Consider the following 131548-nt stretch of genomic DNA (forward strand, 5'->3'; position numbering starts at 1 on the left):
AAAAGTTCACATTTCAGTCGAGATGAACATCTCCTGGATACAGTCAATTGAATTAGAAACTGTGCATATCAATCTTCTGTACAATTGTAATCTGAGAAGGGAATTCTAAGGAGCAGAAATTTGAATACTCTCTTTGTTGAGAAACACACACTGCTAGCTCTTTTAATTTTAAGATGAATGATCAGAAACAACAACCAGAATGTGATAGTGTCTTTGAAAAATATTACAGCTTGAGGGGAAAGGAGTGTCATTCTGAAATCTTGGATTTCTAAAAACTATCAATTCTAGGAAACAGAATATTTTAGAAAATGTTTGGCATCTTCCATTGAGTGTGAGAAAACATAGCCTGTATATACTAAGAAAAGAACATTTATAAAGAAAAACGGATTTAAAAAATGCATAAGATGAAAAGGGATATAAATAGAAAAAAGAATGGGTTGATAGAAAACCAAAAATTCAGCAAGATGTGATGGCTAACACCTCTTATCCCAGTACCTTGGGAGGCTGAGGTGAGAGGATTGGTTGAGGCCAGAAATTCGAGACTAGCCTGGGTAATACAAGCAAGACCCTGTCTGTCTCTACAAAAATATTCTACCAAAATAGTTTTTAAATTAGCTGGATATTGTGGTGTGCACCTACAGTGCCACCTACTTGGGAGAAGAAAGATCACTTGAGCCCAGGATTTTGAGGTTACAGTGAGCTATGATTATGCTACTGCATTCCAGCCTGGGTGACAGAGTAAGATTCTGTCTCTAAAAAAAAAAAAAAAAAAAAGAAAGAAAAGAAAAAAGAAAGAAAGAAAGAGAGAGAGGGAGAGAGATAAATAAAACTCAAAATTTAATTTAATAGTGTAACACAGAAAATGGCCTTAGAAAGGGGGTGAAATGTTTTCTGTCTCTTCAAAACCCCCCTTCCCCTTTTTGAGAACGAAAACCTATATGCCTGCCTCAGGCCATTTGATCCGAGATACAGGGGAGTGTCCTTTGTTCTTTGTGCCACAGGAGATGGCTCAAGGGAATTGTCTGGGCGGAGGTCATGAGATTGTCTTAGCCAAAAATGGGATTATGGGATTAATCAGAACCTTTAAAAGCTGTGTACTTCTGCTCAGAGGCAGGACTTTTTTGTTGGTAGAGATGGGAGTCTGCCATCCTCCTTATTTGCTGGCAAATAAATAAACTTCTTTCCTTCTTCTCAAACCACTTGTCCTCGTTCTTCTGATGCTGCCTCAGGGACAAGTGCCAAACTTTTGGTAATAACAAAATTCAACCTAAGAATGATATATGTTCCTGAAGGTAAAATCAAGCTAATCAGCATAGAAGCACTGATCAAAACACTATAGGAAAACTTTCCTGAGTTGAAAAAACAAACCTAAGTATTTCTCCTGATGTAATTGTGATGGGAGGAGCACCATATCACCTATGTGGTAGTCTTGGCAAAAATACTTAATCTGAATCGAATGATGAGAATAAAATCTAGCTAGGACAACTCATGGGTACATATATGACATATTCATTTGAACAGGGCCTCATGCTTTCAAGGGATGTAGGCTTGGTTTAATGTTCTACTGCCACCATCTTGAAATTCTTAGTAATTTTTGAACAAAGTGTTTTGCATTTTTATTTTACATTAGACCTCACAAATTATGCAGATGTTCCTGAATCTGGCAAATCCAGACTGTGGGACATTCTGTAAGACAACTGGCCTACGTTCTTTTTAAAAATATCAGTTACTTAATGGACACCCCCAACATCCCCCAACCTCTGCCAGAAAAACCATGAAGGAAGTACTCCTGTGACTTAAAGGCAGCTAAAGAGACATGACAACCAAAAGCAATGCGTGATCTTTAATTGGATCCTGAGTAGTGTGTGTGTGTGTGTGTGTGTGTGTGTGTTGGAATATTTGTAAAGGATGTTTTTGGGGGGCAATATTTGGAGTTATCTGAGTAAATAAGGACTGCATACAAGATGGTATTATATACTCTTTAAATTTTGAGGGTGTGAAAATAGTATTGTGGCTATGCAGAAGGATGTCCTCAATTTTGTGGAACACACATGCTGTAGTGAAGTGTCATGATGTCTGCAGGTTACTTTCCAATGGATTGGTAAAAATAAATGCATGTTTGGCTGGCAAGCAGTAAAATAAAGGTAGCCAAAACAAAAACAAAAACAAAAAAAAACCTGTCTTTCAGCAAACATTTTTTTTTCCTTTTACTTAAGGAGGGTAGTGTTTTTTTTTGTTTGTTTGTTTGTTTGTTTGTTTGTTTTTGACAGAGTCTCACTCTGTTGCCCAGGATAGAGTGCCATGGCGTCAGCCTAGCTCACAACAACCTCAAACTCCTGGGCTCAAGCAATCCTGCTGCCTCAGCCTCCCTAGTAGCTGGGATTACAGGTGTGCACCACCAGGCCTGGCTAATTTTTTCTATATGTTTTTAGTTGTTCAGCTAATTTCTTTCTATTTTTCAGTAAAGATGGGGTCTCGCTCTTGCTCAGGCTGGTCTCAAACTCCTGACCTCGAGCGATCCTCCCATCTCGGCCTCCCAGAGTGCTAGGATTACAGGTGTGAACCACTGCGCCCGGCCAGGAGGGTAGTTTTAAATAAGTATTTGTTCATTGGTTTCCTAGCTGGTTTTCTCATATGGAGAATCTCCCCTTCTAAGCTCCTAATGGTGCCTAAGCTGGAGGCACGCCTTCCCTCTTCCTCTCGGTAGTCAGCATGTTCCTTCTCTTACCATAGCGCCTCTCAAGCCTAGATCCATCATTCTACTTGGCCCTGGTTGCTAAACCTCACCCTGTGGACTTCTGAAAGCTTTCTCTCAACAAAAGTGGGCCTTTCCCTAGGGGTAATTGCGTATCAGCTATGAAGAAAATAGTAGGTTTGGAGTTGGCACCTACAAAAAAATATACTGTGAACATTCCAGTGGAGGGGGATAAGGGGAAATGTTACCTGCGAAGTATTAATAATTGGACTGATTTTGACTTATCTGCAATGTGAAATGCCGGAAGACAATGGAGCACTATCTATAGACTTTTTGAGGGAAAAAGATATGATGAAGAAATTTTATACTAAGTTAATTTTAGTTCATCTGTGAAAGTAACACATTTTCAAGGACTCAGAAAATAAAAATTCTAAAAATAATTTTTGAAAGAATTAGTTTGATACACTTCAACTGTCAAGTCAAATTAAGACCTGAAGAATAGGGAAGTCATAATGTAAAAATTTAAAGGAGAATCTTTCATTCAGTTTAGTAAATGCAGGACCCCAGCTTCAGGAATCAAGTTAGTTTGTTACTATAAGGTGGATTCTGCGACCTTAGGGGCAGCTTGCCCCTCAGAGCTTCCATCAGCAGGACTGTTTTTTGCTTCTGCTTCCTTTGTGCCTTGTGCATTTCTCAAGCTACCTTGCTCATAACACAGCTCAGATTAGTTCCTTGCTACAGCTGATGGCCACATAAAACACATGCTTTTCTGTACAGCACTTGCTACCAAGTAACTTGGTTGGAACAGTATTGTCAACAAGAATTGCATAACACAAGCAAAGTTACACAAAAACCAAAGTGGACATTTTCCTTGCCAAATAAATTGAGCAATGATTTCCTATATCCTGACAACTCCTATTGGATAATGAATCCTGTTTTTAAAAATTGGCTATGAAAAACAAATGACTAAGGGGCAATGTATTAATAGTCATGAAGTCCATCCTCTTATTGTTCATCTTCCAGGGCATGATCCTAGATGCTTAGGTAAGTGGGAGATCTTTAGCTGAGCTAAACTAGGATTCACATTTGGATGTGTCTGATGAGTGCATGAGTCTACATGTAGCCATTTGCCTGAGTTGATCTGTAATGAGGAAGCAAACTGGGGAAGTAGGCTTGTTTGTGGGCACTGGGGTGGAAAGCAGAATGTGTCTGGAAAAGGAAGAGGGAATGGGAAGGAAAGCATGGTCTCTCTCCCATACTTGCCTGCCTTCTTAACTCAGTTTGAGCTCTTGAAAGAGAAAACGGCTTCAGGCAGAGGCAGAAGAGGCAGATTTAAGGAAGGAATTTGTGATGTGAAGGGCCATTAAAGCATTGTTCTGATGCCACATGACATGGGCCACGGAGTGGGGAAGAGAACCAAACTTTCCACATCAGTAGGGTTTCTACTAAGCAACCACAGGGAAGGCCGAATTGCACTGACACCATTTAAGATAAAATGTGTACATATGGCAAAACCCCACCATAATGCTATGAGTAAAGCCCCCAAATTAAATAGTTTAATATGAGAAACACATTTTTGCAAGGTTAATAGAGTGAAAATGGTGGCTTTGCGGAGGTTGGGATCAATTGCCAATTGTATCATACTGAATTTGTTTTACTGGAGCAAAAGGAAGAATAATGACAACATGTTATAATGAATGTCTCTGTATTGTGGGATTTGGGGTGATTTTTTTCTCCCATATGTCAGTATTTTCCAAAATTTTTATGATACTTTTTCTCATTTAAAATTTTTAATTTTAATTTTAAAATATCCATAGGAAATTTCATTTGACATAAACAAAATCAAAATATCTGAAGGTGTCCTGATTGAACAAATCCTCTTAATAGACTTAATTTGACTAACTGGAATCAGGAGTTTTAAATTGGCTCTTGGACACTTTCAGGCATTTTCACTTTGAATAAACGCTTTGATTAACAGTGCTGTTCATGTTATTACTGTAGGTTTTGTGGTCACATTTTTTTATTTCAAAGCCGCTCCATGGCCAAAAGCAACAGTTGAGTGTATGAATCATCCAGGAAGCATTTTCAATACTTATGGCTGTTTAATTTCCCACTATCCACTCCTTTCAATCTGATCATATCTAGACTGGAATTTAAAATATTTTTCCAAAAAACTTGTATTTCCCTTAGATTATTGTATTGTTGAAAGCCACTAGCTTACATGAGAAAGCCAAAATTTTATAGCTTATCCTTCACAATTCGGTTCTGTATGCCTTTCTATACAGTATTCTCCCTTCTGAGTCAACTCTCTGCTGGTCTACCATGGGGTCTGTTTTTTCTGGTTCTGTTTTTGATGATATCATTTCTCCAGCTTATCCTCTTCCTAGATTCTCTCCCACCCAGCCTGTTGTCCAAGGCTCAGCTCTAGGTCCAAGTCAGATATATTCAACAAGCTCTTTTGACGGCCTAGTCAAAAAATTAGTCACTCTGCTAGATATGGTAATGATCCCCAGTTGGAAAGCTTGCATCCACTGCCCTGGAGGAAGAACTCACTATCTGGTAGTGGATTTAGGTAAGCATACAAATTACTGCAACACTAGACAGAGTAATACTAAGTACCACACAAGTACAAGTCCTATGAGGTCCAAAGAGGGAAGAGTAAACTCTACCCTGAAGCCTCCCTCAGTGGCTGTAATCCACGCTAGCCTTTTCCTTTCCTGAATTACATTTATTGCATTTATTATTTAAACCACCTGAGTTGGTTCTTAGTTATCTATTTCATGTGTGTTTTAGGCTTGTGTCCTCTCCTTAAATTCCTTGAAATCAGGGTAAGTCTAAAGTGAGTTTCATTTCCGCCCCCCCCCAACAGTCGTGCGGAACAGAGGGGCACCTGGGTTGTATGTAGTTAACTTCCAGCTAAGGTGGGTCATCTGGCGGCCTGAATGATGGGAAGGCAATGGCTCCACCAGGGAAATGACTTTAAATGCCCCACCCTCCAAAAAAGACACTCCACTAAGCCTTTCCACACAAACAATAAGTCAAAGCAGTGAGCTCGCTCTCTAATCTCCAACACAGGTTCCTGGCTCCTCCTGTCAACGTCACCACCTCTACATGAGGAAATTCTGATACCCCTAAGAGAATGACAAGGAGCTTTGCCTTTGAATCTTTTACACTGGCCGTGCAACACCCATTGTTGACACGAGGATTTGATGGCCTACCAGGAGATCACTTATTTTTACTTCCTCCTTGCCTCTTTCATTGTGATCAGTGAAATATAGTGGTTAAGGTATGTGGTTTGTAGAACCAAATCACATGATTTCAAATCTTCACTTTGCCACTAATTAGGCAAGTGACTTTATATTAATATCTCTGTGCCTCTGTTTCTTCTTCTGTATAATGGTAATAACAGTGGTAGCACCTACCTCATAGGTGTTTTATATTAATAAATAACATGAACCAATACAAAGTGATTTGAATAGTACCTGTGTAATATAATATTTCTCAAGTGCTAGTTTGACCTAATTTTGAATTCATGGCTAAAAACTCTCAATTCCCCTTCCTGGGCAGTTTGTTAAACCCCCTCTCCCCACCCCCACTACTTCCCTTACCAGGTTCAGGCTCTGGTTCTAACACCCTTGGGCTACAATATCCAGTATTCAGCTGCCAGAGGCTCCCAGATACCTACCACTCAGAGATGGCCCCTTCTTCCTTGGTCCTGTGCAATTATTAGGAATACCCAATCCCAGAAAGCCACAAAACCTAGCTAAGCCACCCTGCTTTCCCTAGGTAAGCTACTCCTATTATACAACCCTAGCTTGCTGTCACCCTGGCCCCAGATGCAACCTGTGTGGCCTTGCCTGGCAGCCTCCTCTAGTTTGGAGCTGTGCATAACAAAAAGTTCTGCTTTTTGTCTATCTGAATGTCATTGTGTTGTGTCCAGCCATCCAAAGAACCTATAATCATACCTAATATCATAGATTTTGAAACAATTTGGTATGTGCCAACCACTCAATAAATGTTACCTTTTTTTTTTTTTTTAAAAAGGGCTTTCTAGTCTCCATTTCTGTAAAATTTTTGCACATAAATATTGCAAGACTATTTCTGAGAGCAAATCATACTTCATGACACAATTCTTTTTAACCATTCAAGCTATTTATTAATAATCTTTATATTTAATCTTAGAAAAACATCTTTTCAGTTTTAATTTAGTGTGACTATATTGTATCCCAATATACAAACTGAAATATACTATTGTGGAAGATACAGTTTACATATCTAAAATATAGTTTATTATTTCCAAATTTTAGATACAATTCTTTGTTTTTCTCTTTTTTTAGAGATGGAGTCTCGCCGCGGAGCCCAGACAAGAGTGCAGTGGCTGCTCACAGACACAATCACAGCACACTGCAGCCTTGAACTCCAGGACTCCAGTGATCCTCCCACCTCAGCCTCCTAAGTAGCTGGAACTACAGGCATGAACCACTGTACCTGGCTTTAGATACAGTCCTTAAAACTTTTTTTATTATGGAAAATGTTCATCCTAAACAAGATTGGAATAAAAGTATGTGTACCCATCAGCAGCTTCAATAACTTGGCCAATATGCATCTATTAATAAATCCCATATTTTCTTCCTTCTAAATGATAGTCTTTTCTAAAAATATAATAACAATACCATTATCATCTGTACAAAATTGACAATTTCTTAATATCATCAACTACCCAGTTTCTAAATTTCCCCAATTATAAATTTTTTTTCTTTTGGTTTTATTTCTTTGTATCAGGATCCAAACAGAGTCCAGATATTGCATTTCACCAGTATGTGTCCTAAGTTGCTTTTAATCTATCTGGCACTTCCCTTTCCTCTTTATTTTTCCTTATTATTTATTTGTTGAAGACACCAGATTGCTGTCCTATAGAGTTTCCATATCCTGACTTGCTGATCAGCTCACTCTTGGGTCATTTTTGTTTTGGTTTTTAAACGGCATTGCCAAGGTATAACTGGCATACAATAAACTGCACATATTTAAAGGGTACAATTTGATGTGTTTTAACATATGTATGCACACATGAAACCATTATCACAATCAAGAATCTACCCCCTCAAAAGTTTCCCAGTTCCCCAGTTTCTTGGTCATCTCTCCCTCCCACCACTTCCCACTTCCCCATCCTGAATCACTAATCTGCTTTCTGTCACTGCAATTTGCATTTTCTAGAATTTTATGTAAATTATAAATCATACATTTTTGTATTCCTTTTGTCTGGCTACTTTCATTTAGCGTAATTACTTTGAGATTCATCCATGTTGTTCCTTTTTAATTGCTGAGTAATATTCCATTATATGGATATACCAAATTTGTTTACTCATTTATCTATTTATGGATATTGGGGTTGTTTACAGTATTTTGCTATTAAAAATAAAGGTTCTATGAATAGTTGTTCTTTTTAAATTTATTTTTAACTAATTTTTTTTTGAGACAAGTTCTTGCTCTGTCGCACAGGCTAGAATGCAGTTGCCTCATCATAGCTCACTGAAAAACCTCAAATTCTTGGGCTTAAATGATCCTTCTGCCTCAGCCTCCTGAGTATCTGTGACTGCAGGTGCACACTACCAAGCCCCAGCTAATTTTTCTGTTTTTCTTTTCTTTTCTTTTTTTTTTTTTTTTCTTTTTTTGTAGAGATGGGGTCTTGCTTTTGTTCAGGCTGGTCTCAAACTCCTGGCCTGGCCTCAAGTGATCCTACCTCCTCAGCCTCCCAAAGTGCTAGGATCATAGGTATGAGCCACCATTCCTGGCCAATACGTAGATAAGTCTTTGTGTGGACATTGGTTTTCTTTTTTTTTTTTTTTCCTAGAAAATTACCTAGGAGTGGAATGGCAGAGTTATATGATAGGTATAAGTTTAACTTTTTAAGGATCTGCCAAACTGATTTTCAAAGTGGTTATACCATTTTACATTTCCACAAGTAGGGTATGAGTGTCTGTTTTTCCACATATTTGCCAATACTTGTTATGGTCAGTGTTTATTTATTTGTTTTTGGTTTTTTTTTTATCTTTTTTTGGGCTATCCCACGCATTGTAGTGATCAGTGTTTAATTTTAGCCATTCTGTCCAGGTATGGTGGACATCCTGGCACTTTGGGAGGCTGAGGCAGGAGGATCTCTTGAGGCCAGGAGTTCGAGATCAGCCTGAAAAATGTAGCAAGATCTTGTCTCTACAAAAAGTAGAAAAATTAGCTGGGTGTGGTGACACATGCCTATAGTCCCAGCTACTAGGGAGGCTGAGGCAGGCAGATTACTTGAGCCCAGGACTTTTAGATTTCAGTGAGCTATGATGATACCACTGCGTTCTAGCCCAGGCAGCAGAGCAAGACCCAGTCAAATAAATAAACAAATAAATAAAAATTTTAGCCATTCTAATAGGTGTGTAATAGTATGTCATTGTTGTTTTAATTATTTACCCTTCCCTAATGACATATGATGTGGGGTATCTTTTCATATGCTTATTTGCCATTGTGTATCTTCTTTGGTGAGGTGTCTGGTTCATTTTAAAATCAGGTTGTTTGTTTTCTTGTGCTGAGTTTTAAGAATTCTTTGCGTAATTTTATCAGATGTGTCTTTTGCAAATATTTTCTTCCAGTCTGTCTTTTGTCTTTTTATACTCTTGACATTGTTTTTTTGTGGAGAAGTTTTTAATTTTAATGAAGTCTGTCTTATAAATTATTACTTTCATGGACCATGCCTCTGGTGATACGTTTAAAAAGTCATTTTTGTACCCTCAAGGTCATCCATGTTTCTCTTATATTATCTTCTGGGAGTTTTATAGTTTTGCATTTTACATTTAGGTCTAGATTCATTTTGAGTTAATTTTTGTAAAGTTTGTGTCTAGATTCATTATTTCTCATGTGAATATCCAGGTGTTTCAGCACCATTTGTTGAAAGACTATCTTTGCTCCATTGTATTGTCTTTGCTTCTTTATTAAAGATCAGTTGACTACACAGTAGACCCTTGAATGATGTGGGGGTTAATGATGTTGACCCACCGTGCAGTTGAAAATCCACATATAGCTTTTGACTCCTTGAAAACTTATCTACTAATAGCCTACTGTTGACTAGAAGTCTTATTGATAAAATAGTCAATTAACATACTGTGTATGTTATATGCATTATATACTATATTCTTATAATAAATAAGCTAGAGAAAAGAAAATGTTATTAAGAAAATCATAAGGAAGAGAAAATATATTTACTATTAATTGAAAGTGGATCATCTAAAAGTTTTTATCCTCTCTGTCTTCATGTTGAGTAGGACAAGGAGGAGGAGGAGGAGGAGGAGGAGGAGGAGGAGGAGGAGGAGGAAGAGGAGAAAGAGAAGGGGTTGGGCTTGCTGTCTCAGGGTGGCAGAGGTGGAAGAAAGTCCATGTATAAGTGGACCCGTGTAGTTCAAACTCATGTTGTTTAAGTGTCAACTGCATTTATGTGGGTCTATTTCTGGGCTCTCTATGATGTTCCATGGATGTATTTGTCTGTTCTTTCACTACAACTACACTGGCTTGATTACTGTAGCTTTAAATTAAGTCTTGAAATCAGGTAACATAAGTGCTCCAATTTTGTTTTTCTCCTTTAATATTGCAACACTTGTTATTTTTTGGTGTGTGTGTGTGTGTGTGTGTGTGTGTGTGTATTTTATAATGAACATCCTAATGGATGTGAAGTAGTATCTTATAGTGGTTTTGATTTGTATTATTCTTATTATTAATGATGTTGAGCATATTTTAATATGCTTTTTGGCAACTTGTATGTCTTCTTTGGAGAAATATCCTTACCCATTTTTTAATTGGTATCTTAGTCCATTTGAGTTGCTATAACCCAATATACCCAAAATACCATAAGCCTAGTGGTATATAAACAACAGATGTTTATTTCTCACAGTTCTGGAGACTGTCAAGTCCAAAATCAAGGTGCCAGAAAATCTGGTGTCTAGTAATGGCTTGTTTACTAGTTTGTGGACAGCTGTCTTTTCAATGTGTCCTCATGTGGCAGAATAAAGGAAGTAATTCTCTTGAGTTTCTTTTATAAAAGCATTAATTCTTTTCATAAGAACTCTGCCGTTATGACCTAATTACCTCCCAAAGTCCCCACCTCCCATTACCATCACCTTGGGGATAGGATTTCAACATATAAATTTGGGGGAGACAGATACATTCAGACCACAGTAATTGAGTTACTTGTGTGTTTTATTGTTGTTAAGTTGTGAGTATTCTTTATCAATTTTGGATATTAACCCCTTATCAGATATATGATTTTCAATTATTTTTTCCCATTTTGTAGATTGCCTTTTCATTCTGCTGATTGTTTCCTTTCACTTTCACATGCAGAAGTTTTTAAGTTTGATGTAGTCCCATTTGTCTACTTTTACTTTTGTTGCCTGTGCTATTAATGCCATATACAAAAAAACATCATTGCCAAATCCGATGTCACAAAGTTTTTTCCTTACGGTTTCCTCTAGGAATTTTATAGTTTCAGGTCTTAGGCTTAGATATTTAATCAATTTTTAGTTAATTCCTATTTATGGTGTAAGGGTCCAACTTCACTTTTTTGTATGTTCCTAACACCATCTGTTGAAGAGATTGTTTTTTCTTTATTGTGTGATTTTGGCACTCTTGTTGGAGATCATTTGACCATATTTGTGAGAGTTTATTTCTGGGCTTTCTATTCTGTTCCTCTGGTATACCTGTGTGTCTTTATGCCATCACCATGCTGTTTTGATTACTCTAGCTTTATAATGTGTTTTGAAATCAGGAAGTGTGAAGCCTCCAACTTTGTTCTTCTTTTTCAAGATTATTTTGATAATTCAGGATCTCTTGGGATTTCATATGAATTTTAGGATCTTTTTTCTATTTCAGCCAATATCTCAAATGCTATTGGGATATTGATAAGGGTTGCATGAATCTGCAGAATGCTTTGGGGAGTATGGACATTTTAACAATATTAAATATTCCAATCCATGGACATGGAATGTCTCTCTATTTTGTCTTTAATCTCTTTCATCAGTGTTTTGTATTTTTGGCATACAACTCTTTCTCCTCCTTGGTTAAATTTATTCCTAGGTATTTTGTACTCTCTGATGCTGCTATAAATGGGTATTGCTTCCCTAATTTATTTTTTCAAATAGTTCATTGTTAGTATATAGAAATAACTGATTTTTGGGTGATGATTTTGTATCTTATAATTTCAATGAATTTGTTTATTAGTTCTAAAAGTTTCTTTTTTTGTGGAATCTTTAGGGTTTCCTACATGTAAGATTATGTCATCTTTGAACAGAGGTAATAGTTGAATCTTTTTTTTTTTTTTTTTTTTATCCATTTGGCTGCTGTATCCTTTTCTTTTTTTTTTTCTTTTTGAGACAGGGATCTTACTCTGTCACTTAGGCAAGAGGGCAGTGGCCTCATCATTGCTCATTACAACATCAAACTCCTGGACTCAAGTAATTCTCCTGCCTCAGCCTTCCAAGTAGCTGGGACTATAGGTACATGCCACCATGCCCAGCTAATTTTTCTATTTTTTGTAGAAACAAAGTCTTGATCTTGTTCAAGCTGGTCTGGAACTCTTGGCCTCAAGCAATCCTCTTGCCTCAGCCTCCTAAAGTACTAGGATTACAGGCATGAGCCACCATGCCTTCTTGCTGAGTTAAGTAAATTTACATTTAAAGTAATTATTCATAGGGAAGGATTTGAAATTGCCATTATATTATTTTCTGTCTGTCTTGTAGCTCTTTTGTCCCTCTTTTACTCTCTTGTTATTTTGCTTTGTGTTTCATTGATTTTTTTGTATTGATATGCTTTGATTCTTTATTTCTTTTGTGTGACTTCTATAGAGATTTTCTTTTGGTAACCATAAGGTTTGCATAAAATATCTCATAACACTCTATTTTGATCTGATAATTTAACATCAACCATTTACAAAAAATCTAGACTTTTACTTTACTCACACACTTTATGTTATTGATGCCATAATTTATATCTACTTATATTGTATATCCATTAAAATATTTTTTAGTTATGGGTACTTTTAATACTTTTGTTGTTTAATTTTTATACTAGAATTAAAAATAATTTATCCAGTACAGTTATAGTAATACAGTATTCTGTATTTGACTATAAATTTACCCTTAGAGTTTTATACTTTTTTATGTACTCAGGTTGCTATTTAATGTCTTTTCATTTCAAGTTGAAGTACTTGTTAGGTTCAGAGCCAAGAGAGAGGCATACAAAGCCTCATGTGTAGCAAAATGTTGTTTATTTTGAGCATCTGGGTGCAAAGGAGTGGAGGCAAAAAAGCCTCCATGAAAGAAAGGGGGAGAGCCTTGGGTTTTATAGAGGGTTTCTCAGTGGGGAGTGAGTACCTGGGCCAGAACAGCCACTGCAATAAAAAAAAATTTTTTTACACAACAAATTTCTGGGACCCCTGGGTCAGTCTCATCCTGTAGAGATAAAGGAGGGGCGTAGTTCCATCCTTATCAGGGGAATAGGAGAGCTGGCTGCCTGTTAGGTTTACAACCTCGGGGACTCTCCAGACTCCTGCGGCTATTGTTTCACAAACCTCAGTTTTCTATTAACAGCATTCCGTCACATGCATACTTTTTGAGTTCCCACCTGGAACAAACCTAACAGCACTCTCTTGAGCATTTCTTGCAAGGCAGATGTACTGGTGATGAACTTCCTCAGGCATTGTTTGAGAAAGTCTGTCTTTCCTTAATTTTGAAAAAAAATTATATATATTTTGCCAAATATACTTTTTTTTTCCACTTTGAATATATTATCTTCCAATTCCCTGCTGGCCTACCAGAGTTCTGCTAAGAAATCTGCTTATAGTCTTATAAAAGTTCCCTTGTATGTGACAAGTTGTTTTTATCTTACTGTTTTCAAAATTCTCTCTTTGTCCTTGACCTTCGACAGTTTTATTATAATGTGTCTTGGTGTAGATTCTTGAGTTCATCTCAGTTGGTGTCCCCTGGGCTTCCTGGATCTGGATGTCCATTTCTTTCCCCAGATTTGGGAAGTTTTCAGCATTATATCTTTGAATGAGATTTCTGGTCCTTTCTCTCTTTTCTCCTTTTGAGACTCCCGTAATTCATATATTTTTCTACTTGGTGGTGTTCCTTAAGTCTCTGAAGGCTTTTCTACTCTTTTTGTTTTCTCCTCTAACTAGATAATTCAAATGACTTTTCTTTGAGTTTGCTGAGTCTTTCTTCTGTTTTCTCTAGTCTGAATATCCGTGTTCAGTTATTGTATTCTTCAGCTCTAAAATTTGTTTGATTCTTTTAAAAAAAATTTAAATCTCTGTTGAAGTTCTCACTTTGTTTATGCATTATTCTTCTGAACTTGTTGAGCATTCTCATGATGGTTATTTTGAAGTCTCTTTTAGGTATTTCCTGTATCTCTGTTTCATTAGGGTTGGTTTCTGTTAATTTATCTTGTTTCTTTGTTTGGGTTGTGTCTCCTTGTTTGTTCATTTTCCTTGACTCTTTGTGTGGGCATATGTACCTTAGAAAAAACCAGCCATTTTTCTCAGCCTTTACAGATTGGGCTCAGACAGGAGAAGTCCCTTACCATCAGCTCAACCAGAAATTCTGGGGCCCTCTCAAACCTTCTCATGTGTATTTTCTCTGGGCTTGTGCATATAAATTCCCAATCAGAGAGATTTGCCAGTTTTTTATTTCAGGAGTTTATGATTTCTTGCTCCCTTTGGTGTCTACCTGCTGTACTGTGGGTCTTCTGGAGCAATAGCATGTCCTGAGCTCCTTTTTTTTTTGTTCTCAGTGGCCCCTAAGCATGTAGAATATGCTGGTCTTAACAGCACTTTGAACCAGAAGCCAGTTTTTCTGTTAGTCTCCTGAAAAGTTGGAACTCTGGATACATGGTCCAACTCTTTCTCTCCCAGGAGAGGAGCTGGAATTGGGGATTTTCACTTACTCATTCTGTGCTAAGCCATGAGAAGGCAATATGGTGAGTAATTGTGTGCTAGTCCAAACTGCTGCCTTTGTTCTCAGTAGCCCTCAGGCATCTAGAGTATGGGGCATCCCTTCAGCACTCTGAGACAGACAAGAGAGAAGAGAGTCCTTCAGGCAGCCTGTGAAAAGTTGCAACTTTGGATGCATGGTCCAACTCCTTCCCTCACCAGGAAGAAGCTGGAACCTGCGGATTTCTGCCTACTCATTCTGCACCGAGCCAAAGGTGGAAGTTGTGTGCCTATGGTTAGTGTGTGTGTGCTAGTCCAAACTGCTGCCTTTTTCTCAGCAACTCCAAAACTAGGGCCCTTTGTTGTTGGTATTCAGATTCAGACAAGACAGAAGCCGGTTCCTCAGGTAGCCTCCAAAAAAGTCAGAATGTTAAATGTATTATTCTGTCCCATCTCTTCACCTCCCATAGAGAAGCTGAGAGCCAGGGTTTTTCTCCTGTTTGTGTGGTGCTATGACAAGGGGAGTGATTATGGCGAGGTAGTACCTCAAATTTTCCTTCCAGCTTTGATGCAGCTGGTTTCACTCTCACTCATTGTGCAGGAGACTCTAAATTGTTTTCTGAATTTCTCACAAAGGGAATTGGTCTGGGTATTGTTGTTGAATTAGTGCATCCAATGAGTCCCAATCTCAAATAGATCCTCAACTCTACCTAGCCATGCTGTTAATGTTTCTTTGGTCAGCTTGCTTTCTCACTTCCTCAAAGACTATTTCAAACTCTTTTCACTCTCTTCAAACTTCCCTTATCATTGCTCTTGTTCTGATGCCTTGCCTCCTACTACAGGGAGAAAGTAGAAGCCATGGTGTGGGAACTCCCTTGCCTTCCCTCTAGCAATCTTACACAAGTACTTGAATTTCTACCCACCTCTCTTTGTTCCAGCGTATTACAGTGAAAGAGGTATTCCTTCTCTCATCCTCTAAGATCAATCCCTCCACCTGTTTTCTGGTCCTCATATCTTCCTTCCCCTTTGTACTCTGACTTCAGCCTTATGCTATTAAGTGTCTTTTCTCTCTTCCCTATCTTTGGCCTTTCTCTTTACTCTTTCCTTTTGCAAAATATGTGAATTTGCTGGACTCTATCACTAAAACCAAATCAAAACAAAATCCTTATTTTACCCTCTTTTCCTTTCTAGCAATGGTTGTATTTTTCTCTTCTCCTTTATAACCTAAATTCTGAAGTCATAGGTCTAGGACTTTTGAGGCAAAGCAGAGACAACCCACAGGGAGGCACAAGTTCATAGCCCCTGAGAAGAGGGAGAGCTTGCAGGAAACATGATTACAGTGGCAGTCCACCGCAGTGTCCCTGGGCCTTGGGGCCAGGTATAATCCAAGGAGCTGGGTGCCAAAGCTGACACATAACAAATGCTTGCTTGGGGCTTGGTGAACTATACAATATGAGCAATATGGCATAAGTGTGAGTCTGGAATTCTTTGTTTTATTTTAAAATTTAAAATAATAATAGTTACCTCATAGCATTGTTTTGAAGATTAAATGAGGTAATGAATAGGAAGCTATGAATCATGGTATATGCTTAATAAAGTTACCTATTATTATTTTTGTAACTGTAATTACAAAATTAATTACAGTCAGAAGGCAAGAATGCTGAACCAAATATGAAAGCACACATATAAAAAATGTAAACAAATATAAAATAATACAACTGCCTTTGACCTACAAGTTTAACTAGCACATGGCATTCATTCATTCATTCATTCATAAAGAAAAATATGCATTAGGAACTTTGCTAGGCATTAGGGATACAAAGAAGAATGAGACAATAGTTGAGCTCTCAATCAACTTAGTCTTAGGACAGTCAAGGCATAAGCACACAATTAGAACGTGGTGTGGCAAACGCAGTGATTGATAAGTACAGGGTATTTTGGGAGTTCAAAGAAGGAAGCACATAGCTTGGGGTGAGGTGCATCAAAGAAGTCTTTCTGGTTGAGGTGAAACTGGAGCTGATTCTTAAAGTGAGCAGGTGTTAGCAGCCAAAAGAGAGAAGGCAGGCAGGGGAAAGCTTTTACAGTTCCTAATCCACATAGTTCATCTCAAAGGCACTGGAATTCTATTATTTATTTAGTTAAAAAAAACATACTACTAAAGGGTTATTTGAAACTCATTGGCCTATTTGAATGATATGTAAAGAGCAAGGTATTTCATGATAATACAGGGATGAGGCAAAGCTTTCTTCACTGGGAGTGGAACACAGCAGGAATTGCTGTAGGCAGAATGATGACACAATACATTTTAAGTAACCTGATGGCTGGAGCCCAGGTATGGCCACTGCCAATGATGAAATTACCTAGGTGATGTTACCATGGTCCAGAACTTTGGGTCTCAGCTTCGATGGTGCAGGAAGTTGATTGTCAACTAAAAAAAGATGGCAAGTCTCTTGGGGACTAGCTCAATTTAAAAAACAGGAGATGATTATATAAACTACAATGCATTCACTTATATAAATATAAAATTTGTGTAAACTGAAATACTCATGTTGTTATGATTGGTATATTTGCTACACATGGGTAAGCTAAATAGGGCCCTGAGATACTGAAGTCAAAACAAAAGGAGTTACCTGGAGGGAGCAGCTGTCCGGTTCAGACAAGGATCTGAGCAACATGAGCTCAATTTTCTGTTCTGATTCTTCAAAATCTCAATCTGTGTGATTTCATAGGTTTCAAAATTGTCTTTATTGTGGTTATTTGAAAGATGAGATCTGGAAACAAGGGCAGGTCTTAGGCTAATAAGCATCCAGTGAGAATACATTTTGGAATAGATGCAAATAGTATGTGCTGAGGCAGCATTTTGAGCCGAGGCCATGTTAAAACATGTGGGGAGCGAAATTAACAAGAGAACACATATCTGCCAAATAATTAGTGCAATACAGGCTGTGAAGGTGCAATAAGTCTGAAGCTTTGAGAGCTAGATAAGTTGTAGTAACATATATTTGGAGTATTATGCATATTACTCTTTTATGTAAAGATAATTACATGTATATACACAGGAAAAGGTATGGAAGCTCATATACAATATCAAGAGTGGTTCTTGGCCGGGCGCGGTGGCTCACGCCTGTAATCCTAGCACTCTGGGAGGCCGAGGCGGGTGGATCGCTCAAGGTCAGGAGTTCGAGACCAGCCTGAGCAAGAGCGAGACCCCACCTCTACTAAAAATAGAAAGAAATTATATGGACAGCTAAAAATATATATAGAAAAAATTAGCCGGGCATGGTGGCGCATGCCTGTAGTCCCAGCTACTCGGGAGGCTGAGGCAGTAGGATCGCTTAAGCCCAGGAGTTTGAGGTTGCTGTGAGCTAGGCTGACGCCACGGCACTCACTCTAGCCAGGGCAACAAAGCGACACTCTGTCTCAAAAAAAAAAAAAATAAAAAAAAAAAGAGTGGTTCTTTCCTATATAGCAGAAACACGAGTGTTCCTTATTTTACTTTTGCTTTATCTGTGATTTTGAAATTTTCTATAATAAAGATGTGCTAGTTATGCAATAAAGAAATATAAATTTAGAAAAAATTAACATAAGAGGAAAAAAGATTGAATGTTTTCCACATTCACTGAAATATTTATTAGCAATTTAGCCTGAATGATGTTGGACACGAGCAAGTCAGGGGGCTAGCAGACAGGGGGACTGTTTAAAGGAGAATAGGCAAGGTGATGGTGCTGCATGAAAGGGAATTTCTTTTCAGTTTGATCTAAAAACAGGAAGGGGCTATTTTTAGGAAATGGCCTCCCACTGCCACATCCTGCACTGAAAATATTTATCTTGGCAGGGCACAGTGGCTCACGCTTGTAATCCTAGCACTCTGGGAGGCTGAGGCGGGCGGATTACTTGAGCTCAGGAGGTTGAGACCAGCTTGAGCAAGAGTGACACCTCATCTCTATAAAAAATAGAAAAATTAACTAGGTGTGGTGGTGCATGCCTGTAGTCCCAGCTACTTGGGAGGCTGAGGCAGGAGGATCATTTGAGCCCAGGAGTTGGAGGTTGCAGTGAGCCATCATGATGCCACTGCACTCTACCAGGGGCAACAGAGGGAGACTCTGTCTTTAAAAAAAAAAGAAAGAAAGAAAGAAAAGAAAACGGAATCTCCCTCTTTGCTCCCCCATATAAAAAAAGAAAATATGTATCTTGCATAAAGAATTCACATTAGAATCATTTATAAAAATTGAGCATGCTCTGGGCTAGAAGGCAAGTATCCACAAATTACAGAGAATTAACCGCATATAGATTACAATGCAATTAAATCAGAATCAGTAACAGAACAGTAATTCTCCCCAAACATTTAAAAATAAAAAACCCTACCCTTTTAAATAATTCATAGATGATAGAAGAAATTAAAAGCAATCTTTGAAAATACTTAGCAGTAGGTTCCAAACACTCCCCGTCATGCTCTTTAGGTATGGAACCAGGCAAATATCCCACAACTGAGTAGAGCCTGCTGAGGGAACTTCGGGTTTGAGTGGTCCAGGCACTGCTCTGGGTACCGGCATTATGCCCACTTGCAGAAATCCTCTTCTTTTCACAGGTCCTGACAACCAGCAGACCACCTCCCGTTAGTTAGCAAGCTATTAGGACAGGGTTCTGACTTTCACCACTTAACCTAGAGATGACATAATTTTTCATCCGTGATTCCTTTTCATACCTCTCAACATATTCCTTCTTATAGCCAATCCCCCAAAAGCAAATATTAATACCATTGTATCCTAGTGATGCTTATCCTCCCAACAATGATTATAATGCTAACATTTCTTTCCTAGGGTATGAAAAAAACAGCAGGAACAACAATGAAAGCCTCAAACACACAAACCTGTTGATTTGTCATTGGAGGCGTTCTCCTACAGAAAGATTCAGGGTTGCTGGTAGATCCCACAGGAGCAGGAAGCAGGGGCAGACTTTCTGAGAACTTGGACACTTAGAGACTGTAATAAACCTGATTTTCAGGGGCGATGTGATCTCTCCTCCCTGCTCAGCTTAGGGTATTTGCTTCATGCTTCTTGTGGTCTTCACTGATTAGTTTCTTTCCCTTCTGTCTGCACACAGTGGGAAAATTTCAGTTCCAGCCATAGCTCTATGTGACCTGCCATCATCATCACTCAACTCTGATTGACTTGTGACTCGGTGCCCTGTTTCCCAGAAAACTGAACTGGCCTTGCAGTGATTAGTGTTTGACTTTATTCCAATCAGCTGTGGCCAGGGGAGCAGGTTTACAACCGTGCATACTGCGAGTTTCTGACCTTTTGGCGGGGGTAGGTGACGGGTAGTTCACAGAGAAGGTCTAAGAACCCAAAAGTTTCTTTTGGCTTGGCTCGTTGAAAGATACAACACCATTTCTATAGCTTTGCAGCTAGGATTCTGTATATGATCTAGCTTCTGCCAAGTGGATGATCTTGGAAACCTTGGAGCAATGTGAAGAGGTGGCCATGCTTGGAGAGATGGTATTTTCGACAGGCACGTGGCAGAGGCAACCAGTTCTTCTGGGGCAGCTGTGGTGCTATTTCTGGCATATAATCCCCAATGGTACAAGCGCTAAGTAGCGGCTGCTGGAATGCTTTGCTGAAACAGCTCTCTTTCGTGACTAGATATCGTTTCTGGATTCTCCTGGCTTTGGGAGAGTAAGCGTTTGGAAGCGTTTATGGCAGTTGGACTTGCCACAACATCCAAGCATGTGATTTTGTGGTTTATAACAGTATCATTCTGAGATGGATTTGAAATGGGGAAAAAGGTCCCCTTCATCACACGTTGAGAAGCACTGCTCTATACTGTTTTTGTTCCTGAGCTGAGTGAGTGACTGGGTAATCTACACTCTCTGTAGAAACTGCAGACGGCTTCTGTGTAGTTCCCACTCTTACAAAATATCTGTACTTTTGTAAACCTCAGGATAGGATTTATTTCAAAGAAATAGAGAACTGAAAGTGATAACTTATATTTTTTGTAACAAATATGAATTGTGAGTCATGAGTCTGTCTCAATATTAGGACACATTTGAGCCAAGACAATGTCTCTTGTTTCTATGCCATGAACTCTAACTGCTCAGGGGTTGGTTTAATACATTAAATGATTCGACATTGCAGCTACCCAGTGCCACATTGCAATTACATGAAAGTGCCAGGTAAGATGTGTTTTAACTGGGATTGCATTGTATGGTGTCTGTGTATGTGCCCACACATGCATAAAGTTTTATATTCCATAAAAGCACAGGAAAAAGATAATGGCATTTTTGGTGAACATGAAAGCAATGTGCTGTTTTTGCAAATACAAAGCCATTTTACAGAGGAATTCTAGACTGAAAATTATTATATTTCTATAATGTTTATCACCACTACTGGAACAAGGACATTTTCAGAACCCAATATCCAACAGCTGGTCTGCCATGTGCTGGCTGAATAAAATTCATGGGACTTAGGGATAATAGAAACAATTTCCCACATTATTTTTGTTGTTCTTTTTTCAATCATAAAAATAAAGACTAGATGATCATTAAAAAGATACTCTCAGAAAGACAGGAATACTTCACTTTGTGCAATAGGTGAGTTTCTGAAAAAAAAAAATTGTATGGGTTAATTTTTCCTTCTATACCTGAGTGTCATTTTGTACACATGGAAAACATGATTTTTGAAGAAATTTATTTCTGAATCTTTTGTAAATATAATCATCTCCAATTTTGGAATGTTCTTCAATTTGAGTTTGCCAAATGTACTCTCATGATAAGATTAAGGTTGTGCATTTTAGGGAAGAGTGTTACAGAGGTGTTAGAACCCTCTCAGTGAATCATAGCAGGGGTACATGATGTTAATACGTCATTACCGGTGAAATTAACCTTAATTATTTGGTTAGGGCCATAACTGAAGGTTTCTCCATTTTAAATTACTATTTTTTCCTCGTGTAATAATAAATATTTCAGGGAAGGTACTTTGATACTATGGAAATGTCTTGTTTCTCCCTAAACTTTAACCACTCATTTTAGCATTAATTGATGGATCTTGACTGTAGCAATGATTACTGTAGTGTTCTAATATTCATATTCTGTTTTCTTCATTTCTCCTGCATTTATTAATAGGATTCTCCTATAAAGGAAGAGTTGTCTCTTTCCATCATATATTTATATATGTAATCATTTATGTATTTATATCAGTATGGAATCATGGATATTTACTTTATTCTTTAGGTTATAATTCAGTACTCTCATTATTTATTTTATTACCTTTTTTTTTTCAACTTTGACTATTGAGAGCTCTTTTAGGTTGGCTTCTGTGTCATTTTGACATGCCCCTACTTTTTTTTGTAAGCACTTCATTCCTTTCTTGCAACATGAGATGCTCCAGCCTTACCTTGTATTTTTCTTATCACAGCCTTAAAATCAAGCACTTTTCTAAGGAGTCGTGGTTCTTTTTGAGATTGGTATTTAGATTCAAAGGTGTTGTCTTCTAGCTCTGTGATTCTTTCTTCTGCCTGATCTAACCTATTCTTAAGGCTTTCCACATGTTTTGTATTTCCTTGAATGAATTTTTCATTTCCAGAAGCTCTGCTTGATTTTTTTAAATAATTCAATTTCTTTAATGAAATTTTTATTCATTTCCTGTGTTGTTTTTGTGGTTTCTTTGTGTTGGGTTTCTATTTTCTCTTGTATTTCATTGAGCTTCCTTATAATCCATATTCAAAATTCTTTACCAGTCATTTCAATATTCTTATTTTGGTTGGTTTCCATTAGTATAGAATTATTATTTTGTTTTGGGGGTGTTCTTTCACTTTGATTTTTCATGTAGCCAGAGATCTTTCATTGATTCCTTCTCATCTGAAGCAGCTTTTATTTCTTATTTTTGGATTTTCTTTTGAAGAGATAATGGCACGCCAAGTCTAATCTCTGAGACAGTGGGTGGTGCTTGGGGCTGAGGCTCAACTATATCCCATATGATTACATCACTAAATGCTATAAAAGGTGTGCAAATTGACCTCCCTGTCAGTAGGTGGTGCTTGCCTGGAAAAACAAGCTGCAGTTGTTTCTGGGTCCTGTGACTGGCTCTAAATCCTCTGGAGAAGGACTTGATTGCCTCAGGTAGTGGGTGGGGCCCTGGAACTTCAGGTGAGTGCTTATTCTCCACCACAGCAGAGGCAGGTGGGGGATTGGGACTAGGAGGGTCTGGGTTGGGTGAGCTTGCCCTCAGCCTCCGTTAAAGCTGGCAAGGGATCTGCTCCAGCAGGGCTTAAAGGTCTGCTCCCAGCTCGTAGGCAAACCTGCCAGGGAGGGGCTGTAGTGGCCTCACCCAATCACAAATCTCCCATCCTTGCCCCTGAGAAATGCAATTGAGACCTGGGGTTGTGGGATCTGGCTTGTGGGCCTGTCCCTGGGTCCCTGAAGATCAATCCCTGACCATGCCAGGGAGAAGCAGCTGGTCCTGAGTTGTGCATGGGGTGTCCAAGCAGGTTTGATGTCCTCCTGCCTCAGGGTGTGCCCTGCACTGATGGAGTTGCTGGCCAAGTTGCACCAGGGAGGGCTGGCGGGCAGGGATCTCACAGTCTGAGCACCCTTCAGGCTGCTGCAGGACCCATAGAGGAAAGGTCTGAGCCCCACTCTCTGTGGAAGGTCTGGTGTGGTGGTTGCGCCAACAGAGAGGAGAAGCAGTTCCTGTGAGCCCTGGCTCAATTGTCTCTCAGTAGTCATGGATCAGGCAGGGAAGGGGAGGAAAAGAGTCTGGATGGGGGAAAGCTAGCACTCTGATCATCTCTGTCCCCTCTCCCAAAGGCAGCCCACTCAGAATGTTCAAACTCTGGGGTCACACAGATCCCCTGGGACCCACCAGCCCCCTGTGGCTCCCACAGGCTGGGCCACAGTTGGGAAATGTTTGTGTGGGAACAAGCGAGATGAAACTGAAGGGCTGAGGCCCTGTGTGGAGGACAAAAGTGCATAGTGGGTGGAGAAGCAATATGGCACCCACCATCTCAGGAAGTGACCCTGAGGGCACTGGCTGCCTGGTGCTTTGTTCTCAAAAAGCTCCCAGTTCACTGGCCGCAGCAGCTTTTGGGCTTGTGAGGGTAGCAGAGCTCTCCAGCAGCTTGGGAGCTCACTGATTGCCAGAAATATGGAGGAAGGAGAAATAAGCCGCTTCATCTACCCTTCTTGCTGGACTCCAAGCCTCTCGGGAGTTGATCTCTGGCAGTATTCTGCTCCTTCATGTTCTGCTCCTAATTCTAGGGGCTAGAAGTCCAAGATCAAGTTGTAAGTGGTGTTGGTTTCTTCTGAATCTCTCTCCTAAGTTTGCAGATGGCTGTCTTCCGACATCAGGTCTTACAAATGCCCTGTAGGATGCACAACCTTGGAAGAATCTGGACAAGATTGGTATTTTGAAACTGCAATCTTGATGCTAGTTGTGGTCATTGCTATTGGGGTATTACTACTTTTAGGTCTTCTCAGAGAGTTAGTATTAATATATACACACGTATGCATTTATTTCTCCATGTATTAAAAATCAACATGATTCATAATGATACCCTTATCCAATCCAACTCTTCAAAGTTAATTCCAGAATTTCCTTTTTGATTATTTTTAACTTCTTTCTCTGACAGTGATAAACCTATTGCTCATATCTAAAATATATTTACTTAATTAAGCCTAGTATACATTTTTAATGACAGGGTCTTACTCTGTTGCCCAGGCTGGAGTGCAGTGGCTTGATCATAGCTCACTGTAACCTTGAATTTCTGTGCTCAAGTAATCACCTGGCTATTAAAAAAATGTTTTATGGAGATGGGGGTCTCACTATGTTGTCCAGGCTGGTTTTGAACTACTGGCCTCAAGTGATCCTCCCACCTCAGCCTTCCACAGTGCTGGGATTATAGATGTGAGCCACTGTGCCTCGCCCCTAGCATACAAAAGTAGTTTCGGAATTCTAAACCATGCTCTTCTGAGAAACAAATTTATCAATGAGGCTACAATATTTATAAAACAGCAAGTCAAAGTACTATAAAAATATGGTATTTTGTCAGTGCTTTTTTAGCCTTATTATATCCACTCAAAATACTGTTTCCCAGAATGACTTATGTCAGTTCCTTTCTTCATCACTCTTTTCAATGAGGGTATGCCATGCTATATAATAAAGATAGATTTATTTATTACAGTCTGCATTCCATCTTGGGTTCCAGCCACGATAAAAGTCTTCCTTTGTGGTATAGAGTTCTAGGATTTTGAAAGATGCATAGAGTCATGTGTTTGCCAACACAGTACCATTCAGGATAGTTACATTATTCCCCAGATTTATTCATTCTATCCGTTTATAGTCAAACCCTCCCAGCACAGCTCCTAGAAACCACTGACCTGGTTTCCATCCCTATAATTTTATCTTTGCCAGAAAGTCATATAAATGAAATTAAACAATATAGTCTTTTGGGTCTGGCTTCTTTTGCTTATGAAATTGCATTAAAGAAGCCATTCATATTGTTTTTTTAACATTTCGTTTTTTATTAATTTTTAATTTTTATAAATACATAATAGTTGTACATATTTATGGAGTATCTGTGATATTTGGATATAAGCATATAGTGTGTAATGATCAAATATGGGCAATTGGCTATCCATCACCTCAAACATTTATTATTTCTTTGTGTTGGGAACATTCCACATTTTCTCTTCTACCTATTTTGAAATATACAATAAGTTATTGTGAGCTATAGTTGCCCTATTGTGCTACTGAACACTAGATCTTATTCCTTCTCTCTAACTGTGTTTTTGTACCCATTAACCAACCACACTTTATCCCTCCCTCCCCACTACTCTTCCAGTTCGCTAGCTCCATGAGATCAACTTTTTTAACTTTGACACGTGAGTGAGAACATATAATATTTTTCTTTCTGTGCCTGGCTTATTTTCTCTTAACATAATGCCCTTCAGATCCATCTAGGTGGCTGTAAAGACAGGGTTTTATTCTGTTTTTATGGCTAAATTATATTAAATTGTGTAAATCTACCACATTTTCTTTATCTATTCATCTATTGATGGACACTTAGGTTGATTCCATTATCTTTGCTGTGATGAATAGTGCTGCAATAAACACGAAAGAGCATATACCTCTTGAATAGACTGATTTCCTTTCTTTTGGATATATACCCAGAAATGGGATTGCTGGATCATATGGTGGTTCTATTTTTACTTTTTGAGGAAGCTCCATACTGTTTCCCATAGTGGCAGTCCTAATTTACATTTCCACCAACAGTGTATAAGAGTTCTCCTTTCCCCATATCCTCACCAGTATTTGTTATTTTATGTCTTTTTGATAAAGTCATTTAAAGAAAGGTGAGATGATATCTCATTGTGCTTCTGATTTGCTCCCTGGCAATTAGTGATGTTGAGCATTTTTATTTTTATTTTTTAAGACCATTTTATTTTTATTTTTTAATTTTTTGCTCTGTCACCTTGCCTAGAGTGCAGTGGCATCATCATAGCTCACTGCAACTTAGCAATACTCCTGCCTCAGCCTCCCAAGTAGCTGGGACTACAGGTGCTTGCCACCGTGCTGGGCTAATTTTTTCTATAGTTTAGTAGAGACTGGGTCTTGCTCTTGCTCAGGCTGGTCTCGAACTCCTGAGCTCAAGCAATCCTCCTCCCTCGGCCTCCCAGAGTGCTAGGATTACAGGCATGAGCCACTGTGCCTGGCCAGTGAATGATACTTTAAAATGTGCTGTTGAATTTGGTTTGCTAGTATTTTGTTGAGGATTTTTCCATTTATATTCATCAGTGATATTGGCCTTAGTTTTCTTTTTTTGTTGTTTCTTTGTATGATTTTAGAATCAGGGTAGTGCTGACCTTGTAGAATGAGTTTGGCAATATTCCTTCCTCTTCAATTTTTTTGAAAGAATTTGAGAAGAGTTGGTATTAGTTCTTTAAAAGTTTAATAGAATTTTGTAGTGAAGCCATCAGGTCCTGGAGTTTTCTGTGATGGCAGACTTTTTTTTTTAGACAGTCTTGCTCCATTGCCCCAGGTAGAGTACAGTGGCATCATCATAGCTCACTGCAACCTCAAGCTCCTAGGCTCAAGCAATCCTCCTGCCTCAGCCACCCGAGTAGCTGGGATTATAGGCGCATGCCACCACATGGCTAATTTTTCTATTTTTAGTAGAGATGGGGTCTCAATCTTGCCCAGGCTGGTCTCATACTTGTGGCCTAAAGCAATCCTCCCACCTCAGCCTCCCAAAGTGGTGGGATTACAGGTACAAGCCACACCTCACGAAGGTGAGTTTTTTTGTAGCTAGAGTATAGTTTGGTCCCCTCCCCTTTTTTTCCCTATTAATAAATCCATTCAACTACTCTATGTGTTTTAATTGGAGAATCTAATCCATTTGCATTCAGGTTGTTATCGATAGGGAAGGGTTTACTACTGCCATTGTGTTACTTGTTTTATGGTTGTTTTGTAAATGTTTTCTATTTTTTCCTTTGTGGTTAAATAATTTTCTCTAGCAGTGTGTTTTGATTTTGTGCTATTTATTTTCAGTGTATTTTATAGTTACAATGAGGCTTACATATAATATCTTATAGTTATAATAGGTTATTTTAAACTGATAACAATTTAACTTTGATTGTAAAGAAATGAGAAATAACAAAAACAAACTCTACACTTTAACACCACCCCCTCCATATTTTGACCTTTTGATGTTTCAATTTCCATTTCTTTATATTGCCTTCTAACCAATTGTTGCAGTTATTATTGTCTTTAATAGTTTTTAGTCTTCATACATAAGATATAAGTGGTTTATATGCCATAATTACAGTATTGGAGTATTCTAAATTTGTATTCTTACTTTGTGAGTTTTATACCTTAAATTTTTGTTGTTGCTGTTGTTGTATGTTAATATCCTTCTCTTTCAGATTGAAGAACTCCTTTTAGTATTTCTTGTAAAACAGGTCTGGTGTTGATGAGTTCCCTCAGCTTTTGTCTGTCTGCAAAAATCTGTCCTTCATGTTTGAAAGATAGCTTTGCTGAGTCTAGTATTCTTGGCTGACAATTTTTTCTCCCCAGCACTTTGAATATATCATCCCACTCTCTCCTGGCCTTTAGAGTTCCTGCTGAGAAATCCACTGCAAACTGTATTGAGGCTCTGTTGAATGTGATGTTTCTTTTCCATTGCTGTTTTGGGTATTCTTTCTCTGTCTTTGGTTTTTGATAATTTGATTATGATGTGGCTGGGGAATTCCTCTTTGGATTGAATTTGATTGGTGACCTCTGTGCTTTCTGTACCTGAATGTGCTATCATCTTTCTCCAGATTTGGGAAATTTTCAGCCATTATTTCTTTAAATATGCTTTCTAGGCCTTTTTCTCTCTCATTTCCTTTGGAAACTCTTATTATATGTGGAGATTAGTTTGCTTGATGGTGTTCCATAATTCTCATAGGTCTTATTCACGCTTTTGCTTTTTTCTTTTTGTTTTTCTGATTGGTAAATCCGTATATTCTGTCTTCAAGCTTGCTGATTCTTTCCTCAGTTTGACCAAGTATTCTGTTGAAGATTTCTAATGAGTTTTTCAGTTCAATTATTTTATTATTGATTTCTAGGATTTCTGTGTATATTTTTAATTGTTTTCTATTTCTTTGTCAAATTTCTCATTTTGTTCCTGGTTTGTTTTCTAAATTTCATTTAATTTTCTATCTCTGCTTTCTTGTGACTCCCTATACTTCGTTAACACATTTACTGCCACACTAGAAAAAAAAAATTTTCCTTGGGGCCATGGTGTTTTATTATGAAAATAGAATAAATGCTTTGAAAACAAAAGGATCCTTTCCAATTTAATGAAAAATTTATTGAAAAACAAAATTTATTGACTTCTATTCATTTAAGCCACATTTTTTTAGAATTGATTCATCAATATTAATTGTAACAATAAGAACATCAACAAGTAATATTTTCATGAACCAACTGCAGGGTTTTGCCCAGGTTTTGCTGCACGAGGTCCCGGGCTTAAAACTAGCATGAGTTAAATACAACTCACCTGGCAATTAATGTGTTAAGAGGATTATCCTGAATTCTTTTTTGGACATAATATAGGTCTTTATTTCTTTTTGGTCTACTACTGGAGCCTTGTTGGTTTCTTTTGGTGGTGTTATATTTCCCTGAGTTTTCAAAATCCTTATGCCTTTACTTTGATGCCTGCATGTTGAGGAGATGGCCACTTCTTCCACCTTTTTCAGGTGTTCTTTTGTGGTGTTAGACCTTTACTACTTAATATTGGGACTTAATCACTGGCCTGCTGTTGCTTCCCAGTCTGGGGAAGATTTATCATGAGCCCCAGAACTTAAACGCTGTACAAGAACTATATATTACTACCTGCTATTGTGTCTCAGTTTGGGGAAGACTTAACTGAGCACTAGAACTTAATCACTGACCTTTTAGTTGTTTCCAGGTCAGAGAAATGCTCCATGTTAGCACCTGGGCTTTGTGGGAAATCTAACCAGAGATTCAAACTTTTCTGTGGATTATGACCCCAGCAGTGCCATGGTACCAGTCAGTCTCCTCACCATGGCGTTTCTGCTGATTAGGGCTTAGAGCAGCTGCCAAGATCTGCACCCAAGTTGCTGCAATCAATGTTTCCATTTTTTGTCCCCAATTCACCCTAGTATGTGAGCCCTTCTGGCATTCCCAAAGGTTCCTATGAGATGGGTCCAGAGTGGGTTTCTTATGAAGATTCTCAGACTTGTGGGGAGGCCAAAAGTCCACCTCCAATTCTCCCCTTCTACCTCAGAAACCATGTCTCTGTGTGTGGCATTTTGCGGGCTTAGGGGAGAGGGTGGCACAGTCTAAAATGACGGTTTTTCTCTTACAAGTTGCAGCTTCTCTTGATTTTGTGGGCCCAGGGGGATTCTCTACTTCTCTCTCAAATTCTGGTAAATCCAGGGTGGTATTCTTGTTTTTGAATGATTTCTAGTTGTACTTTTGTGAGGGGTGTGATGCCAAGGGATCTTCTATTCCACCATCTTGCTGATGTCCTTTGCCATCTGTTTGTGTAAATAAATTGTTTTTGGAACACAGCATACCCATTTGCTTACAGTTGTCTATGATGGCTTTTGTGCTACAATATCAGAGATCAGTGGTTACAGAGGAGACCGTCCGGCCCACAAAGCCTAAAATATTTACTATCTGGCCCTTTGTAGAAAAATTTTATCAATCCTGTGTTAAAAGGACAAACTAAGATATTTATAGGTGAAAGATGTGATATTTGGAATTTTCCTTTAAAATAATCTGGCAAAACAAAGTTGGTGGAAGATAGATGAAACAAGACTGGGAAAAAATTGATAGTTCTTGAAACTTATGAATATATGAGGATTCATTAGTGATTCCCTCTAATTCTATGTATATTTGAAAAATTCTATAATCAATTGTTAAAAAATTATCTTATGTATATTTAGCACACATGGAGGTCCTGGGTTTGAAAATTATTGGTTCTGACTTATAAAGCACATAGAGAGGCCAGGTGCAGTGGTTCATGCCTGTAATTCCAGCACTTTGGGAGGCCAAGGCAGGAGGATTGCTTGAGACCAGAAGTTAGAGACCATCCAGGCAACATAGTGAGACCCCATCTCTACCAAAAATAGAAAAAATTAGCTGAGTATGGTAGTGCACTCCTGTAGGCCCAGCTACTCGGGAGGCTGAGTCAGGAGGATCACTTGAGCCCAGGAGTATGAGGTTGCAGTGAGTTACAATGATGCCACTGCACTCTAACCTGCGCAACAGAGTAAGACCCTGTCTCAAAAAACAAACAAAAAAACACAAAACAAAACCAAAAAAAAAAAAAAAAACATAGGGAGAGAGATAAAATAGAAGATAGAGATTATCTGTTGAGAATCTACTATGTTACTGACAGTGTACTATGTACTTAATGAGTTTCATTTACAAAAAAAAATCTTCATGACAACTTCTTAAGGTGGGTATTATGATTCATAATTTACTGATGAAAGATCAGGAGCTTAGGGACATTGATTGCAGCTAGAAAAGAGCAGTACCGGAATTTGACCCTTGCCAGAGTCCCATTCTTATGTCATTATCGTTATTGATATCACAAGTTCAAATTGCTAAATGTGGCAAGCCAAGGGAACACCTCTATTTAAAGGTCAAAAATTCCCTCATATGTATCAGGTGATACTAACCTTTGAGGTTCCTACCCCTGAACAACACTGGCTTTGCCATGCTTCAGTGCGAGGAAATTTAGGCAGTTTTTCAGCAAGTACAAGATGATGACTGGTGTGTTCCAGGAAAATGGACAGAATAGGTAGAAGCACATAAACTCAAGTGACTTTTAACGTTTATTATTTCTTAATACATAGCATACTTTCTACAAAAAAATTATGAGTTAAGTATATTTTAATGGAGATAAGATATTTAAAATATAATTACGACAGTTTAAAAAATCTTAACATGAATACAGAAGAGCAAAGAGCCAATAAACAAAACAAACAAAAACACAATAAATGAACTAAGAACAAAATCTCCCCAAAGTTCTAGATAGCCTATTCATTTCTTTTCTTTTCCAGGTGGAAGTTCCCTAAAACAACTATTGGGATAAGGCTCAGAGTCGAAGGCAGTTATTTCACTGACAACACATAACTGATTCATGGAAGAAAGTCTATGTTCCAGACAGGGCAGCCAAGGCTAAGTACTCTCCTGTTTCACCGAGGTCCCAGGAAAATGCAGGCTTTCAAGACACTTGAGGTCACTGCCTGAGTGCAGCTGTATTTAATTTGTGTGAGTCCTTACACCTCATTTAGGTTTAAAGATAGGTGCTGTGCTTGTCTGTGATATCCAGCTGCAAGTATTCCAGACTGCCTTTTTTGTAGCTGGCTACCCGTCGCGGTTTTTGGCTTCTTATCCCTGAAGCCTGTCTTTTCTGTAAGGAGTTGGCAATCATGTCTGAAAACTCTGCTTGCAAGCGCTGTTGATTCTCCCTGGAAATAAGGTGGGGAGAGAAAACAGAACTTCTCAGCAATTCATACAGAATATTCCTTAGCTCTGGAATAATCTGTTCAGTTACTCATTGAATGCTTATTCTGTGCTAGATACAGGAAGTCCAAAGAATACAAAATGATCCTTGCCTTTGATGAACTTAAAGAACTGTCATTCCTGCTATATGTAGTTGTAGAATAATCAGAATATATTTCAAGCAGGAAATTCGACTTCAATTTCAAAGTGAAACAACACGCTGTTAGAATTCAGAGGCATGGTTAGGAGGGTCTAGGTTTGCATATGCCACTGTAGGCAGGGGGAAAAAGCCGGGAGGATGCTTGGCACCTGCTGCAAACCCTGAAAATTCATTGGTCCCACACACAACTGAGAATGTGGATCTTGTGTGGGGAGGGCTCAGAATGGTGGAGGGTTTCAAGAGTTTAGAGTGAATTTGGGGTATTCCCAGTAAGGAGCCAGTTTTCCCAGGCCCCAGGGAAGATCCAGGTTGTTTTGACTTCTCTAGAAGTTTGCCATCTGTTTGGACCTGGCATCTACGTCTCTCCAAGACAGGGTTTCTCAACCATAGCAAAAGCCATGACGACAGCCACGTGACTGACTGCCACAGCATCTACTGCTATGTAACTGGACTCCACCTTGACTCACCTTTGGGAGAACTGAAACCTGTCAGTTAGAACTGAAACTGGGTCTTCCTCATCTCAGGGAGAACACAGACTCCACGTGAAGACCCAGAACTAGTCTTGGGGCTGAGGAGTTCCTGTTTTCAGCAGGTGGCTCAGCAGAAAGATGAGGACAGGAGTGGCAATGCAGAAGGCCTCTTTGCCTCCAGTTGCTCTACTCTTGTGAGAACCAGACATGCATGAGGTGAGCTCTAAAGTGTCTTCTGTTCTCCTGAGCAAGCCTACAATGCAATGATAGCTCTGCTGTGCTTCGGTGCGGGGAAATTTAATCAGTTTTTAAATAAGCACAAGATGATAACTGGTGCATTCCAGGAAAATGGGCAGATTAGGTAGAAGCACATTCACAGACTCAGGAAATTTTATCTCTTATTCTTGCCTAATAAATAGCATATTTTTCTGTAAAAATTATGAGTTAAGTATACCTTCATGGACATAAGGTATTTAAAATAAAATTGCAACGGCTAAAAAATATATCCTAACATGAATACAAAGGAAAAAAGAGCCAGTAAACGAAGCAAAGCAAGAAAACCAAAATAAATGAAATAAGGACAAAATCTCCTCATATTTTAGTTGGTCTATTCATTCCTACTCTTTTCCAGGTAGAAGTTCCCTAGAACAACTATCAGACCAAGGCTCCAGAGCCAGAGGCAGTTATTTCACTGAGAACACATATCTGGTTCACAGAAGAGAGTCTATGTTCCAGACAGGACAGCCAAGGCCAAGTACTTTCTGTCTCACTGAGGTCTCAGGAAAATACAGGCTTTCAGGACACTCAGTTTCTAGCAGTCCGAGAAGGGAGGTTTCTAGACCTTCTGATGTGTGTAGTTCCTTGCCTTGTATTCAATATGTCATTGCTGCTTGCGACCTAAACTGGCTGTACATAGCATAACTTACGAAGCCAAGACCTCCAACTCCCCTCTCCCTCCCTGCCACACCCAGAAGCTTACACAGTGGGAGGGGTTGGCAGGTTGTACTTCTGGTCCTTCATCCCAGTCAGCCAGTAGGTGGTCTCATTGCCTCTTCCCTAGTGAGACAAAAGAGTTATAGACGACAAAGACTAATGAACGAGTTCAGTTCTACCCCACTGTTCCTACAATGGTCTCTTTCCAGGATATATTTCACCTCGTGTTTCTCACCAGTGCCAATATTTAGGCCCATCACACATTCCTGTTTATGATTTGCATTATCTCTATACAGATCTTTATTTCCAAGTGCCATTTGAAAAATAAGTCTCTCATTCACCAGACCTGCTTTTCTCAAATTAGAGTTTTCTTTTTCCCCCAAGAAACATTTCAAAATATCATTCTAGCAACGTTACAAGAACTCTAACTTGAAAAGGAAGAACACTCATCTACACTTCTGCTACACCAATACATCCAAATGGTTTTTATTTTCCACATTTTTTTCTAGCCCTTTTTACAACAAAGTTTTGCCACGAAACTTTTGCCACAGTTTCCCTACATTAAGTGTGTCAATTATAAACACACATGCATCATAATAAACACTCATTAAGTGATATTTTTTGGGCCCATCTGGAGGCTATGCAATGTATGAAAACTCCCTAGAAACCTTGTATTTGCTGATGCTTGTATTTGGAAAGGAGACTGGATGGGTATATATATTTAAAAATCACTCTTTTTCAAAAATAGTGGTTTGCTGGATGTGTTTGGACTGTGGTAATCCATAAACCACTACTATTTTGTGGGGAATGCTCTGTGTAGAACATGTATGTATGGGGGACTCAAAAAACAAATGCAATATTAGGACACTTTTAGGTAAAAGGAAGCTTTTCCAAGTTGCATTCAAAGTGGAAAGTCCAGAAGCATTATGGCTACTAGAGACAATCATCTTGCAGTCGACGGTTGGCTTCAGACCAATTATGAGAAGATTGTAATAACTTTCAGAAAGCAGCCTGAGAACCAATTGGAGGCAGTTGCTGGCTTCAGAGGGCAGTTGTTTCAAATGTGAGGAACAGCATGGAGAATCTAGAGTAGTGATTCTGAAACTTCAGTATGATCACAAACACATAGAATACTTGTTACAAATATAGATTCCTGATCTGCACCTACAAAGAGTCTTGCTTAGTAGGCCTGGTGGGGTGCCCAGACGCCTGCATTTTCACAAGCATTCAGATGATGCCGTGTCAGGGTTTGAGGCCACACCTTGTGATTCACTGGTCCAGAGCTTCAGAATGGGAAAGCAACTGGCAAGAGAGGTGACCTCAGATCATAGCAGCACCTCGCAGTAAGTGTAGGGGAGGTAAGTGAGAAGACGGGGATTTTGACTTAAGTTAAATAAGTCCTGGACCAGATTGTAGCTCCTGGGGTTGGAGGAGGAACTGGGGACAAAACTCAGAGATACATGGGGAAATGGTGCCTGCGTTTCATAACATATTGTTAGAGTTTAAAATATCAAAAGGGCTCCTTGGAGTAAAGGAAACCTCTGAGTTCACATTCTTCGGTGGTGGTTTCTCCTACAGAGGATGGTGGGTGGTCACCACGGGGAGTGCAGAAAAGGGTTCTTCACCTGCACGCTCCTAAGCTTTCCTGGTTAAGGCTCAGAGGAGGTGGGCCACATGTGTCTGAGAGCTTTTTCTGTGTATCGTCTCTGTTGTGAATTCCTTACCTTTAAGTACGTCTCCCCTCTCACTTCATACAGGAACTGGCACTCAGTTCTCTTCAGAATGGCTATAGTGCAGCCACTCACGTGAATTCTCAAGGCTGGAAATACAAAAATATTTTAATAGATAAATAAAAATCTTGTCCATTTATTTTTATCTATCTTATGGTCACATTTGTTACCATTTGATTCAGGATATCAGGAACACCTGATACAAGTATCCTAAATCAAGGAGAAACAAATATGGCTATCTTAGTGAATGAACACTTAAAAATATTATCACACATGGGAAGAAAGGGTCTGGCATCAGTTTTCAGGGTCCTGAGTGACAAAGCTTCCCAGGTGTCACTCCATAGAGTCTCATTCCAGCTCTGAGTGGTATGGACTGTGGGGACCTAGTTTTAGATATGGTTTGTAGTTCCAAGCTAGGGAATTGATATTTTGTTTTGGGTCCCTGGCTAAAAGTTCCAAGAAGTAGCTGAAGTATTGGGGGCAAGGTGAAGATTCAGGACAGAGTTATAGGGTTACAGGGTTCTTTTTTTTTTTTTTTTTAAATAAGAGACAGGGTCCCTCTCTGTTGCCCAGGCTGGAATGCAGTGGCACAATCATAGCTCACTGCAGCCTTGAACTCCTGGGCCCAAGTGATCCTCCTGCCTCAACCTCCCAAGTAGCTATGACTACAGGTGCGTGCCACCATGCCTGGCTAATTTTTAAATTTTTTGCAGAGATGGGGTCTTGCTATGTTGCCCATGCTAGTGTCCAACTCTTAGCCTCCAAGTGATCCTCCTGCCTCGACCTCCCAAAGTGCTGGGATTACAGGTTTGAGCCACTGTGCCTGGCCCAGGGTCTTGATTTTCTCAAATTTTCCTCTTCTGAAACACCGTTATCCTTTTGACAAACAAGTGGTGAGGGCATTCCCATTCATAGGTCCAGTGCTTTCTACCACTTTTCTTGCTATGGGTGCCCAATGGCCACACCACAAACGATAACAATAGTAAGAATAATGGCAATTCCAAATTGCATGCCTACTGGGTACCAAAGGATTGCTAAATGCTTAATGTGACATCATCCCAAATCCTTCCAGAAACCTTCCCCGCAAGGTTTGTATCTCATCCTCAATTTATATCTTTGTCTTTCTGAAGCCTAGAAAGATCAGATGACTTCCCCCAATTTATACTGACAGTGATTAGCATAATTAGAATTTTAACCCAAGTCTGTCTGATCCTAACCCTATTCTTTTCTTTACAGAGTGCTTTTTCCTGTACAAACCAGTAGCCAATTGTCAGTAGACTACCAAAATACCATCCCGCCTCCTGTGTCCTTGTAAGCCCCACCCACATCTACCAATGCTTTTTTTCTCCCTTCTATATATTTCTATTACTATCACTGTCATCAATATTTATGGAGCATCTACTTCATGCAGTACACTGTGCCTCCACCGTGCCAGGCAAATACAATATATTCCTTTGCATATAACAAACACCTAGATTCTTCTTTACTAAAACCAATTCCCGGAAAAACCAAATAAAAGGGAAATAAGAATGTGAACCAGGGTGTATAGTCCTTATCTAGCCCACTGAATTTTTTAACTTACATGGATCTATGCTAAATGTCATGACTATTTCATGTAAAATATGCCAGAATTCATTGTAAATGAACCAAAAATATAAAAACAGCCTAAAACTGAGCAAAAGGGAAGAATAAAATAATTGTCAGTAAACGACAACAAAAGCAAATGTAGCAAAAATTGGATTGTCACAGTCTCCTGTTCAGCCCACGTGAAGGATCATCTGCATCTCACTGGCACTTTGTATCTCCTTATTGTGCATTTTATCCTACAGTTGCCCTATGCTGGAAGACAGAATCTTTGTCCTCTAAGAACAATCTCCCTTCTTACGGAGGCCAGTGGATTCCATCCTGGAGGCTGTGTTGACCGTATCTCCAAATAGGCAATAACGAGGCATCTTGATTCCCACAACTCCAGCAGCGCAGGGACCTGCAATGAAGACAGAAAGCAGGCAGTGGAGGCGATGGAGACGGCAGAGTGGAGTGAAGATGGGTAAGTCTCTTCTCAGGGGCACGACACTGAATCCTGAATGTCATGGAGAAGTGGCTGAGGATGCGAAATGCAAGCTGGGCCTTTTGCTTTAAATGGATGCATCCAACGAGGGGAAGCATCATTACTGAATGCTTGCTTTCAGAAAGTATTTTGCCCTAACAAAAACAGAAACAAAAAACGGACAATTGCACTAAACAGGAAGGCATCCAGTGATCCAGGTCACAAAGGCAGGAAGTCCTTCTTAATATTTTAATGTGATCCCTCTGCTTTCTTACTGTGTCAAGCCACACAACCCCAAACTCCACGCTGCTGGAGGGCACCATACACTTGAAGGTTCAACAGCCCAAGTTTGTTTCCTTTTTATTTTAGGGTGGCATTTCTGGGATTGGTGACACAATAATGGAAGACCCAGAAGACAAGGACTTGGCATGATCTTCCCAAAGCATTTCATGGGCCCCATGAATGCAGCTGGTTGGGGGAGCCTGTGGCACAGGGAAATTCTAACAGGCAGAACAAAAGCCAAGGCAAGACTGTGCACTGTGGCATAATAGGTAGGAAAGAAGGGCTGATTTGCATGGAATGAATGATTGCAAGGAGTTAAAGATTTTAGAAGTTAAAGATTAATTCAGAAACTGCAAAACTGGGTTTTCTTTATAGATTTATCCTACCAATACTCTGCTTACGAACATTGAAAAAAATCAAAATACTGGATCTTCCTCTGAGTCCTGAGCCTTTCACCATCGGGTTTGATGCAAAACAAAACAAAAACAAATAAACAAAAACAAAAACAAAAATAAAACACCAAAAAACCTTACGGAAGGGAAGGCACAGTAGAGGCAGCTATGCGATCAGATCTCTGAGCTCCCCAGCCCACCGGGACGGTAGGTCTATGTACAAGTGACTCCTTATGTCAAAAGCAGGGTGATAAAGCTGGGAAGGGCTTGTTGGTTGAAAAACCCTTGCAGATATAATGTCTTGTTCTCAATGATCAATATTTCACTTTGCAACCTTTCCATTTCTCAGGCCTAAATCCCTCCAGGTATGTGTGCCGAATAGCTTCTCCCAGGCCAGTGTGGTGGTGCCTGGGCCCCGGCAGTCAGCTCAGGCACTGAGCAAGTCACAGAGGAAAAGACACTGGGCAGAGCTCCATTCTCCCACACCTGGTTCAGTCAGTCCTGCTGCTAACCCTTCCTGCAGACCTGGTAATTTGTGATGGGTCAGAAAAGAGATAATATGCTGCTTCTGTGGCCAGGGAGATGCCAGGATGTTCCTTTATGTGAGTGTGGAAACGTCTATGACGTTTGGCTGTGGACATGGTTGGAGAAGGCCACAGCTGTGCTCCTGGCTATCCAAGGTATGGCAGCAGTTTTTAACTTCCATTTACTGTCACATTGAGAATCTCACCATTTCGTTACTCAGTCAACAAATATTTACTGTCAGCCTCTGTGCTAGGCCCTGTGGATACAGGGTGACTTTTGTAAATATAGTTATCTGGTCCTTGCCACAAAGCCTGGAGTGATTTCATGGGATTTCTGTACTCTGAGTCTTCTGAAAGGCTTGGGGGGCAGAAAAAGGAGCAATGACAAATTATAGAGCAATGTGATTTAACACGAGGAAAAACTATGTAACAACTATTTCAACTATTCAGTAAGGAAGTGAGTTAGCTCGGGAAATAGTGAGTTTTCAGGGAGTCCTGGGATTATTCCAAAAATGGCTAAATTATTACTTATCTTGGAACCTACGAAGACAATTTATGTCCTGCAAAGAATAAATCAGATGACTTCTGAGTTCCTCTCCAACTATGTTTTTCTATAACACCTGTAACTCATCTTTTCAAATCTCTATGTTCAAGACTATTAAATTACTAAATTTGGCCTGATACTGCCTCATAGGAGTCTTTACATAACCCACTGCAACCTAGTTTGGTACATAAACAAACTACAAGCCTAACTTAGGAGTATACTTTTGTAAGGAATAGCTGAATCTCAGCCAGTCACAGGCTGCCAACCCATCAGACCATACACCAATAAGGCAAACTTGGAGCCATAACCAATCAAAGCTGTTTCTGTATTCACTTCTGTTTTCTGTCTATAAACACTTCCCACATTACCCAGTGGAGTTCTTTGAACCTCTTTCAGTTCTAAAGGCCACCAATTTGTCAATCATTCTTTCCTCAATTAAACTCTGTTAAATTTAATTTTCCTTTTAACAAGGCCAAAGACTTTTCATGGTCTTTGAAGTGACCCATGTACTTTCTGGACCACTGCAATGGGGCTGGGGGTATAAACATCATAGGAATTTGACCAGCTATTTTTTCCCCTGTAGATAGTCTAATCTACTTAAGATACTATAATATTTTGGTGGAATAAATATACAGAAGCTGAAGGGAACGGGGAAGAGGTAAACAAAATAGTAGATATGGTGACTTAAATGGGAAGTCTGGCACTTCTTGTTTTTGTACGTGGTTGTTATTTATCATTCCAGGAGTCAAAGGTGCTGTCAGAGGTGTTCTTCCTAGAGCTCTTTACCGACTGGGTCTAAATATGTCAGGATGTGTAGTGAGACCCCAAATTTGGCATGCAGAATTCAAGAGTAAACCTTATGTGAAAATTGATCACATTCGAAGACCCTTTGTCCTTTCTGATTTAGCTCATGCACAGTGGTACACATGGTTCCCACTTGCTAAGATGCTCAACTCCATACCAGAGTGAACTCCAATGCGAATCCATATTGGGAGGCCGGGAAGATGCTCCAGCTCAAAGGTCCCCATGAAGCTGAGGATTTCCAAGGCCATCTTGGCAATGTCTATTGCATGACGATTGCCATTTCTCTTAGGCAAGCCACTAGCCACCATGTAGGCATCACCAATGGTTTCCACCTGTGGAAATAGTTTCTCATCAGTGGCCCTGTCCCTTCCAAAGACACAGAAATTAAACAGGAGCAGTTAATCACATGTCAAACACAAAAGGGTTTTGGGGAAACTTAGTATGAGCCTAGCCTTTTACACTTTTTCTGGGGCCAGTCATATGCTGGTTTTGTTAGGGTTTTTAGAGTCTAGTTAATGGATGATAAAACATTTATAAAGGATTTTAGCCATTTAAAAGTACTTCATAATTATATAAATTGTCCAGATGTGACAATTCTATACATTTTTAAATAATTTGAATGTCTTTATGTAATTTTAGGAACACATTTAATTATCAGAAAAGTCATCTTTAGCACTTATCATTTTCTAAATATTAATACTATTTGGAAAAAATAATTGTAAGTTCCTCCAAGTCATAATACACATTCTTTAAATATGGTGTTCTACTTATTATCACTTCAATGTCTTCTCTGCTTCATTGCAATCACCCTAAACACTGCCCATTTTTTTTGGAGGTGATTTGAGAGTATGCCATTTTCCCTAAATTTAATACCCGAAATTCATTCCTGCTGAATTTCATGTTGTTTGTTTTATGCTACTTCTTAAAGTTAAATGGTAATTTTGACTTCTGACCCTTCTAATTCTTCTATTTCTCTTCACTTTTAGCTTGGATTCAACCACCAATTCATTATATGTTAAATTAGAGAGGATGAGACTAATAATGGCAACAACCAATTCAGGCTGTGATGACCTTGAGTAGTATAATGGTTTCAGCCTTGGTGACCTGGTTACCTTGTAGACATCATGGTGATCAACTATGTGGTCAAAACTTTTATAGATGTCATTCAGCATGTCCACCACTTCCATGGGGGTGCTGTATTTGCAAATAGTAGTGAAACCTACGATGTCACTGAAGTAGATTGTAACTTCCTCATAGAGTTCCGGCTCCACAAAGCCTTTCTCCTTCAGAGATTTCACCACTAGCCTATATATGAAGAAGGAAAAAAAGATGCTTTCAACTTCAGTAAATTTTTCTTAGTCTTTTAGATAGTAGTATTTGTCTACGAGGAATTCTAGAATTTGGGATTTCCAGTTAATTGAGTGGCTAGGAAGCAAAGATAGTTTGCATATACTATACAGAATATATTAAACACATACACATATAATATGTGTTACGAACACAGATGAACATAAGCAAGTTCAGCATTAACTTAGTATGTGATTATTAACCATAATATTCATGCACAGCTAACCTTAATACCTGCATAACCCTGATTCATATACATATTACTTGCCCACTTTTTACCTCTCTATTGATAAGCAGCCTCTTGCAGATGTAGCTCTATATACAGAAGCTGAGAAGGAGAGTGTGTTATTAATGTAAGAGTTTGAATCACCATAGCTATCAGACCTGACTTTCTCATCAAAGTTGTTAGTTTTACTTCCCTGGAATATTTAACATGGTGTTGTTTAATATCACTGTGAAAGAATAATGCATTTCAAAACCAATTTTGATATATTCTGAACCAGAATTTATTCGATATATTTTGAAGTGGATTTGGGTCCTTTGAAAAGCAAAGTCAATTATCATGTGAACAAGTTAAAATTATGCTAAAACTGTGGGAGTCAAATAGAAGCAGCTTAGAACATCTTTGTAGAAGAGATATAAAGAGCAGTGTATCAGACTGAGGATTAGGAGAGAAGAACCACAAGAAGCAACTCCGTACTTCCTTTGGGTGCCAAGTAGCCTTTTCCTTGAGAGAAGGGAGTGGGGGCTGACATGAAGCCGGATGCTCCCTGTCTGACCTTGGCATCTCTTTTAGTGGCCTTGAGTATGGAACCACTAGAATCATAACCTGGAAACTGGGAGGTGCCAAGAGGTCATTGAGAATAAATTCCTTATTTTCACAGATGAGAAAGCTGCGGCCTAGAGAGGAAGTATGACTTTCATGAGGTCCCACAGCCCACTAAGGACAGGGCTGGAGTAGAACCCAGCAGTATCCCACCCTGCAGTCTTTTCATTGCACCACGCTTCCTCCACAGCCCAGGCCTTGGGGTTCAGGGAGGTGGGAGGATTTGGAGGTGTGCTGACTGCGGCAAAGGAAGAGTGCCCAGGACTCAGCTGGAAAACAGACAGTCGATCAACTCGAAGCTTCACAACACTCACTTGGAGAGCCTCCGGGGCAGCAGAGGAGGCCTCTCCAGTTGGTACAGTGACAATCTGGGACATTTGTAACAACACTCCTTGGTGTGGCATGTTGGATTCACAGGGGCACATCTGGAGGCTATGTAGATGTAATGAATAAATTGGATAATCTGCCCTTTTGCCCTTCATTTTACTGATTATATCTGAAAAGTCATATGAGCTTGGAAAACAGCGTGTTACCCAGAGAAACTACTGCTGGGAGATGAAGGAAGGAAGGGCTGTGACTTAACACGATGAGCTTTGACAACAGGCTGTTGCTGACATAGAAGTAGTGCACAGAGTAGGTATCTTAGAAAGGCATCTCACAAGAAGAAAAAAATTCTATTTTAATGTTTTAAGACCCCAAGGGGTGCCGTGCAAATAAGTGTTTAAGTGATATCTGGTGCCTACATGCAGTTTTATTTGCCCTTTTGTTATAAATATTTTTGATTCTTCTAGTTATTGCTTGTGTGTGTTTTAATTTTATTTTGCAAATATAAAGAATTTTTACATAAGTAATCAAAGTGAGTTGTGCCAAAGCCATGGTACATTGTTGCTCTTGAAGAGACTTGCGTTATATAACCTTTGGCAATCCCATAAAAACGTCTACCATCTAGTGGTCAAAACGGCATATTGAACCAGGGTTAGGAAAAAGGTGTGGTGGTGAGCCCGCTGTCTGAAACCATGTGAGTGACAATTGTTAAAACCGCCGCTGTTGAAACCCCAGGAAGGCAGCCAGATAACCAGGATCCTGTTTCTGTCACGATTCAGCATTAAAGAGCAGGCAGGGAATTATGCATTATACAGCTAACATTTATGGAGCTCGGCAGAAATTGCCATCCCTGAGGTGAATAGGGAGGGTTCCAGCCCATTCCCCAGCTATTATTCCCAGCCTGTTCCCAGGTCTGAGGGCACGTGGGTTCTGCAGTAGGATGTCCTCAGGCCCAGATAACTAACTGAACAGAGGACCAGCGTAGCACCTACTTCTTGACTCAGAGTTGTAGAAGAGAAAGTGTTTCTTTACGTAGAAAACAGCTGGTATGATCTAAAAACCTTTCCCTTACTGAGCAACATCCCACCCTTCAGTCTTTTTATTGCACCACACTGACATTAGAGCTGACATTCTAAATGAAGCAAAGGTTAAAAATAAAGTAATGATCAATACAAGTAACATACAAGAGCCACAGTTGCCATACATGATAATAGCCACCATGGACGTTTCAGGCATTGTGCTAAGTACTTTATATCCTGCACATTATCTCAAAGAATCCTTACAGCCACCCTGGAAGACAAATGGGAAACTGAGGCTAGGAGCATTTAGGAAACTTGCCCAGGATAGCACATCTGTAGTAGGTGGTAAACCATGCTTTGAAGTCAGGCCTAGCTGACCTCAATTTCTATGATTTTACCCAAAACTGGACTGCCTAGCTTACTCTCAGTGTAATAGCACGGCTCGTCACACTGTAACGAGAAGAGAATTCTACCTCTCACTTGTGCAGTTGTGGGTGGAGCCTATTTCCTAGCTCTTCACATTTTAATTCCTGGCTTATCTTAACATTCCTCAGTTAGTACCTGAGTACCGACACTTAAAAACCTTTAAACCATTTGGGAGTTTCAATTTTACTTTCCTTCTCCTCTGTCATGGCTGTAATGGAGCTTCACAAAATGGAGGTCGGGGCATAGATACCCCCAAGGTGAGACATCTGATGCGTTTCCCCGACCTCCTCCACCAGAGCTGGCTTCTTCCCTTGTAACTTGGCTTCTACTTGTGGTGCAAAGGGGAAAGCCAAGAAACCACCACTTACTTCCCCAAAGTGTCTCATAGCTCACATATCCTGCAGGAAAACTGTGATTTCTATTTTGAGACGGAGAGGCAGATCGTGACTTGCCTTAGGTTCTAGACCAATAAAAGTGACAAAAACATATTGGACATTTTTGTTCGCTGGTCAGACTCCACAGTCCATGCTCCTTCCATGGTACCACAAAACCATTTGAAAATGAGCTTTTTCTTCTAGGTATTCAGAGAACAAACTGCAACAGTGTTTAGCAAGGTACATGAATTTTTCATTCTAATAATTACAAAAGGAAAACATACAAAAGGAAAATTTCTACATAGATACAAAGAAAAACAATGCTAGACAGATAGGCTGAAGGTTGGAGCCTTGAACTACGAAGCCTGGCTGTAGAATCGTGGAAAACCACATCAGCAGGAGGACTTGCCTTACCTGGGGAGCAACATAAAGTTGAGTCTGTCAGCTCGGTCCCTCTCTGCCTTGTACAGCTGTGTCCTTTCCTCTACCAGGTGTTCCAGGTTTCGAGAATATAGCTGTAGACGTCGGATCAAAGTATCCATATAACTTTCATTTTTTTGATCATGAAAAAGGCTGTAGGTAGTGACAGATAAAGAGCTCTTGTACATTATTAAGAAAACATGAAACATTCAATAAAATAATGGGCAAATATGATGAACAGGTAATTCAACAATGAAAGAAAAGGGTGTAGGCTAACAAACATAATGAGAAAAATTTAACCTCAGGAGAAATCAAAGAAGTTGAAATAAAAATAAGATTAAAAAAAGAAAAACAAATGCTAGAATGATGGTAATCAATGTATGAGAAGGAAGAAATATATACGGTACAACCTTCATGGAGAGCAATCTGGTAAAATGTGTCAGGAGCTTTAAGGATGCACATACCTATCAGCTCACCAACTCTACTTCTAAGAAACAATCACACATGTATTTTGCAGGAAAAATTGAGACAGACAGCAAAACAAACAAACAAAACAAAACAACAAACGTATTTCAAGTTAACTACAAAGAAAATCACAACATTCTTTATAATACCAAACATTTGAAAATAACCTACATGTATAATAAACATGTAGTTAAAATATTTTGGTGCAATAGAGTATTAACATATCATAAAATATGGATTAGAATAGTTAAACACACAGCAAGATGCTACCTTGATATTATTAAGTGAAAAAAGGCAGTTTATAAAACAGCAAACATTATAATCCCAACTTTGTTTTTTGAAGACTGGTGGTCATCTATTAGTGATGTTTTCACTTTCTTGCTTGCTTATTTATGTTTGCTAAAATTTTAATAATAAACAATTTGTGATAAATGAAAACCTTTTAAAAAATGGTCTAGAAGTGACAAATGGAAGTGTAGGAGAAGACCAAGAAAAGCAAAGCCAAGCCTTTCATTATCTCCTCAGAACAGAGATCATGGAAGGGGTCCTACAGCCACAACCCTAACTCTGGGTTATTTTGTTAGACTGAAGAGACCTGGATGAGATGCCAGCTTTGTGTGACACTGGGAGGTCTGACAAGCTTTGGGGCAGAGGACATGGAGGAGAGACATTGAGTTCTCGTGCCGTTGTGAGGATCAGAGAGAATATTCACCACACCTAAAGCACAGCTGAAGGTGCCGAACAATCACAGCCATTTCATTATTACAATAACAAGTTGCCACTCTGTTCCCTGGAGAAGATGGTCTACAATATAATCCCTTGGGATGGGGAGGGATGTTTGTTAAAAATCCAGTACATTTCTGAGTCCTACCCCAGACCTATGTGACTGAAATTGCTAGGCTTGGGATTAAGAAACAAAATTTTTTAACAAGCTCCCTGGGGGATTCTTGGTTGAAACTACCAGTACAGAGTCTAGTTGAGTAGAATGGGTGAGAGAGCAGACGTAGGGGATGAAGATGGATTATTTTACTCCATGAGGAATTGAATCAATTAAAATTTTTCTCAACCTACACTGTGTATTTTCATCACCTGGGGAGCTATTAAAAATCCTGATACCAGCCTGCATCCCAGACCAGTCAGACTTTCTAGGGTAGAACCCCAGCATTAGTGTTTTTGAAAACTCTTCAGTTGATTCCATTGCACAACCAAGTTTGAGAAACACCACATTAAAGGCTAAATCTCAGGGGCCCAGTTTATCTTCATGACTTTGCATTTTACCTGTCACCCATACAGTCTCATCTGACCTTAGAAACAGCTCTGGGAAGGGGTGGGAAAGGAACTAGAATTAAATCCTGTATTATTTCCTACAACCATTCCCACAACTAACAGCTTGGCTCAACCAATCAATGACCACACTTTTATTAAGCTCACTCTACCTCATCTCCAGCCCTGGACTTTTAGCCTCATTAAATACCCGAATCTTTTGACCTAAAGAGAACTACAGAAAGTTAAAGCTGGAAGGAATCGTAGAAATCATCTCGTTCAATCCAGTTTTCCTGACAAGCAAATTGATACACAGTGAAGCTAAGTGTTTTGCTCAATGTCCTACAGCAATCTATTATCAGACCCTGGTCTAGAAATTGGATCTCCAAACTCTTAATTAAGTGTAATTTTTCTCATTCTGAAGTGTATTCATTGAAAACATGAAGCATCCAGAATTCAACCTTCCAGGGTATGTGCTTTTTTTTCAGACCCTGAATTATCATACTCTGACATATGACATAAGTACCTAGGGCCAAAGCTGGTGATTTTAAGACTTTAAAATCTTAAGAAACATGCTGATTTTAAGAATTAGTAATATCTATGGGCTTCACAGATTCTCAGGACCCATGTTACATTTCTGCAGAAGGGCCTGGAAGCTATATTTTAAACAGATTTAGGATTAGTCAAATTTATTTTTTAATCAGAAAAGTTTTGACCTTGAGCATTTAACTTTTCCCTGACAAAATGATCTGTTAGTCTCCATATCATTTTAAACTGTATGAGGCAGGTGTTGGTTGCAGTCTGGGATTTTTTTCATTGGAACAGGCATTCTTATTCTTAGGTGCCAGTGAATGTCAACTATCATTGAAAACTATGAAATTAGTGAAGAAAAGTAAAAATTTCAGCAGTACCAAAATGTCTTGGCCAGTGTAGTCTCAATTTTTTTGAAATCTGGTCTCTTTTCTGGATCTTCCTCCCAACAGTTTTTGACAAGTAGATACACCTGGAAGAAAGAAGGGGGCAGATTAGCTCAGGGATGGTAAATTCAATCAAGGTAGAATCCTATCCTACTCTCCTTGTAGGGAGTAATTAAAGCAGGGAGTAGTTTAAAAATATCTCCAAGTCTGACAATGAGGATAAGATCCCCAGTTCACTGCAGTTTCTGTCTCAGGCATCACCACCTGCGCTACCTTACCCAGCCATTCCCTTGGGAGAAATCAACTAAAAAATGTGTTACCAATTTGGATGAGGCTGGGCTGATGGGGAAGGCTAAATGCAGGATTTATGTTGGAGAGGGCAAAAATATAGTGAGGCTCAGTGTGTATGAAATAAGTGACTCTAAATGAGAATCGAAGCTTGATTGTCAGTGGTTCTCAGCCACAGCTAACAGTGAAATCATCTGGGGAGCATTTACACAATTTCCTATGCCCAAGCTCCATCCTAAGTGATTCTGATTTAACTGGCTTACAAAATGGCCTTAGTAGGGTTCCTAGATTTAGCATATGAAAATACAGGACACCTAGTTAAATCTGGATTTCAGATAAACAGTGAATAATTCATTAATATAAATATGTCCCAAATATTGCACAAGCAAAGGGAAGTAGTATTTTTTAAAGTTCCCTAGGCGTTTGCAAGGCACAGCTGCAATGGAGAAGTGGCATGGAGAAAAGGCAGGTATGGGGGAAGAGGGAGGAAGACAAGAGGAAACCCGTGGAACCCTCATCTCATTTGCTGCCACTTATTTGCAGCTTTTGTTTGATCAAAAGTGTGGTGAAAACCAGTTGCTTTAAATGAAGTTTATTCCTCATTCTGGCTAAAACAAGATTATAAGTGATACTAAACACAACCCCTGTCCCTGTACTTCACTGGAATGATTCCCTGGGAGGGGACTAGAGCTATGGAATGCCCTGGGGTTGCCTATCTTCACCACTAGATGATGCTCCTGCCTTGGTAAATCGTCTGCTGACTACCTTCGAACAGGATGGGCAGAAACAACAACCACCACGGCTGATACAGCACCACAGAGTGCAATACAGTCAGCCTCCACATCCATGGGTGGAAAGTATTTGGGACAAAAAAAGGATGGCTGTGTCTGTACTGAACATGTGCAGACTTTTCTTTCTTGTCATTATTCCCTAAACAATGCAATATCACAACTATTTACATAGCATTTACATTGTATTAGGTGTTATAAGTAATCTGAAAATGATTGAGAGTATATAGGAGGATGTGTGTAAGTTTTATGCAAAAATGACACCATTTTATATAAATGACTCGAGTACCCGTGGATTTGGGTATCCCTGTAAGTTCCTAGAACTAATCCCCCATGGATACAGAGGGATGACGATACTGGGTGCTTTTTGGGCATTGCTGAGGGATGTATGAATAGTTTCAGGCCTGTATTCTATTGGAACCAGCTATTAGACATGAGATCTTATTCCTCATTTCCAATTCCAGAACTGTCCACCTATACAAATTGAGGATGATCATAATTTGGTAAAAAAGGTTTTAAACATGGATATACTCAGACTAGAAAAGAGGGTTTGGAAAGAGATATGCTCATGTGTGGGGAAGAGTCCCTGGATCCAGAAAATTGGGAGGGAAAAAAAGAATGAGGAGAAGACAGGGACAGGAGCAGTTGTATCTCTGAAACTTGGAGCTACAACATGTCTTTAATATTGAAAAAGAGAGGAAAGAGGCACGGAAAGAGTGTGGCCATAAAACTCATCTGGCAGGATCTTTACAAATTGAAGGAAAATGTTTCTACTTTTATCCTGCAGGAAACATAATGTGTAAGACAATAAATATCTTAAAATACTTTATTCACTATCTTCTTGGATTATTAAATCTCAGGTAAAATTTTAAAAGAAAAAAATTGGAAAATTTTCATGGGTCTTAAAGGCCTTTTTGAAAGATTATTTAAAAGTTAAGCAACTGCAGAAAGAAAAGCTCCATTTCCTTCAGAGGAAGGGTAAAATGAGTGAACCTACATTTCTATATTTTTTCTAGATGTTGGCATACTTCTTTTTAAATCAGGAGATAGAATTTGTAAGCCTAAAATGTATATCACATGGACATCTTGTTCTTTTAGCTCATAAAAATTGAGAATGGTCCCTGCTTACCACAATCAGTATCTACACATACCACTGGGGGGCTGAAGATAGGTCTGCCCAGCCGGCTCTGCCCTCTCAGTGCCCAAGCATGCCACTGAGGGGCTTGAGAACCAATCAGCCCAATTCACCCACCATTGGCAACAGAACAATCCCTCTGGAGGCCTGACATCCCCTACCCTGCTACCATCACCATGGCTGGCACACACTCACATGTGCCACCTGCAGGCCTGGGACTAGCCCACCCAAACCATCATAGCCATCACCAACACCAGCACGGACCACTTGGGAACAAGAGGTTTGTCCTGCCACTGCTATTGCCATTATCCATGCCACACCACTGCCTACCTGCTTGGCCCACAGTTGTCACTACTGATACCTGAGCAAGCTGGCTGGAAGCCTATGAATAAGCCTGCCTAGACTGGCTAACCCCGGTGCTAGTGTTTGCCAACCTGGGGACCAAGGACAGGTGTGCTCAGCCTGCCACTACCTCCACTGGGGTCCAAGTACTGGCCCATTTGCTGTACCAGTCCCCGGAAAACCTTCACCACAGCCTGCACTAACAACCACACCCTAAGTCACTGAGGAAATCACAGACACCACTGACACTATTTACAGCTCAAGAAATCATACAGAGACCACACTACTGCATGTACCCAAAATCTAAGCCAAAGTGCTCTACCCAAAGAACACCATAGATATAGCTTCAGGAAAAAGTCCTCTCCTATGAAAGCAAATTCAAAAAATTGAAAGAAGTGACTGTTATACCAGATGTGTAGACATCAACGTAAGAACACAGAAACATGAAAAAGCAAGGAAATATGATAATTCTTCAGCAATAGATTCCAATGAAAAAGATATTTATGAAATTCTGGGAAAAGAGTCCAAAATGATATTAAAGAAGCCCAGTGAGATACAAGAGAATACAAAAATGAAAGCAAATAAATTAGAAAAATTATTCAGGATATTAAAGAGAAATTTATCAAAGAGCTACATATTATAAAAAAAGAACCAAACAAATTCTAGAACTGAAGAATTCATTGAATGAAATACAAAATACATTCAAAAGCTTTAAAAATAGACTAGATAAAACAGAAGAAAGAATTTCAGAACTTGAAAACAGATCTTTTGAAATAATAAAGCCAGACAAGGCCAGGTATGGTTGCTCACACCTGTAATCCTAGCACTCTGGGAGGCCAAGGCAGAAGGATTGCTTGAGCTCAGGAGTTTGAGACCAGCCTTAGCAAGAGCAAGACCCCATCTCTACTAAAAATAGAAAAAAAAATTAGCCAGGTGTCATGGTGCATGTCTGTAGTCCCAGCTACTTGGGAGCCTGAGGCAGGAGGATCACTTGACTCCAGTAGTGTGATGGTGCAGTGAGGTATGATGATGCCATTGCACTCTACGTGGGATGACAAAGCAAGACTCTGTCTAAAGGGAAAAAAAGCCAGACCAAAATAAAAAAGAATGAACAAAGCCTTTGTGACATATGGGACACCATAAAGTGACCATATTTTTGGTGTCCCAGAAGGTGAAGAAAAAACGAAAACGATAGAAAACCTATTTAACAAAATAATAGCTAAAAACTTCTCAAGTCTAGAAAGAGATTCAGATAGTTAGATTCAGGATGCTCACAGATTCCCAAATAGATACAATTCAAAAAGTTCTTCTCTATGGCACATTATAGTCAAACTGTTAAAGTCAAATACAGAATTCTCAAAACAGCAAGAGAAAAGCATCTGGTCACTTATAAGGGAAGCCCTGTGAGACTAACAGCAGATTTCTCAGCAGAAACCTTACAGGCCAGGAAAGAATGGGATGATATATTCAAAGTCCTGAAAGAAAAAAAAAATTACTCAAGGATACTATACCCAGCAATGTTACCCTTCATAAATGAAGGAGAAATAAAGTCTTTTCTGGACAAGCAAAAGCTGAGGGGATTCATCACCACTAGACTGCCCCTATAAGAAATGCTAAAGGGAGTCCTACATTTGGAAGTGAAATGTATGAAACCCAATGATAAAGCAAACACACAAAGAAGGAAGAGAAAAGACTCAAATGTTACCATTACACAAAATCACCAAATTACAATGATAGTAAGAGAGAAAGAAACGAGCAAAGGATATATAAAACAATCAGAAATTGATTAATAAAATGACAAGAATAAGCTCTCATATATCAATATAGATCAATAGCCTTGAATGTAAACAGATTAAACTTTCCACTTAAAAGTATAAACTGGCTGAATGGATTTTTTAAAATGACCCCAATATATGCTGCCTACAAGGAACTCATGTCACCTGTACAGACACATATAAACTGAAAGTAAAGGGATGGGAAAAGATATTCCATGCAAACAGAAACCAAAAGCAAGCAAGAATAGCTATACTTACAACAGATAAAACAGACTTCAGGTAAAAAAGCAGTAAAATGACAAATAAGGTCATTATATAATGATAAAGGGATGAATTTAGTAAGAGGACATAACAATAATAAACATATGTACACCCAACACCCAAGCACCCAGATATGTAAAGCAAATATTATTAAATATAAAGGGAGAGATAGACTGCAATACAATAATATTTTGGGACTGCAACAACCCATTCTTAGCATTAGACAAATCATCTAGACAAAAAATCAGCAAAGAAGCACTGGATTTAAACTTCACATTAGACCAAATAGAACGAACAGACATTTACAGAGCACTTCACCCAGCAGCTACAGAATATACATTTTTCAGCATATGGAACATTTTCCAGGACAGACCACATGTTAGACCACAAAACAAGTCTCAACAAATTTTTAAAAATTGAAAGTACATCAAGTATCTTCTCAGACTGCAGCAGAATAAAACTAGAAATCAATAATAAGAGGAACTATGAAACTGTACAAATACATGGAAATTAAACAACATACTTTGAATGACCATTGGGCCAAAGAAGAAATTAAGGAGGAAATTTAAAAATTTCTTGAAACAAATAGAAATACAATATACTAAAACCTACGGGATATAGCAAAAGTAGTGCTAAGAGGGAAGTTAATAGCAATGAATGCCCACACAAAAAAAGTAGGAAGATTTCAAATAAACAATCTAATGATGCCCCTCAAGGAGCTAGAAAACCAAGAACAAACCAAACCCAAAACTGGTAGAATGAAAAGAAATAATAAAGATCAGAATAGAACTAAATGAAATAGAGACTAAAAAAGAAAAAAAAATACAAAGGATTAACAAAATAAAAAGTTGTTTTTTTTTAAAATATAAACAAAATCAATAAACCACTAACCAGACTATCCAAGAAAAAAAAGGGAGAAGACCTAAATAAACAAAATCAGATATGAAAAAGGATGCATTACAACTGATACCACAGAAATGCATAGATCAGAGACTATTATGAACAACTATATGCTAACAAACTGTAAAACCTACAGAAAATGGAAAAATTCCTAGACACATACAACCTACCAAAACTGAATCATGAAAAAATAGAAAATCTGAACAGACCAATAACAAGTCATGAGACTGAATCAGTAATAAAGACTCTTCCAGCAAAGTCCAGGATAAGATGGCTTCATTGCTGAATTCTACCAAACTTCTAAAAAAGAACTTATAAATTTCTCCTCAAACTATTCCAAAAAATTAAAGAACAGGGAATTCTCCCTAACTCATTCTATGAGGCCAGCATTACCCTGATACCCAAACCAAACAGGGATGCAATAAAAAAGAAAACTAGAGGCCAATATCCCTGATTAACATAGTTGCAAGAATCCTCAACAAAATACTAGCAAACCAAATCCAACAGCACACCAGAAAGGTTACACATGATGACTAAGTGGGATTTATCCCAGGAATGTAAGGACGGTTCAATATATGCAAAGCAATAAATGTGACACATCACATCAACAGAATGAAGGACAAAAATGATATCATCTCATAGGCACAGAAAAAGCATTTAATAAAAATCAACATCCTTTTGTGATAAAAACTCTCAACAAACTAGGCATAGAAGGAACATACTTCATTATAAAAGCCATATATGATGAACACACAGCTAACATTATACTGATGAGGAAAAGCTGAAAGCCTTTCCTCTAAGAACTGGAACAAGACAAGGATGCCCACTTTCACCACTCCTAATCAATATAGTACTAGAAGTCTTAGCCTGAGCAATCAGGCAAGAGAAAGAAATAAAAGGCATTCAAATTGGAAAAGAAGAAATCAAATTGTTCCTCTCTGCAGACCACATGATTACGATTTCATATCTACAAACCCTAAAAACACCACCAAAAAACTCTTAGATCTGGTAAATAAATTCAGTGAAGTTTCAGGACACAAATCAAAAGGAAAATAAATTATCAAAAAGAAAATAAATCAGTATATCAGAGGGATACCTGCATTCCCATGTTTATGGCAACAGTATTCACAATAGCCAAGATACGGAATCTACCTAATATCTATCAATGTACACACACACACACACACACGCATGCACACACACACAAAGAAATATTATTCAGTCTTAGGAAAGAATGAAATCCTGTCATCTGCAGCAACATGGATGAAACTGGAGTTCATGATGTTAAGTGAAATAAGCCAAGAACACAAAGACAAATATTGCATGTTTTCACTTATATGTGGGAGCTAAAAAAGTTGATCTCATAGAGCTAGAGAGTAAAATGACAAATACAAGAGGCTGGGAAGGGAGTGTGGGTGGGTAGGGTTGAAGAGAGGTTGGTTAATGGGTACAAATACACAGTTAGTTAGAAGGAATAAGTTCTATTAATAATGTTCAATAGCAGAGTAGGGTGACTATAGTTAACAATAATGTACTGTGTATTTCAAAATAGCTAGAAGGGAGCACTTGAATGTTCCTAATACATAAAAATAATTAATACTTGAGGGATGGATACCTCAAATACTCTAACATGATAATTACACATTCTATGCATGTAGAAACAAATAACATGTATGCCATAAATATGTACAATTTTTTTCTTTTTAAATCCTTTTTCTTTTAGACAGGGTCTTGCTCTGTCACCCAGGCTGGAGCGCAGTGGCAGGATCATAGCTCACCGCAGCCTCCAACTCCTGGGCTCAAATGATCCTCCTGCTTCAGCCTCCTAAGTAGCTGGGACTGCAGGCACACACTACCACACTCAGCTAATTTTTCTTATTTTTTGTAGAGATGGGATCTTGCAACAGCCCAAGCTAGTCTCAAATTCCTGACCTCAAGTGATCCTCCCACTTTGGCCTCCCAAAGTGCTGGGATTACAGGCATGAGCCACTGTGCCCAGCCAATATGTACAAATATTATATACCAATTTAAAAAAGAAAAAAAATTACAGAGAATGAGAGGTGTACTTTAGGAGCCAGTTGGGGAGGGGGAAGGGCATAGGGAGTGAGATAAGCTGAGGGTAGCTCCCACAGGCACATCTGTGTCCTAATCTCTGGAATCTGTGAATGTTACTTTATTTGGAAAAAGAGTCTTTGCAGATGCAATTAAATTAAGGATCTGAGATGGGGAAATCGTTCCGGATTATCTGGGTGGGCCCAATGCAATCACGTGTGCCCTAATAGGAGGGAGATGGAGAATTGACAGAGGAGAAGATGCAACCAAGAGGCAGGGATTGGAGTGTGTGGCCACAGCCAAGGAATGTCAACAGCCATCAGAAGTTTCTGGAAGAAATAAGGAATGGATTATATGTCCTTAGCGCCTCTGGAGGGAGCATGGCCTTGCTGAAAACTTGATTTTGGACTTTTAGCCTCCAAAACTTTAAGTGAATAAATTTTTGTTGTTCCAGTCCCCCAAGTTTTTGGTTATTTGTTACAGAAGCCCAAAGAAAGGAACACAGGGAGGATGTACTCACTTCGAGCTCTTTTTCCTCTGCTGTCTCCAGGAATAGATCCGGGCGGAAGGGTTTCATTCCATTGGAATTTTCAACTCTGAAAATCTTTTCTGATTGAATGAGAATAATTCAAATTACAAGGGTGAATACAGCGTGAAGAAATTTCAGCAGACTCTGAATTTGTTCACTGCACCCCCCTCCTCCCCCACCAAGGCTCTTCAGCCCAGTGAGAGTGTTGTAAAGCCTAGGCCAGCACTCAGTAGATAGATGCTGAATGAATGAGGCACGGGGCAGAGGGGTTTTATCCCACCATAACCAGGAGATGTCCCTGAGGTTAGGCTACTCACCCTTTAACTCAACTCAGACACCCCTTCCTTCAGTGGGCTTCCTCTGTCCATACTTTGGCTCCAACCTCTCTACATCCCTTAGTCTGCCTACCCCCTCCCAAACAGTTAAGCACTGGCACATAATAAATGCTCAGTAAGTGAGGATTGTATGAATGGAATGAAGTATTTTTGCCTGAGAAGACATGCGACAAAAACCTGTAGATGTCTTAGTAAGAACTAAACTATGTTTGTTATTTTGCTAGAGTGCTCTAGTTTAAGTGTTAAGCAGACATATTCCCTTATTGGAATCAGTAGGAAAAGGGGAAATTGTAGGGAAGATTCTTAATAATAACAGTGACAATAATGACACCTGGCAGCATGCACTGTCTTATGCTTTTCAGAGCTCTCTATCACTCAATCCTTCCAGTTCCCCTGTAAAATGGATACCGCAGATGAGAAGTCATTACTTCTGCAGATGAGGGGATTGAGACGTGGTCACAAACAAATTAGGGTCTCAGTGAGCCTGGAATGCAGGTTGGCCAGCTCCCAGGAGGCGCAGATGAAGGGGTTGAGACTTACCATTTTTGTCCCGACAGCTCAACGTGTAGAAGGTTTCTTTCCGCAGGATGATCTCCTGAGCGATAATCCCGTAGCTGTACACGTCCCCCTTCTGAGAGACGTTGGCTTGGCGGAGGTGCTCCGGCGCTGTCCACAGGTCTGCGCGTTCACACAGGGGGATGGCAAAGTTGAGGGGAGCGAGTGGCCCACAGGTCTCTAACCTGCTTTTAAGTCCCTACACCAGCTACCCCGAATATGGGTGTTCTTGAATTGATACTGTTCTAAACTTTTGAGGAGTTTATGCTAATACTGGTGATCAAGCATAGAATGCACACCTACCTTTTTTGTTTGTTTGTTTTTTAGGAGACAAACATTCCACTTTTTATTGCTACATAATGATTGTGAAAATTTCTGGGGTACATGTGATATTTTGGGATATCTGCCACCTCAAACATTTATCATTTCTTGGTGTGGGAAATGGTCTAAACGTTGTCATCTATTTCAAAATATACAATAAAGTATTATTAACTAAAATCACCCTACTCTGCTATTGAACATTAGAACTTATTTCTTCTAAATGCATTTTTCACACACTTTCCTTTTAAGCTGACTATGAAATTCCAGGATTTGGGTGAGGCCACATGGCAATATGCCATCTAAAACTGCTAGGATCCTAGTCCTGAAAAGCCTCCAGGCCTACCTAGAACAGGGCTTGGCGTACAGTAAGTCCTAAGTAAAGATATATTGAATAAATGCAGTAGAATATGAGAGGCTGAGGAATTTAATAGCTTATTGCACATATGGAATGCACCTATGAAACGCTTTATAAATAAATATAAATTATACACATATAAGATATAAAATATATATTTCCTTTAAATTATTACAATTTATTATTTTACATATATTTAAAATATATATTTACTAAAAGAAGATAAAGACAGCACATTTAAACAAAGAGACTATCATTGATATTTTCCAAGCATAACATACTGGCAGCCTCCAAGTCAGCTAGTGCACACAGAGGTGTTTTCTTTGGTTTTCCCAGAATTCTTCTAAACAAAATGCATGTAATTTACTCATATTTTACTCTTGTCCCTGCTGCTTCCTAATGCTTTGCATCTAGTCGACTTCACACAAGTGCAGTGCTCCTGTGTCCTGTGTTAACTTCTGCAGACCCCTGGGTTTTGGATCTCTATCACATATCTTATTTAGCAATAACAGGGACATACAATTAATTTTCCTTTGGAAAATTTTCAGGGCCACCTAGCTATTTGTAAACTTTTTGAGATTTCCATCTTCAGCAGTTTCAATGAAAACTGTATTGATTCAAGTTGTTAAGTACTATGATATGTTTATGATGAGGTACATTTTCCTCTCTGGTTCTCCATCCAACATACCTTGCCTTTTCGAATTTCTATCTTATGAATTTTTGTGACTTGCAATTCAAGTACAAAGGATCCTAAAACTTTGGGGTTGTAGAAAAGGTCAGTAAATCTACTTATGCTAAAATTTCAACTAACTGACACCACAGATAGGTAGGTATAACTGAGAGATGTTCAACGGGATAGGATTTGACCTGTAATTCATCTGATTTGTGTTTGTGGTGAGTCATCCGATGAAGGAGGTTTGTTCCACTACATCATGAACCACGCTTGGCACACAGTAGATCTTCAACAATAACTTATTGGATTGAATCCAATATCATATTATGCTTGACATGATTGTGGAAGTAGGGAAAGAATTGTGATTTTCCTTTTATTAAGGAAAAACTAAAGGATTGTAAAAATAGAGTTAGAAATAGAATATAGTTTTTGGATGTAGGTAGTATTTTCAGGCCACATGAGTGCTAAATATCTGGGGTTGTTTACCGTGAGTTATAATAAAGAATAAGATAAACATTCAACATGAAATGCCCTTTATGTTTTACAAATCACTTTTCTTTATGTTACCTCTTTTTTGACCCTCACAACAATCTTGAAAGAGGTAAGTAGGAATATATTTTACTGATAAGAATTTTTTCCTTATCATTTCTTATTATTATAGATAAGTGACTGATGTGTAGAATGGGAAATGGGTTTTCTGCTTTGTAGTCTATTTCCTTGGGCAAATCTTTTAGCTTCTCTGACTCTCAGTTCTGTCTTCTATTAATATAAAGGGTTAAACCAGATAACGTCTAAGTCAGATCTCTTCCTGCTCTTCTATATTTTTTTTACTCAGTTCCACTTCCACAAACCCATAAGTTCTTCATGATTTCTCAGTGGTATCATGGGACACACAGATGAAGGAGATCCACAAGGGACATTTGTTTAATCAAGAGGTATTATTCACTGACAAGTATGAGTGCTGTTGCCTCTTGTGGCTCCAAATATTTATCTTCCAATCAATATCACCATTTCCTGAGCAGTCTAGTGGGTTGGAGAGAAAATTTTTTAAAAACCCAAACAACTAAATAGAAAACTAGTAAACATATCATTCATTACAGACCTTTCTTGGGAGGTAAAATGGAATTGCATCCAAAATCTGTGATCTTCACCACCATTCTACTGTCTACCACGCAGTTGGTGGACTTCAGACGACCGTGGACTTCGGTCTTACTGGAGTGCAGATATGACATCCCCTGTAATTTTCCAGATAACAGGAAAACAAAGAAATGCGACACACTTGATTATTTTAAAGAAAGAAGTGACGTTTTGAAATCATTTCGGCATAGAGATAGTCACGTCATCAGATTTTAAATTTAATGCCATTGATTTTACTTTTAAAAATATTGTTAAAGCCCTAATATTTGCCTGCACAATGTATCTAGTTCTGAAGTCTATTTAAGTGGCAGTGTAAAAAGGTAATTGTCTAAAAAACTCTGGTTCAGTGGTTGTATATAATATGAGGCAAAGGGCTGATTTTTTAAAAAATCTGCTTACTGCTTATTTGGTCTATGACGCTGGGTGTGTCTGTTCCGCTACTACCTCAGTTTAAAAATATGAATAAGAAAGCCTGGCCTTCCTGAAGGGAGGGGCTAGCTAGATTTGTTCCTAAAATGGAATCGGTTTCATCCTATTTTGAAACAGATTGTTTCTTTCCTTTTGTTTGTAAAGAGGAAGCCCATTGCTGGCGGGTGTGGTTCCCCCTGGTGGTTAGAGGTGTCACAGCAGAAACTGGTTTTCAGCCTGGATCGCCGGAGTCAAGTGTGTGTGGCAAATGGATTATTGTAACATTTTTTTGAAGTGACTCTAAGCCTCTGTGATTTTCAGGTGATTTATAACTGTATCAGCCAGCTCACTCTCAGGACCAACTTTTCTTCATCCTTGAATGAGGCCCCAGTTATTGGTTTTTTCTTCTGTTTTCACGTCTGGGAATATACATGTCCAAATTTATCATTGCTTTCTGCAAGATGGTTAACATTTTCTCTTACAAAGTAGAGAATTCAGTTGCCTCCCCTGAAGTTTTATATATTTCTGATTTCTGGAAAATCTATGAAAATGCATTCTCTACATCCAAAATACGAAGAATATAATAATAATTAAAAAAATAACCCAATACATAGGAAACCGGGCTTTGTAGTAAGCACATGCATTATTTCATAAAATTCTCACAACAACCCTGTGAAATGGCTCCTATTATTATTATCATTTCACAGATGAAGAAACCAATGCACAGAGGTTGAATAACATGCTAGATCTCTTTTCTTATATTTGATTTTCACAATTTTTTCTCGTGTTTGTGGGTCTCTTACCTTAGCAATGTCATACAAGACAGAAATCTTAAACTCCCAGTCCATGAATGTACCATCAGGGTAGGAAATTGTGTCATTTAAAACTTCCTGAATAGGAGGAGGGGGAGAAAAAGGAAGAGGATGAATTGTTGAAAGGAAGGAAGGATATTGTGGAGAGATGATTACAAGCCAGAGAATGATGTTCTAATCATGAGGCCTTAGGATCAGGAACAAATTGGAACACCATTGTCCTGGTCTTCATGAACACCTATTCTTTTCTTCTCTACATAAGAAGTGTTGGGTGGTTTTCACCACAAGGAGGTGAGCAGGAGGTACCCATAGCATCCCGAATCCCAGTTCTTTCATCAGATGGGAAAAAGGAATGAGCAGCCCCCACCTGGAGAGTGGGCTGGCACGCCTGATTGACAAATGGCTACACTTTATGTTCTGTCTCATCCAAATTGGACTATTGTTTTTTGAGGCAGGGTCTTGCTCTGTCTCCTCGACTAGAGTGTGGTGGCATCATAATAGGTCACAGCAACCTCAAACTTCTGGGCTCAATCAATCCTCCTGCCTCAGCCTCCCAAGTAGCTGGAACCACATGTGCCACAACACCTGGCTAATTTTTCTATTTTTTTTTTTTTTTGTAGAGACGGGGTCTTGCTATGCTGCTCAGGCTGGTCTCGAACTCCTGGCCTCAAATGATCCTCCTGCCTTGGCCTCTCAAAGTGCTAGGATTATAGGCATGAACTACTACACCTGGCTTGCACTATTGTTTTTTAACCAGGAATTGGTATTATTGGTATTAGAAAATTCTTTCATTGGGCTTATGTTTTTACTCACATTATCAGTTGCATCCACAAAAATAATCCCTTTTACATTTTTATGTTTACTAAGTCCTCTGTCAATAAGAGAGAGATCTTAAATTTTTGTGTAAATTGTACCACCTAGAATTTTGAAGTCACTATTTTAACATGATGATGGTTCTATCAGGATACAGGGTTTTAATTAATCTAATAAATAACTGTTCTTCCTCTAAACAAGACTCTTACTGATAACCTAACAATAATTTCTTATTTTAGGAAAAAGCCCAATTTTACCTTAAGTTTAAACTCAGACACTGTACCAAGAATTTCCAAGCAAGGGTCTAAAGTCATTAATCATTTCAGATAAGGCTGGCTGGGCTGTGGTTCTAGATCAAGTTAGGAAGATAGTTGTGAGCAGACAGACTCTAAATCTCTCCTTTCTACCCTTTATTTCCCCATCTCTTCCCCTGTTCTCATCTGCCAAATTGTAAAAGTTGATTATAAAAGGAATACATGTTTATTATAGAAAATGTGAAAAAAAATTACAAAATATAAAAAAGAACAAAATCAAATCACACTAATTGTACCATCTAATCTATTCTCATTTTGGTATTTTCTTTTAGTCTTTAATGTATACATATATATATATAATATATGAATATATTTTACAAAATTGGGATCATAACTCATAATCAAGTTTATATGCTATTTTCTGAGCAATTTTAATAGGTGGCTTACTTATTTTTTTTAGAAAAGTTATTGCACGTAACCTCTAGAGCAGGCACAGTGTTTGGTGCTGGGATTACAATGGGACCTCTTATGGAGTTCACAGTCTAGTGGAGAAAAGTGACATTCATAAAATAATTAGACCAATAAATACAAAATTATAACTGTGATAAGTACTATGAAAAGAGCCTAAAAATCTGCAGATTTGTTATTTCATTTGTTAGATCAAATGTTAGATCAAATGAAGTAGGGAAGCAAGAGTGTTGGGAAAAGAACCTCTTGTGGAAGGGAAAATGAAAAGTTTGGGCCAGGCGCAGTGGCTCATGCCTGTAATCCCAGCACCATGGGAGGCTGAAGTGGGAGGATCTCTCGAGGCCAGGAGTTTGACACCAGTCTGGGCAACATAGCAAGGCCCTATCTCTACTAAAAAAAAAAAAAAAAAAAAAAAATTAGCCAGTTGGTGGTGCATATCTGTAGTTTGAGCTACTTGAAAGGCTGAGGATCGCTTGAGGCCAGTTCACAGGGGCAGTGAGCTATGATCACGCCCCGGCACTCCACCTTGGGTGCCTCTAAAAAAATTTTAAAATTAGAAAAAAAAAAAAAAACCAGAAAAGTTTGAAGGTCCTATTATCTCAGCACTATTTATTAAATTAGCCTCTTTAATCACTTTTGTTATATACTTAATGATATTCTTGTCCCATGTATTTTTCTTCCATAAATTATCTGATTATTCATGAGCTATCACGATACTGCTTTAATTATAATAACTTTCTGGCAAATAATCTCTCATTCTTTTTCAAAAACATTTTGGTTATTATTGCTCCTTTATTTTTTTTCCTGATGATCTTTGTTAATTAAAAAAAAATGGGGTCTTTGTCTTTGATCAGAAGTCCATTGTTTTCAGAAGAACTTATAACTTTTCAATATGAATTACAGTTACTGGCGTCCTGGTAAACTGGTTTGCAACAGCCCTGATTTACAGTACGATGCTGACTACCATGGTGAGATATCCTGCCCTGCATGGTTTGAAGCTACCAAGATTTTAACACTACGGGCCTGCAAATTCCTGAATGTTTAACAATCAGCTCTGAATCAGTCCTAGCCAGCTCCAGCAGGCCACCGATTCCTATCTAGGGACATGACTCTAAGTTCTGTTTAGTTAAGATTTGATGTCTTAGGAAATTTTCAGTGTTCTTAGCTGATTCTTGGAGTTTCATGTTATTTTGAAATAAATATTTTTTGTTATTAAAAAAGGGATTTTTTGAGTTATGTTTTCTGACTGACTTTCTGATATATATGAAATATATATTTAATATGTAAGTTATTTTCTATATACTTATTTTACATCTAATCATACAAAATTTCTAGAATTTTTTTGAGTCTTCTGCATTTTCTATATAAATGAAAAAGTAATCTGCAAATTGAAAAAAGATCTATTCTTTTGTGAAAGTTGTCAAAATCAAACCGGGGAGTCAACTAATGTTAAAATACTGACAAATGGGGCCAGGAAAGGTCATTAAAAGAGGGTTCTCATGCTTGTATGCTTGATAAAAACTATCACAAAAGACTCTACAAAAACCGCAACCTTGCAGAAAGGCCATTGCTACCTTGCACAAAAAATTTTTGCGAGGATAATCTGCCCACCATTTGCCTGTCCAGCCTCACACTGACATCACCCTATTCTTTGCTGAATATTTGTTGGTTTGTTTGTAAAGATATAATAGAACTGAGTGATAAAATCTGAGTGATCTAGTTTGGAAAGCTATGAGCCCACCAACTTTTCCTTACAATTCCTTAATGTTATTTCACTGGGTAAATATTTTAAAAGGCCTGCTGAATATTTAATATGATTGACTACTTAGGAAATTGGAAATGACCATGGTTTCTTACCCGGAGGGATCCTCTCTCACAGTATTCGATCACCCCAAAGATCATGGTGTCAAGCTTCACTGTGCCGTAGAACTTGGTCAGGTTGTAGTAGTCAATCTGAAGCAACTACGAGGATATGTTTGTTTACAAAGCAAATCAGCCAGAATAGGGTATCAGAGTAAAAAGTATTATGCCAATAAAATGTGTTTTGCCTTAGATCTTTAAAAAAGATGTGTTGCTGTTAATAAATTGAATGTCAATACCCAGTCCTTTACTACACATTACATCTTACCCAACAGTCTTTCCTTTGTTAGCAAGGGGACTTGAATACAAACTTTGAATACTTTCAGATAATATCAGGGCCATACTGTAGGAAACACTAGTAGATTTCCAAAATGCTTTAGACAATCAAACCTCACTCTTCACTATCTCTTGGTAGAATTTTCAACAAGAAGCACAGCCACCCATTTCCTAGCCTGAGGGCTTCTCTGTCAGCATCCACAGAAGCACCTTACTCCGCTGGACCTCCACGTTTAGGAAAAATGATGGAAAGTTATTTCTCAAGGGTTTGAAGGAAAGGATACATACCTTGTTCAATTCTATCTTCTGTTTCTCCGTGAAATTGCCATCATTGTGCTTGAGGTCTTTGAGAATCACTCGCTGCAAAGATCAATTGAATGAAGGAGATACTGTTGTAGTGTAATTCCTTATGTGCGTATTATAATAATTTGCTTGCATGTCCCATTAGACTGTAAGCTCTTGAGAGCAGTGACAGTATTTGACTGATATTTATCTCCCTGGTGCCTAGGACCTGGGATATGGTAGGCTCAGGTTTGAATGTTTCTTCAAGAAAGAGCAAATGCAATGTAAGAAAGGAAAGAAGGATGCAAATCCCCCATATGAGATTGTCATATTTCTTAGCAATGAGCCAAAACATAATAGCAGTGTTGCCCTGACTGCGCTGAATCTTTTTTATATTTCCTTTTCCTTCCTGCACGCCGACCCTCCCCCCAGTTTGATTTGTCCTTCAATTTCCCCAGGATTATGAGTTTTGTAGCCCTTGAAGCATAGCCCTGCCCATCCCTGTTCACAGAACTGCCCCGGGAGCAACCAGGGCACCCCCACCGTCGGGATGTCGACAGCGAGGGCTCAGAAGGCCCAGAACATACCCCAGTTGAAAGTTCAGAGAAGTGGGAGAGGTCACCTTTTTGTCGTATTTGCACTGTCGTAGCCTCTGGATTGTATCTCGTCTCCTGTCATCGTCGATCTAGTACAAGAAAAGGCAGATTATTCCATAAGCTTCATATCTTGTCCCATCTACTACCAAAGGCTGAGAGGCTCTTCCAGGTGGGCTGGATCTGCTGTTTGCTCAACAGCTTGCGGGTTAGGCTCCAAGAAAAACTGTTCTGATTGACTTGTCTTTCCCTCCTCCTACTCACATTCGCACTCCAACAACATCTTGTTCCCAGGTATCTACCACCATCACGTTTGACTCTGGCTTTCCTTCCTTCCTGTTTCAGCCTTCCTTCAGTGGGGAATTTTCTTTGCTCCCTTCTCTCTCGCCCCCTTTTCATTGGGAATCGTTGTCTGTGGCTACTGAAAGACGCTTTTGCAGAAGGGTATTGTACATTTGAGTTGCAAACTCCTGTCTAAAGGCCCCTGTAGCAATCAATGCAAACGGGGAAACCGGCTGTGTCCAAGGGGAGCCGTCTCATCAGCTCTGGGTTCAGCCCGCAGTTGCCAGATCACCTGATTTGTCAAAAGAAGCTGGTAATATGGATATGTTGGCAATGAACTTAAAAAGTTAAATATTGAACAAAACACACAGGTGCACACGCGCACACTCTGCAGTTGTATGATGCCTGGCACAGTGCAGATTAAGGAGCGTCAGTTATCATCACGTCATCTTCTCATTTAACAAATGAGGTATAGAAGGGTTAAATGGTATTAAATGTCACGTAAGAAGAGAGGGGCAGGCAGGACCTAGGCTTGTCTGCTTATTGTGTGTTCTTTTTACCATTTTAGATCTCGACAAGGTCATTTAAACTATTCGAACCTCAGTTCCTTACTGTGCAATCCTAACTCACAGGGATATTTCGGGATCCAGTGAGACAAAGTTTGTGACATTTTCTTGCAAGCTAAAGGACTTCTCTTTTTTCTCCTCAAATGACTTATCATCATCTTTTATAATTTTCTTCTGTTTATTACTCCATCTCTTCGACTCTCCTGACTTCTCTTTCTGTCTGGATTCCTTGGTCTGTTTTTCTGACCTTGTCTGTTCTAGTTCTGGGATGTTTAACTCTTTTTCATCTCATCTCTTAGTCTTTCTTCCTTATTTGCCTTCAGTGAATATCCAGAACTTGAATCACCTGTCTGACTGTATGGTATTTTCCATTCTTTCTGACCTTGGCTGACCTTGGGTTTTCTCCATGTTCTACCTCAGTTGGGGCACCTGGTGTCTGCTCTGGACAAGCAGTTCCTGTCTGCCTGCTCCCCAGCCTGTCTGAATCTCAGAGTAACAATGGTACCCGTGCTCTGAATCATTTCTGACTTCCGTCCTTTGAGTTTACTGTCCTAAAGCCCTTTTCCTTGGCCAAGTGAGTGGTTAATCTGAGGAATTAACTAATACAAACTATGTTTTCATAAAAATTCTATACAGAACCCGACAATGGATAGATGGGTTATATTTTGGGAACATTTACATTTTAAGAAAACACATATACACAAATGTTTTAGGCTTAATTCAAAAGAACAAATATGAAATATGGGGTTTTGAGCAGTGGAGAAGTGCCTGAGGAGTGGAGCCAGGTGTCCTACAGAGACACAGGAGCACTCACTCCTGAAGGTCTCTCCTCTTCCTGGCATTAAATTAAATAAGCAGGAGCCCATTGACCTGAGGGTTTCTGTGTATTTTGCGTTCCTATATAACAGCTACCTACCTTAGTACATAAACAATCTCAAACGTAATTTGGGAGTATATTTTTGTAACAAATAGCTGGGTTTCAGCCAATCAAAGGCAACCAACTGATCAGACCATACCCAAATAAGGCAAATGCCCGGCTTTAACCAACCAAGTTATTTGTGTGCTTTACTTCCTGGTACAAAGCTTACTGCCCATGCTGCAGAGTGGAGCGTTCTGAACCTCTTTCAGTTTTGAGTGCTGCCTGATTCATGAATCACTTTTTGATCAAATAAATTTTGCTTAATCTGTCTAGATATTTTCTTTTAATACTAGGTATTTCCCATTTGTCATTTAGGTCAACAAATTCTGTCTCTAGAAATCCAATAGTCTTTTGATCATATACATCTTACCATGAATTACTGCAAGACTTATTTTATCCTGATACTTACGTGTGATAGATTGGTCTTTGTGAATAAAAGTTTTATACATGAGGTTCAGAATGAATGCATTAGGAGGGTTACTGTGGAGCATGTAGTATTTCTGAAGGAAAGGAAATCCTAGTCCATGTATAGCTGTGAGAGGATCTGAGTCATTAAAGGGCAGCATGCAGGACTTGGGGGGAGTATCATTAAGAGTTAGTAGAGAAGCTCCACAGACAAACCTACCCATGCTGCAATTTTGTTCCTACAGATTTTAGGCAAGGAGACATCTCAAATCACACTACCCAATTGCTTTTGCCCTACTCTAAGGGAGTCCACGAATTCCCTTCTGTGAAGGTCCTAGGTCTTCATATCTTCTTAATATGCTTTGATATAAAAGCTCTCATAATTATATGACATATGGTAGGTGTTAGGATCTTACTTAGACAGACTGGGTTCACATTGTAGCTATGTTCCTGGAATTCAGCTCTGTTACCTCCATAGGGCTCAGAGGAAGATGAAATGAGTTAATGCATGTGGCACATAATACATGCTCAGGAAGTGTTAGCTGTTATTACTTGCGGTGATCTTACTCATTAGTTGTATGTGATCCTGCATTGTTTCTTAATCCTTTGTCCTTAAGTTTCCTTATCAGCAAAATTATGATGATAAAGCTTAACTCATGAGTTTCTTGTGAGGAGTAGATGAGACAACACAGGTCCAGCATTGACTGCAGTAAATGGGAGTAAGTTATTACTGGCTGCTTCTGGTATTTCCTGGCTGAGGGAGAATGTGGGCAAATATCAGTGGCAGCTTCTTTCTTCAGCAATGAGTAAGGCAGTCATAGGTCCTTAATATGGGTAGATGAGTATCCAAGGTATAGAAGAACTCAAATATTCTACCCATTCCTGCAACTCTTCCATGACAAAGTCCCAATATGTGCAATTCTCTTCTGGGTCAGATGCAAGAAATTAGAAGAAACCACATCTCAGCCTCCACTGAAGTGTTCATTGGGTCAACTAGCTGACATTTGGGGCAATGAAGAATCAAGGGAAAGGTAGGAAACTGAAAATTGGAAAATATCTATGTCTTGGGTTCTAGAGCAAAGTATCCCTCCTTGGCACATTTCCTACCATGCTATCAAAGTCTTGTCAAATACCTGGCAAATTGCACCATTACCTTTCAACAGGTAAGGTAGGTTTTACCTTCAGGCTAACATGATTGGTCTCATTGGTCTCCAGAGGAAAGATATTTTCAGGAGGAATGTGGGACCATTTTTTCTGACGAAGTTCATGATCTTTTCTATATTTTCTGTGGAAAAAAATAGAACCAGTTAACAGGTTTTTATTAGTATCCATACCATTCAGCTTCCAGACACTGGGAGAAATTTAGAACCCTGGTAGTCTCAGGTAGATGTGTTGTGAGGGAAGGTAGCCCAATGATGTAACTCCTTGTTCTCCAAACCATCAAGCGCTGGCCATGAGTGGACCTGCAAAGACTCCTGATGGGCATTTATATTTCATTTTCTTTTCATTTCACTTTCCCACGTACCTCACTAAAGTAGTCCTTCACTATAATAAGGGATCCGAACTGATGACATGGAAATAGTGAAGAAAAATACAGAGGAAGAACATTTAAAACTGATAACCTTGAGAGGCAAAAATGTTAGTTTTTGAAACACCAGAGAATACATCAGAATCCTAAATTAGACAGTTCCTCTTATGCATCTGTGCCTTAGAAGATTTTTTTTTTTAAAAAGAAAAAGTATAGAGAAAATGTAACAACATGTATCCCAACATACAAAATTTCATACTTGTTTCATTCAGATAGTATAGATGAAGCAGAATTCTTAGGTTGTAGGGGACATACACTTTCAATTTTACAGATATGCCAAATTGCTTCTCAAAGTGGTGGTATCACTTTACTTTCCCATCTTGAGAATCCAAGTTTTCCATGTGCTTGGCAACATTTGGTATTGTTAAACTTTACTTTTTTTACCTTTATGATGTTTGTTTGTGAAATGGAGTTTCATTGTCCCTTTACTTTGTATTTTCTTGATTACCAGAGAAATTATCTTTTCAAACATTTTCTAGCTATTTTATAGAATATATAGAATCATAGAATTGTATAGAATTATCTATTCATAATTTTGCCCATTTTTCCTATTGCATAATTTTTTTCTTATCCTTACTAACTTACGTGAGTTCTTTATACATTCTGAAAAACAAATCCTTTGTCCTTTAGTGTTGCAAATACCTTCTAGTTTATTGCTTCTTTCAACTTTGTTATATGGAAAATTTTGGTTTATTATGGCCATATTTATATATTTTTTCTTCTATGACTTTTCTTTTTTATCTTGACTGAAAAGTACTTTTCTAACCTGAGATCATAAAGTCATTTTCTATTAATTTCTTCTAAGTTTTGAAGTTTGATTTTCACATTTTGGTCTTTACCATTTAAAACTCCATATAGAATGGACTGTGTCTTTGTATATTGTTTCAAGTAGAGTTTTAATTTTATTTTTTACATGTGGAAAACCTACTGTTCCAACATCATTTACTAACTGACTTATAATGTCATCTCTGGTGTATTCCAAGTTCCCATACTTGCTTGTGCCTGATTCTGGATTCGTTATTCCTTTCCATTGACTTGTTTGTGTCCCTGAGTTTGCCTTTGCTTTTTGTCCATTTGATAAACTCCCACTCACTTTCTCAAGGTCATTCATAATGCCTTTCTTAATGTCCCCTAAGCAGAAATGATTATTCTATTCCTATGTTTCCATCTACCTTTGAGTATTCTTCTATTAAATACATATAGAGTAGCATATTATTGAGCAATTATTATGGCCCTAAGACCTGGAGGCAAGTAGGATGAATATCAAGATCTTGCAATCTCCTAGCCTCTCATCTCTTTACCCCAGGAGATTCTTGGGACTAAGAAGAGCCAACTGTCATTCATATTGAATAAGAGGATTCCATAAATTGCTACTAATACTTTTCTTGCGTAGGCTGTATAATGGAAAACTATATGAGTAACATCTGTCTTCCAGGTCTCATGGACACATCATTGCTCTGGCCGGTAGGAAGCCCTATCTCTGCCATCCATGCTCAGAGACAATGGGAAATCCCTGTTACTATCTTTCATCTTGTGCGTTATCCCTATCTTAAGCTGATCCCCATTTGGACTTGGTTTCTGAAGGAAATTTGGGGTTCTGCTCACTCTCAACTAAATGGTCACCACATACTGTAGACAATCTCCTATATTTCTGAGCAACACAGTTACAGGAGCCAAGCTCTGCTGTCAGATTGAAGAAAATAGTCTACTTCCTTTCCTGGAGAAAAATGTCAACTGGCCTGTGGCAGGCTGGGCACTCAAATGATGAGAAAATATCGTGGCATACAGACCAAAGTGTGTGATACACAGGGAAAATTGTTGTCTGGTTTAGTTAGGAAATGCAGTTGATCCTAATAATGTATTAGGTACAGAAAGTTCTGTGTTCAATATATACAGATTAGGAAGTGGTGTGGTATTTACTTACTCGCTTATATATTCAACACATATTTCTTAGTACACACCATGTCTCTGGCTAGGCACTTGATATACCCGAGTTGAGTAGAAAAATCATGGAACCGATGGCCAGAGTCCTGAGTTCTAGTTCTGGCCCTATCCACTGCCTGGCAATATGATTCTAGACAAGTGATTGGCTTTCTGGATTCTCTTTCCCCCATGCTAACACAGGGGACTTGGAACAGATTATTTCTAAAACCTCTTCTAGTCAAAATATCATGTAACATAACGATTTTGAAATCTCCCACAATATACCAATACAACAGTAAAAATAACTATTTTCATTGATCTAATGCTTAATCTATGGTACTCTTTACACATTACCATTTCTAATCCTCAGCTGAGATGAAGAAATTGAAACTAAGTAACCTGTTTAGGTTGCTAAGTAACACGCTTAAGACCACAGAACTAGTAAATCACAGAACTGGGATTTGAGTTCAGGTGCCTCTGATTCCAAAGCCCTAATCTTTCCTCTCAATAATATTCTGTCCTTGATATAGTCTTTGATGCAGAAGCCTTCCTTATCTTAGATCAGTCTGGAGACCTCTTTGCACACATACGTTATCATCAACAGACACCAGACCTCTCCCCTCGCCCCCTCCCTCTCTGGATGGCGAGCACGGGCAGGGAGGGGTACCTGAGCACCAGGAGGGCGATGAGCAGGAGCAGTACCACAGCCCCCGCGAGGGTGAAGACTGCAATCAGCAGGATCTGAGGGCCTAGGGAGGACAAGACAGCGCACAATTCATTAGTAAGGACCTTTGACAACAGAGCAAAAGCATTTCCAAGATTCTAGTTGTATAATATAATTTGGGGACAGGAAAGAGAAAGAGCCCTTTAAAAAATATTTATCTTTTATTGATCTCTTCATTGGTAATATAGGTCCTGTGTCCCCAATGTATGAAGAAAACCATCCAGCATGTGCCCAAGGAAAGTAGTTTTCATTGCCAACTATCCTTGTAGCCTGTACATCTCTTTTCTTTCTAACAGGAATCAGCAAAAGTTACAAGAACGTAAAAGCACACAAATAATTTTGGTGGTAGAAGTCTACCTGGTGTCCTTGAAATAAATACACCTAAAGAGGTTTCACAGAAGAAGAAAGAGACAACTATTTTTAAATACAGAGCACACATCAGAATAAAAGTCAGTCAGTGTATATTAATAAATGGCAGTGTTGCATGCTGGTTGTTTCCAAGTTCTAGGTTGTTCAGGGAAGTCAATAAAGAATGTGATCTTATTTATCAGAACACGAGTATGTGGGTGGAGTTGTGTAGTAAGTTGAGACTGTCAGAAGAATAAGTGAAATCCAGGAAAATGTGGATCCAACCCAGGAAAGCACTGACACAGAGATTCAGTATGCAAAAGAATATGCCTGGGTTGAGAAGGACAACCAAAATAATAAATTGCACAAGAAAGTCATGGTTCATACATGCCACAATGAATTCCTACTAGAAAAGGAAATTAGTAGTTCAAGAAGAAAAAATGGAATGGATTCCAAGCAATAGACAGAATATGTAAGAAGCTGGGAAATATTAACAACAGCAGTAGGGGAAGAAGATGTGTTTCTTCTTACAGTAAGGAAAAAAAGAGACCCAATCAGAAACTCTAGCAAAAAATGTTCAAGGACTACATAGTCCTTGGACATGGAAAGAAGAGAGAATCCATTTTATTTTGTGCATCACAAAAGGGAGACACTGGAGCTATATAGAAAAAAATGTTATCACGGTATAATATTTAGCTTTGTGTAAATAATATTTACACCACAATAGTAATAATAATAATAATGTTTGCTAGTTTTCAACTTATAGAATCAACTTACAGGTAAGGCACAGAGGTCTTTATTATGGTTACCAAATACGTATTATCAACTCTGACAAATTAAAGAAAAATACAGGAAAATTTAGGAGATAGAAGAAAGGATTGGGGAGCTAACATCTTCATCTTACAAAGTGGGGGAGCAAGACATTTTACATACAGGTGTTAGACCAATGGTAGAAGCTCATGCATATTAATTACAATGAAAAAGAAATCCAATAAACGTACTGACAAAGAAGATACAACTGTATTGGGAAGAAGTGAGAAAGAAAGAAGGCCAATCAGAATGAACTAAATTTTCATTCATCATACAAAAAATAAATAGATAATATCTAAAGTTTATAAAAAAAAGCAGCATATTATTTAGAGATATGTGAAGAACTAAAAGCAGAAGTGACTGAGAGACCAGGGATGCTCTGAGTTGGGACCAGGCACATTCACTTTTCTTCATGAACATCTCTACTATTGGATTTTTCTTTGCTAAAAATGTAGCCAATGTAGGTGCCCTTAAAAAGGAAAGACCAAGACCTCTTTATGAAAGTAGCACCCCAAGCCTTCATACTGTATTCTCTGTCATGTCACCATAAACTCCTCGAGCACATGTTCCATGTCCTACTTGTTCATCCTTGTACCTTTAGCATCCAGCACATGGCAAAGTATCAATAAAAAATGGCTGAATGAAAAAATAATGGAATAAAAACTTAGCCCTGTTCATCTTATTGTCTGAGAGGAGGGAAGGAAAAAAATGCCCAAACATTAAAATATATAAATAAATTCATATAAAAGAGCTCCTGTGTCATTAAGCTTATCTCACATGTCGCAGGTCTTTTTAAACTGTTTTCGTTTCATCATACTATGTCCTTCAAATGATCTAACCATTTTTTTTCCCCCTGAAGTAGAGAGTTTAGCTTGGGGTAAATACTGCAGCATTTTTCTATAAGGGCTAGATTTGAAGGGTATATGCTTTGCTAACATGTGACTTTGCCTCTTACTACCTATTATCTTGTTTTGTGCTAAGGGGAAGCTTTCAACAGTGAAAATGTGCCCTCTAGATTTTTACTCTTATCTGGGAAGAAATAAATTCATACCTTGGAGCTGAAGTTGCATTATGAGCACCTTTGACTTTGGTGAATTCTGTTTGTTGCTACGATCACTACTTCCATCACTAACACCGCCATTGCCTCTACCACCACTATCACACCCCCAACTCCAGACAAAAACCAAAAGTGACTACAAGAAATACAATTTCAACAGTGCGGAGGATTCCACTCACCAGTCTACTAAAATTACACATCCCTGAGCCTAGAGCATGATTTGGAGGGAGATGGGGGACCCCTCAGCCCATCTTAATTCCTACTGCCTCCCACAGTATGAACATCTCACTGCACTAGACCTAATTATGATATTTACATATACTGTACACTACTTAAATATAGTAGTTTTGAATTCTATGTACTTTTTAGCATGCTTGTTAGATAAGTCATGCACGTTGTACATCCTGAGGTTAAGCTTCTGCTGTCCTCTAGTGGCTGTTGTAATTATCACATTCTGTGTAGCTCATTTCACAATGAATGAGAATGAATTTACAACCCTAAGGTCGAATGACATTGTGGAAGGAAGGAACCTGTTAAACTTCCTGATTTAACAGAGGAAGAAATTCACACTTAGAGAAGAAAAATGTATTGACTGAAATTAACACAGTATAGATAAGTGCTGGAGTACAGACTAGAAATATATTCACAATTATGTTGTCACTCACTAATTCATTCATTCATTTCAAGGCACTGTGTTAAGCCAAGGAGATATGAATAAAGAATGGACCCTACACTTACAAGGTGTATGATACGAAAAGATGTGTAAATAAATAAGGGTTATATGAGTACTATGCTACAAGTTGGGAATGGTTAAGACCCAAGATTAATAACCTCCTGGGATGCTAAGAAAAAGCTTAGGAAAGGTGAAATTCAAGTTAAATCTTGCAAATGAGTAAAAGTTTAGCAGTTGTATGGGGAAGTGATAAATTCTAGTCAGAGGGAGTAGCATAAATAAGGACACAGGGACATAAAGTTCCATGATCCTTTTTTTAGGGAAGTAAGAGGAAGTTGAGAGTGTAGGGAAGGGATTTCGGGTAAAATGAGAAGTAAGGTTGGAGAAATAGGAAGATCATGGACATTTTGTGCTATATTAAGTCATTTGAACTTTTATTCTGCAGGTAAAGTGGCGCTGCCAATTGAAGTGTTGGCAATAGTGCAGTGACATGACTGGATTTGTGTCTTCATTCTGGTGGCAGCATGTGTTGGAATGGAAAGTGGGCAGGATTAGCTTTAGGGAGTCAGGGGGACGTTATCGCCAAAACCCAGAAGCAGATGATGAGGGTTTGGGTGAGGACAGGAAGCAAATCTATATTATCCATTGCTGTTTCACAGGTGCTTAAAACATTGGCATTAAGTAAATCTTTGTTGAATGAATGAAAAGACAGTGATGGCGTAATGTCCAGTAGAAACATTCTGTTACTTAGTTGGTAGTTGTGTGCAAAGATAAAAGCCCAGACATGCATATCTTATTTGTAACTAGTTGAAAGATTGAGTTGCTTTACTTGTAAAGTTGAAAACTAAATGTAGTAACAGCTAAGTACTGAAAAGCTCTGGACAATTGAATTTTTTTGGTTAACTGACGATGAAGACAATGACTCTCTTTATCATTTTTAAAAAGTATTAATACTTTTTTAAAAGTATTAATACAGAGCCATTGTGGAAAATTTGGAAAATTCAGGGAAAAAAAGCAAAAAAAAAAAAAAAATCTTCTGGGATCCTATTACTCAAAGGCCACCACTATTAACATTTTAATATATTTCTTTTCAGTCTTATTTTGACATATTGTTTTACAAAGTTAGAATTTCTTTAATTAAAAAGCTGTATTTTTCTATTACTTTACATCATTAGTTTTCCAATGTCAGCTAAAATTCTTTGTAAATAATTTTAATTGGTTCCATGATGCTTCATTTATGAGTATATCATAACTTTCTAATTTTATTAATGGTGTTTCCACTTTTTTTTTTTAGAATTTTTGGGCATAAATATCTGTTCCACATTCCAGATTATTTTCTAAAGATAGATTAGTAACATGGAATTACTGCTCATCATGGTAAGCCCTGACTACACCAGTCATAGACAGACTGTCCTGAGACCCTGCTGCCCAGGAGATATCTGACCAGCCATGCCTGCTGATGGTCAGTGTCATACAGCTGCATTGCAACTTTCACAGGCAAAGGTCTAACCACATTTGAGCTTTTCATGACATGATAGGACCTCATCTTCAGTAGGTGCATAGCCATCTGGCAACCAAATGTGTGTCCTGTGAGGAAATGGGAACACTCAAAAGGCCATGATCACTGACCACCCCTCAGCCTGATACATCAATTATTTCTTGCTGAAATAGGTATCTTTTGATCTTATTGCAGTAAAATATCAGTGGAATAAGAATGTGTATCTCCGTGATCATTTTTGATAATTGTCAAACCTAGTTTTCCATGAGATTGTTTTTGTCAAAGACACATTTTAAATATATATATATATATACACATATATATATATAACTAAATTAGAATAGAAATATTTTCAGTCTTTAATCAGAACTATAATATCATTGGTTGCACAGAGAAGTCAAGTCCACAGTTACAAACCTGACAAATCTAATTGGGGCAACAAATGAAACAAAACAGAAAGCACAGGCTAATTGCATAAATGACAGAGTTTGTACTCTTTACCAGAAAAAGAATTTCAAGGAAAGAAAATTCACTAAGGATATCTTACCCTGGCCTGAAACATCACTAGGAAGTTTAGAGTTCTTCCAGACGAATGTGGGGCTCAGATCCACTGGGGTAGTCTCATTTTCATGGGTGTCATAGGTCAAAAGAACGGTGTACTGGGGCAGAGAATGGAAAAGGAAAAGGATGAACAGAAAAAAGACATTTTAGAACAACTTCTGATGAGATTAATCATCCTGCCCAACAACACTAAAATTTTATAGCACTTCTCAGTGAAGCAAGGTAATTGCTAACCAGCTAGTTAGGATCTGATTATCTGTTCATGGCATGAACATAGATTTAAATTCCAGATGGGCCGATTAGTTTTCTATTTCTGTATGGACATACACTACACCATTAATCCCTGCCCAACACAGATTCTTTGGGTCTTTAGAGAAATAGTTCAAGTCTTTCATTTTAAATATGTTAAAATAGAGGCCAAGAAATATTAAATGGCTAAATCCAAGCCACGTGACAGGTGAAGCAATGGTGTTTTCCATAATATTAAGTTGCTTTTGAAAACAATCTCCCAAGAAAATGCACCACAGCTAAAATCCACTACGTCATTTTGATACCTGTCAAGAGGCTCTGAAATAATTTTACATTTCTTAACTGCTATCAATTATATGATTTTCTAATCTCTTTTGCCCCTTTAATGTGCTTTCTTATACATGCCACTAATTGGTTTTCTAAGATAAAAGGTTTCTTTTTCAAGCAATTTAACAATGAAAATATTAATATATTCTTAAATTACAGCTGCCATATATTGAGTCAAGTTTTCAAGGGACATCTGAAAAATGACCATCTTTCTAAATTGACCATTGTTCTTCTCAAAATATTCTGGACAAAAATTTTACATTTTCAAATGTTTTTTCTCTCTCCCTTTTCCTTTCCAGAAACAAAACCCTGTTGTGAGTCCTGGGCTGGGACCTGGCTGGGGAGCAACAGGAAGGGGTTTCCTCAGCCTCAAAACTTTACTCATAACCTGAGAGCAAAGTCTAAATTGCATATATTGAGGATAAGACAACCTATATGTTAGGTTGGCATATTACATCTCTATTGGGAGACCTACCCCAGATATAGATTGCTGTCTCTCTAGCCCTATGTTTTGGGAACTAATCCTGGGTTTCCCCATATATACATATTATATAGTACAATTGATGGCATTACATTATTGAAAAATTCAACCAAATTTGCTTTTCGAGGGAGTAAGTGCAAAGAATAACATTTTTCATTTTGAAGAGCAGTCATGAAGCTAAGATAAGATATCTCCCCATATGTATGGCTTCTCTCCATGGGAGGCAGGGGGCATCCTCCCAGGTGCAAACTCAGAGGGGAATGTAGGTAACTTTGTAGCTACTATCAGTAACTGAAGCATTGGAGGGATTTATTTTAAGCAATTCCTGTAGAATGTATGCCAAATATAGCACTATATTAAAGGTTCAATATAGTAACTAAAAACTATGGATTACTCTTTTGAAATGCTGCCCCCAGATTTCTGGCTAACTTTCTCAATCTGGACATCTTTTCTCTAGTTTTTCACATTTGCCATTGCAGATATCTTTTACAAATCTGGGTCAATATATACACTCAATGTATGACTTAAGGGTATCATAATGCTCACATCGGATAATGAAAAAATGAATAACTTTTTCTCTTAGATTCCTAGTTGTGTCAGGACTGACCTCCTTAAAAAAAAAAAAAAAAGGCATTCTGACCATTTTGTTGGCTGAAACAATGACTTTCATAGTTTGGATGGGCACAACTTTGGGTGACATAAAGACAGGTGTTTTGCTTTTAAACTAAATACTGATCAGCCATCAACTATGTGCCAGGAAATAAGGTAAGCACCGGAGAAATGGAGAGGTGAATAGACACCCCCTTTCTTTAAAGAATCTACTCTGTAGGTGAGGAAAAAAGATATATAATGTGAATGAAAGCATAATATTATAGGGCTGTTTATGTGGGCTTCAGGGACTACACAGTTAATGATTTTCATGAGAGTTCAAATGAATAGAACAGGGAATATTTCACTGAAATCTTTAGTTGTGAAAATGAATAAACAATTCTTAAGAAAGATCTGTTAGCTTCTCATTGGTATCCCATCAATAGTCTGGTCATTATATTGTATAATTTATTCTGAGTGGATATTTTTTTAATATATATATAGTAAATAGTTTGGGTATTCTGAGTAAGAAGTTTTTATGAGTCAAAATGTTTAAGGAATACTGCTCAAGCTGGGCATAATGGTAAAGCTAAAATGAATTGTCTTCAGATCCTACATATAACTTCTCTAATTCCTTTGCTATTGCTCCTTTTCCAAGTCATCCCACCTCACCCAATCACATCACCCCGTATTTCCTGATAAGCAGTGAGACATACTTTGTTGGTTTCCAGAGAGGTATACAGAAGCACCATGGTTGTGTCAACATCTCCACAGTCGTCCAAGGTCACCGGACCCCCATACCCTAGGGCAAAATCAGAGCATGTTAGAGCCCATCGTTAACTTCTTGCCTGACAGACCGGTTGGACCCTGACAGAGAATGTAAAATGGGTTCAAATTGCTCTGTTTCAAATTTACTGAAAAATTGTTGACCTTAATGGTCTAATCAGGGGGCACCTGGGTTGGTTTCTTGACCCTGAGATCTCTGAAGGGTATTTTCATGGGACATGTTATTTAATTGGAAGGAAAAATCTTTTTCATTATATCTAGGATGCACTAAATGTAATCAGTTAATAAATCCTTCTATTATTAGTGATTCATTTTTGCTAAGAATATTTCCTAAACTAGTAGCACAGTGTATAGATCACTGAACAATCTGACTTAGATCATAAAAAGATCAAAACTTTTTCACTATCACTTATGGGCTGAAGACATTGAAAAAATTACTTAAGTTCTCTGAGTTTTAGTTTTCTCATCTATGAAACAGCAGTATAGGATAAACCTATCAAATGATTGTTCCGGTAAGAAAAATGATCAAATCAGCAATTTCACGTGGCTCAGCATAATAGCTAACATCTATTTCATGTTTTTTATATACCAGGATCTGTGCTAAGTGCTTTATATCACAGAGAATAATTTATCAAATTATTCTCCCTGGAATATCATGATATAGAAATCATTATTAGCTCCATTTTATTGATGAGAAATAATTTATTGAATTTATAGGTATTAAATAATTTGCCCAGAGTTGTACAGCTGGTAGATGGCTAAACCAGGACACAAACAAATGCCTATTGGCTCTAGGCCTGTGCTAGTGGCCATGAGGATGCTTCACCATGATCGTGGAGGTAGGAAATATTAAGAATGCACATAAATTTCCTGGTAGAACACTTGGGATGACCAATAAACGATTATGACTCCCTCCTTGTTTCTTAAGTGAAGCAGAAGTGGTCTCTTCCTGTCATTACCATTCACGCAGCCGTTGCTGCAGCCCTCAGCCCTTATGCTGGGTGTCTGCTGCCTTCTGCAGCCAACAGAGGAAGACCCACCCTGCACTAGGGCAAAGGTTTCCCAGAGTTAAGACTTTAAGGCAAGCCAGAAAAGGCAACTATCGTTTGTCTTTTACTTAGTATACATTACATTTAAAAGAAAATTTCTTCATAATCTCTGGATGAGATCTGGGAAACAAAAGATGGGAATTTTAATAGGGGTTTGTGGGAAAGGGGAATGTTGTTGATCTGTGCAGTTTAGAGGGGTATGTGTTATTTTGGATGGTATTGTTATGAGGGGCTTTGATAGTTACAGGTTTAACACAGGGTCCCAGATCCTTGAAGGACAGAAAGGGAGATGTGGAGGGACCAAAATCACACAGCAAATATTTCCCTTCTTGCTAGTCCCCAATCATAGTGAGGACATCACTGCTCAAAATGCCCTGTGATGAGCTTGCTTATAAGTACAGAAACTGAGCTCCATGCTCTTTCTATGATATCCAAAGATCATGAAAGTCTACAGCATAAATGGAGGTCCGGTTATCAATAATAGCATCCCCAAAGTTTATGCAATGATGTTTGCCTCCAGTTGAGTTCAAAGGTAGTTATTAATAGCTATTGAACCATCTATTGCCAAACGCCTCATCATTTCCCAAAGTCCATTCAGAAAGCCCACATTTCTTCAGCTTTCTTGTTGTTTGCTCTTCGTAGACCAGTACCTTCAAAAGTGAGGTTCCTGAAGGCATAAGCAAATTTGGAGCTGGGAATTTTTTCTCTGTTTTCAAGAAATGTCGTCAGCATGTGTCCGAAGAGTAAGATTCCATTCAAGTAGGCAACAGCAAAGTCTTTTCCCTGAATGAAAAAGAAAACTCTTAAAATGGGTCCCCAAAAAGGAGATTCTAGTCTTGAGCCTGGAGCAAAAGGTTCTTGGGATCAGCAGAGTAACTGGAAAGTTAAAAGGATATTAGAGGAGTTGCAGGGATGTTATTAAAGGAGACTTCTGGAAAATCCTTTCTTGGATCAGTGCTCTTTATTATCCCATGTCACAGTTCTGCCTTCTCTTGGGATCAATAACACAAGAACACTGTTTTTAGGGCAGTAACTATAAGCAGTTACACTTCCTTCCTATAATGATAAAATATACAATTGCCACCAGGAAAGACAACGTGAAGCATTTTCATAATTCGTGTAAGATTTTATAGGGAGATAATGTTTGCTTGTAGTTGAATGTTTTCATTAAAGTACAAAAGAGAAAACAAACAAAATCAACCCCTGCCTTTCAGTGTCCTGAATGGGACTTGAGCAGTTTTGACGGCAGGAAACCGTTGAACTTGCTTTGAAGACAATTCTGGTTGGGTATTACTCTAGGCCCCAATTGTCTGCCCTAGGAAAGCAATGGAGAGGGTCAGAACTCTGCTTTCTCTGCAGCTGGTGCATGGTGGTCTTCACAGAGCTGAGCTATAAATTATCAATAAAAGCTCTTGCCCTACTGAGACCGAGTGAGTACTGTTACTTCAGGCATTTTGGACTGCCCACTTGGGAAGAGTCACACTTTTGTCAGAGCTGAGAAGATAGTCAAGTGCTATCTGGCTACTACACCCAGAATTATATTTGCTAGGAAATGTAAAAACGGAAAATAAAACTCTTTCACTGGTTTCCATTTCTTTTGCTGAAGTCATCATTTCATGAAATGAAAATAATCCAGTTAAGACACAGTTTCTAATTTTGGCAGGGTCATAAATCGGAGGTTTTAGGATTGCTAGTCCAGGGGGGAAAAAAAAACCCAGAGGTATCCAACTTTCCTTATAGCTCTTTGGGCCTGACCCTTGACTTGCCCTCCTAAAGTTGTTTAGGGTCCTCAGGATTGCCCCTACCTTCCCCTCGCACTCCAAATCTGCTCTTACCTGTTAGTCTCTGAGGGCAGAATGCATCCAATAAATTTAATCACATTAAGGTACAGTGACTAACAAAGCCCAATGTGCTATTAGAGTCAGGGGCCCCGCATCATATAGTGAGGTGACCATGATTTAATGTCCAAATGGAAGCCCTTTTTCTAAGACAAATGTTAAACCAGATGACATACTAGGATAACAAGAATAAGCCAGGACTGTGCTGGGAAAATTTGGACAACGGTCAACTTAATTATAATGGAGGACAATGTCTTAACCTAGGAATACACATGTCTAAAGGTAGAATTTTGGTATCAGTGACAGGAAAAAATTGCTTTAGGATGTAAGGAACTTTCCAGTAACACTTTCTTTATTTTACACTATTTAAATTTTACCTCCCTTAAGTGTAAGAATAGCCCTCAATAGCAGGGCTTCTTCCTATCTTTCCATATTGTCACTGCCACTCTGATGTTGCAGAAGTGTCCCCTGTTGTGCTGGTCTAGAGTCTAGCAGAATTGACCTCTAGTAGGAGTTTTGGTACGGGTTCTGCTGTTGCAAACTGCTATACACATAGTTGGTCTCAGTTAACATTTGTTAAGTGAATTGAAAAGAATAAAAATAATTTCTCATTTTAGAATTTGGATCCTGAATAGAAGAATAATTATATTATCCCTGATAAAGAAAATAATAGTATATTATTTATGCTATGATATAAAATAAGAGCTTACCAGTGAAAAGTTATGGGAGAAAGAGTAATTCAGTTTGCAACTTTCAGGAGCCAGTGTCAGAACAAGGACATTTTTCATATAGTCAGGGGCTACGGCATAGTTGTTAAAGTAGTAGTCACTGTAATAAAAAGCACAGGTTCCTCATGAAAATTAAGTTCCTCCAAAAATAGAGATGCACCTTCAACCATTCACATAAATCATAACACCAGCCTCGAAAATAGTTTAAAACATTTTTTTCCCAGTAATCTGCAAAACTTTCTACTTCCCCCAGATAGGATTATTTTCTTCTGTGCTTGCTAAGTTTAATAAGAGAACTTAGGCAGCCATGATTAACATAAACACATGGAGAGGAAAATCAGACCACAGATACTTCTTTGAGGGAGATTGTTTGGGCTCTGGACATGTGAGCTAGTATTTGCTTTCAAGGCTTGGCTTATAGCTGGAAGCTTTCTCTTCTGTAAGTACTCTTAACAATTTGGAGATATTGGGACATAGTAGAGAGAAATTTTATTATTAAACTTACTTTTCAGATGGTGAAACATAAGCATAAAAAGACTAACCATTTTCTCTAACATTGTAAGCTTCTTGACATATGGGACATTAGCTTGCTGATCCTTGTATCCTCAACTCTTAGACAATGCTTGGCACTTTGTAGACTCTCAATACTGTCTGAGATTGCTCTGCAAATCATATGGTTTCTAAGCTTCCTAATTATTTGGATGTTTTAATATGCAAAGAATTTAACACGTTTGAACTGCTGTAATTAGGATGATTATTATTTAATGTTTTTTAAGAGACAGGGGTCTCACTATGTTGTCCAGGCTGGTCTTGAACTCCTTGGCTCAAGTGATCCTCTAGGTTCAGCCTCCCAAGCAGCTGGACAGGCACATGCCACTGCTCCTGGCATATTTAATGTTTAAACACTTCTATGTGCTAAGGACTGTGTTGAATATTTTGCTCCTATTATCACATCTAATCCTAAAAACACCCCTATAAAGAGGACAATGTTAATTCACATTTTACAAATGAGAAGACTTAATCTCAAGATGCTAAAAAAAAAAAAAAAAAAAAGAGTTAAAAGAATCAGGAGTGTTAAAATTAGAATTTGAACACACGTTATGTCTAGTTTTGAGTCTCATGATCTTTCTAAAACCTAGCCAGGTGTCCTTTGGGAATAGTGGCAAAAGAATGCCAGCACTTTGGTGGTTGATTGAGGATTTGCTGAAAGTAAAATTAAACCGACCTGTCTACCCTGAGGATTCCTTCTAGACGGCAAAGCAGATATTGAAATCAATATGGTTACTGGAGTGAAATATTGATAACTTTGCCCTCTTTTCTGTACTTCTGTAACTAAAAGTCTATGTTGGTTGATTAAATTATCTTCACGAACATCTAGCCACCAAACAGGCCTGCAGTTCCTATGCTTCATTTCCCTTCATGCTGAAGCACAGTTGGGGTAGGTGAAATGACCAGGCAATTATGGGAAAGTTCTAGAGCAGTAACAGCCTCTGCACTGAATACAGACAGGTAATGATTAATGATCCGGTCAGATAAGTGAAATCATGTGATGTAGCTACTGGAGACAAGGGACACAGGCACACCAGTGTCACCTTCTTTAAGCCTAATCGGACTCTAATATTTCTGTGTCACAATTTATTAGTGGGGTCTCCACCCTTATCAGAAGATAAGTGGTAAAAGATAGCATGTGACAAAAGGTGGTTTCTGCTCTCTGAAATTTTCTCTCTTTAGTCCCAAAGAAGTGTGGAGGAAAAGATCCCTACCTAGTGACTGTGCTACAGAGGGCAAAGAATAATTGTGTAAATCACACACATATAACCGAAACTCTATTCTTATCAGAGGTAAAAGTAATCTAGGACCAAAGGCCATTAGCAACTGAAGGGAAAATGTGTGGTCCACAGTCCCAGGAATAATATTATTGAGTCATTAGTTGATTTCTCATCTCCTGGAAATCAGGATCCAATGTTGACTGAGTAGGTCTCATAAATGAATGGATATTCGGGTTTAACGGGGCTTTTATAAAACTTTCACACATAGACATGATAGAGGTGCCAAAGGAATGCATCTCTGCTAAGGCCACAATAGATTAAATAAGAATGAGGCTTTGATTAAGAAAGAATGAAACTTTGGTTCAAATATTATCATTATACTGAACCCTGAAAGAGGCTGTGTAAAGCAAGAGAAGAGAGAATGTGCCTTCTGCAAATCCTTGGAATACTTCCTTTTTGAAAGGAGGTAGTTTCTTCCAAATATTATACCTACTTGAATAGATCCAGTAGAATAATGACAATGTCTTCATCCACTTCTTGGTCTTCCATGAGGTTGTTGATGGTGTCTGGTGATCCGCAAACAACAATCACTGGAGAAGAGAGCAAGGCACAGAGAGAAATATATGATGGTCTACACACAAACTGGAGGGAACCAGTTGCCTGAATTTGAACCCAGTATGTACATGTTACATTTTTTAAAAGATTAATACCAATTCCCCAAATTCCCCCTCCATTTTTGATTTTATTGTATTTCGTCTACAGTTATAGAGTCAGAATAGAGCTTCATGGGATCTAAAAAAAAAAAAAATCACCTAGCCCATTCCCTTAATTTTATAGATTTAAGGAGACTGAAGCCAAGATGCCAAAGGGTCAAAGAGCCAGTAGATGACAAAGATAGCTCCAGTAGTCCAGTTTGTGAGTCTTGGTTTAGTGCTTCTACCATTGTACCAGGCTGGAGTGGTTACAAAAGCTATTTTCATAGAGAAGTGATGTGCACCTCACTATTTGTAAAAGTGGTTGAAAAAGATATAGCAAAAGTGAATGTGAGAAGAATTTATAAAGTCTTCCTAAACAACTTTCCTTGGGCTTTGTCTGTGGCTTAACTTAAAACTCCATCTTAATAATTGCAATGACAGAGTCCAATCTGAAGCTCTACCACGAATTTCAGCCAGCTGCCTACCAAATACATGGCTTTATGAGTATGAGGAGTTGGGGGACTCTTCAAAAGAGCTTTTTTTTATGCTGTGCTGTTTAGTTGAATTGTAAACTCTTTAGGGACATGAATAATTCTATGCTTCTTCTCCCTCATATCTTGGTTACTGTTTTTGCAACTGGTAGAGCCTTAATAAAGCAAATGCTTGATAACGGCAGTACATGATTTGAGTGATATTAGGAAATCTGTCAAGCAAGAATCTTGCCTTGTAGGAAATTCCCACAATTGATTCCTTTGCTCCTGATATATTCTTGTTTGTAGACATAATTATGTGGGAAGTATAACAAATCCCCTAATAATTTAGTGAGGACAATTTTATCCCATTAGCCTTGCATACTTGGCCTCTAGCTGGGAGATCACTGGGCAGGTGAGATACAGAGAGATTAGGAAAGTGAGACAATTTTTGCTTTTCTTATAATTTTTCCTGAGGCCATATAATCAATAAATTTATCCTCTTGGGCACCGGGGGGATCAGGGTTCAGAATGTGTGAGGATTAGTCACAAATCCAATAATATGTTGGATGGAGGTAAACTTAAAGAGCAGTTTACTGATGGTGGGTCATGATAATCTTTTGGTTTATAAAAGCTGAAGTTTAGCATTACTTTCACTATGTTAATATATTTATTCAATACTGCTTTTGTATTTTCTCTCAGAGTATAAGGTTTTAGTCAATGAAAGGAACGATACAATGAAGTTGCATGCAACTGTACATCTTCTCCAATATACAAAACATATACAGGTAATGATGACAGCTCTGCAGTAGCAGATTTGTCAAAATGACTCATAAGAAGGTGATACTCATGAGGAAGAAATTGGCAAACAAAAATCTTCATGTTTTCTTACCATTGCTTTTCCTACTGTCATCTGTTAAGATAGCCTGAAACAGCTCCTTTTTTCTCAACATTTCCTTAAACCTGAGTTCCTGGGAAAAATAGGAAACTCCAGCCTCCAGAGCATTGAGGTACCTATAATAGGAAAAAGAGAAACTAAGAAACCAGCTTCAATCCTTCATGGGCTGCTACACCTTTCACTTATTATTTGCAGTTCTACCCTGGGACTCGTTCATTTAAAATTCATTTCTGCTATTAACATAATAGACAGTACATACCATGGTACCACTAGTTTGGATTGTGAACATCTAATTTAGTGAAAGTATGGGGGAAGTTTTAGGGAGTCTTCCTGTATACATACAAATAGTAGACATTTGGTTGGGTCTCTTATGATGGCTTCCTACTCCTTGCAGAAGGAAGGTTCTACTCTGCTCTATAATTCAGTCCCGTTATCATGGATAAGTTGAAACCTTTGAATATACAGTACAAAAATTGAGAACTGATAGGAATAATTTCTACTGTTATGTGAAATGGACTTTTGTGTGTTCTAAGTTCACCCCAAAGTTTCTAGGATGAGGTCTTAGGGTTGATTCTTGCAGTTCCCTAGATGTGACCCCTGGTGGTTTTTCACCTTAGTCTTCTGCACACTTAGGTGGAGAGAGACTGCAGAACTAAATAGCATCCTGGAAGTAACAGAAAGTAACCCAACCAGAAGATTCCTTCTGCCACTTTTGTTGGAGTTGAGGGAACCTTGCAATTTTCTTTTAGCAATGGAACCCATTATTCCTGTTCTCCCTGCCCCTTGTTCCTCTGAAAAGGTGTGAAAGAATTTTTTCTTTCTAACTACTTGTAGGTGTGAGCAGAATGCTGATTCTCTGGTATCACATCTTACACAGCAATGTGAAAGCACTAATTTGTGGTTTCATTTTCCTTATCTGTAAAATGGGGATCATATTACTTGTTTTCTTTTCTTCAGAGAATTTACTGTGAGGAATCAATCAAACTAATGTGAAAGTACTTACAAAACTAGAAAGTGTTGCAAATGCAATATATGCTGATTATTTTTACAGCTCTGTATTTACTTTGGCCCCTTTGCCTTTATATGTGTGTAAGAAAGTGGGCTGGAGTCCATTCCCAACACTGTTACATCCAGTAATAACCAGGTGGACTGCCATGAGTCTATGGCTTCTCTACATAGCATGTGCTAGCAGAATATTAATAATCTTGCTTACCAGAAACAGTCCTCAGACTCCTCACCATCCTTGTAAACATATGAAGAGTTCCAGGAAGATGTTTTAAATGGCAGATCATTGGCCTTCCAAAAGTTAACCAAGAAGTACATCAATTTCCTGGCTGGAGTCATCAGCCTGGTTAAGGTTTCTTTATAGTCACATGACAATCCAAAACTTCCAGCTGAAATCATGGGGTAGCTCAATTCTGTGTCAAGGCTATGCCAAGAGGTGAGAAAGAAACCAGTGTCAGGATTAACCGAAGTAGCACAAATAAGCTCCCTCTTTAACCTGTTTCAGCATGTGTGTGTAAGTGGTAAGAATGACATGAGGTCACTAAAACAGGTTTCTCATTTATATAGGTGTCCCTCCCACACAGATGAATTTAAAAGCAACAATCATTGAGCAACATGCTATGTTTCAAGCACACTGTAGGTGGTTTCATGAATATGTGGCTTGGTTAATTTGACTTATTCTAAAATGAGTTGTCATGATATCTGAGCTGGGACATAAGGGCTTTGGGAAGTAGTGCTAAGAAAATAAAGGATGGGCCACCACAGCTACCATTAACTGTTATACAGCCAGAAAGGTGCCATCTACGCTTTTCCCTCCATGCATTTGTTGTCTTCTTCCCAGCTCTGCTCTGGACTACCTTTGAGGCAGACATCAGCTGAGGCTTTGAGAGGCTTTCCTTCCCCTGTCAACACCTGGACCTTCTTGTAGTTTCCTAAATAAACCAAGCTTCATTCCCAACCAGGCCTTCACAAATGCCAGGAATGATATTACCGTGCTTCTTTGCCAGAATGACTCTTACTCATGTCTCAGGTCCTAGATTACATATCTCTTTAACTATCAGGAGAACTTTCCTTTATATCTAAGACCAGGTAATTATTTGGGTGAGTCTCTGTTTTAATATCTGTCTTCTCCACTCAACTGTAAGCTCCTTGAAGGCAGGGGTTGTGCTTGGCTGTTCACCTCGGTATCTCTAATCTGCCTGACTCCTGGGTAGATGCTCAATATGTATTTCATGAAGGAAGGAAAACAACATCCCCTTCCATCTTCAGGGCTCCACTGAAAAGCTTTACTGGGAGTCCTGCTTGCATCTCAAACTCACCATGTTCATAATCAGATTTATCATTTCTTATTTTCTTCAAAACTTCTCGTTGCCTTGATTTTTAAATTTCTTTTAGTGTTTTGATATCTCAAAGGTTTCTTTGACTTCTCTCCATCCCTCACCCCAACAGCCAATGTTATAAAATACTATTGATTCTACCTTCCAGTATCTATGCAGTTTCAAGATGTAACATGTAATCCATGAATATGTACAATTATTATGTATCAATAAAAAAAATGTGAAAAAAAAAATCTTTGCAGCCATCCTCCTTTTCCATGCCCATAGCTTTCTCACTAATTACTAATTCAGGCCCTTCTCCGCTGCTGACTTTCCTGTTGTCAGTCCCTGCCTGTGTCTGTCCTACATATTGTGGTCAATTGTTCTTCCCAAAGTTGAGCTTCTTCGCATGGCACTCCCAAGCTCAAAACCGTAGTAGTTTCAGATGTGAATCTCATGAAATGCAACTTCCCTCACCTGGACTTCCCTCCCATGAACTTCCAAATATGGCCCACTTAATTTTTCTAGTCTTGTCTCTTTTATTCCCCTATACATTTCCTGGGCTCCAGTTAATACAGACATTCACAAAAGTCTTTCAGTTTCCTGCTTTTTTGCTTTTTGCACATATTTCTCCCTCTGCCGGGCTGGAAAGTTTATCCCCTCATCCCTACCCATTAACATTTTACCCATTCTTCAACACACAAAAAGATATCACCTCCTTCATGAAGTCTCTCTCCTCTTGAAGCTTAGCCCCCTCAACCAGAGGGGACTCTTTCCTTCTGTGCACCCTGCAGCTTCTTGTTTGTATTTCTCTGGTGGAATCTATCTCACTCTGCCTTGTATTGGTCACCAGAGTCCTTGGCACCTTCTCTATTCGTCTAGGCAGAGGCCGTGTTTTACTTAATTCTCTCTACTCTGACAACTAAAATGCTTCTTTGCATATGGAAGGGCTTCATCAATGGTAAAGCAATTTTCCCAATCCTCCTTCCTTCTGATCACACTCAATAGTGATATTAGCAAGTGATCAGAGGACAGCCGGGAATGAGTGCAAGGAGGAGTAAGGTGCTGTACCTGTCTGCGTTTTGGTACAGAAGCTGGGCTCAAGGACAAGTGCTCCTGTGTTGTGCCTGTGGCATGTGGTGGGCCTGAGCATCCGAGTCTGTTGGCACTGTGGGTGTGAGGTGTCAAAAGCAGACTTTGCAACAGAAATTTCAAAGGTCTGTTTACCCTCCAAAGTCTATTGCAAGAGGTCCTTCTGCACAATTTTCTTTGTGTAGATGAAGGGTGATTCTTGATTCAGGGTCAGATTGAACAGGTGAAAGAAAGGTACATGAGAGGGATTTTGATGGGCAAAGGTGTGGTCAGGGAAACAAAGTGTTTTGTGCTGATGCAAATCACACTGTGTGAAATGAATGGAAGGGATAAGAGTAATTTTCCCAAAGCCAGGAAAATATATTCATTCTAAAATACATTGAAAGCTTTTTGCTAAGATGGTAAGAGTACTGTACCAAGCACTTTAACATGTTGTTTATGTAATCCTCAACTCTATGAAAAAAATACCTTGTCATCTTCCCTACTTTCACAGACCTAGGGGTGGAACAGAACCCTGCTAACACCCAGAGGTGCTGCCCTTCCCTTTGTTTCCCTGCCCTCTGCCCGTACTTTGGTGAATGTTTTATTTATGAAACTCCTCCAGTTGTCCAAGGTCACTGCCTCCCCTGCTTTCTGTCAAAACTCTGACTTTTTACCTATACCACGGTGTCAGTAACTCAACCTGAGCAGCTACTGTAATTCACTCACACTGAGAAAAGATAAGGTTATCTGAATAAGGGAACGAAAGTTATGGAGAGATGGCAGAATGCTAGAGCCTCAGCACCCCTGATTGTGATGCCTTGACTAGACTGTTGTTTGATGAATCATTTCAATTGCAATGTCATGTCTTGACTTCAATTCACAGTAGTATTAAAACAACAGCAAACCCAACTACTTACTACATCTGGTAGGTAGAATATGTGCATGAGGGCCCCATGAGGACACAGCCCATTTTTCTTTCACTCTGTAGGAGAAAAAAAAAAACACACAACTAATCTCTAAAACTAAAAAAATTATTTCATGGGCAGGAAAGAAGTGGCACGGGGAAGGCTCCCAGAAGAGTAGAAAGTGGGCCTCCCAAAATGCCCGAACACAGAGCAGAGAGGAGCAGCATAGGGTGCCTTGGTCTGGGCAGGACCAACCAAGGCATGGAGAGGTCCGGGAGGGAAGAGATGCTGAGAGTGGAGGAGAAAGTGTTTTGCAAAGGTGAGCTGCCTGCAGGTGAAGCTGGATTCCTTATGAAGCGGAGGATGGGAAGAAGTAGCAGAGGGACTGGCAGGCCGTACCATTAGCAGGATCTGTAGGCCAGATTGTGGGGAGATGAGATTTGGAGGCACTTTGAAGGGAGAGGGCAAGTTTCACTTTTAGGGAGAGCCACAAAGCAGGGCCACAGAGAACAAAATACAATGTGATTGATTGGGTCATTATTGATCTTATTTGCTCCAATTTCTCAAGGGGAATCTGGTTAGGAATATCCCACCCCTGGTTTTGGAGAACCAGGGTATACCTCTCTCAGTAGTGGCAGAGAGAAGAGGCACACACTCCTGGAATTGTGACGTGGAGTTTATCAAACTGCCCTTACCCACACCTCACCAACCCGAGATCGAGAATCACTGCTGTGATCAGCCACTCTTCCAGACATGAGTACGGCCTATCTGGTCGGTGTGATGTTATCGATTGAAGTTTTAGAGCCATGGCTCTACACCCAGGGCTCTGCTTCTTGGACAGCCTTTTCAGTTTCTGTAGTACAGGGGAGGGGGTGCCTTGCACATCCGCTTGTCTTTAGAGAGCTTGTGACACTCGTTAGCTCCTTAAAGCTCTGACTGGGGCTAGGGGTTTGGAGTTGGGAGGAAGAACTAGGCAAGAATCTGTCTTCCCATTTCCATCCTCTGACATGCAGCCACTACTTTAAATTTAGCTGTCAGATTCAGGCCTTAAGCAATTAATTTGTGACCTGATAATATGGCGATGACTTGAAACAGAGATTTCTGGTGTGGGCCTTGAAATATGTTTTTGAACATGGCTTATCTGGTATTTCTTGAGGGACGCAAAGGCAAACCAGTTTAGACCAACATTTAAATTTTTAAAAATTTTAAAAATGATTTAAAATGGAATAATTCCCTTCCATACCACTGAAAGTGTACAGATAGTACATGATAAGTTCTCCCCACTTTCCTGGATTCTGGAGGGCCCTTATCACTTGGGAAGTCTGTGGGATTCAAGCCCAGGGGCCTTGCCTTCAAATCATGGCTGGGGACAACAGGAGAGACGCTTCATGGCCGTGTGCCCAGGTTTCGCACTGGTCATCCCGTGCCGAGAGGCTACGGGCTTCATCTGCAAAGGCGGTTACTTACTGATATTGCCCTGAGCAGGTCGAGGCCTTCACACGTGCTGCTCCGGCAGTCCCCTGACTTGTGAATCAGACCGTCCGAGTAGATAAAGGAAGCATTCACAGTCATGTTTATGCCTGTTATTCAGAAATGAGGGACAATAGAAAACTAGCGTTATTTTCCAGTAGTTTATACCAGCCATGAGACTTACCCTGGGAAAAAACGGATGTTCATTTTCAGGCCCAGGGATATTTGAGTTCTGAGTCTTTGTTTTACTCACAGTCACTTCTTTCCTTTCTTTCTCTCTCAACAGCTTTATTGTGGCGTAATGTACCCACCATAAAAATGATCCGTTTTCAGTGTACAATTCAATGACTTTTAGTAAATATACGGAGATGGGCAAGCATCCCCACAATCCGGTTTTAGAACATTTTCATCATGTTCACTGCTCTCTTCGTCCCCTTCTCACAACCTGAGACTCAGCAAGTTTCCTGTGCGGCACTGGCGAGTGTCAGGAAGCAAAAAGACACAGACGTTACGACACCCTGTTCTTTCACGTTCCCAAGATGCTGGTTCTGTTTGCTGCCAGCGTACACGAGGGTACAGTCTGCCTTGCTCTCTGATCTTCATCCCACCGTCCCATCAACAAATAGTTACCGAGTTCCTGCCATGTGCCAGGCACTCGTCCTTGTGCTCCTGAGGCAGCGTTGAACAGAAGTCCTGCCTTCATGAGGTTTACGTGTTTGTTGGGGGCTCACACGGAAGAGCTATTTCTGATAGGGTGGGCATGGAAGCCTCTAGGGAGAGCCAGGACCCGAGAGAATGAGAGTGAGCCGTGCAGGATGTGGCTTCTGGCCAGAGGGAACAGCAGGGGCAAAAGTCCTGGACAGGGTCATTCTTGGCATGGTATAGGAGGAGCAGGGAGGACGGTGTGTCATGGCAGAGTGAGTGAGGGGCAGTCAGGGCAGGAGGTGAGCTTAGAGGGAGGCCACACCGTGCACGGCGCGCAGGCCTCTAGTAAGGACTTTCAATTTACTCTGGGATGGAATGTCTTTGGAGGATTTTGAGCGGAGAAATGATATATTGTCTGGCCATCATTTTAAAAGCATATCTCTGGATTCTGATGCAGAGAATAGATTATGTGGACAAGAACAGAAGCAGGAAGACTAGTGAGGAGGCTATTCATTACCTAGGTTAGCTTGGACTGGAGTAGTGGTAGCAAAAGTAGAGAAAAATGGCTGCATTTTGGATATGGTTTGAAGGTAGGAAATTGCTGATGGATGGGATATGAAATATGAGAAAAAGAGGACTCAGGGTAACTCTACTATTTTTGGCCTGAGCAAGTAGGTGAAGGAACTGCTACTGACCAAGATGGGAAAGAATGTGAAAGGAGTATGTGTGTCACTGTTGTGTGCTGGAGGGAATCAAAAGTTGGGTGGACATGTCAGGCATGAGATGCCCACCAGACCCTAAATAGAGATGACAGGTACGCAGTTGAAAATAGACCCATCAGAAATAGTTATTGGCTGGGCGAGGTGGCTCATGCCTGTAATCCTAGCACTCTGGGAGGCCGAGGTGGGTGGATCGCTCGAGGCCAGGAGTTCGAGACCAGCCTGAGCAAGAGTGAGACCCTGTCTCTACTAAAAATAAAAAGAAATTATCTGGCCAGCTAAAAATATATATAGAAAAAATTAGCTGGGCATGGTGGCGCATGCCTGTAGTCCCAGCTGCTCGGGAGGCTGAGGCAGGAGGATCGCTTGAGCCCAGGAGTTTGAGGTTCCTGTGAGCTAGGCTGACGCCACGGCACTCACTCTAGCCTGGGCAACAGAGTGAGACTCTGTCTCAAAAAAAAAAAAAAAAAAGAAATAGTTATTAATGCAGTCATATGTATTGATAGACAACCATCACATCTGTGCCCTTAGATTTATAATTTTAGCACAAAAGGCATGTCTTGGTCAGTTTTCTAGAAAACAGAGCCTGAGACAAAAGCTGTATTGGGTTTGTCACCCCAGAATCTGTATACATAAATGGTGGGATCTGAAATTTTATCCATGATTGTCTCATCCCAAATCTATTATGCACTTTTTATATCATAGATCCAAACTCATGTATGAGGGAAAGATCTTTTACCAGCTAAATGATCCACCAAAATGTTAAAACCAAAATTTATCCCTGGGTAAGACTGCTTGCTCTCAACTAATCTTGCTGCATCACAAATGTTAGCCCCATTCTCTACCGGAGCATTCAAGATACAGAGTAAGTAGTGTACGGAAGCAACACATGTACACTCTCAGGAAGTCCCCAGGCGGTTTGAGCAACCATGGCCACACTTCTCAGATGAAATGAATATGGTTAACCGTCTGATCGTCATCTATTTTTCATGGAGAAAGTGCTACAAGGTTATGTTTCCTTTTTCAGTAGACAAAAAAAGAGGTTTCAAAATCCCCAGAAAATACCCTCTTGGTTTTGAAAATCTGTCCTTTTATGTTAAAATGTTTCTAATGGAGGATAAAGAAAAAAATATGTTCTTGGAATGTCCATTTCTCTGAGGAAAACAAAAGTATGCTCATTTGTGTCCTAAATGAGATGAGAGTTTTGATTGGATTTCACTCTGATTCACAAATTTCTCCTCTTAGAAAGCAATACAAGAATTCAAAACAAGTTTCTCTTTGAAATATTTGCTTAGCCACAGGGTGGTTGGTTTTACTGACCAGAGCACCACTCTTGATGATGAGCATTTCCTCTTTAGTCTACTCCCAAAGCCAATGTGAACTGTGTTTATTCTGGCCTGGGACCTTTGGATAATGGAGAACTTCCATCTCTAGATGAAAGTGAGGATCTTGGTGATGATATTCCTGGGCATTGCCAGGTACCATATTTGGGAAGGCAATAAAAAGACAGCAGAATCATTTGACCAAGTTGTGTCTCTCACATTTTGATCCCCTTCCAATAGAAGGTGAAAAGGAGGCCAGATGTGGTGGCTCACACCTGTGATGCTAGCACTCTGGGAGGCAAGAGTGGGAGGATAGCTTGAGGTCAGGAATTCGAGACCAGACTGAGTAAGAACAAGACTGGTCTCTACAAAAAATAAAAAATTAGCTGGGTTTGGTGATGCATGCCTGTGAGGCAGGAGCATTACTGGAGCCCAGGACTTTGAGGTTGCAGTGAGCTATGATGATGCCACTACACTCTAGCCTGGGCAGCAGAATAAGACCCTGACTCAAAAAAAAAAAAAAAAAAAAAAGTTAACTAGGTTAAATGTCTGATTCCTAAGCAGAGCTGTCCTTAATTTTTCCAAGCATACATGGAGTCTGGGGACCTCAGTCTTTAGTCTGGCATTATGAGTGACTTTCTATGTGTTCTTACACAAGACATTTTAATTTCTCTGACTTGCTTTCCTTGCATGTAAAATGAGGTTAGAACCAAGTTTTTCAAATGGAATAGTTTTTAATGATTATTATTTTATGATGATACATGTAAAAAGGGAACCAACAACTGTTGAATGTGACCTTGGACAAGTGACTTCACCACTGGGGCCCCAGTTCCTCATCTATCGATTGATAGAATAGAGCCAGGTGTTCTCTTTCACTGTGTGCCTGGCATTGGGCCATGAATTTTTACCTGCATTATTTTTATCTGCATTATTAATCCTCCTTGAATCCTTCAAGGTAACTAATATTTTATTATCCTAATTTAAAAATTAAGAAATGGAGGTCTAGAGAGGTAGATTAACCTGCTTAAGGTTACACTGTTAGCAAGTAGTGGAGCTGGGATTTGAACCCATTATGGAACTTGATATATTATGGAACAGCAGTTCTCAAAGTGTGAACAACTGAGGACCCCAAGTCCCTTTCAGGGGATCCATGAGGTCAAAGGTATCTTGATAATTAAACAGATATTCTTTGCTTTTCCACTCTCCTTCTCTCATGAGCATATGAGATCTCCAGAGGCTACATGACATATATTATTGCAACAGATTGAATGTAGAAGCTGATGTGAGAATACAGACATCTTCCATTAAGCCTGACATTAAAGACATTGCAAAAGTGTAAGCCACTTTTCTTACCCACTTTTCTTTTGGCTTGAGAAATACAAAGTTTCCTTAATAAAAATATTATTTATATTAATAGGTAAAGTGTTCATTTGTTTTTTTAAAATGCATTTATAAGCAAAATTTAAAATATTTCTCAGTTTTCATTTCTCAAAGAACTAAAAATAGAACTACCATACAATCCAGCAAACCCACTACTGGGTATCTACCCAAAAGAAAAGAAGGCAATTTATAAAAAAGGTACCTGCACTTATATGTTTATTGCAGCACTATTCACAACAGCAAAGATATGGAATCTATCTAAGTGTCCATCAACAGAGGATTAGATAAAGAAATGGTGGCATATATACACCATGGAATACTATTCAGCCATAAAAGTGAATGAAATCATGTCTTTTGCAGCAACATGGATGGAACTGGAGGTCATTATCTTAAGTAAAGCAACTCAAAGACAAATACCACATGTTCTTACTTATAAGTGGGAGCTAACTAATGGTTATAAATAGAAGCAGAGTATGGAATGATGGACTATGGATATTGGGGAGGGTTGTAGAGTGGATGATGGGAGGTTGCTTGGTGGGTACCATAGCTCCAGTGATGGATGCACTGAAGGCTCTGACATCACCACAATGCAATGTATCAATGTGGCAAAATTGTACTTGTACCCCATGAAATATATACAAATAAAAAATAAATGAAAAAAATAAAGAATGGGTGAAAAAAAATCTCAGTTTTAATTTCTAATACAGTAAATATTGATACATGTAACCACATAAACAAAACTCTTCAAGCCCTCAATAATTTTTAAGGGTTTAAAGAAGTCCTGAGACCAAAACCTTTGAGAACCACTTCTGCAGAACATACTGTAACATGCTGCCTCTTCATAATTTACAGTTATGTGTATCATTTTGTTACATTTTTTAATTTGGTGAGGGAAATAGATTCCGTTTATCTCCCCAAATATCAAACGATTTCTCAAGAAAATACTGAATGTATTTCAGACAATGGCATAACTTCAAAGTTTAATTTTTAAAACAAGTTCTTTCACCAACTGCTCCTTTTCATCCCTCTCCTGCCTGTGCTCTATGCTTCACTGTGATATCTCAGTCCTGGGAGAATGGTAGAAAGCTGAACAATACAGTGTGATCTCAGAACTCTCCCTCTGCTGTCTGGGTCTTTAAAGATGGGCTTGGACCAGCAGGAAGCTGGAGTCTAGGAGAGAGCCCCACTTTAGGACTTGGGAGCATGCAGAAGGTATGGACCATGAAATTAGCCTTGTAACATACATCCTTGAAGAGGTGATGTCCTGAGGTTGAAGGAATCTCTTTTATCATGTTGTTTTCCAACAAATTCTGTTCTTCATAACTCACAAAGCTTTCCTAAGTCCTAGAAAAAATTTTGATCACTTCCTTTTGAACACCACCCATAACTTCTGAACTATTAATTTTCTTCAGTTTAGCCCTCAGATATATTGTCTTAGAATTTTTCCCAAATAATAATGCTCAATAGAACATGAACTATCTTTCCCCCCAAAACTTGCTCCTTCTGTGTTTATTATTCATGAATATCCATCCAACAAAATGCATATCAAATGCAAAAATCTGGACATCATTCTTTATTCTTCCATCTCCATAGAAATCTCACTCTCCATTTGTATAATACGCTCAACAACCTCACCAACAATAACTTTATTTTACAAATGACATGAGTGAAGTTTAGGATGAATAGCTCACCCAATGTCACTCAGCTAGTAAGCGACAGAGCAGGGTTTCAAATCCAGGTCGTATGAGTTCAGAGACCAAGACTTTAATTACTTCATACTACTTATTTTACGTGCTTGGCAGTGTGTTCTCCTAACAGTAGCAACAGCACAGCAATAACAAAATTAACATCCTTAACAATGACAGCAACAACAATAAAAACAACTACCATTTATTGAGTTCTTAATATGTTTCAGTCAGTGCATGGGATTCTTTATACGAATTTTGTGATTGAATCCACACTCTAACCACATGAGGTAATTACTACTTATCCTGATTTTATAGGTGGGGGAACTGAAGTTCAGAAAACCTAAGTAACTTGCTTAAGGTCATACCTGTGTTAAATGATCTGACAGGAATATGAACCAAGATCTGACAGGTTCCAAATCTCTGCTTCTAACTATAATGTTCTACTGCTTTGTTTTAATGAGAAGGTTAGTTCATGCTGGGTAAGGATTTTAAACTGGCTTCCAAAAGAGTGCATGGTCAAAGAATGGTCAGATAGATATGGGTTGGAATTTCACTTCAGACAATCTATACGACCTTTGCAAAGTTGTTAAACCTCTGCTGTGAAAGGAGTGTTAACTATGCTCACCTCCCAGAGCAGTGGGGATTAAAGAGATGATGTAATTAAAGTACCTAGAACTCACCTAGCATATGACAGGTACTTAATAAATAAGGAAACCGAGTCTCAGAGAGACTAAGGGGGACTTTACATCTCCAGGGTCACAGAGAGAGAAAACTTTGGTGTAGGGACCCCAATCCAGGTCCTCAAATCCAATGTTCTGTCCACTATACCCCACTGCCTTGGTACGTGACCTTGTTATAGCTCTAGATCAGATCTGTTCATTTACATCTGAATCTAATTTCAGACAAAATTGAAAAAATGTATGTGCACAGAAGGAAGTTGTTATACACATCTGAACTGTTGCCCTTATTTCTATAAGATTTCAAACACAGGAAATTAAGATATACCATCTTTAAAACCACAAATAACCGTTAAGATGCATTAAATACTCATTGATTCAGTAATTCTACTTCTGGTAATCTAGTCTCAGGGGATGGAGAAAAACTATGTACACGAAATGTTTATTGTCATGTTACAAAAACAATCACAAGAAATTAAAAACAAATGAAATATCCCACAATAGGGAATTATTAGGTAATTTGGGGGGTATATATTCTAAGGGATATTATCCACCCATTTACATGATGACCATAAAAAGTAAGCAACTATATGACACTCACTTGTGGAAAAATATGAACTGAACCAGAAGGATACAAAGTTGTTTCTATGCCACAGTGATCACCAATCACGTTATTAAAAACAAGAAACTAAGAAGCATATGAAAGCAGACTGGAACCATCTGGGTAGCTGGAAATTATTATGGATGATTTTTCCCCTTTATTTTATATATTTTATGTAGTGTTATAAAATTTATCCTTATAGTTAAAAGATACAATGAAGAACTGCAACAATGAATTTCTTCTTACCAGAGTTTCGCAGACGTTCTCTTACTATTTCTAGCCCATCATTCACCGCATCTCTCAAGTTTTCCAGGGGCTCTGGGAAGGCTGAGTTGTTCATCATCAGGACGCTGATCTCGTAGCTGCCATTGTGGCAGTTCTGACTCAACTGGGAGGACCAGAACATCAGCCCGGGCTGGAAAAGCAGTGACCACAAAGCCAAGCCCAACAGTGGTGTCTTCATGACCTTGGGTATGTCAGAACCATACTCCTTGTGCCCACTTGCTTTGCTCTGGGCTTCGAGGGAGACAGAAAATCCAGACAGCCTCCAGCTGAGTCCCTCAGCCCGCTGTTCCCCACGCTCCGTTCTGGTCATGCCCACTGGTCACATGGGCTGTGGAATACAGCCTGCTGCCAGTAATTAGCAGCTACATTATGGTAGGAGATAAACCAAAGTTCACTTTGTGTGTTTGCTCACAGAAAGGTCAGAGCTATAAACAGAGAGATTACTCAGGCCTCACCCAATAAAAATATATCAATTTGTGACATGTCACTGGGAAGAGGGAAAAGAGGAAGAGGGCAGTATGTTGTATACATAGCCAGCTTTGTGAAATGGAAAATCAAGGTCGAAGGGCTTTAGGAAAGCACAAATATGATGGACTATGGTGCTTAGGTTTTAGCTGGATTCCAAATGGAATCCTGAACTAGGAAGAGCTGTGTTTCAGTCATTTAGTCAGCAACTCTTTATTGAGACTTGACTATGTGTTGGGCGTTGGCAAGGCCCTGCAGAGGCAGCCACGAATGATATAGACACATTAATGTCCTCAGGGAACATGTATTCTAACGGGAGAAGACGAATGTTAAATAACTAGGAATAACTAAGTTCAACAATGAAAAAAAATGCAGAGTGCTATGGGAGCACAAGGCAGATTAACATAACCTATTCTAGAAAGCCAAGGAAGCTTTCTTGAGACGGTGTCCCCTAAGCCCAGCTCAGAAGGATGAACAGGCATTAGCTGAATGGAAAGAAAGGAGGGCATATCAGGCAGGCGGACAGCTTGTGCCAAGACCCAGGGGTGGGAAGGGGCATAGCGCATTTGAGGAAGGGAAGAGACACAAGCATGGCTGCCGTGGGGGGAGCTAGGAGCCGTGTGGCAATGGCGCAGCCAGAAGAGCAGGCCAGGGCAGGCCACGGAGTTTCCTACAAGCCATTAAGAATTTGGGACTTTATCCTAAGAGTCAAGAAATGGACATGATGACATGAATTTTGAAAAAGACGATTTAGGTTGCAGTGGAAGGAATGCCCTGGAGAGAGGCAGGTGCGGGAGCAGGGAACTCATCAGGAGGCTGTTTCTGTGGTACGAGTGAGAGTAAAGGAGACCTGGGTGAGGACTGTAACAGTGGAGATGGGTTCAGGGAGTATCTGGAAGGCAAAATGGATGGGACTTGATATTCGATTGGATTTGGGGCATTAGGAAGAGGAAGGAATCTAGGGAGACCCCTGGTATTCTCGTCTAGGTAGAGTGTAAAGCTGTTCACTGGGCTCTGGAATTCTGGAAGGGGAGCAGGTTTGAGGGAGAAGATCATGACTTCTGTCTTTGGACATGTTGACTTTAAGGTGTCTGTGCAGGTGCAAGAACAGCCCCCGTGGAGCCTTGAGAAGAGAACCTGGATTTAAATGGGGGCTGGAAGACAAAGTCAGAGGCATAGTGAGATTGATCAAATAATGTTGTTTACAACATTGACTTGAGGACCCGTTATGGCAAAATTTGTATTTTAAACCTCAAATTTTGAAAAATAAGTGTGTTGACTAGCACTACAATTCTTCCCCAGAAGCAGCTCTATTTATAATTTAAACCTCATTAAACAAAACATGTGAATTGCTGATGAGTTCAACCAATCCAAATGGAGGTGACCAACCCAAAAAAAAAAAAAAATCTATAAAACCTGGATGGCCACACATCAGGTCACTTCAGTGGCCTTTCAGGGACCTTTTGTTTCTCAGCTGATGCATGGGGAGTGGTATTCCCCCATTACAGGGCCAAAAAGGAGCATGGACCTACTCAGGACACAACTCGGAACAGACCCTACAAGTGATTATAGAGATTTTGCCTCCTGGGACAGGACAGAGTTTGTTTTTTATAACACCGGCTCCCTTGGCTTAGCCTTGCTGGTTCTACTGTCCATCCCAGGTAAAAGAAAAAAATATATTTTGGGCCACTCAATAAATCAAGCATCAATGGATAGAATTAGTAAAATTGAACAGTATAGTAATCAGGGTTTTTATCATTTTATGTGAACCTGATGAATAGGCTGGTTCTAAAAATCTACTCAGTTACTGAAAAAAAAAAAAAAGTTATGCTTCTCTTACCAGTGGAGGAGAGAAATAGAGTGATAACCACTTTGTGAAGGGGAGGTAGAGTTATGGGAGGTATTTTTAATAATGAAAGCAGTTCACTAAAAAGGAGATGGTAGAGAGGAAGAGGTGGAAGACACTGGAGATAAGAGATAATTGAGAAAGGCCCAAGAAAATGGGAAGCAATGGAATTTCAAACATGGCAGGGAGGGCACAATTCTTCATTAAAGAAAGTGCTGTAGGATGGTTGATATCCATGCATATTTCTAGACATGTGGGCTAGACGATGAGGTAGTTTGTGTACGATGGTTTAAATTTACTTTCTGAAGAAGGAGGTGAGTCATCTGTTGAGAGTGAAAGGAGAGCTGGGCTAGTCAGATGTTTGAGGGGAGAGGAGGGACTTAAAAAGTTGCTGTGATGAGCGAGAGAAGTGATCGATAAGAGACATGTCGTAGGTGGTTCCGCAGTAGTGAGTAGCGTGGTTAGCGACTGCAAATTTATCGTGGCCCCACATAGCACAGTTCTGAGATCTTCTCCGGCAGGTTCAGCTGCTGAAGAGCAGGAAAGTGAATGGTTGGGCATATTCAGGTGTGAAGTTTTTCCAGGCAGGTGAAATGAAAAGACAAATGGATCTAAAAAAATGAACATAGTCAAAAGACTGATTGAGGAGATGGGATACGAAATCTAGAGAAGGAAGTGAATGCAAGAAGGGAGTGAGGAAAAGGAATAACAAACAGATTTGAGGGGACAGAAGATCTGATGAGGTAAACGTGCAGCCACATTCCACACACATTATTTTTCTGTTAAAAATTGAAAGGAGTTGCATAGTTTTGCTATTAGAATAATATAGCTGTTTTGATTTTGCAGTTATATTTTCATGTTATGGAGCCAATATTTTCCCCCAAGTCTGAAACGTCTTTATAGGCTTTTAAACTCTCAGGGAGCTAGACAGTGACACAATGACCCTGAGGAGTAAGGATGGAAAATAAACAGTGAGAAGGAAGCCAAGCTCATTTACATCTGGCACCCACAACCTCTCCATGAAATAAAAGGAGAGGCAATTTAAATAAATGTGTTTGCCAGAGAAGCGGAAGCTAAGAGTCAAAAAAGTACAAAGCTGTAAATTTGTCAGAAAAGACAATATTACCATATTGAAGATTTGAATGTGAAGGCTCTTGAGAATTCTTAGACAAAATTTAGAAAGAAAGCTGCAAGGGCAGGTAGAAACATGAGCATGAAATTAGCAGGAATGATAACTGATGTGGGAGGTTTGGTTTTTATCATGAGAAAATGGAGAAAGTTGGATCACCAAGTGTTCTGGTGTCCTGGAGGCTTAAAAAAATAAAAAGGTCATGTATTTGCTCTTGAAAGAAGGATGATTAAGAATAACATAATAGTTTTACAGTTTAATGCTTTTGAGTTTAACTTTAAAAAGGGAAGAAGAGATGACAGCAGTTGAAATACAAGTTTCAAATTCCTTCTGTTCCAGTTGAAGGGTTCCTGGAAGTGGTATGCTCAGAGGAAGAGAAAAAAAGTCCAAATCAGAACATGTAAAGAGCAGGGTAAGGAAGATTGCTGAGAGGATGGAGAGGGTTGAGGAGCCAAAATGGAAGCTCGGGAAAGTTCGATCCAGGAAAGTATAAAAATATGGAGGCATGATTAGAGGCAGAGAGTTTGATTTCATCAGACTATGCCTCCTCTGCTGGTAAGTGTTTAATAAATGTCTGTATGGGAGGCATACAACAAACAAACAAGACGTATATACTTAAAATAGAAATTATTAGGCTTGAAGATAAGAGCTTAGGCAATCATGGAAGAGCCACTGAAATGAGAGTGGGAAAAGGCTCAAATGCCAGAAGAATTAACATCTGCTATTATTGAACACCTACTGGGAATTTGCCACTCCACTGTCCTCTTTATATAGATACACATTACTTTGTTTAATCTTCCTAGCTCTCTTTTGGAGGGTTTTATTATCTCTATTTTATGGAGGAAGGAAGCTCTTTGGATCCCAGATCACATGTAAGTGGTAGAGCCAAAATTTGCATCAGTTCTGCCACATCCCAGGAGCAAAGCTCTTTCTACTCAGAGCTTACTGAGACTGGGGGCTGGGGCTGGCTAGGAGGGTGTGGAGTTCCCTGGAGGGCAAGGAATTAGAATAATTTAAATAACAAAGAAAGAGTATATAGGAAGAGGATGAGGAAGTTTGGGCAGAAATAAGACAGTGTGACACATAAATGTATAACAGACTTATACAAGGGCAAAAGACGTAAGAGAGCAAAATAGGTAAAGAGAAAATGGCAAAAATTGAGAGTGCTAAATTTGTAAGCGTATGATATGTGCTACATAAAGCATCTTGTTTAGTTAGTGTGTGTGTGTGTGTGTGTGTGTGTGTGTGTATAAACATAAATATGGATTTTCCCAGTAGCTGTCTACACTTCCTTCCTGGGAAGTCTCATCCATGGCTTTACATAATCTCTATATGATGAATGAGTTTAAGTTTACACCTTGAATACTGATCTCTTCCTGAACTTCATATTCAAAAATGAAACTGTCTCTTGATATCTCTCCTGGGATGTGGAATAGGAGTCTCAAACATAGCATGTCTAGAACAGAACTGTGGAATGCAACAGATTTCCAGGTGAAAAAGGGCATAAACAACAACTACAACCATGAGGATTGACAAGGTGAAATGGAGGAGAATACCTCATGAGAAAGATTTTACCCTGCTTGGTATCTAAGACACCAGTAGAAGGCCGGGTGCAGTGGCTCACACCTGTAATCCTAGCACTCTGGGAGGCTGAGGCGGGAGGATCCCTGGAGGTCAGGAGTTCGAAACCAGCCTGAGCAAGAGTGAGACCCTGTTTCTGCTAAAAAATAGAAAGAAATTAGCCGGACAACTAAAAATATAGAAACAATTAGCCAGACATGGTGGTGCATGCCTGTAGTCCCAGCTACTCAGGAGGCTGAGGCAAAAGGATTGCCTGAACCCAGGAGTTTGAGGCTGCTGTGAGCTAGCCTGACGCCACTAGCCCGGGCAACAGAGTAAGCCTCTGTCTCATAAATAAATAAGTAAATAAATAAGATACCAGTAGGACTGCAGGTCCTTACTGTCGTCTTGTACATAATGTCTGATACAGGGTTGGGCAAGAAAGACGCATGGGGCCTCTGAGTATAGGGCTATTAGTCACACCCTATAGATGTTCCCAGAGACCAGTTTTTGCAAATTCAGCAATCATATACAGGAATACAGAATGAGGTTTTGCATAGCAAACCCAGCAGCGAGACTCATCAGCAGATGTGATAACCCAGGAAATCCTTACTAAGGAGTTGTCTCTCCTTCCTATAGGCAGAACAAATAACCAAAGAAAAGTTAGCAAAAATATCAACATTTTCATTTTTCCTTCTTCTAAAACAGATACTTTAGATCACCTAAAGGTTGGCCAATCCACTGGAGGCGTGGGTCCTTTTCTTCCATGGGACACCTCTTTATTCTGGTATGGTGGAGCCAAGGTTTTTACTCCTGACAATTTTAATGAGGTGTGAGTTGTTAGAGGCACTTCATAGGGTCCCTTCTACTTTTCTGCCAGTTGTTCTTTGGGTCACCTGGTCTCCTGGTCTCCTGGTTTAAAAAGGGTGGAGGGGTGCCTCCAACTGGGGGGAAGACATGAAAGAGGCAAACTCATATAGAGTGGTTAGTACTTACCTTGGGTCACTAGGAAGGCTCTCTCATAAACTGTTTCTTAGGGGCTTAACTTGCTTCTAGAGGCTGGAGAAGGGCAAGCAGCGACACCTTATCCCACTTTAGATGGGTTTTCTGCATAAATTCCAGGATGCATGCAATTTCCATTCTAGATATAGAACTTTGCTTACTTGCTGGGTTACCTCCGATACAAAGGAGTGTCCATTATCACTCTGTATGGAGGAAGGGAGCCCATGAACATCTTGATGACCTGTGAGATCACTGAGTCCACTGTGTCCAGCTCCTTGGAGAAGTGATTCACCAGGTTCCCACTGGGGGATCCACTCGAAGAAGCTCATGGGTGACCACAGGCTATAGTGCAGCAGATCCAGGCACAAACGGCAAGAAACAAAGATCTCCCGCTCTCCCTAATGGACACCACCATGAAGTAGCCAAACACGGTGATACCTTGCAAAATGCCCAGGGCCCTGTAGATGCTTAGATAGACTTTAGTATGCTTTTGGGTCCTGTTGACAGTGGGGTCATCAATCCAGAGACTGAGCCAATAGTTAGAAGCCAGGACACCAATGTGGTTACACAAAAAGAGGAAGATGCTCAGGAAGGAGTGAACAGTCCAATGGCATTCATGTAGTCTCAAGACATGGATAGGTTGACCTTCCTGTCTGAGCCTTGTCTGCCTCCATCAGCTTTCAGATCTCTTCCTTCTTGGCCCTAGCTTTCAGCAGCTCAGCCCTGCTGTTGTGGTGCCTGTTGATGTCCCTATTATAGCTATATCTGCAGCTGCCTGCCCATGGCATCCATCATCAGCATGCCATTCTCCATCTGCTGGCCTTTTCCCTGGGCTGCTGATGCCTGTCATCCTGCCATCCTCTGAGACCTGTTCTTGCTCTGCACTGGCATATGCCTGCAGGAACTCAACAAAGGCCCTGTCCCAGGCCAGCAGCTCCTGGTAGGAGCCCATCTCAGAGTGAGTTCCTTCAGAAGGATTCTGGTAACTTCAGATGCTCTCTCCTTTCGTGTAGGATAAGCCTCTACCCAGCCTGAAAAGGTATCTACTAATACAAGTTTAAAGGGTGGGTCCTCACATGTTGGGTTCCCTTTGCAGCAGGCTATTTTTCTATCTTTGGATTATTTTGAGCACATAAATAGTTTGTTGCAAATGGGGTTCTCCTAAACAAGGTCCCACCAAATCCATTAAGGCATTGTCCCCATAATGGGTGCATTCATGTAGATGCCTCATAATGGGCCGAACCAAGGCTTCCGGTCAGGAGCCTGCTTTTCTTCCAAATGGCACTATGAACATGCACAACCATACAAGAATATTTAGAGTCCATATAAATGTTTACCTTTTTCCTTCTGGATAACTGAAGAGCTCTGGCCAAAGCAACCAGCTCAGCTTTCTGGGCTGAAGTCACAGGTGGCAATGCCACTGCTTCCAATACTCATTGTTCTGTGACCTCTGCATATCCAGCCCCTCTTTGCTCATTGTCCATAAAGCTACTCGATTGGTGAAAACATCCCAATCTGGCTCTGGCAGCAGCTGATCTGACAGCTCCATCCTGCTAGAATAGACAGCCTCCAGAACCCGTAAACAGTCATGCTGCAAAGGCTCATTCTCTTTGGCTGGTAACAGGGCGCCAGGATTGAGAGTAGACACAGTCTTTAATAACAACTCACAAGTAGCTGCTACTGCCTGGAGGTAAGGAGGCCATCCTCGCACAGTACTGCCCAGTGGCTTTGACAAGTATGCCACTGGCTGTGGGATGTCCCCCAGCATCTGTACTAAGACTCCAAGGCTCATTCTTTGTTTTTCATGAACATGTAATTTAAATTCTTTCTGTGAGTCAGGCAACCCCAAAGCAGGGGCAGTCATAAGACTCTGCATTAGTTTTTCAAAGGCATTTTGATAGTCTGTGGTCCAGATCAAGGGCTTCACATCTGTCCCTTTAAGGGCTTCATACAAGGGCTTTGCTATTAGTCCAAAGTTTGGGATCCAAATGCGATAGACCTCTGCCATTCTTAGTTCACAGTTGTCATGGGTTTCCTTGCTAATTTGGAATCCCAGATAAGTAACCTGCTGTTTGCAAATCTTTCTAATTGCGGTTTCTGCAAGACCCGACTAAGCCCTCACCAAACAGGGCAAGACAGTCTTTTTAACCCCTCAAGCAACACCATCTAGCAGCACCATGAGGCCACACTAGTCCCATGATCCTGTCGTTCAAATGTGACTGAGTACCATTCATAGTCACTTCTACAACATCATTAATGGCATGTAGATCCTGCATGAATCTATATTCACTAGTATAAGGAATTTAAATTCTTTCTGTATGTTCCAGGGTCCCGTCGGCCTATAAATACTTACTCACTTTTAGTAGCTTCTTTTTGCAAATGCTGTAATGATGTGCAAGTCTGCTGATTAAAATGAATTGCTCCACTGTGGCAGCCTCTCGGATGCTTCACCAGGTCCCAGTATTCATCCAGCAGGAGCTTGATGGCACCCCTGGAGGTGAGCTTCTGCCATTTCTGGAATGGCTCCTGTTGCTCCTGCTGTTTGCCCATGTCTGCCAGCTTTGGTGGTGGAAATGGTGGCAGGAGCAGCTCCAGCTTTGGCTGTGGCTCTCCAGGGTCCACCTCCTGGGCCTGCTGCAATGAATTCCTCAGCCAGCACCTGCTGACAGCTGCCTCACCACTGCCTCTTCTCCCCTGTCCTCCCCATGTGCAGCTGGTGCCAGGGGCCTGGGTGGCAGTTGGGTGGGGCCTGACTGCTTCTGCTCATGCAGCTTGGCATCAATCGAGTCCCCATTGTCAATTGCACTTGGGGTATCCATAGGGATATTTGGATTGGAGCCACTGGGGAAGTAGGGGGCCCTGGGCTCCCTTCTTTGTCATCTGAGTTGTGGGCTTGAAAAAAACCATTTGCTCTCCTGGGGTTTTTTTGTTACTTGGAGCCCTTTGCAATTTTGAGGCAATGTTCTTTTCAATGTCCTTCCTTTTTACAAAAAGCATGTTGATTGTATATCAATCAAGGGTGACTTTTTCCACCCTTTCCTTTTGACTGTCTCTAAGGATCCTGTTGGCTGTCCTTGCACATTCAAGCCCCCTATCTGATATTGCCATAATGGAAATTTTCCTGCCCTGGCTATGGGTTCCCTCTGGCCAAATTGAGTCCCCTGCCAGGTCTTAGAAGGAGAGACCATTCCCATCCCCAAGTCACAACCTAGTGGGTGTGGGACTGAAGAATTAGTTCCAGTCACACTGTTCCCAGCCCCTCCAAGATGGTGACTCTGGAAGTGAGCTGGCCCCCCCATGGATCACCCCAGCTGTGGGAGGTGTTGTGACCTGGCAGGTGCCAATGTTTCCTTGTTGTGGGGAGGCAGTTGGGTGATGGATGCTCCCTCCTGCCCCCCATTTTCCCCTTGCTGTGTGCCACTGGGCAGCTGGGCATGCACCCTGGGGCCCCCTCCTGCTGGGTCCACCCCTGGGGCTGTGGCGCCACACAGTGTCTTGCCTCAGGTGATGCCAAGCAGCCAACTCAGAACTGGTGTGGACCAGGGAATATGACTGTCCAAGCATCTCAAAGGCTCACGACAACCAGGGCAGCAGGGTCCCAGAGTGTGAGCTTTAGTGCAGTCAAGCCCACAGCACCTTGATCAGCAGGTGGGGAACTGGCAGCTGGGGAGCAGGTTCATGAAATCCAACCTTAGTTAATCCCTCCCCGATTTTATCACCCAGCCTTTCAGCCTCTTTATTATGTAATTGTATGAAAGATTGTACACATGAGGTCTTGTCCCATTTACCTGACCTTTGACAAAATATTCCAGTTGTTAAGATAGTATAATAATTTAAGATTTCATTCAACAGCCACTTCTCCTTACAGCAGCACATATATCAGATTACAATAACACCATTCTCTTTTAGACATAGACTTATAACAATAAGTTGGCCATTTAGCCAAGATTCTCCCCAAGGGGTTTTCAGATGGAATAGAAATGGAGCCTCCCATGTTGACAAACAACCACAATGAACACAACATGACAAGTAGACAATACAGAGAATCCCCAATGCCTTAAATGCCAAACAAATGGGAATCAGACAAATGAGAACCAAATTCTCAAACGAGCACCAACATCTCCCAATCCCAAAGGGAATAAATTCCCCGGGGTTCCCTCAACCATGACTTTCGCTCAACTGTGACTTCCACCCCCAAATGGCACCTACAAACAAACGCCTTGCCACAGGGCTGGAGATTTGAAAACCTCCCCCAAATGGGTGGAATCAAGGGTCTCATCATGCATGCTGGGGAACTTACTCAAACAAATGGCCAAGGCATCTGGACACTTCCCAAATCCATTTCCTTTTCCTCAAAAAAAGTGCAGGCTGGTTGGAGCTATGTCTAATTCAAGGAGAAAGAGACGGGAGTTCCCCAGAACTAAACAAGCTCCAGCTGCTGCTATGGATAGTCCTTTACTTTCTCATCCCAGAAAGATGTTGCTCTCACCAGTGAAGACCCACAGCTTGACTGGGGGCTGCCCCCCACCTCTTCCAGCCATGGCAGCAGTCACAGGGTGCTGTTCCACCGGGGCACCGATGGGCTCACCCAGGGATGCCAAATTCTGTTACCAAAAGTTTGGCACTTGTCCCTGAGGCCACATCAGAAGAACGAGGACAAATGGTTTGAGGAAAAGGGAAGAGAAGTTTATTAATTTGCCAGCAAATGAGAAGAATGGCAGACTTGCCTCTTCAAGTACCATTGTCCGATCTATAAGCAGAAATACAGAGCTTTTAAAGGGGGTTTTCAGCTTGGGGCTATTGCTGTTTAACTATAGTTTATGGTCCTGATCAACCTCATCTCTGGCAAAGACAATCTCATGACCTCATTGAGCCATCTCTTGTGGAACAAAACCACAAGGAACAGTCCCCTGATCTTCTGATTGTTGGTCTTGGGCAGGGCTGCAGGTTTTAATTTCCAAAAAGAGTGTGAGTTGGAGTTTAAAGAAACAGCTCATAAAACATTTTACTCCTTTTCAGGCCATTCCCTCTGTTACGCCTTTTTGTTTAGACAGGGATAACACATATGTAGATGCCATAGTGATTCCTGGAAAAAAAAATCAGAGATAATAAAAACAGCCCCATTTTAAAAATGATGTAAAATACATTTCAACAATATTCTACATGAATGTAAACTTCTGATTTAATTCCATGATTTTATCAGGCCAAAAATGGGGTTGGTTTTGATTTTTTAAACAGATATTGATCTTGGAACACATTGGCTTATTAATATTTAAGGTATTTTGCATGCACAATATCTCAGTGTGAATAAAAAATGTTTAATATTGATTTTTCTATGATGTTTTAAACTTTCAGTCTTTTCAACATAATACCTGTACATATTTAAATATTTTTTTTACAAAATACAATCTTAAAAAAGTTAAGATTACCTGTTAAGTTAATTTACAAGTCTCAGATAAGATTTTTTTGTAATCTTATAGTCCAGGGATGTTTTGAATTACCAAATGCTCTTCAGTAGATTAAACCTCTCAATGCAATTGTGATAAATAAGCACCTACATCCTAAGCTATAATATATTACCAGTATATCCTAGAACCAAAGAAGACAGTTTTCTTGCTTCCACAATCCACGTAATTGTTGGTTTAAAATCTGAGTATTTCCATGATTTATAATTTGTATTTCAAGATCTGTAAATTGTGGAAGAAATCACAACCACTTTTTGTCTTTTAAAAAGCCACATAATGGGGCAGGTGTGGTGGTTCATGCCTATAATAATCCTAGCAACTTGGGAGGCCGCATCGGGAGGATCACTTGGTAATTCTGACCACCACTGTTTTATGACTGCTTTGAAGCCCGTTTAAGCCAACTCCTACATATTTTTCAAATTTGCTTTTAAATAATGACTTTACTAGAGGCAACAAGTCCATACAGCAGCCAATTGAGATACATTGCTTTCCATCAATTTACTCAATTTATTATTCACCAGTAGTTTGCAAGATCTTCTATCCTCACCAAGTAAGCTACAAGTTCACTTAAATTAGTACTTCTCTTTCTCAAGAAAGTTAAAGCTACATTCAATCTCAAATTCCTGCTGAACAAAACTTGGGCCATTGTTTCATGGTCCTGAGGAACCTCAGGAGAAAACTCACCATATTTTGATTACGGGGTCTCTCTCTGTGAAGAACCAAAATTACTGGAGTTAACCAAATATGATCAACTACCATGGTGTGATTTTTCAGGCAGGTGGCCTGCACAAGCCAGTTCATTTTCTTTATTTGCCATGTCACAGTCCCCACTTTTAAAGGACTATTTTTTTCTGTCACAAGGGATGACAGAACTTTCTTTCTGCAATAGATCACCTTATGCAGTTTATCTGGGCTCTTCACAGCTTGTCCAACTGTTCTATTTATGAAAGCAGCCAACTGTTTTGGTGCTTATAAGAACATGGTCTTCATGTTCAAAAATAAGGATCTCTAGTTTCATTTATAAGAACAATTCATATTCTTATAAATGAAACTAGAGATCCTTAATTTTTTTTGGAAGATCAAAGGAATGATCCTTAATATTATTGCAAAAGTTATTTTTTTTACAACATTGTGGGTTTCAGATGCCATAATCTCTTAAATACTGGTGCCTTGTGGTACCAACGCACCTCAACCCAACCTGGCACTGATGAACCATGCCTAGAGTGTCCCTCAGCTCCCCCTCAGGGACATTCAAATGCAGCCGTTGCCTTGCTTTACATTTTTCAAATCTGTTTGTTGTCTCTTTATTAGAAGACACATTTTTACATCTACTTCTGCATTCTGTCCATTGTAATTTGTTGTTTGGGTTGAAATGTATGAAGAAAACCCGGCCTTACATAGATGGAGCTGCAAAAAGGGAGGAATATTTTAATAGTGTTTTCAGAAATTATAGATATTCTATGATACTATATCCAAACTTGACAAATGGTATTTTCTTAAAGATTTGTTGCAATTTGAAATCTGGAACCCTATCAAGGAACTTTCATACTCTGATATATTGAAATCTGTTGGGCTAACTTGCACTTTTGTTAGCAGCCTCCAAATGGAGGAGGTTTTTCCAGGTTCTTGGTGATTAAGGGGAAAAGAATTTCGGGATGCACTAGTAAGCCAAAGCCACAGTTTTTGTTTTGTTTTGAATGACAGAAAGTGAAAGTGCACTCTCCAAAGACAAGAAAGAGAGTGGGCAGGCTTGAAAAGAACAGCTGCCCCAGAAGGAAATGGATATTGGTCTTTTGAAGTTCTAGAATTGGATTCCCTCCCATTTTCCTACTTTATATGGTTGTCTCAAACTACCATGGTGATTTCAAGGGCGGAGAAATTTTAAAGCCACAATGTAAACGATATTATAATCAGCCAAAGTTCATGTAAGGTGGCAGAGATAGCTGACAAGCTGGTTGAAGCCGGTTCTTGCCTGTGGTTATCAGCTCCTCTAGTTATTTTCTGCCTGAGGGTTGTTTAACACCTGCGCCCAATTTGCAACCCTCTGCATCTGCTCTCAGCCCTGCCTCCTCCTCTAACACTTTGAATGGATTTCATACACATGAATGATTGCTAATATCATGCATTGGTTAATTTGGAAAATGTTATTTCATTAAGTTATGCAGATATTTAAAATGTTGATACATTTCATTATACAATGTCAGAATGTCACGTTTGTAATATCACTATTGATCGCATTAGAAAAGCCTTTAAGTATCAGAAAGATAGCAAGCTCATGGTGGCAGATCCAAGTTTTCCAAAATTTTAATTTCACTTACAAGCTCGAATATTATCATTGGTGACAAATACTGTCAGTTGCATGCCTTGAAGTGACAAGCTCACTTCATTTATTTTTAAGAAAATGTCTGCCAAGCACCCAAGTCTGAAAAACCATAATTTGTCTTTTAAGTAAAAATAATTTTCATAAAAAGTGTCTAGTTCAGCTTGTACTTCAATCATACAAATGATATGCAGAGAATGAGGAATATAATGACCACTAGTATAGTTTAGAACCACTTCCTCGATTTGTGCTGAGTTAACAGTGGTTTTACCCATCATTGTTTTTGTACTGTTAATACGAATATTAGCACAGAGAAAAAGGCAAATAACATTTTAGTATTCTTATGACACAGTTTTGACACTGTTAACCCCTTTAAGTGCCTTGGGGACCCTCATCCAATGAGTCTATGGACCACACTTTGAGAACCACTACCTGTTTGGTAATTATCTTGCCCACATTGCAGGTCTCTCCTATCACGGAATGACTAAGTTCCACCCACTAAAGGCCAGTTGTGGCAGCTGTTCCCTCTGCCTGGCACGCTCTGCCCTCTGCTGTCCTTATTGGTATCAGATCTCAGTTCAAATGGCTATTTGCAGAGACCATTCTTGTGATCACCCTATTTAGGAATACCCCTTTCTTCTGGTCATTTTCTATTACATTACCCTGCTTTGCTTTCTTCATAAAATTTGGCTGGTTCAGTGGCTCACACCTGTAGTCCTAGCACTTTGGGAGGCCAAGGCAGGAGGATCCCCTGAGGCCAGGAGTTTGAGACCAGCCTGGGCAATAGTGAGACCCTGTCTTTAAGCAACAACAACAAAAAAACCATAAAAGTTATCATCATTTGGTATTATTTTGTTTACTAATTAATGTATTTGCCTCCTCCATTGTAATTTCAACTTTATGAATTTGGAATTGAACTATCTTGTTCATTTCAGCATCCCTATCTCCTAGAACAGTGTAGTCAAAATTCAGTAAACATTTATTGAATAAATGGATTTTTCAAAAGGAATTAAAAGTAAAGATGGATGTGACAGTGATTTGAAAAATACAAAGCCTTACAAAGGGGTTTACTGTAGTTTTCAATGTTTATCTCCTGATGACTATGATCTGATTATTTCTCATTTTTTATTATAATCAGACGTATATTCTTCCCACATCAGTAGGAAACTCATATTCTTCTATTTCTCCCTTCTCATCATTACACTTAGGTGGAGTGCAAAATATTTAAGGTATAACAATAATTCTTCTCCTTATTTGCTAAAAGAAAAGAAGTGCCTTTTTCCATTAGTGTCTTTGGGTGATAGTCTAAAGTTTAAAAACCATGGACATGATCAATTTGAGGATAACTGACATCTTTAGTATATTGAATCATCTTATTGAGGAACATGGTAAGCCTATTCCTTTATTTACATCTTTATTATTGTATCTAAGTAAACTTTTATAATGATCTACATAAGTAGTTTATGTATTATTAAAATTATTCATAACTAGTATATATATATATGTTTGTTTACTGATAAATATATGTTTATAAGTAAATCATATTTTGTGTATTTTTAAATCTCTTTTTCTCATGGATAGAAATAATTTTTTACATTGATCTTGTATCTGGTAACTTTGCTAAATTCTTTTATTACATTATAATAATTTATAAATAAAAGAAGTTTTCTATGCATGAAAATATATCATAGGCTAAATGATTTTTTTCCTTTTTTTCTCTCTTTATTATACTGTTTTGAATAGGAGTGGGGAGATTGTATATCTCAGCTCACCTAGTGGGGAGGTAAGTCAGTTTTTACATTCTTATTTCCCCTCTTTTCTTATCTACTGTTCAACCTGACAGTCTCTATCTTGTTATGTTTCTTATTTTAAAGATAATTTTCCTATTTATACATTGCTAGATTTGATTCGTTAATTTTTTTTATTATAGTTAAGGACCATTATACATCATTGAAGTTTTCCTAATATTTTATTTGGATTTTGCATCTATGTCTTGAGTGACATTGGTCTTCCATTTGCCTTTATCATATAAGAAAGGACTGCCTTGGTCAGGTGTTGGTGTCAAGGTTGTACTAACCTCATAAAATGAGTTAGGGAGTTTTATTTCTTTTACTAGTCTTTGGAAGAGCTTGTATAAGATTGGAATCATTTGTTCTTGAATGTTTAGGGAAGGTGTAATTTTTTAAACAAACACAAAATGGTACAAATCATAAAGGAAAAGCTAGTTTTTCTTTCTACATTAGAATTAAGGACTCTTATTCATCAAATACACCATAAAGAGGGTGAAAATATGACCAAGACAAACAATTGCAGTATGTATAATTGTCAAAGGATTAATATGTTCAGAGTATGTTAAAACTTCTACAAATTCATAACAAAACAATTGAATATAAAAATGATCTGTATAATCTCATTTGAATCATTGTCCTCCTCTACCTTATTCCACGCCCCTTATGTAGGTAATAACTTTTATTAGTTTTACTTTAATATTATAGTTTTTTTTTAAGTCTGGCAGGGGTATATTAGGGAGCTTATTAGTCACAGTGAATAGTAGCCATGAAAAGAAGAACTCAGAGATCTCCAAATTCTGGCACTGGACTTACAAAACTAGTTAGAAGCTAATAAACATTACGGAGGTTCCAAGGGGAATCTTAACTGAATCCCAGTCTTACCCCAACCAAGTTACCCACAAGCACAAAAATGAGTCCCATGCTCTCCCTAGATTGCTTAGCCAGGCAGTGGGAAAGGAGACCTTCTCCCCAAGCTATCACACATCAGAGCAGGAGACTCCTGCCCTTCTGGCTGTAACCACAGGACACTTGTGTGTGACAGACAACTCCAAGCTAGGCAGCTTGACAAGAATGCTGAACAATGACAGGGAAAAGGAGCAAGCAGAAACCAGTGCTCGTAGCTGGAGACCCTCCTGATGGTTAATACAAACACGATCCTGAGGCTTTAGAAAGTTTCCTGCAGCCCAGAAATCATTTCCATTTTATAAAAAACAAGTCATATAAGTACCACGTGCTAAGAGATACCTCAAAGAGCTAAAAATAGAAATACCATTTGATCCAGCAATAGCACTATTAGGCATCTACCCAAAGGAACAAAAGACATTCTATACTAAAGACATCTGCACTCGAATGTTTATGGCAGCACAATTCACTATTGCAAGGATGTGGAAACAACCCAAGTGCCCGCCAATCCATGAGTGGATTCATAAAATATCGTATGTGTATTCAATGGAATATTACTCAATTATAAAAAAACGATGGTGATCTAGCCCCTCTTATATTTTCCTAGATAGAGCTTGAGCCCATCCTCCAAAGTGAGGTATCACAAGAATGGAAGAATAGGCTCTACATGTACTCGCCATCAAATTGGCACTAACTGATCAACACTAAGGTGTTCACATGATAGTAATATTCTTTAGGGATTGGGGATTGGGGGTGGGTAAACTCACAACTAATGGATGCGGTGAGTGTTGTAGGGGGGAAAGGGCACACCTCAAATCATGGTTTGGGTGTGGCAAAGTCATAACATGTAACCAAAATGTTTGTACCCCCATAATATCCTGAAATAAAAAAAAACAAGTCACACAAAAATCCTGCTGCAATACTGGAGGTCAGTTCCTCCTGCAGGCTGGGTGACATTCCTTTGCTCCCACTCAGCAACAGCACCCCTGCAGTTACTCTCCTCCTCTGCTGCAGCATCTACTGTTATCTCTCCACTTGATCATTCTACCAGCATACAAACATGTTGCCATGGCTTCCTATTGAACAGAAAAAAACAAAATACCTTTCAGTTATCTTTCTCTGCTTTATGAACCCTTCAAAAGCACTACTTGTATTCATTCCCTTCCTTTTCTTTCTTGACACTCTCTTTAAACTCCCACCAATCAGTCTTTCATTCCTTCCACTTCTTGAAAATTACTCACTGTTGAAATGCTTTTTTCTTGATGTTTTCTTTACATTTATGGTCTCCATATCTTGGTGTGGCTTAGGGATCTGTCATTTGTCCTCTTCTATTTTTTTTAGCTATGATCACTTTCTTAGTGATCTCATATAGCTCGAGGCCTTAAATACTGTCTAAATATATACGGTGACACTGGAATACATATATCTAGCTTTGACCTATCCTCTTACCTCAAGGATCTTGTATGCAACTGCCTGGCTGTTGGGAGCAGGTTTTGCTCTCCACCGCCTCCCCTACTCTGCGGTCTCCTTCCAGTGTCTGCCAGCAGGCAGGAGCTCAAACTAGCTGAGCTCCCCAGTGATGGTGCTGTGGGCTGGGAGCTTCCCTGTCCAGGATCCCACCCTGGGCTGAGAGCATGGCTCCCCTGTGGGGGTACGGGGGCTCCACAAGTGTGCTGAGGCTGGGAGCCACACTGAGATTTCTTTTCAGTTCTGCCCATGTGGGCTCCCTCTCCTCCCAAGATTAGTTCACACATCTCCCCTCCATGCCCCTGAGCAACACAATTGATTCCTGAGGGTATGGGATCTGGCCTGTGGGCCTGTCCCCAGGTCCCTGAAGATCAATGCCTGACCATGCCAGGGAGAAGCGTGAGGGTCCTGAGTTGCCTATGTGTTGTCAAACAAATTTGATGTCCCTGTGCTTCAGGGTGTGCCCTGCTCTAATGGAGCAGCTGGGCAGGCAGCACTGGGGAGAGCTGGTGATCAGGGAGGTCACCATCCAAGCACCTCTTAGTCCTCTTCGAGCCTTTAAGAAGAAAGGTTTTATTAGGTGGTTAGCAAGGGATTCTGAGTCTCCTAGGGATGAAAGTGGGTGCTTTGCCTTGGTGCAATTGTCCCACCTGGGAAGGACAAGGGTGGGCCTGGAGACCCATCTTGGTCCTGTCCCACTTTGATCTTGCCCTGAGCTACTGCCATACCTGGGGGATGAGGGAATACCCTATAGATCTGCCAATCAACTTAGTGCACCAGCTACAAAAGGATGCAGAGGACTCTCTAGCCCACTAGCCAAGCAGCATAGGTACCATAGAGTCCGGAAATTGACCTACAACAACCCTCTTGCATAGTAATGCAATTCTCCACTGTCTAATAAACGTGGTTCCATGGTGACTTCTGAGCCACTAGGGAGGTCCCAATCTGGGCACTATAAAACAATATGCAGACCATAACCAAGCCCTTTGAGCCCCTTCCTTTGGCTTTCCCTTTGCTGTGACAACGGGTCTGATCATCATCTGTGGCATATGTATCATGTTCTGTAAACTTATATCTTGCTCTGGCCCTATTAATCCTATCTTTCTCTCATCAGTAAACCTCATTTTCATGCTTGCCTTACTTTGATGTGTCTGCTCATTCTTCAACCATGAGTACGCCAACAACTGATATTTCAGACTGAAACCTGACAGTTTGAGCCCCACTCTCTGTGGAAGTCCCAACAAAGGGGAAGCACCAGCTCCTGAAAGCCTTGGTTCAAGCATCTCTCTTGGCAGCCACAGGTGGTGTAGGGGCAGGGAAGAGTCTGAATGGAGGAGAGCTGGCAATGTTTGTCTTTGTCCCTCTCTCTGGAAACCAGCCCACCTGACATGTCCAGGCTCTGGAGTCATGCAGATCCCCTAGGACCCACCAGCCCATGGTGGCTCCCATAGTCTGGGCCAGAGTTGGGAAATGTTTGTGTGGTAATGAGCAAGGTGAAAACTGAAGCCTCGTGGGGCCAAGAAAGCCACATAGTGGGTGGAGAAGCAATATGGCACCTACCATCCTGGCTCAGGTCTGTGGTAATGGAAAGTTCCCCAGGGGGGCTGGCAGCCTGGTCATTTGTCCACAAGAAAGTCCCAGTTCACTGGCAGCATCATCTTTTAGGCTTGTGAGGGTAGGAAGCCTCTCCAGCAACTCGGGGGCTGCTGACTGTCAGAGATGTGAGGGAAGGAGGAACAATACACTTCACCTACCCTTTTTGCTGGGCTCCAAGCCTCTCAGGGTTGACCTCTGCCAGTATCTTTCTCCTTCTTGTTCTGCTCCGCAACTTCTTCCCATGGAATCTCTTGTAGGTTCTGGCACTTTTACCTTGGAATCACACCTGATCTGTTTTTATTTATTTGTTTCTTTCTTTCTTTTTCATCTAAAACTTTCCTTCTTTCTGAGATGTTCTGGCAGCTGGTATCTCTGGTTAGCCACCTTCCCCAATCAATAAATATGTTTTCTATTCCACATTTTCTCCCAGTATATTTTTCTTTTGGAGATTGAGGGAATTGTTTTAAAGGTATAGAATAATTTAGGAGAATATATATGTTTACAATATTAGTTGTTTTTTTAAACAAAATGAGGGTATGTCACTTCATCTATTTCAACTATTTTTTCCCCTTCACTCAAGTTTGAGAAGTCCTGGGTTTGTATAGTTTTTAGTTAATGTCTGTTAGTAAAATTAATTTTTAAAAACATAGATTCAGTTTATTTTGTATTAATTTTCTCCCTGGCATTTAAGCTTTTTTGTTGCTGATGAAAATGGAATTTTTCCTTCTATTATATATCCATTATATGTTCTGATTAAATTTTTTTTTTTTTTTTTTTTTTGAGACAGAGTCTCACTTTGTTGCCCAGGCTAGAGTGAGTGCCGTGGCGTCAGCCTAGCTCACAGCAACCTCAAACTCCTGGGCTTAAGCGATCCTTCTGCCTCAGCCTCCCGAGTAGCTGGGACTACAGGCATGCGCCACTATGCCCGGCTAATTTTTCTATATATATATTTTTAGTTGTCCATATAATTTCTTTCTATTTTTAGTAGAGACGGGGTCTCGCTCTTGCTCAGGCTGGTCTCGAACTCCTGACCCTGAGCGATCCACCCGCCTCGGCCTCCCAGAGTGCTAGGATTACAGGCGTGAGCCACCGCGCCCGGCCTGATTAAATTTTATATACAAAAACATATAAATTTTTTGTATTTTAATTTTTAGCAAGCCACGCCATTAAATTATCTCATTGTTTCTTGTGTTTTTAATTTCTTTGTCTTTCAAGAACACAATGAAGACCAGCATCTCTACCTGAGATTTTTTTGTTTTTTTAGACAGTGTCTGGCTCTGTCACCTGGGCTAGAGTAGTTGTGGCATCAGCTCATAGGAACCTCAAACTCCTGGGCTCAAGTGATTGTCCTGCCTCAGCCTCCAGAGTAGCTGGGACTACAGGCCCATGCAACTACAGCTGGGCAATTTTTCTGTTTTTAGTAGAGATGGTCTCACTCTTGCTCAGGCTGGTCTCGAATTCCTGAGCCCAAGCGATCCTTCCGTGTCAGCCTTCCAGAGTGTTGGGATTACAGGCTGGAGCCACCGCACCCAGCCATACCTGAGATTTTTCTTTCCTTTGGTACCAGGTGCTCTTCAATCAGGATCACAGCTTCATTGAGCTTTCATGATTGCAGTTCCTTCAGTTGGTAATCACCACCATTTGCCTAGTCTCTGTAGACCCAGATCTACCCTCTACAAAGGGCCAATAGTTTCTGGAGACCCACCCTTTGCCTTCTCATGGGACCTCAAGGCACTCCCTATCTTTTGACTGGCTAATTGGTTTTGATTTTGATAGAAGTGGACCTGAGCATATAAAATATAACATAAACAAATTATAGTAAAAGTACAGAAGTCATGCCTATACACAGAAATATAACTAATGAATGACTGGTCACTAAGTATACTTATGATAACAAATTTTGAAACTCTGAAAATAGTGTCAAGGGTTAAATAGTAAGAGATGTTTAGGATGATTAATTTGCAGAAGAAAACATTTAGACTTGAACTCATACTTTTATCCAAATAGGTTTAGAGTGTTTTTTCAATGGAAGTGCAGGAAGTCAGTGTGACAAAATTAGCAGAATTAGAAGAAATTGTTTAATATACAGAATTGAAAATTTAAGTTGACACACACACACACACACACACAAAAACTTAAAAAAAAATGATGAGAGCTCCGGACATCATGGCTTATTCCTATAATCTCAGCACTTTGGGAGGCCAAGGTGGAAGGATTGCTTGAGGCCAGGAGTTCGAGATCAGCCTGGGCAACATAGCAGGACCCCATCTCTACAAAAAATAAAAAAATTAGCTGGGCATGGTGATGCATGCCTGTAGTCCCAGCCACTTAGGAGGCTAAAGTGGGTGGACTGCTTGAGCCTAGGAGTTTGAGGTTGCAGTGAGCTATGATTGAGCCACTGCACTCCAGCCTGGGTGACAGGGCAAGACCGTGTCTCTAAAAAAAATAATAATAAATTTTCAAAAATAATGAGAGCTACCCCATAGTGATACATGATGCCTCAAAACATTGCATATTTTCCTCTGGAAATATTCAAATAAAGACTGTTGGCTATTTCTTAGGGACAGGGTAGAAAATACCACCACATTAGAAAGTCTGTTGAACGAAAGGAACTATAAGTGCCAATTTAACTCTGAAATTTTAAGATTACATATTTTTCAATTTAATTTTATTTCTTAATGTTTAAATTTTAAATTGTTTTCAATGTCTTGTAAAATCAGTCATTATGACTGTTAAATCATTGTGTTCATTTTTAATGTGAATTGACTGTTCTTTAATATGTTAAAAATACAAAAAAATTATTCTTAGATGTAGTTTTGAAAATCATGAGTTCATACACACTATCTTACTATTTAAAGGTAGACTAATAACTATTCAAATTGTTTAATTATACAAAAGAAAAATCCTTTAGTGAGATTATTTTTTCAAATCTTGATACCTATGGAGAATATATGATTCATTGTAAAAATCTGGTGTGTACACAGATCTGTTTCTTTTTCACTTAACAAAGTATAAGCATAATTAGTATAGACTGGTCAGAGTTGAGAAGTCATCAGCAAGTCTGTGAATTGGTTAGATACTGAGGTAGTTATATATTATATGTGCAAGGGAGACTGCTTGATTCTGTCCTTGGCTCTCACATTTCTCAACTATGTGACCTTGACTAAATCACTTAATCTCTGTGTCTAAATGTCCTAGATGTAAATAGGTTAATGTTACATACCTCATAAGGTTTTACTGGGGACTAAATGAGTTATATTTGTAAAGTATTTAAAATAGTGTGTACTTGGGAATGGACACGCCTGGAGCTTTGACTTGGGGGGACAGGCGGTACATGGGCAACGTATGTAAGTTGAAAATCTGTATCCCCCATAATAAGATGAAATAAAAAATAAAATAAAATAAAATAGTGTGTACAGTTAAGTACTATATTAAATGTTTTTTAAATAGAAACTCTCAGTTAAATAGGAATGGAGGGGAACTTTCTCAATTTGATAAAGAGTAGCTACCAACACCCTACAGCTAAGATCATAATTAATGGTGAGAAACTAGCAGCTTTCCCACTAAGATCAGGAACAAGATAAGGATGTTCCCACTCCTCACTGCTGTTCAACATCATACTAAAAATCCTAGCTAATGCAATAAGACAAGAACAAAAAAGGTATACAGTTTGGGAAAGAAGAAATAAAACTATCTTTGTTCTCAGATCACAAGATTATCTATGTAGAAAATAAAAAAAAAGAACATCATGAAAGTAGTAATTCATTATAGCAAAGTTGCAGGATATAAGGTCAATATACAAAAGTCAATTGCTTTCCTATAAACTAGCAATGAACAAGTAGAATTTGACATTAAAAACACAATACCATTTATATTAGCACCCCCTAAAGATAAACTACGTAGGTATAAATCTAACAAAATACTTACAAGATCCATATGAGGAAAACTGCAAAACTCTGATGAATGAAATCAAAGAAGAAATAAATAAACAGAGATATTTTCATGTTAATGGATAGGAGGACTCAATATTGTCAAGATGTCTGTTCTTCCCAACTTGATACATACATTCAATGCAATCCTTATTAAAATTCTAGCAAGTTATTTTTTAGATATTGGTAAACTGATTCTAAAGTTTATATGGAGAGGCAAAAGACCCAGAATAGAATATATACTATTGAAGGAGAAGAACAAAGTTAGAGAACTGACACTGCCGGACTTCAAGACTTACTAGTATAAAGGTACAATAATGAAGACAGTGTGGTATTGGTGAAAGAAAAGACAAATAGATCAGTGGAACAGAATAGAGAGCCCAGCAACATACCCATATAAATACAGTCAACTGATCTTTGACATAGTCTTTTCAAGAAGTGGTACTGTAAAAACTGGATATTCACATGTAAAAAAAAAAAATGAATCTGGACACAGACCTTATAATAACTCAAATTGGATCATGGACCTAAATGTAAAATGCAAAACTATAAAACATCTTAAAGATAACTTAGAAAAAAACATAGATGGTCTTGGGTATGGTGATGACTTTTTAGATACGATACCCAAGGCAAAATCAATAAAGGAGATAATTGATAAGTTTTATTAAAAGTTCTGCTCTGAGAAAAACATTGTCAAGAGAATGAGAAGACAAGCCACAGACCAGGAGAAAATATTTGCAAAGACAGATCTGATAAAGGACTGTTATTGAAAATATGCAATGAACTCTTAAAATTCCACAATAAGATAAAAAAATAACCTAATTAAAAAATGGGCAAAAGATATGAACAGACACTTTACCAAAGAAGATATATAGATGGCAAATAAGCATATGAACAGACGCTCCACATCATATGTCATTGAGAAAATGCAAATGAAAACAAGATACAACTACACACCTATTAGAATGGCCAAAATCCAGAACACTGATAAAATCAAATACTGAAGAAGCCACTGCACCCAGCCAAATCAGTTATATTAAAAAAAATAATAAAATAAAATAAAGGCTGGGTGTGGTGGCTCACGCCTGTAATCCTAGCACTCTGGGAGGCTGAGGCGGGAGGATCACTTGAGGCCAGGAGTTTGAGACCAGCCTGAGCAAGAGTGAGACCCCATCTCTACAAAAAATAGAAAAATTAGCCTGGTGTGGTGGCACACGCCTGTAGTGCGAGCTACTCAGGAGGCTGAGGCAGGAGGAGGATTGCTTTAGCCCAAGAGTTTGAGGTTGTAGTAAGCTATGATGATGCCACTGCACTTATCCAGAGCGACAGAATGAGACCCTTTCTCAAATGTCTCAAAAAAAAAAAAAATTAAAGTTAATAAAATGAACAATATTGAGAGCCATTTTCAGCAAATATGTAGTGCTGAAATTTGGCAAGAGGTTTTGTCTCATTAGAAAAAATAATTTATAAAATCTGTCAGCTAAAATTGGCATTAAATATGCCAAAATTTTAAAAACAATTTTTAAAGAACCTGAGTTTTTAAGTTTAGTCAACTCTAAAACAGCTTGTGTCTTGCACAAAAAGACAATTTTTACATGGCGATGTGGGGAAATTATTTCCGTTTATGAAAATTTTGTTAGAAAATTATGAGAAAGACTTTAAAAAGGTATTACACAAAAAGCAAAAGATCTTCAATTAAGTCACCAAACAATTGCCCATAGAATGCAAGACCTTTCTATCACATCAAAGATCAATGAATTTCGACTTTGAAAGCTTGCAAGCACTTTTCTTTAGCTTCTTATTTTTAGAGGAATCATGTGAAATAAAAATCACTGCCAAATTTTTAATTGGGTATGTATTATCTCAAAGGATATCCAAATTTACAAAAAAATATAGTCAATTCACGGCCTAACAAATGGAACTCATGGCATAATTTTTATTTTTTTATGTTTGAAAAAAATCAGTTTCTATTACTACAGAGGGTGCTCCATCTATATTAAGTCCAAAGTCCAGATTTATTGGAATTTTAAAACAAGAAACATGATTCTCTTACTGCTTTGGTCCCAACGATGATACATATTGGAAATATGTATGCCCAGTTTTCTGCATAAAATTGTGAAAACTGTTCATAAGTGCAGTTAACATTATTCAGGGAATATGCGCAAATGCTATGGGTCATCAAAATTTTTTGGAACTGCCGAAAGACATAGAAGACAATTAATTTAATTATCATGTGTTCTTTGCCAATGTTTGTTAGTTGAGTTGTGGAAGAGTTGTACTAAGAATTACTATACTGTTAATTTTAATTCAATATTTTCTTGAAAGAAAAGGAATGCTTGGCAAATATTAAAAATTCGAAGATAAGGATTGGTGTCTGACTTATGTTCTCTTACTGTTACATCACACTGCATATGAATGAGCTAAAGTTGAAGCTACAACAAAGAAAAACCTTACTTGTGACCAAGCCATACAGGTACAAACATACAAAACTTATGCTGAAATTAAATCTTTGCATAATACAAATCAATAATGGTTTTATATATTATTTAACATGAATCAACATGAAGCTTTTAATTGTGATTCACAGCATTAGGTAAGTTGGCTATATAAATTAAAAGAAAAATTTGAAGTATGCTTTGTTGATATTGGTAAATTTAGAGTTGATTTTCAAATTATGCAGTACTCCTTTGGGTTCAATGTTAATAATACTGAATTAACACAAGATCTAATGAATTTACCTAACTTGGATGGACATAGTTTTGAATTTGATATGTTTTTACTTCAAAGTCAATTCTTTAAAAACATGAACAAGTTTGGTATTTTATAAAAGACTAGAGAAATGTGGTTTGACTATGCATGCCACAAAAGAGAATGCAACAACCAATGAAGTAGAAAAATACAATATTACTTATAAAATAATAAGGAAGAAAAGAGAAATACGTATTCTACCAGTTTGGTATCACTTTTGGGAGATTAGTAACAGAGAGCTAAAATAACAGGGGCTTAAACGTAAGAGCTTGATATTCCCTCATGTGCAATATATCTGAAGGTAGACTACTGACGCAGTGGCCTCAAGATGTCATGAATGTCCAGGTTCCTTCTATCTTTTTGTTCCAGTATAATTAATATTCAACTTCCATCTTCAATGTTACCCTACGAGTGCTATATGGCCATTACTATTAATACTTCCACATTCTAAGCAGAAAAAAGGAGGAAAATGGTAGATGCCACACAACTTTCTCTCATCTGTGTTATCCCCCTCTTTGGGGAGGTTTTGCAGAGGCCCCATCCAACAACTTCCACCCACGTACATGGAGCTCAGCACAAAGGCCTGAGAAATACAATTTTCCTATTGAGCGTTTTACCACTCCCAACACAATTTAGGTTGATATTGAGAACAAAGAAGAGAATAGATAACGGGTGGGTCACCAGGAGTGTTCGTCACAAATAGTGTCTTGATAAAACCAGTAAAAATAAGTGAAAGAAACAATAGCAGAAAAATATAATGATGGAAATAAAAAGATCATGTTTATAGTTGTTAAACTAAATGTGAATGCGCTGAATTCTCCTACTAAAAGATAAAGACTGCCAGATTAAGTTAAAATACAAAATTTCTATAAGTTGCTTAGAAACAAAATTGTAACAAAATTATTTTATAAGAAGGCTGAACTCAGGCAGCACCTTCCCCCAGTTCCTTCATCTTATCATTCAATGAGTAAACAAGAGTTGAGGGCAGATGATGATGATGACCAGTAAAGATGATGATATTTAATTAAAAATATACAAAGTACTTCCTTTTGTATATTTAGTGTGGCTAATTCAACAATTTAGCAAATTACAGGATTAACATAAATTTATCTCTAAGATAACTTGTTTTTAATCAGATTGTATATATCCCATAAAAAAGTGTAAGACAGCAAGAACTTGTGGACATTGATATGCATCATGTCTTAGTCCATTTTCTGACGAATATCACAGAATACCCAAAATTAGGTAATTTAGAAAGAAAAGGAATTTATTTCTTACAGTAATGGAGGGTTAGAACTCCAAGGTCAAGAGGCGACATCTGGTGAGAACCTTCCTGGTGGGGTCTCTATGCCAAGTCGTGAGGTGGCACAGGGTATCTCATGGTGAGGGAGCTGACTGTGCTAGTTTAGGCCTCTCTTCCTCTTCTTATAAAGCCACCAATCCCACCCCCAGGATAACCCATTAACCCATTACAGTTCATGAATGTATTAATCCATTCATGAGGGAAGAATCCTCATGACCTAATCACCTCTAAAAGGCACACCTCTAAATAATGCCACATTGGGGATTAAACTTCAACATGCGTTTTGCAGGGGACAAATATTCAAACCATAGCACACTATTACAACCTTTAAGATTGTAAAGCTGCTGTGTGTATTTTGGGATATTATAATTTGAGTGAGATTGGGAGGAAGAATTTGGTAGCAGATTATCCTATAACTACAAAAATATGCACATATGATTTTAGATTTGATATTGAACAAATTTATTTCTTGTCAGAATATGATCATTATCATATGAATCAATGCCAGTTGTTAAAGAATTATGTAAGGGTAATTAAAACATCAGCTTGTAAATTTTGCAAAGTAATGATAGGAGAGACAAAACCTACATTTAAAATAAAGTGTGTAATGAAAGGCTTTGAAGTGCCAGAAGGAAGTGTGAAGATGTTGGATGCTTGAAAGATGGAATAGGTACAGAAAGAGAGAAATATCAAGGACACATGTATCATACTGCGAAATTTTACCAAGGAACTCCAAACCAGATTGCAAACTCTTAGTTTTCGAACTGCCACAACTGTTATCAGGTCACTGTAACTCCAAGGATGCCCTTGATGGGCCAGGTTTGACTTTTGGTTACATGAGGAAATTGCTGACTTTGTAATATAGCTCTAACTGTTGACAGAGCTTGGAGAGTAGAGAATATAATAATCAATGTGCAGATGATTTAGAATAATGACAGCCATGAAATGTAATACTCAATCTGATTATACCAAACGAAAAATGTCAGTTTTACTAGCAAATCTTGACACAAGGAACTGGAAAAGCTATTTATCTGTATTAGTTTCATGAAAGTAATGACACATAAAAGAAATCAGAATTTTTTCACTAATTATTAATAAAGACAATTTAGTCCATTGGTAACACTTTGCTTTTTATTTTACTAAGTTCTTTACATAGGCTGTCTCATTGAATAAAACGACAATCCTGCTAAGTAGCTTGTATTATCTTCACTTTACAGAGAAAACTGAAGAGAGGTGTAAGTGGTCTGTCTGAGTTTACACCAGATAGTGTCAGAACTAAACTTCACATGAAGATTTTCTAATTCCGGGTCCAATGCTGTTTATCATACACTACACTGCACACTAACCAAGTTTTCTTAACTGGAGGTCCATGAATCCCTTGAAAATGTGTGCAAACATTTGTGGTGTATGCAATGGGGAATAGCGGTGTGGTATTCTTGTACCAGAGTTTCAAAGGAATTGGTTCCTTTGAAAAATGGTAAGAACCACTGCACTATAAGTTCCTTGAAACAGGATCATGTTTGTTCTTGACTGTACCCTTAGCATTACTATAATGAAAGGTGATAGGGACTCAATAAATTTGTGGGTGAATGCACAGAATATGTCAAATAATTTAAGATTATTTTCCAATGTTATTTGTGTAGTGTTAAATTGTTTTTACAATTTGATTTTCCCTGAATTATAATAAGACATAGATATTTTATACATTTTTCCAAATAGTCAAAATAAAGTTGTTAAAATTTGGAGAGAGAGACATTTTAATTAGACAATCAGTATATTTGGTGGCATGTGCCAAATAGCCCCTGAGGTAAGGTAAAAACAAAAATAAGTAATCAGAATTCAATTTAACTGATACTCAAGGGACAAAAAGTTATTCACATTGATAAAAGTTACAACTTATAAAGAAGGTATGGCAGTTACGAAGTTTAAATACTAACTCACATGCAATCAAATTAAAGCAAATATGATTTAAAATACAATAAATTGACAGAAATGAAACTATAGCAGGAGATAACACGATACTATCAGGCACAATATACATCAAGTAGGCAAAAAACAGTGATATAGTTTTTACTATCAAAATGTAATTAACAACATTGAATATAGCTATAAATTAAATGTCACATTTTGAAGCATATTCTATGCTTCCTCGTCCAGGATCTGTGAGATAGTTTTATGTATCAGTCACGAATAAAACATCAATAATATCCAAAAAGAAGAAATTGCACAAGTCACATTCTCCAGTCTGAATTTATAACTAGAAATTAATATTGACAACTAAAAGAGAAAAACATTTCAACTACCCGAAATTTTAATCTCTTTACTAATTGGGTTAAGATGAAAGAAAAATAAAATTATAGCTTAATTATAACATTTCAAAAGTTCAGATGTGACCAACACTGTAACAGAAATAGAAAGCCATAAATTATGCTATTATTTTAAAAATAAAGAATCTAAAATAAATTGTGGAAATGGGAGAATTGGTAAAAAAAAAAATCAAGAAAATTAGAAGAAATAATAAAATTAAAAGTTTCTAAGAGGATAAATTGATAAATAATTTTTTGATGAAGCTAATAAATTTCTGAAAAAATATAATCAGAAGATAAAACAAAGTTAGAAATGAGTAATTGACACAAAAGTTTTTAATATCAGAAAATACCATGGGATTAGAGACCAGCCTGAGCAAGCTCGAGACCCTGTCTCTACCAAAAATAAAAAAAATTAGCCGGGTGTGGTGGCATACACCTGTAGTCCCAGCTATTCAGGAAGCTGAGACACGAGGATCGCTTGAGCCCAGGAGTTTAAGGCTGCAGTGAGCTATGATGACACCACTGCACTCTACCCAGGGCGACAAAAAAAAAAAAAAAAAGAGAAGAAAGAAAAGAGAAGAAAAGAAAAGAAAAGAAAATGCCATGCAAGTATAAGTTTGTTCTAGTAATTTTTTGATAAAATATATGCCTTTACAGGAAAATGTAAAATTACCAAATTTAACTCAGGAAAGAAGTAGTAAGTGTAAATAGAGAAAAATAAAAATAGTGAAAGAATCCGAAAATATAACCAAAACATTACGTCCAGGGCAGAAACAGGTAATTGTCAGAAGAAAAATAGAAATATATGGAAAGTAACTCAGTTTATTAAAATGGTAGCATAATGTCCAAATAAAGAAATAATTTCCCTAAAACTTTAATAAGTGCCTATGTGTACTCAAAATTCTAGGCCAGAGGTTCTAGGGGTACACATATGAATCAGATTCCTACTTTTAAGGTGTTCGTAGATAGTCAGGAGAGACATATAAAATCAAATGTTATAGTTAGCAAAATCTATTTCCGGCAGTGTGGCAAACACAATCTGAATAAACCTTCTTCCACAAATGCTGCAATATTGTGGTCACAAGAAAATAAGGAAACTCTCCCAAAAGGCAAAAAGTAAAAAATAAAATGACAGTGAAACAAAAACTGATGAGGGTTCAGCAAGCATAAAACCTAGGGTTGCAGGCCGGGCGCGGTGGCTCACGCCTGTAATCCTAGCACTCTGGGAGGCCGAGGTGGGCGGATCGTTTGAGCTCAGGAGTTCGAGACCAGCCTGAGCAAGAGCGAGACCCCATCTCTACTAAAAATAGAAAGAAATTATATGGACAGCTAAAAATATATATAGAAAAAATTAGCCGGGCATGGTGGCGCATGCCTGTAGTCCCAGCTACTCGGGAGGCTGAGGCAGTAGGATCGCTTAAGCCCAGGAGTTTGAGGTTGCTGTGAGCTAAACTGACGCCACGGCACTCACTCTAGCCCGGGCAACAGAGCGAGACTCTGTCTCAAAAAAAAAAAAAAAAAAAAAAAAAAAAAAAAAAACCTAGGGTTGCAATGTAGAGTAAGCATTGGGCCTCCTGTAGGAAGTCAAACTTGACTCTTCCATCAAGCTGGCACACTCAAACCAGCTACAGTGGTCCCAGTACTTAGCAACATCTGGCCCAAAGGATAAGCAAATGCTAATTCTCTCTTGAGGGCAGCATTCTCAATTTAGTTTCTCAAGACTCCCACAGATGATCTCCAAAATTCAGAATAAAATTTTCCCAAATATATTAACACAAGTCTTCATAAGTCTTCATGTGTATCAACAGAAAAAAACAGCAAAACTTTACACATAGACCACCATAAACTCATATTGGATTTAACAGTTCATTTTGACTGCTATATATAATAACATATATTAATATATACCAAATATAACATTCCACCATAATTTATTCATTCACTCTGTTATCAATGTGCATTTGGTTGCTTGTTGCTACTGTGAAAAGAACGTTAGTGACCATGTCTCCTGGGGCATTCATTTCCCTTAGGTAAATACCCTGGGGTGAAATTGCTGCTTCAGCATATATGTTTAATCTATCTTAAAGTTCACAAGATAATGCCAACCCACTGTTTCAGAAACAGTTGAAGCAATTTATACCCCTACCAGCAATATCACAGGTCCTGTGTTACAGTTGATATTGTCATTTGTTAATTTTTGAAATTGCTTGAGTGCAAAATTTTATTTCATTGTGGCCTTGCTTTGCATTTCTTTGATGACTAATCGAGCTGAACATCCCTTCCTATGCTTATTGGCCATGTTTTTCCATTGTCTTTTGCCCATTTTTCTATTGGCTTGTTTGGACTCGGTTTCAATTTTTATCCAACTGTTTGTCCATTGTATTATTCTTGGGCAAAGGACAAATTAAATATCCAACATTAGGAGGATCCCTAAACACATCATTCCTGGAAACTACTCTGGCAATTGTTTATGCTATTTGTTCCCCAAACTTGGTGTGGCCCTCCCCTTCTTCAACCTGCTGTTAGCTCAGAACAGATGTCACCTGCTCTTTGAAGATACCCATAGGCCTGGCATAAAAAATTTGTTCTTCTGTACACCAATAGCATTGAATTCATAACACGCTATTAGAATAAACCATATGTGTACAACTACACGTCCTTCTCCTTCCTTTCTCTTTATTTGGAAGACAGGAGCTTCTTGGTGGCAGGAACTGTACTTATTTGTCTCTGAATATTCAAAAGATAACACACTGCTTGACACAAAAGCAGCATTAAATAAATGTTCAAAATTCAAAAGGGGTGACTTTATTACAGGATCTATTAATAATTTCAACAACATTCCACTCACATTGTAAGGGAGGCATTAAAGATTTGAAATCAAGTTCTTTGTTTAACAAACATCATTTGTAGTAAGCCATTTTACTAGGTAGATACAAAGAATACAGAGGTCATTACTAAAAATCAAAAAAAAATTTAAACAACTCCAGATAAGTGAAATACTTCATAGATATTTTGAATTGTCATACAATCCTCAATAATTTCATTTATGCTAAATCCAATTCACTCATTTGGTCACACAACAAACATTAAGGCCACAGCAGTGTGCCAGATACTGCTTTTTCTTTTAAGTAACTCAATCTTTCACTTGTATTGAAAAAACTTCAGCTTCTGGGACTATCCCACCTTCCTAGAAATTAAATCAACATCAGCATCATGTAAACATTTGAGTATGGAGTAGAGGATAAAGTACCT

The 131548-nt window shown here is 39.0% G+C and overlaps 1 protein-coding gene and 1 pseudogene across 1 annotated transcript; both read right to left on the minus strand.

Moving 5' to 3' along the window:
- Window positions 1–31457: 31457 nt before the first annotated feature.
- GUCY2C (guanylate cyclase 2C) lies at window positions 31458–98659 on the minus strand. The gene is made up of 27 exons (XM_069491203.1): window positions 98426–98659; window positions 91145–91257; window positions 89690–89754; window positions 86591–86806; window positions 85372–85493; window positions 83808–83904; window positions 81528–81645; window positions 79630–79762; window positions 77861–77946; window positions 75486–75597; window positions 70496–70577; window positions 67497–67602; window positions 64175–64237; window positions 63559–63630; window positions 62992–63096; window positions 59591–59677; window positions 58345–58477; window positions 55879–56016; window positions 54995–55083; window positions 46928–47019; window positions 44283–44441; window positions 40665–40857; window positions 39710–39884; window positions 36845–36943; window positions 34954–35048; window positions 33276–33352; window positions 31458–31632 (listed from the first exon to the last, which is right to left on the minus strand). The coding sequence occupies exons 1-27, from the start codon at window positions 98640–98642 to the stop codon at window positions 31458–31460; spliced, it is 3219 nt and encodes a 1072-aa protein (XP_069347304.1). The 5' UTR covers window positions 98643–98659.
- An 11335-nt stretch (window positions 98660–109994) lies between these two features.
- On the minus strand, window positions 109995–112932 carry LOC138397409 (KATNB1-like protein 1; annotated as a pseudogene).
- Window positions 112933–131548: the final 18616 nt, after the last annotated feature.

Source organism: Eulemur rufifrons, chromosome 16, assembly GCF_041146395.1.
Source record: "Eulemur rufifrons isolate Redbay chromosome 16, OSU_ERuf_1, whole genome shotgun sequence".
In the NCBI taxonomy this organism is placed as follows: domain Eukaryota; kingdom Metazoa; phylum Chordata; class Mammalia; order Primates; family Lemuridae; genus Eulemur; species Eulemur rufifrons.

What these genes read in the sequence shown, in the direction of transcription:
- GUCY2C (XM_069491203.1), bottom strand. Translation starts at nt 98,642, where the DNA reads ATGAAGACACCACTGTTGGGCTTGGCTTTGTGGTCACTGCTTTTCCAG. An exon ending in GTGAGAGAGGATCCCTCCGG is followed by an intron (nt 59,678 to 62,991) that starts GTAAGAAACCAT and finishes CCTCCTATTCAG; the next exon opens with GAAGTTTTAAATGACACAAT. An exon ending in TCTTGTATGACATTGCTAAG is followed by an intron (nt 58,478 to 59,590) that starts GTAAGAGACCCA and finishes GGAAAATTACAG; the next exon opens with GGGATGTCATATCTGCACTC.